Raw genomic sequence first — 132,996 nt, 5'->3', positions numbered from 1 at the left:
ACTACTGACTGATCATTGGTAAGTTCTTTTACTCTCGCCTCTTTTCTAAACTTCAGCCTCGGCTCACTCAGACTTGGCATATTTAACACTGTGCTGCCGCAGTACGTTAATCTGCAAGCACTCAGCCCAGACATGCGTAACATAACAGAGAGCCCCCCCCCCCAAATCCACTCACTCACAATGCCCTGGGGGCCAAAAACAAACAGTTCAGTGTGTTGCTGATCTGCCAAGATATCCATACCCACAACAATCAGGTGTAGGCTCATGCGGCGCTATGATACGTCTGGTCCTGAGCTGTGACGCAATCAGACATCTTCAGATCAATCAGCCACACATTCAACATAAAAGACAATGTTATATTCAAATTCCTATTTTATCCTATTCTTTGTTTTTGTTTGAGGAACACCCCTCCTCCTTCACACACCTCCAATTTTACTTCTGAGCCACGAAAGAACAGATTATTTTTAGAAAGGAAGCCAATTAAAGTGACAACTGACAGCTAATAAGAAGAAAATTGCATTTGGATTGCATTTTTGTATATAGAGTGGTCTCCACAACGTTCAAATGCAGTTTAGAGGAAGGAAGTTAAAACAGCCAAACTAACTCTTGACTTCCTGTCTTGAGGTGATAATTTATAGTGGGGAGAATAACTAAACTACAATGCTCATTTTAGTTCTGTTGCTATGTTACTGTTTTGTTTTTTGCAGTATTTTTTCAGGCTTTTAATCTCACTGAAAAAAAGAAAAAACAATTCAATAAAATTGGGATTATATGTTGATGGTTTGCTGGTTTCGTACCAAACAAACGTGTTCCTTCACATCTGGGGAATATCATTTGTAGGCTCACAACATTTACACTGCATGTAACCTTGTGCACTATTTTACCTTCACTAACAAACTGCAGCTTCATCAGTTTAGTGCACTTGAATGATGTCCAATCCAAGCCAACAGTTTGGGGTTAGGTTTCAGTCAGCAGGAGATAAGAGGCGATTAAGCTGAGCTCCTCCTCTCAGAGTCACCGGTTTCTGTGCAGTGGAAACTTGAAAAAAATCACATTTTTATATGCCAATTCATCTTCGTTTCAATGTTACTCAGATTTGAGGTGGAGTTCCTGTCAGTGCTAGAAGAAAAAACCACAACAGTCCTCCCCTTTTCTTTCAGCCATGCATACAGTGTGCCGTAGCTTACACGGCTCAAAGTCTTTGACACGAACGTGCTAGGAGCTGATTAGAAACTCCGCTGATGGAAAATGTGGCCAAGAAATGAGAAAAGTAAAGCATGTGCATGTGCTGCCAGAGGTTAGAGGACAGCGGAGGGTTAATGACTGTCAGCTGAGTCACACAGCTCGTATGTTATTTTAGGGTTTGCAGGGTGGGGGTTGGGGCCTGGCAGGTTTAAAGGGGGTCACATGTTTCCCTATGCTGAGGAAAACCATGTGACGGCCCTGCTTCCTGTCTCTCTCGTCGACCTTTGACCTCAACGTGGACACTGGGATGGAAACCAGCTGCTCTGCAGAGCAGCAACGTGAGAGAGAGGCTACGAGAACAGCGACTATCTTCGAGATAAAAACACCACAGAAGACGAGCGATGCCAGTTCTCACACAGGCTGCCAGACTGGCAGACTTTTTTTTCACAGACCGACCGCCCACAGAGAAGAGGGAACAATCCACCCTGCCTCCTTTTGCTTGATATTTTAGGAAATGAGAAACAAAGGTCCCTGTTTCAGGTGAACCTTCCTGTTTTTCAGGGCTTTTTTTTGTTTTTCTCACTTCCATCACACGCTTTAAGCCATTACATCTACTATAGACTATTGGCTGACAATTAATCAGCCAGTTGGTACAAGTTTAGCGTTAAAAGTTTTGAGCCAATTTAATTGCATTTGGAAAATTACACTTTTCTGTCTTTTGTAGACCCAACAATTATTACAATATTAACATCAGCAGTTTACTAGATTAACAAACGGGGACAAAGGGCACATCAATACTTTTTTGATACCAACCAAAGTCAATCGATAACAAAGATTTGTATGTTCGTTCATATTGTTCCTACTGTCTACCTTCTCATGTTGAGACAACGTGCAGGAACGGATTACTACAAACTGACTTTTCTGTTTGTATTAAGCCATTGATTGGCACGCTGCTTAATACCAACTTTACATTAAAACCTGTTCTTGTACTTCAAAGTTGGTACATCATATAACATAGATCATATCTCACAATTTTGAGTGTCAGGAGATTCAAGAGTGACAGAAACACAGCAACACCCATTCCATTGTCACTCCGTGCGTCATTTCACCTTCATCTCTTCACCAAAAGACGGATTATGAAAACAGATCCTGAAGAGGACGAGCTGATCGCAAACTGAAGACAACATTCACAGACTAAAGAGAGAGACCCTTCAACAGTACAGTTATCACTGCAAGAGAAACAGGAAGCAGCAAACTTACAGTTGGCGTCGCGTATTCGCAGAAGCGGTTCAAGGATGGAAGTGAAAAAATATGAAAAGTATCGATCTGTAGTGTCGATGTTGCGTCAGTCATCTGCTTTCGTTTTCATACATTCACACTTCTCACACAGTTTTTATATTTAACAACCTTCATATTTTAACTATTTAACAGCTTTAAATGCCTCCTTTCCTCGCTTATTTCACTGTTGGAAATAAGGCGAAAGCTGCTCCAGTAAATATAGAACCAGTCTGTGTAGAATGTGATCATTCTTCAGGTCCTGATCTGGTGACTGGGACCTGGTCCAGATCAGGACCAGACACTTGGTGAGCTCTGTGGTAGTTCATGCATGATTTGACATTCTAACCACCTGTGTTAAAGTTTTACCGTTCCCACACCCAACAGCTCTGAATCAAAAAGATGTCTATATATAGTGTTCCAGATAAAAGACATTTTATGGTATTTGGTTGTCTTGTCTCACACTTCAGGCACGGCCCATCCAGCTGGTTTGACAAAAAGTGGCAAAGATGAAGAGGAACAGATTGCTCATAACTTGGCTTGTAAACCTGCAGATGAAATAACATAAGTGAAATGACGAGAGGAGGCAGCTGCAGTCGATGAAAACTTTAGGTTTAGGACTTTAAATGACTCTGGGGGTGAGGGCTCACAATCCAGCCTTAATCTTAATTCAGAGATTACAAAAATAAATAAATAAAAATCTGGTCTGGGTGCAAAACTAACAGACATTTTGCACAGGAAGCAGAAGAATCAATTTCAGAAAGCAGCTGCTGCAGTACAAGGCATTTTATGTTGTGATTGCACAACAGGAAGTTATATTGTAACCGGATTATCACATAATTCAATAACATGTATGAAGACAGAGGCAGACGCCACAGTCCTCTGCTCCTGGTGGGATACCGAGGTGCGTTTAGGGTTAATACCCAGCCCAACGTAAATGTTTCCGTTTCGTTGTTATTTCTGTTAAGACTCACTGACCAGCAGCAGAATGGAAAATTAGTCAGGCTGAAGAAGTGTACTACTCAGACATGAGGCCAGATACACACACTCTCACACACCCCGAGGTAATTCTAAAGAGTGACTACAGCAACAGTGCAGACACACACACTATTCCTGTTAAGATGCTGAGTCACAGATAGAGGGACTCTTATGGCCGTTTCAGACTACATCCTGATAAACTGATAGTACTCCGCAAAAATGAGATACTGACTGTCACTTCCCATCTGGCACATCGTGATGGGTTGGCGGTATCAACTGGCACTCCTCCTGATGTCAAAACAAGAAGGCTGGCGGGTCGGGACTTATTTAATCTGCCACTCTGTGATGCCAACCAACACAGGCGCTTTTCTCCACTTTCACTATGTGAAAAAGGGGAGCAATGGACGAAATGGAGCTCAGCGTTAGTTCAGGCAGGCCACGTACTCAAGTTATACTCCGGCTCTCGGCCTGCAAACGCTGGCTGATCGCCATGACAGTCCAGCCCTTCGCCAGCTGACCAATCCCCTCCTATGCATTCAAGTTGGCCATCTATTTAAACTGTTTTGGCCTCTGCACGCTGCCTCAGTCACCACCTTATGAAAACAACACGTTTAGCCTATCACGGGGCATCAGAACTCTCCTGTTCAACATCCTTGAGCTGGAGATGGAAATCAGACTGGCACCCAGGCCGCTGCTTTCACATTTATTTGATCATGGGACTGGTTTAGGGGTGTTTGGTTTTGAAGAACATCATTTGTTTGCAACAATTTACAGCCCACAAAAGGGGCCCAGGGCAGGGGATGCATTTCTGGGAAACAGACGTTAAAAAAGTTCTCGTGATCGGCCAATTTCATAAATCAACTTTTCCCACAAGTATCGTCAATCCTATAGGCATAGTTCTCTGCAAATATTCAGAGACGGCGAGAGCGAGAAAAAAAAAGGGCTTAATTCATTCATCAGTCAATCATTGGCTCTCGAAAGTCTTCATTTTGCTTTGTGTGTTTCTCCTCAACGTCGCTCCTTTGTGTTCAGACTTTCTGACCTTTCCGGCTCGGTTTAAAAACATCATGTTGTGGTGAAATTGGATGCTGGTGGCAGATCAGAGCTAACCCTAACCCTAACCACCTTTGGCCAATTTTGCTTGATGAATGGATCAAAGTTTGATTCTTATTTAAAAGGATCAGGAATCTTCATTGGTTCTCTGTTGTTTTTCAGGGCTTTTCAACAATCAGTGGTTTGACATGTGGCCTGAAGAACGGCCGCCCTTTCTGCCACGGTGCTGCCTCCAATGCTCTGATGGAAATATATCCAAATGTTACTGTATGTCTGGCTGAAACCAGCTTGACTTGTTAATCCAGACAGAGCTGGGTTTAGGGTTAGGGTTAGGGTTAGCAGGGATGTGAGTGGAGCATCAGTTTTTCAATTTCTGCTATTAATTCTGCTTTTTGTCATCTGTCATCTGTCATCTGTTGGCCAAGTCCAAACGTAGTCCATTTCAGATTTGATAAATCTTCTGTCTGTCTTCTGGTTGAGGCAGACGGCTGCCCGCCCTGAGCCTGGCTCTCCTTGGGAGTTCCTCCCTCTTACAGTAAGTTTTTCCTCGCTACTGTCACCACATTCTTGTTCCTGGTGGGATTAGTTGGGTCTTTTTAAATAACTCTGACTTTGCTCTTTATGTATGGTGGCCTTGAAGTAACTCTGTTATGATTTGGTGCGATATAAAGAATTTGGTTTAGATTTAATCAGACTTCCTCAGCTATCTGCTGTTCGCACTCTTTCTGCTGTACTATTCACGGGCTTTACTGTTAACCCTGGTTTAAAACCTCACAATAACACAACTGTAATACTGAGATAAAAAAACAAAACAAAACTCCAAACTCCAGACTCCAAAATTATTCAGAGGAATTCAATCCAACCCTAACCCTGGATGACGCAGTCAGTCAGTGTTGATGGTAGAACTAAAACAAATAAAAACAAAACACAACCTCATACTGTGAAAACAATTATTTCACACCATCAAAAACAAGCCACAGATAAGCTATGTTTTATGCTAACAGTTACTAGACCTCGCCTCTATCAGAGCCAGTTCCACTGCCAATGACACACTTTTTCTTGCCACGGTATATTTATATTTATCCCACTTCAGTCTGCAGTCTTCTCTGGAAAGACGACAACTGTTTGTCTCTCTGTCCTGGACAACTGATCCCGCCACTCCTACTATATTTCTATTTTTAATATTGACCATGTTTCTTTTTTTTTCTTCAACATGTATATCTTTATACTTCTCATACAAATATACATCCAAGAAGTCCGACAGTCTGACAGGATGAAACAATCCGTTTGTGTTATTCTGATTTAGAGTGAAGCCTCTATAATTACATCTGTCTGAATTCAGAGGACAGTTGCCTCACAGACCACACAATCAGTCTGTCCCTGTCTATAATTATGCTTTTCAGTATCCCAGTTCACAAACCAGAGAGGTAATACATGAATATTACACACAGTGCCGGAAAGAAATATTAAACTTATTCTTCAATGATTTGGCATTTCACCGTAAATATCATATGACATGAAACAAAGTAACAAGAAAACTCCATAAAGAGTAATTTATAGCCCAAAGGTTGATAAAAGTAAAAAAGAAATTAAATTAAATTAAATTTAAAAATACTTCTGAGTACATAAGAGAAAGGTTTCTTACCGTGAAAGTAGGTTCAGTAGATGAGATGACTTCATCCAACAAACATGACAAATGATTCAGTCGCTACAACAACCTGCCTGATTTGATGAAAGAATCATGAACAACAATAAGGCGGAGTCTGAAACAGTTTGGTGATGGCCGTGTTTAAGTTCTCTCTCTCTCTCTACTTCGCCTACTGTAAAGCAAAAGTGTACCATCCTGGCGATCAATAAGTTTGATCTGACGGCTGAAATATGAAAACAGAAAAGAAATATACTATAAATATTTATTGGTTTCTTGTCTTCTCTGCTTGGTGTCGTGCTTTTTTTTTTATTTTATTTTTTTTTAACTAGAGGGGAACAAGTTTCACTGAATGACAATGACTATCCATACATGTTTACTTTAAATAATTTTGAACGCTGGCCAACAAGGATATGAATGTTATAGTGTTAATGACACAGCAGGATCTTAATGGACCAAACTGTGAACTGACAATGTTAGAGTTAAACTTGGTTTAGGAAGATGCGGGAGACGTTTCAATGAAGGAGTCCTTCAAAAAGTTAACTACAGGGAAAACTGTGGTAATGGTATATGACATGATTACACAGTGGTGCACATCAAGTAGACCAAATATGACACACCCAGAATGATCACTTTATAGACGTCTTATTAGCATTTATATGGTGAGGGGAATATTGAACATTACAGTATTTTCATTTTGTTGCCATCATTCTGAGCGAATTTTAAAAAAGAAAATTCAGCTCCTGAAATGTGAATTTATTCTGATTTCCACTGTCCTTTAAAGGTGTAAATTCAACTTGGTCATTTCAAGGATCGCCTTACTTCCTACTAACACAAGGAGACAAACGAAAGCAGAGCAGGAACTGTTTGAGTTAAATTTAAAGCTGTATTATTTTGAATTTAGCTGGTTTGACGCTCCAAAAGTTGTTTTTTTTTTGTTGTTGTTGTTTTTTTTTTGGGGGGGGGGTTGTTCTCTTTTTCATAACATGTGAAAAACTGAACAAATTTTAGTTTTGGCCTGAAATAAACAAGACAGGATGTAGTTCTTTTCTCTCTCTCTCCATCAGTATAGACAAAACAATGAAGGCGAAGGTTAAACACAGTGAGTCCAAGTAAAGTTATATAGGTCAAGTATAATTAAGGTGGAAATGGAGCCCAGCTGCTCCACCAGACTACAGGCTGATTATAACGGTATACTGAGGAGACTGCATTTCAGATAAAGACGTGCAGAAGCCAGCAGAGAAACACAATCAAACAATTTGTGGAAGAGTCCTGAATTTACAAATGCACCAGAAATATCGGATTTAAGGGGGACGTGGAGGAGAACTGGAGGAATTCACCAAGGAAAGTCGAGACAAAAGTCGGAAGGTACCCGCTCCTCCTTCCTCCTCCTCACGTTGCTTCACTTTCAACGACAAAACGACAACAAACGCACAACTCAACAAACTGCGTGGATAGAAACACACATCGAGCCGCAGACAAAAATAAAGTAGAATTAAAAAAAAAAAAAAAATCAATCAATCAGCTGCAAGTTTGGTGAGAAGTTTCCGAAGTATCTGGCACAAGTTCCCACCGCGCGCGCACACAAACACACACAGACACATTTAAGTGTGCGCGTGCACACACACACACACACACACACACACAGTAAGACAGCACTAAACTCCGCAGAGAAAGAAAGTGAACGGGACTCACAGGAAGCTGCGACCGGAGAGTTGTTCCGCTGCTCATTGTGTGAAGCTGCAGAGCCACAGTGATGCAGAGCAGACAGGCCCCGCCCGGCAGGGGGAGGGTGGGGGGGAGGACCAGAGGGAGAGGGTGGGGGGGAGAGACCGGAGGGAGTGGGTGGGGGGCAGAGGGTGGAGAGGGGGAGGACCAGAGGGAGAGGGTGGGGGGGCTGAGGAGGACCTGAGAGGGGCCGGGGGGGACCAAAGGGTGGAGGGGGGCTGAGGAGGACCGGTGGGGGGGGGGGCACTTTATTTTCTTAGTTTGTGGGTTTATTGGTGGGTGTGAACAAACCAGATCTAATTTTTTCTCTCATGCTGCATTCAATATCAGAAAACATAAAAGTGTCCGTCAGCTGAGTGGAGACAGTAAAATAAAGACGTGGGGGGGGGGGAACAAACAAAAAAAAAAAAACAAACACAAAACTGCTGCATCATCAGCAACACAAACACAAAGGCAGCACTAATCTGAAGCTCTTTGTGTTAAAACATCCCTTCGATGACTTCTCCAAGCCAGGCAGTATGAAAAAATAAATATAGGAACTTTGCTCCATCCGGTAATCCACAAAAAGCCTTTTCTCTTGTAAAGATAGAGATGAACCAAAAGGCTGTCAGGGCCGAGATCAGCTCTGTGTCCGATATAAGGCAGACCTGCAATTTGCTAATACTGATTGTGGACATGAGATAGATTGTCTAGATTGTCTTCTTTATTCTTGCATTTGAAACTACTTCAGGAATAATTTCCAGGTTTTTAGGATCCATCGCATCAAAAGTGAGTTTCTAAAATGTTTCTGAAAGCGCAGCATCGCTCTCCGAAGCTTAAGCCGCTTTGACCAAACGATTTATTTTAGAATAGAATAAAATGTAAATATCTGAAAACCTAAAAATCACAATTGCCAACTGCTTCCAGCAACAACAACAACAACAAAAAAAAAAAGCTAAAAAAAAAAAAAATACATTTAGCTCAACACCAAACAGCAAGCAGGAACAGCTACTAGCAGATATTTCAATTAAGAATAGGTGGAGACCAAAAACTGAGCAAACACTTGGTCTGCATCAGTGTTACGTTTGTCTGTTGGCCAGAAACTCAAGCTAATTTTCTGCTGGCTGTATTTGTAAAAGTGAGCATCTGTTTGCTGACACACTTCTGATATCAACTTAAAAAAGGTTTTAACATGTCATCGCAAAACTAGCTGCCGCCCCCAAGTGGCCTCAAAAAGCTCTTGCAGTATTTGTTTTTATTGCCTATTTGTCCAAATGTTTAACAAACTCAACACAACGATCAGCCAAAATCTGGACAGTTAAAACACACCGTAGTGAAATAATTCAGTTACTAATTAAGAGCTGGAAGATTTGATTGATTTCATGAAGTTAATGGCGCTGAAGTGTTGATTGCACGTCTGACTGGCTTCATCATGGTAAAACCCTGCAGGTCTCAGATTAAAAGGAAAATTTCATCAGAGATGTGAAAGAACATTAAAACAGAAACGGCTTTGATGAGATGTTAGTGAGGAATTCAAACAGGTTTTTTTTTTTTGTTTTTTTTTTTTTAAGAAATCATAATACTGTTTTCAAACAAGTATAAATGTTGCTTGGAGCCGTGCAAATGTTGACTTCTCTAAAATAAAGTTGTTTCCAAGTTCCTGCATCTGGTGTACCACTACACATTTCCTGTTTGTCTTCACTGTCAACAACTGGACCGACTTCCCTTTTCAAGCCAAAATACATTCTGGATTCTGGATGTGAGTGGCTTAAGTTCATCACTTAGCGGAATCAGAGGACACCTTCATTCATCTGATGAATTTATGCATTTTAAAAAGTCTCAGTTCGGCTGAGAGAGGCCTGCTTATCTGTTGTGAGGCAGAGAGGGAGAGCCATCTTTAGCAGAGAAAGAGGCGAGCAGTTTGTGTAACAAACTGGCTGCGTGTTAAGACTTGATCTGCCAACAATGTAAGCAAAAAGTGCAACAGCACAGAGAGATGCAGCTTTAAAGCATAAATCCTGCAACTCTGAGTTTTGGGGGACGAGGTGGAGCCTGGCGGTTAATGCTGCTAAAATTATTTTGTGCTGCCCTGAGACACAATAAAAACACTACAAGACAATAAAAAAGACTATCAATGAAAAGAAGGACAAAAAGGAAAAGGGTTTGGAATGAGTGAAAACACCAAACATGGCTTGACACGACAACAGCACGCCAAGGACGGCTCTGCTGCAGAACCAGGTAAATTAAATTAATAAAGTGCTAGTAAAGTGTAAAACTACTTCCTGTGTGCGGGCCCAGCTATAAGGAAAAATAAGGTTTTTAAAGTGAAGTCAGAAACATGAAGCATCTCCCCATAAGAGAACTGAAAATGCATTTTTTTTTTCTCTATAGCTGATTTTTGTCAGATACTCACAATCCTCCATGAGGTTGCTGCTTCAGGTGGTCAAATGATTTTTTTTAGTCTTTTTGAACCAAGGCGTGAGAGTTGTGAAAGGATGAGTCAATTTTTGAAGAAAAGGAAGATACAACCAGCTTCTAGTTCCTCTTTGGCAGGAAATTAATGTAGTGTAAGAAATGGCATGTATTTATGTAGTAAATAAGAAACACTGCAGGTGCAGACTGACTGTAAGGAGACACAGCAGCTGGGCATACATTTGCTCATCTCAAAATGAACGCCCTAAAAAGTAGCACCGTATAAGGCCTTTTTAGATAAAGCAGGGTCGGCCATGGATTGTATATTTAATTTAAAACTTCCATCTTGACTATTTATTGATCTTGATTAGACTTAAATTGACTATGACAAATACCTTTGGTAGCACTAAAGAAAATTAGGACGCCAACTCAACATGGATGTTCACCAATGGGAAAGTCAGACAGATGGACGGGAATTAAATGTAGTTTTATTTGGCTTCTAAGATGCATTTGGAAGGATTCTTGCACAGATAGTTTTTTTTTTTTTTACCTTTATGTGTGTAAACAGATGTAACAGAAGCAGTTCGGTCGGGAAGTTTATTTTCCACAGTAACATACAGCAAGAGTGTTAGACTGATAGTGCGAACGAAGAAATATCAGGTGTGTAAACAGAGTCAGTCACTGTATCGATACACGGCATTTACACCCAGAGTTGGATGGATGGAGCTTCTACTCAGTGACAGTTTAGCACCACTTAAGTTTAAGATGATGAGCAGTGACGTCCGGAGCATGCTGGACAACTTTTAACGCAGAATTAATGTCAGAGAAATAACAGTCGGCTGCTGAAACATGAAACATTGATGTACACACAAAAAATAAAAAAATGTCTCATGAGCATAAAAGATGACCTTCATGAACATTAAGCAGCTGTGATAAACATCAGGTAGAATATTGATGTACATTTTTATAATATCGGCCCTTTATTAAACTGTAAACATGCAAAGAGTAGTGAGCAATCTTTTAAGCATTTTGATAAAAAAAAAATAATTACAGTGTACTTCTGAACATATTTCTGAAATAGAACGGCAGAGGGTGTTTCTGAACAATCTTCTGAGCTTTTCCTCAACACCTCAGCCAAGTTGTCCCAAAGCTTTGAGGATGAAATACTTTTTTTTCCCCTTGCTCTCTTTTTTAAACAGACATTGAAAAGAATTTCTCTTCAACACTTTTTTACACAACAAAACAAAAAGTTTCAACAGTCGCACAATACTGGTGTGTGTTTAAACCCCCAATTAGACATTAAAGTGGTTTATCCTTTTAAACCAAAGAAAAAACAAAGTCGCAAGTATGAAGAAACAGACAAACCGTTTCTATTGTTATTCTACAAAACATCACTATGGAGTTCACCTCCTGTTACACAAAGTGACTATATAGCACATGATATACATGTCCAGCTCTACCAGGTTAAAATCAAATGGATTACAGTTCTTGCTTGCTTCTTAAGCTTTACTTTGTTTTTAGCCTCACATTTAATCTATTTCCTCTTCTCTGTAAAATTCTTACTACAGCATTCTGGACATAAAAAAAAAAAGATTTCCTTTCAATACTGAGGACATTAAATGGCGTTTAAAGTAAATGAAATGTTTAAAGTAAACAGTTTATATACCTTTGGTAAGTGGCATCAGAGACATTAAGGCCAGTATAACTCAGTATAACCAGAAGGTGTTCTTTTCCGCTACAATGTTGACAATATTTTTTTGGATATTAGCAAGTCATTTCTTAATGTCAAAGTTTAGACAGCACTGTTAAAATCTCTACAGGAGGTAGAGGTTGAGAGCAGAGAATCCATGAGGCAACAGGACCAAAAGGCAAATGTACTGTGTGTGTATGTATATATCACATACACACACACTTTCTTAACGTCAGGAGCATGGATGCTAGCAAAGACAGCATTTGTGATATTATAGTAGAAATAACAGTGATAATTATAGTGATTTTAAAACAAGTAATTATGGCTCTAACGTGGACAAAATGTCAGAAAAGGCTGCTGAGGTTTTATTTTTGATCCCTACAATGTGAACATGTCTGTCCCTTTTCTACTTGAGCTTGGGTTTACAATGGCACAGATGTATAATAAAATCTATTCTGTGGTCTTAGTAAACAATGTGTGTATGTGTGTATATCTTTATCTGTAATAATTGGACCCAGCAGAAAGGTTTGAAACCTCTGGATTAACGTGTCACAGATCAACATCTCTGAATGGGTGATGAAATCAGGAAACATCATTTGATTGGCCAGAATGAGCAATGAAACTTTAAGATCCTGGGGAGGAGCTAATATGAAAGAGAAATTAATCAGCATGTGTGTGTGTGTGTGTGTGTGTCTACAGGATGACACAGCAGCAGGTATCTGGGTAGTTGGCGCTGATTTTATGCTCGTTGCCATAGACATAGTAGACGTGAGAGTTGTCTTTCCACTTATAGTTCACCTTAGTGATGGGGATCAACTCAACCATCTGCCTCTGAGAGAGAGAAAGAGAGAGAGAGAGAGACAGAGAGACGGCCAAAACAAAATCTTAAATTCCTTTGGTGAAAAAAAGGCACTAAAAACGTAACACTGGTCTCCACAATTTGTATTTATTTCCTTAAGGCACCATTTGTCTAAGTGCTGACTTGATGCCGTTTACCCCGAAATATCTTCTCTATTTTTACGTGTAGTAAAAGGCTTCAGATCTGCAACAGTTAATTTTCATCTATCTGAGAAGACACTTGGTCTCCATCCAGAGACACAACAAACAGATGGATAGATAACAGGAGGGAGTTAGCCAGGAAGCGAATAAAAGAGGAGTTAGGTATCGGAGTGAGGAGGGGCACGTATTCAGTCCAGTGGGGAGTGGTTTAACTTGATTTGTAGAGAGGTTAATATGTGAATCAACATAAAGCGCTCGGGGTAATGGAGTTAATATAGAGAACATACTCTGACTTGAAAAGGAGAGAACCAAAAAAAAAAAAAAAAAAAAAAAAAAAAGAGCATGGTTTCTTTTTCTGTCGAACAAGTTCTGCTTAAAGTTAGGCAGTAAGCCTGCCATTCAGCGGCTCATCTCCTTCTCAGTGTGAGCAGCAGAATATCTAAAATATTAAAACAGCTTACAGCACTGTATTTTTTTCTTTTTTTTTTATTTAGAGAGAGAAAAGGGGAAGCCATGAAGAGAGAGAGAAGGGATGATGTGCACAGGTCAAACTTAGACCACTGTGGTTACGACCTTATTTATGAAACTCATAGAGACCATAACTGACACAATATATAGTCTTATTGAAATACATGCAGGAAATCTAAAACAACAGTAAGACCATTGTTGCTTTAGAAGAGAAATTTGGCCCAGAAAATGGACTGAAGACTGAACTACACAAACAAATCTAAGTACTGCTTTGTTCTTTCCTGTGTCAGTTCTCAAAAAGCCTTCAACCAAAAAAAAAAAAAAAAAAAGGATGTGAGTACTGAGAAGACACATAATAATATATAATATAATGAAGTAAATGCATAAATAAAAATCTGTTTGACCTATGACTTTTGAAAGCATCCTCACAGTGTTGTATATTGCTTCCTTGTGGATTCTGTTAGTACTTTATGACCTATGATGAGGTCTAGTTCATCTCCTGGCCTACCTGCTGAAGGATCCTGGAGGTCTGGGCGTACTTGCTTTGGTGCTCTTTGATCAGGCGGTCTGAGGCCTCGGCGATGGCCTGGTTCGGGAACCCGAGCAGGGGGTACAGCTGAGGAGAGGCAACAGAGAGTCTCACACATGGTACTGAAAATGACACAGAAAGCGCCTTCAGCCCTACACCCCCTCCTTTTTCTTTGTTTTTTTGTTTTGTTTTTGTCACAAACTCAAAGAGCTGTTGCATCAGGGCTTTAGTTTAAGTTACAGCTGGAGTTAAACATTTAGTTAGTTTATGACAAAGGGCTTGGAAACTGGAAATACAGTGTGTGTCTGTGTGTTTGCGTACCAGGTACTGGTTGTTCTTGAACAACTCCTTCCCGCTCACAGACTGAAGATCACTCACATCAAGTCCAGAGTTCTGCTCCACCACGTGGTCCTCTATGTTGTTGGTCCTGAACACAAAGAGAGAGAAATATAAATGCAAATCTACTCATTTCTTCACATATCTACAAACATCTGGCTGCTTGTAGAGGGTCCAGTTGCTGTTACCTCAACTATGACTGGTAATTGATTTGGGTTTCTTTTCTTATTTACTCAAACACCTTTGTCCTTCTTTGTCCATACTCAGTGTCGTACAAACATGACAAACAAAAAACAAAAATAAGCACTTCCCTCCATTAAAAAGGAAGAACAAACTGAGAGAACACACAATACACATCAACTTTAAAGGGCATATTGCAGGTTAAAGACCGCAGATTGACATATGTCCAGCAATAGCAAAATTATTAATGGTCATCTATTACAGGCAGGAGTATTGATACTTGCAAATAATCAAAATGATCTTGATGAAGTGCCTCATACTCATAATATCCGTCACCATAACAAGGTATAGCTGTGCTACTGCCGCCGGAGAGAAACACTTTGGTGATCCACGTTTTGTTTGATAGTTGCTTGTGTGGGAAATGCGAGGCCATGACCGCAGCCGAGGAGAGCATGTGCTGCAGGGAGGTAGAGGCCTGCTGGGCCTTAGTGGAGGATGTCACCCCCAGGCTCCAAGTACAGGGCTTCACACAGCACCCAGCATTTGATGTTTGCTGTCTGAATCCCTCTGTGCTTCAGATAGCCTACATACACTACAGACAGGAGCATGGACCTCTGCAGGCCAGCAGACACGAGTATGTTATGTTTAGGGCTGAAAGTACTCCGGGGAGTGGACTGTGATTAAAAAAAAAAAAAGGCTCAACGTTAAAAAAAAAAAACAAACCCTTTGATGTGAGATGTCAGGTTAGAGCAGTCAACTGAGCTCGTCCACCAATAAAATGAGAGTAACACAGCTTTCCCTCTCAACCAAACTAACATCAACAGCCAATTAGCAGCTGTGGACAGTAACAAAGTAAATTTACTTGAGTACTGTGCTTAAGTAAAATTTTTGAGTATCTGTACTTTACTTGAGTATTATTTTTGGGGGGATACATTGACTTTCACTTCCCTACATTTGAAGGACAAATACTGTACTTTTTACTCCACTACATTTCTATTGATGCTCTCCTTAATCGCTACTTTTGTGCTTGTCTAACATTACTGTTCATTGTTTTTGTAAACACACACACCTCTGTGTGTGTTCCAGTTAAGAATACGGCCACGATGTATAATCCTACCTGGATTATTTCTCCATAACGACCAGCTCATTCTATATCATACATCTCGGTCGTATTATTACCTGGTGTACACAACACACACCGGTCCTTGTGTGTGTTGTGTCTGAAGCGTACTCAAAATAAATCCCCCCCAGGACCCTCCGTGTCTCTCTCTCTGTCTCTTGCTTTCTGATGGAGCTACCAAACTCTGTTTCTGACAAAGATAACGTTTTGTGTCGGGCTTTAATACAAGCTAGGCTAATGGACGTTAGCATTAGCATTAGAGCTGGACAGTTAGCTTACGTTACAAGCTAACGGCCCTGTTTCTTACCTTGCTTTACGTTTCTCGTCGCAGCTTCACCATCACCACCTTTTTTTTTTTTTTTAAATATCTGTTTATGAAATTTCTTAACCCTTCATTTTCTTATTCTTCTTTCTTTTCCTTTCTGATCACTGGACTGATACTGACCGGACATTTTCCTACCGAACTTCAGACAACAGAGAACAGGCTAGCATAGCAACAGTAACCAAGGGGGGCGGGGCTTAGCGAAGGCTCGGGGGCCAAACCATTTGTTTGGGGGGGGTCAAAGTTCGAAGAGTGAGTTTGACAGATAAAATTCATGAAGCACCACAACAGGTCCATGAAATAGTTAATTAAATAGTAAAAATAAATAGTAAAATAATTATTTATATATATATATATATATATATATATATATATATATATATATATATATATATATATATATTTTTTTTTTTTATTATTTTTTTTTTTTTTTTACATTTAATGAACTGGTATATTAAATTTTGTCCCCTAGCCCCGTTTCTGGTCTGGTCCAGTCCGGCCTAGGTTCTGGGTTTTAGTCTCTTGGCATGATCCCGGTCCATTACTCGTAATCAGTTACCCAATTAACCTCACTGTGTTCGGCTGCCAGCACCGGAGATCGAACCGTGTCTCTCTGGTCTGGTCTCTTTAAAGGTCCTGTATGGTCCATCTGACTACCATCTGCTGTTCCTTGCTGGAGCCCCCTCTTCACCAATTGACCGTCTGTCCCTACCGGGAATCGAACCCTGGGGGGGTCGGCAGCACTAACCACAACACGTGCGTGCTGCTCAAGTTTAAACGGCAGAAAAAAAAAAACGGTACATCAGCATCCTCCATCTGTATTTTAACTTTACATCAGAAATACAGAAATATTTTTAATATTTTCAAAGTTTCACACTTTTACAACGCAACAACAGCAGCAACAACAATAAAATCACAACATTAAGTAACTATAATACAGTGACTAAAACATGATATGATTACAAACTAGTGGATTGCGAGCTAATTAAGTTATGGTTGATGAGCGCATGATTGAGCTGGTTTAAGCCATGATTTTATCTTGAATTTAAAACCAGTAAAAGGTGCTTCTCTCTCTTATCTCGCTGGGCATTGAGTTCCAATAGTTAGTGGCTCTGACAGAGAATAGTGACTTGCCAAACTCTATATCTGTGCTTTACTGCACAGGGACCTCTGTTGGTCGTCCTAGTTATTCTCCTGTTATCTGGGCGCAGAGCTATAAACTGAAGGGCAGCCAGATCATGAATTATTCTGTCCACTAAACTAACACCGGCAAGGCGCACAAAAAGATCAAACGTCAAAAGTTTATGCTTTTGAATGATATTACAATAATGATAACTTCGTGGCTTTTTGTCTAGCAACTTGAGGGTTTGCTGAAAGAGTGTTTGTAGTTGAGCAAGTGTTGATTTCCCAGTTTGTGACCAGCTTGTGATGCGATATGCAATGTGTAAATAGATCACTGAGGGCATATATAGTTTGGCAGCATCTAAGAGGAGCTGATTTTGAATGTGTCAAAAATTTCTCACATTGAATTTAACTGTGTTACACACCTGCTTAATGTGTTTCTAAAAAAAAAAAACAACAACTGAGAGTCAGGGTTAGGGTTAGGCTGGTTTCCATTTTTTCTTGCGTGAAAGTACATACATGCAGTTTTACTGATGTTTAGTGTCAAGCACGACTCTGAGAGCCAGGTGGATATTTTGGCCATCACTGATGATAATTTGGCTGCTACTTCACGTCTGTCTCTTCCATGTGCCAGGATAACTGTGCCATTGCGTACATTGGATTTCACCTTCAGCACATGCAAGTGGTGGATCAATCACATATAAACTAAAAAGCAAAGGGCCTAAAATTGAGCCTTGTGGTACACCAACGGAACTGTCAATGAATGGTGACGTCTTGCATCATTCATATTTTCCATATATGGATTAGGATAATAAAGTACATAATAATGTTGAATGTTCAGCAGATTTGTAAAACTCAAAATTTCTCTGGCACAACCGGATCCTGCTTTGGACAACTACTCCCACACTGAGTGATGGCAGAGCCTTGCCTATAGCTCCATCTGCCTACGTCATATGACGTGGTGTTGAAAAAATTTGCATTTTTAGGGGCTTAGCTCAATACTGTCACTTTTTGGACTAATTTTGCACTCTTATGTCTTGAAAAAAATTTTCAGACCTCCATTAACTTTTCAAAGGGAATTCTTTAGACAAGATTATATATGCATCTCAGACATTTTTTTAACTTGCAATATACCCTTTAAGTCACATTGTGCAGTTTAAAGTAAGCCACCAGAGGGAACTAAAGAGTCACCACTGTCCATCTGAGTCATTTGGCTCATTTGAGTCATCTTCCACAACTACAGAGGGCCCTCAAAATCATCGTCTCATGGACTGGTGAATCTCCATCATACAGGACATTTTTAACATCTTCAGGGTCCTCGGGATTCCAAAAAACCCCTGAAAACTCTGAAGGGAGGCAGGAAGACTCTTAAGCAGATATTTCCAAAGAACCAAAACTGACCCCGAGTTGGTAAGGTGCTCACACCTGAGAGGAGTCATGTATTCATGGATCTAAAGGAGCTAAATAGTCCTTCACAACTGAATCTCACAGGTCCAGAAATGCTGAACCTTTTCAAGGAGTGTTTACCCGCTGTAACCCCTCAACGACCTTACAAACCTGAATGACCATGACATTTTCAAGGACGAGTAAAAACACGTCTAAAAGCTCTAATAAACCCCTTAAGACAACTTTTCAAGGAGGTTCACGACCCACTAAAACCTCATTATAGTTAACTGGAAGATCTTCCATAATTACAGAGACAAACGCAGAACCCCGGGCACCTTTAAGGATTTCATCCTGGAACTTGTTCAAGGACCCGTTGTTGTGTTATCATTACTCACCACTCCACTTTGAGCTGGATGAACGTCAGGAGCTGTCGTTTTCCCTCACAGGTTGCGCAGTTCTCTGATCCCCGAGAATCACAATTTCGGCACCTACACACACACACACACACACACACACACATTTACTGTTACTGTTATTTCAAAAGCGTTGAAGGGAGGACGATTAAAACGCCCCTCAACAGCACGCCCTGCAGTACCTGTCTCTGCCGGTGCCGTTACAGTGATGGCAATTCTCTTCATTTTTAGCCCCAGATCCATTACACACCCAGCAGGGTTTCTACGGACAAACACAGAAAATAAGTATGCAGTATGCATCCATGTAAAGATTATGATGATGTTTATTATTATTATTATTACTTACATAACCATTTCCATGGCACTCCTCACATGGTTTCTCCCCTGTACCGTGGCAGCTGTGGCAATCCTACACACAAACAGACACACATGCTGTTAAAATAACAGTACAACAACAACAATAACAAGACAATAGGGCCACCAGTTGAACTTCTGTTTTAGATCACAGCATTGGCAGTGAACAAAAGAAGCTCAAAACACTCAAGATGCTGGAACGGCCTATAAAGAGGATCTTCCAGGCATCTTAAAGCCTCTTCAAGGCTTTGAAGATCTCCTAGCCTCTGAAACTACCTGGAACATCTCCAAGGAGTTGTGAAGCTCCAAGGAAGGGTCCCATTTATGCTCTGTGGACCCTTAGAAACTCTCCAAGGCATCATTGAACCACCACAATGGCCGTTAAACATCTTTAAGACCTTTTGGAATTTGTTAAAGGTCCCCTGGAAGCTCGCTGAGCCATAAGGAACTTCTCCAGGACTTCTAGAAGTTCTCAAGGAACCCTGGAACTTCCATTAACTTTGAAAATGAGAGATTTATCATATCAGGATAAATCCCTACGAATAAATCTTCCCATTTGTGCAGTGGACACAAAATGAACAGACTTCTTCAGGGATCTCCTCAATGACCATACGAACCCTTCAAGGATTGCCAGCACACAGTCATGGTCCCATAAAACATATTTTTTTACTCATCAAGTAAATTTGAGCTGTCTCAAGTAGCCTTGAAACCTCCAACAGCTTTTAATGCTTTTAACGCGGCCTCCAGGAGACGTGAAAGCCCTTTAGACCTTCATGGATCCTCCTCAGGGACACATTGAACTTCCCAGATATCCTTCCCAGACTTCCTGAAGGATCACTGGAACTTCCCAAGAGACCTCTGGTACATTTTTGAATTAAAAAAAAAAAAAAAAAAATAAATAAATAAATAAACTCTTCTCTCCTTCTCAAGGCATCCCAGGATAATTCACACCACTTTTTAGTCCTTAAATTACCCAGACAACAGCAAATCCTGGTCTCCGACTGGCTTTCAGGTGCACATTTGAACCTCTGATGTAAATCATAACTAAAACACATCAGGTAACCATGGAAACAGGGTGGTCTCCAGCTAGCACTCACCTTGATGGAGGAGGTGAAGGGCACCTGAATCTCCTGCTTGTGATTGGTGAAGAGGCTGGGGGGGTTGGCCTGGACCTCCCAGGGCCGGGGGGCAGTCTGGGTGTAGAAGTCAGGCTGCTCACCTGTAAGTCAGTGAAGAGATATGTCTTACTCATCAGTCCATTCAAGAGGCACCAGTCAAAGTTTACCGGAAACCTGCTGGTGGCATCAGATTCATGACAGAAAGCACAAACTTTAGGGCTGGATTTTCAAAGATATGAATGATCTAATGAAAGACAGCGTAAAATGTGCAATATGGGAAATGTGGGATCTGGTATTTTTAGAGGCTGACCTTCATCAAAGACTGTCCCTTCTAATTGACCACTTCCAATCGAACAACTTTATAGAAAATTATCAACAAGGCAGAAGAAGAGAAGCTTTTTTTTTTTATATATATAAGAAACAACCCAGTTGGCATAAATATTTCATGACATGTCTGTTGATTGTTTGTTTTCTGGGTTTGATGTTTTCACAATAAAACTCTCACCTCCAAATATCCAGCACAATATATAAAATGCAAAGAATGTAAAACTTCTCAGAAAAGTTAACTTTTAATGTCATATAATTGGTACATTGGTGTCCTGTGTTATTTTGCTCCAGTAGTAACCTTAATGATGTATCCTGAACATAGCAGGCTTTTGTTCGGTCGTTAACATTCATACTTTTAGAGTTAAAGACCTTTAAATGGAGTGTAAAACTGAAACTCCTCACAAATGACCTTATGACACACTGGTGATGCATTCAAGTTCCCCAAAAAAAAAAAAAAAAATACAGGAATCTCACCTTTTTATCCATCTTATCGGATTAAAAATAAGTGTGACCTCTGGTTTACACTTTAAGCAGATCCCACACTAAATGAACAGCAGGCAAAAAGCATCAACGATTAATTCGGATTGAACAAATCTGTGTGTGTACCTTTGTAAGGTCTGGTGGCCCACTCAGTCGACCTGGACTCAGTGAACGTCTCCAGTCTGTACTAAAGGAGCACATCCAAATCAAGTTTTAGTGCAAAATAATTACATGAATTGATACAGATGACTTGATTTGGATGGTACATGTCGCTGATTGGTGTGACTGAGTTGTGCTGGAGGAGATGTTAGCATGCTATGAGCCACCAGAGTAAGGCTTATGTAAATGAAAACTGGATTCTTGGGGCTTATCTCTGGAACAAATTGAGCTGTGTTTGTTTGCGGCGTGAACTCAAAGGATGAGCACGAGTACACAATCACTGTTGTTATGAAAGTAAAAACACAGGAATGTACAAGTGACAAAGTGAGCTGCTGCATGTTTGTGTAAGCAGCTGCATCCAATAAAACCAGAAGCTTCTGTGAGCCACTTTTAACTGGTTTCAGACATCAAGGCACTCTGTCAGCAATTTGGTTTTGTTCACAAGTCACATGAGTGTTTTTTTACAGTCTGTTAGTCATATGAGAGTCACTGGAGTGATGAAACTATTTATGAACTTGCGTAAAACAATCTGACTCTGATGTAAGACACTTTTCTCTCAGTGTAGATACATCCTCTGTTTTATATGTAGACCGTTAATTCACACTGTGGCAATGTAACAAGATAATCATGTCATCTGTCGTGTTGTTACGGCCGATTAGTGTCACGGGAGGAGCGCTGCCTGTGTTAGACAGCGTGAACATCAGATCACCCTAAAAGTGTTGAATGGCTCCATGGAGGTGATGAGTCCATTTTCAGCTGGAGATGAGCCGTAGCAGCAATGAGAATCTGCGTACGCCTTGAACGCCTGACGAGCCACGTCCTCCGTCAGGGATGGGATGCTACAGCATGCAAACGCACACACACACACACACACATAGAAACAAAGAGTGAGACAGGCTGTGATTGGATGTGCTACCAAGGGATGATGAGAAGCTCAGCAAAGCATGTGAAATCGGGTCTTACCACCAGTTGTCAGGTACAGGGCCGGGTTGTGGCGGGGCTACGGGCTCCAAGGGCATGGGAGGAGGCAGAAAACCACCTGCGGAGACAGCTGCGCATTTTAGCTGCCGCAAGAGCACGAATGCTCTCTGAGACCGAGCAGTATTAACAGCACTTACCACCTCCTGCCACAAGGCCCTCATATCCGGGCACGTTGTTGAACATGCTCGCCGGCGGGGCGCTGGGAGGGGGATACATGGCTGCGGTGCACAAAAAAAGGAAACAGTTGTTTTATCAGAACATCAAAAAGGAAGTGGAGAGCTAAATGTCAGAGGTTTTCAGTACACAGTAAAAAAAAAAAAAAAAAAAGGTTGCTTTGGCTTTTTTTTTTTTTTTTTTATGTTGTTTTCCTCAAACAAACTACCCAGACAGTGGCAGAAACATAACCAGGGAAAAATAAAATTACAAAAAAATAAAATAAAATAAAAAATAAAAAGCTGACATTGGAATAATAGAAATACTAGCCGACAAAAGTAAAAGAGTCCTATTGTTGGCCAAGGCCAGAGGGAATGTGAAAGAAAACCAGGTATGGCAGCAGTGAACTTTGAATGGGAACAATCTCTCTGGAGACCGCCACGGTCCGACAAACGTCTCTCCCGGCTGCCAGATCAAAAAAACTATTTGGCCCACACTTCAGTTTACGCTTCGATTTTTGTGGATTAAACAAACTGGCCGTGAGCCATGAACTTTAGAACTTAGTAACTCTTGGCAAAGAAGCAAATAAGGGCTCTGTCCAAAGTGCAAAAATGTAGTGGATTATTCACGCTCATCGTTAAAGGGATATTTATGGGTGATTCTTTTTGGAAACTGGTGGATATCTAAAATCTCCTCTAAATGCTTGAAAGAAAAAAAACTCAAGGTGTTTTCCAATGTTGTGTTTCAATAGAACTACATGAAACCAATGTTTTTCAATTCCACAAAACCTACCTCCAGAAATAATGTCACACACACACACACACACACACAATCTTATTACCTTAACTACACTCGCCCACCACAAAATGAGGATTGCACATGTAACACAAATAAACTTTTTTTATGCAGAGCCAGTTCTTGCCTGTGCATCTCTATTTATCCATCTTTGATGTTAACCACAACGCAACAGTATCAATAAAAGGTGCAACTTCTTCAAGCTGATCTTATCTGATTTGCTGCTCCACAATTCACCTTGTACAAACAAAAAAAAAAAAAAAAAAAAACGATAAAAAAAAAAAATAAGTTTGGACATGACTGCTTGAAATGCCCCAGAATTGTTAGGCTCCGCCCCTCGCAGCACATCAGCGTGGCAGGTTTTAACGTGGTCGTGGGACAAGGTGGAACCACGACTGACTGAAGGTAAAGTCTGTTCTCAGGAAACAACGAACAAAGACAATCGTGGGATGAGCTTGCATGTGCAGGTGCGTTCAGGATCCGTTACAATATCGCAGCATCAAAGATGTTTATGCGTATGTGGCCACCATGATCATATTTCCCAAGTATTTTATCCGGAAATTAATCTAATTTCTTCATCCCAATGATGTCAATTTGCTTTTGTGTTTGAAATTGCCTGGTGCAATTCGAATTTGTTCTTAGGAAACCACTTGCACAATAGTAAGTTGATGCTGTGACATGAATTCACCTACCCTGTGACTAATGCAGCTACGATGACTGCCCCACAGTCGGGCTGCCTACCAACATGCAAATACACTAAATGTCTTTGCGTTACAGCAAGAAGCAACTGTGACATTTAGATCTCCATGTGAGCTTAATCTTTGACGATCTAGATTTCTTCAAACTGTCACAACTTTCTTCGATGCGTCAATTGTGTAAATGACTCATGTTGACACCCTGAATCTAACCGATTCATCTTCACTAAAGTTCAAGATAGCCCCTCAATTTGAAATCACACTTTTCCTGCTTTAGGTAACTTCTTGGATTGTCACTCATCATGTTGATGCACACAGACGTTCACATACATCCTGTTTTTAGAATGCAAAATGAGTTTTGAGCTATCCAACTGTATAAAGAAAACCAGAAAACGCAAAGGGATGTCTAAAAAAAAAAAAAGATTCTTAGCTGTGTTGTTAATTTGCTGCAGATGTCGAACACAGTGGAACTAGGGGAGTGTTTATCTGAAACTGAGGAAATGTTTTCAATTATCCCCTAAAGGAGTTGGCAAATAAGAAAAGAGGATGCTGTTATCCACATGTGCTGGACTGAAAAACGTTTCCATACTGTATCCACCATTTCCAGTCTCACCCCACAAAACTTTTCGAACTCTGTTGGACGTGTCAAACCTGTCCAGTGCCTCAGTCTCTGCAGGTCGCTGGCCTGCTCACACTTAGCAATGAAGTGAGACATCTCGTTTAAGTTGTGACATCTTTTTAAACTGATGCGTCGGTTTAAGGTGGATTACATTGAAAACTTAAATGAATGGATTTTGAAGGGGAGGTTAAAATGAAGTCAAATTTTACAATCGACAATCTAAAAAAAAACAAAAAACTGAACTGTCCTTTGCCATTATCACCATTTGCACTTTGTGTTTGGTGCTTGTTAGTTTTAGTGCCATCAGGCAGCTGTTGTTTTCCATTAGTGCGAAAATCACTTAGCAGATTGTAAAAACGTGAAGCTTGGAATCTGCCACAGTGACACATTTGGGGCAAAGTCACATTAACCAACAAATGTCAACACTCAAAAACCGTGGTGAGAGGAAACGCCACACTGAAGCCAGACCGGCAGACCGAAAATCACCTGATCCACCTCCACACCAGAGTCCATTTCCATCTGTGAAACCCAACAATCAGGAAGGACACACTGAGGAGGCAGAGGAGGGGAGGAGGTGATGGATGAAGTGGGGGCTTTCTATTGCACAGTCATCTCTCACTTTGCTCAGCAACCTTTGAATCACCGCTTCTTCTCAGACTCAACTCCTTTTTAAATTTCACTTTTTTTTTCATGCATTTTACCTTTACTTCACATTATAGCTGGTAATTTTTTTAATTTTTTATTTTTTTCGTGAAATTATGTATTTTCAACATCTCACCTGCACAATGCACCCAAATTAACTTTGTTTTATTGTTGTGGAAAGTTTAGTGGGTATAGTGGAGCAAATAATAATAATAAAAGAAAATAAAAGAAAATAAAAATCTAAATAACTGAAAAACTTAAAGGATTTTGCTAAATTAAAATTTTTAAATGATATAAAAAAAAAATACATCCTATTTTTGTTGTTGTTTTAATTAACTGACTTATTAACTATTAACTGGTTTAAACCAGTGACCGGTCTGCAAAATAAAAGGGTGAATCCACCGTTTCTCAAAACCAGATCTGGATCCAAACCTACAACCTGGTGCACCTGTCGGAGTTGAACCCGGACTACAGGACCTGTCCGGGGGATTAAAGATAGATTCAGAGGAACAATTTAAAAAAAAAAAGCCCTTTCCGTTTTCCGGGGCAGCGTGTGTGTCACCGTGAGGTATTTCTGCAGAGTCCTGCAGACCTGACCCTCCTCCCCGGTCCCGGTGTGTCGGTGTGTGGTCGGTTCCTACCTGCTGAGTCCATTCTGCTGCTTCTGCTGCCGCTGCTGGATCACAAGGTCTCCGGTCTTAGTGAGTCCACAGTCCCGTTACCTTCACGCCTAATCCAAATATTTCTCTGCAGCAGCCGTGAGGGTGGAAGTGGCGACGCGACACTTCAAAATAAAGCCGAGGGGATGACTTCAGCTGTGCAGCTCTGTAATGAAACAGGATGTGTTTGATAGATAAGCAGTGTAAAGACTGAAAGCCTGCAAGAATACCATGTACAAATGGACCTCTTCATGAAGTTTAAAATAAGTCCAGTTTTCCTTCACATTTAACTTTCTCTGACAAATAAGCACACTTCCTTCATAAAATCTGAATCAGAACCAGAAATACTTTATTAATCAAGGTTTAATTTTATAGAAAACAACCATATGACCATATTCTATGATGAAAGGTTATTTTGGTTTTAATCACGTCTCAATGTACTTTTGTGTGTTTGTGTTGTTTTAAAGCACTAATTCATCTGTTTTAATATTTTTACAGCAGCTTTTTTTATTACTCTCATTGCAGCGGGAAATTAATTCACAAATAAAAAAAAATAATAATAAAATGAATCGATCTTTTAAAACGATTTGTGGCTTTTACTTTGAAAGGAGCACTGGGCGCGGTTTGCTGCAGGAATGTCGGCCCCGCCGATCTGCAGTCAAAAAAATAAAAAAATAAATAACTGGGCAGATATATAAAAAGAAAATGCCACAAGAAATACAAATTAAACAAACACACCAAAACGCCCCTGAATTTTCTTTATGCTTGGTTAGAAACGGGAATGTGAACAGGAAACAGGGTGCTTTTGTGTTTCGATTGAGACTGACCGACAAATATTTGATGATAATAATAATAATAATATCAAATTATCCCTGTAGCACAAGTGTGGCATGTCTGGAGTTGCAGTTGCCCCCTGCCCCCCCCCCCTTCATCTGCGTGACTGGCATGCTAAGTTTGTGAGCTAAATATTTCCCAGGTCAGAGGAACTTGACACCAGCTTCAAAAGGAAGCTTCAGTGAACACCGAGTCTGCCAACCGTTCTGGAAGTGCAGAAGCTGAGAGCAATTAAATCCTGAAAAAAGAAATGAAAAGAATGATAAATAATCTGCTCCTTGATGCGGAATACAATGAAACTCTGCCACTGTTGCTGCTGTTTTTAAAACGTTCACAACGGCGTTTTAATTTCACCTTTCTGTGGGGAAACTCCAGCAGCTGAGCTCAACTGATGATAGCTTTATCTTTTTATTGTTTGTTGGTTTGTTTTGTACATGATCATTTTGCCATTTCAAGGCTCATCAGCACCAAATGAAAGGGCCGTTTGTTCATTCAGGGTTAAAAACGCTTGGATGCCTTTGTGTGAACTCCATAGAAACATATGGACGGGGCCGGATTTACAGAAGAGGCCGTGGGCTAACCCTAACCCTTAATCCCCCCCCCTGACAAGGATTCGTGTCAGGACACACACAAACTGCCTTCCCTTGGGCCTGAAGCGGTCAGGCAGCAGCACCCAATATGCAGTAATACTGTCTCAAAAAATCAGCAGCTGATTTCTTCAAATTGTTCTGGACAAAAAAGTCTCAGACGCTTCAAAGTCTGATGTGAATGATGTTTATTCAAAATACAGCAAGTATTTGAGCAAACATCTGAGTGGATCAGAATTCACACCGACTAGCAGCTCTCAGCTCCCGGCCCCGAGGCCCCTCATGTGCTTCTCAGAGGCCACAACCATACCACAACAATTATCTTTTAAAAACTCCAGTTTGAGCTTGTCTGCCCCCATTTTTGTGATCTAATCCTGCCCTGCTTTTATTTATTTTATTTTTCTAAACGTCAGAGCCACTATGCAGGATGCTTCAGGACGCCGTTGAAGCTGTTGGAGGCCACCTGGCTCTCTCTCTCTCTGTATTTTCCAAAGTGAATTCATCAGCAGCATTTTGCTCAGCTCGAGCTCCATATTATGACTTATTATTTCACTTAAAAAAATCCCTCAACAACCTCACATTTCTTTCCAAGAAAAATTGACTGTTATATTTGAATTTACTACACTGGATATTTAGAAATAATAAGTTTTAAATGTAGATTTTGGTGCAGGTCAGGTGGATTAGGTATTAAAGCAGAGCCCAGCGTAAGACTCTAATCAGGCCAGATAATGCTGTGTTTTCCTGTGGTGTGTTTTCCCACAGTGCACGTGAGTACAAATCAGTAGAAACAGGCGATTGGACTCACTATTGTGTCTTCTAAAGAAATTCAGAGCGTTAAATTCTATTGGAAAATATCTCTATAAAAGCTGCAGTGCTCTGCAGACATGACATGGACAACATTATACTTTCCATGATGTATTAGTTTTCATCTTTCCTTTCCACCACAAAACAGCACCCATGTAGCCCATAAAGCAACAAATAAAGAATAAAGCACTTTGTAATGATGCCTGTTGTTTGTGTTTTTTAATGGCTCATTTTTCATCCACAGAGAGATTAAAGTCGGTTTCAGAAATAAAGACGTGAGGCGGTTTAGTCAGCAGGAGGAGCCAAAGTCCACACACACACACACACACACACACGGTCGAAATCACATTTGCTGCTGGACTACTCTCCTCAATTTACATTCCTGTAGTTGTTGGCCGACTCACAGTGTGTGTGAGTGTGTGAATGATGAGGCAGAGTTACAGTACTGAGATCTGAAAACTAAACCACAGACACAGAGAGAGAGAGAGAGACAGAGAGGAAACTGTACGCTTTAAAATAAACACAAGGGGGTGTCTGACTTTCTGAGCTCACTCCTCCGTGTCAGTAAATCAAACACACAAAGGGACTGAAATGTTTGAAATATCCTCGGTCAGGTCACCAACGGTGTTTTCAGGCAAAGGCAAAGCCACCACAGAGACTTTCTCATTCAGCGGAGGCTATCAGAGTTGATAGAAACTGTATTTTCTGATGGCACAATCAGGAGAGCGTCGTTTCTTTTTTGTTTTTAAGGGAAATCAACTTAACAACATCTTCACCTGAAGTCTCACTTCAACAAACTCTCTGCCTTTTCATTTTATTAAATAAATCTCATATTCATCCACATTTACACAATCTCACTCAACTATTCATCACTGAATTTAGAAATTATACCAAGTCCTTTTAAAACCGATTCAATATAAATATACAGACAATTCCTCCAAGCCTTTGGAGTTATTTAAAAAGACTGAATGGAGAATCTTTTTTATTTTATTTCACCCCCCCAAGTCTATTCTTTAATTTTACAAAGACAGATAGATGTTGCTTTCCCTGCAGTTCAGGATCAGCATATTATTTGATAGTATTTTATTTTAAAATTTGTGCAAAATTCAGGTTTACGATTACAAAAATCCCGTAGTTTGGGATCTCCAATTCAGGCGCCATAGTTTAATTTTAGTCCTGAAACATGTCACCTTTAGCAAAGTTCAAACGAACCTTACATGTTTCAGAAAAAGTTCGTTCGAACCAAAGCAAACAGGTGAAAGTTTCCTGTTTGCCCTTCAGCTCAGGTGGTAAAACACGAGTCCACCTCCAGTCAGGCGGTGACAACACATCGATGTGTTGAAACCCTCATGAGATACTTTCACTCTTACATACTGGTTTTTAACAATTGGCAGTATAATTTGAGTCAGTTTAATTGTGTTATTATTGTTTGAAGGCTCTCTGTGTGGTGGGAATCTGAAATTAGTCAGACAGACCCAAAGACCTGTGATGTTGATTCTTTCGTAATGACATTAAAAAAAAGCTTAATTTCAGAACAAATCAGCCGCTCTGCTCGTTGAGGTGCGAGTGAACAGCTACAAAGCCAACACACTAAAGTTTTGTGGTTTTTTTCAGGTTTTCACTCATACAGTAGTGAAAAACTGGATGTGAAACAGTTGAAGGCCATGATGGTAGCTACACTTTGGAGTCGAAACATGAAACGAGAGACCTTGAGATGTAGTGAGATGCCCTGCAGTACGACAGCACCGTTTCCAGCACACGCAGCCGAGCAAACAATAATTTTCTATCTCAGCTCCCTACGTCCATCTTAAAGCTCCATTAGTCATGACCTGATACTCGACATTATAAGAGTTTCATCAGCACTGCTGGAAATGAAAAGCCCAAAGAGCAAGAAGAAGAACATCGAGATGCTGCAGGTAAAAGTTATTAAAATCAGCATCAGAAGAAACTCGGAGACACATTTCTCCTGATCTGATCTGTTCATATGAGTTTCAGGAGGAGACTGAGCTCACGGCTCTGAACCTCTGGTCCTCCTCCACTGAGAGGATGTTTACACATCACTGCATGTTCGTGTGCATGTGTGTGTGTGAGTGTGTGTGTGTGTCTTCCGGGTTGAGCAGAGTCATGCATTCTTTCCATTACACTCATCAAATTGATGTTCAACACTCCTCCATCTACTGTCCGTGTACCACCGCAGCTTCAGCGAGTGTGTCGCCCAAACACCAGATCAATAGATAGAATATCTGATCAGTAAAAACTGGGACAACCAGTCTGCCCAATCTCTTCATTTAACAGTAGCTTGGCTCCATTTCTGCTGGCTTCTTCTGAAAATAAAGATAAGTTACTGGTTCGGCTGTGAAATGACTTTTCCTCTCGCGCCGCCAGCAGACGGACATTTGTAGTTTTGAATGAAACGACTCAACGACTCTTGGCCTTTAACGTCCCTCTGAATTAACTATACAGCACCCAGTGCCATCATGGAGTCAACATTTTAATTTGTCCACTACTTTTATTTATGAATAGCTGCAACATTTAATGGCAACCCCGTCAGCCACAGTTGCATTTAAGTTGAATGTAAATTAGTAAATGTTAGTCAGACTGTTTACAGACAGGGACTGTGCGCAGCCTGAGGGGGCTAAACTCAGGACACAAAAGTCCCAGAGTGAGACACTGTCCCATCCATCAGCTGAACACTGAGTCTGTTTTTTCTCAAACCACACGGCGGTATCAGCCTGCAGCCATGCTGTCATGGCGGCTGCTGTGTCTCCTCTTCAGCGGGCCACAAGTCACCATGGCAACAGCAAACATCCAGGAGGCCCCGGGGTTGACATGGCGGTCTGAGAGTGTTTATACGAGGCGGATCACAGAGGTTCACTCCCTTGTTGCTCCTGCAGATAGGAGATTAAATAAAACAAATAAAACAGACGAGGAGACTAGATGAACAATTTGACGTTAAATCGAATGATAATAAACTGAATGTCATAATAAAAAATGAGCACAGAGATAAATCAAATCTGAGTAAACCACACAAATATAACCAATAAACAAATAAATCCAATTTAAATGTAAGTGAAAAAAGACTAAGCATGGACTTACTGGTGCTGGTCCTGTCAAACCTTCTTGGATGGTACATGTGCTGCTTACTCCACTACAGTCAAGCTGGAAACAAATAAGCTATTTCACTGAACGGCCAAAGCTGATTCAGTCAGCTGTGGCTAACCAGCTAATGAGTTTAATGACAGTTTATAAAAAAGGTTTTAATACTGTAGATTTTTGTACATAAACTGACCAAACAAATAAAGGACGTCAGCTTCACTTTGGCTGTATCATCAGGCTACTGCTAATGGTTGCCAGCTAACTGGCTAAACATTTTTGCTTGTCCCATTGGTTTGTGAACCATGGCCTCGTGGATACTCTCAACACTTTACGGCTTGTCTCCATCAAAATGGAAGCATCGTTAATAATTTAATATCGAGTTGCATTGAAGAAGACTTGGCCATAATCTGCTTGGGGAAAAAGTTTACTGAGCTAATGAATCAAATGAGAAACAAATGCCCCCTGATGGGCATTGGAGAGGAAACAGTTTTAAGGCACTTCAGCTGAGACTCTGTCCATTTTTTGTAATCAGTCAACGAGTAACACACCTGCAGCAGAAGGTTTTAGGCCATGAAGGGGCTTACAATTGGTGACAAATAATAATAAAGAAACAAACAAATAAACAAACAAAAAAAGCACAGTATTGAAATTGATGTAAATGAAATCCCTGTTTATATCACAGTGATGTCCATAAAAACATGATTTGAGATGACAGTTCCTTTTAGACTTTATTCTGCACGGTGCTGGGCTGAAAACAACATGAGGACAACAGAATGGACAATGGAAGCTACAGGACGTGAACAGTCATCCGTTCATGCAGACGCACACACACACACAGACACTCTGATGCTGAGCATGTATCTTTAACGAGACAGCGATGCTCCTGCACAGTCCACAGATCTTTATGTATCCGAAGGAAAAGTCCCAGAAACGCTTTAACCCGAGGGTCAAACAGGAGAATGATCTAATCACAGTGAGAGTGTTCGCAGCTGGTTGTTTTGTTTTGTTTTGTTTTTTTTTTTTTGTGTCTCAGCTGTGTGTGATCTTCATGGTGGACAAAATCCTCCACAATATCACAGCCAGCAACATGTTCAACAAGTCCAAAAAAAAGAAATCATCCAAACTCATGTCTTCAGAGTACAGCAAGGTCGTGGCAGCTCTTTGACCTCACTTTGACTGCCATGCGCTGGTTTTTGCGTGCAACCAGTCGGTCTAAGAGCCGCCGGGCCTTCTGGGTAATGCTCTCCTTGCGCTTGTAGATGGAGCGCCGGTGCTGGGTGGACTCACCGCCGTCCCGACGGAGACGGATCTGTCGGACTACGCCCTCAAACAGCTCGGCCACGTTGTGCTGCAGAGATGCAGACGTCTCTATGAACTTACAGTCGAATACCACCGCACATTCTCGGCCCTCTGGGAAAAAAGATGATAAAGATGTAAAAAGATGGTGGCATCAGCTGATTGCGACCTGTTTTGTTTGTACAATGGCTTCAAAAAGTATTCAGACACCCTTCCCTGTGTTGAAGATTTTGTTTTGAGTTGTCATTTGTTGATAAACATTTTGATAAGTATTAACTGAGAGACACTGTATGCATCCCCTGTGACCTTTGACCCCACCTTCCACAGCGACTTCTCTGGACCGTACCAGGTCACTCTTGTTGCCCACGAGGATGATGGGAAGGTTTTCAGCCTGACGGGCTCTTCGCAGCGTGATGCGGAGCTCGGCGGCGGAGTCGAAAGTGGAGCGGTCTGTGACGGAGTAGACGATGACATAAGCACTCCCCACTTTCAGACAGTCGTCCTGAGAGAAGCCGTCCTCCCCCTCCTGCCAGGGGGAGGGAGAGTAATTATTAGCATCATCATCGTCTCGTAGTTCAGGTTTTCACAGTTGCTTTTTGTAATAAAATTACAGGTTTTCAAGAAAGCATCATAGTATAAATAAACTTTAAATATAAAGTGACTGATGATAGACTAACAGACAGACAGACAGATATACCGGTTTGTCACTCTCCCATGTATCCATGACAACGAGCGTGGTTTTCTCTCCATCCACTGTCAGCGTCCGTTCGTATGTTTCCTCTGTAACAAATGATAAACACATTAAATACACGTTAGGGAGCTATTTGTAACTGTTGCTATTGGTACACAGCCAACATTAACATTTTCAGCCGTTAACTTACAGTCTACAACAAACATTACAAGTTTGCAGCGGTGCAAAGAAACTTTCCAGTTTCTCTTCTGTTTCTATCACCTCTTTCCTTCGACTGAAAACGGCGGCTCCTTTGAAAGCTAACAAATAGCCAATTGAAATGCTACTATCAGCATACTTCATATTCACAGTGACAATTACATGCTGACAATAAGATGGTATAATGTTTCTATCAAAACTGTTTTTCTATTACCAAATTTGTTAGTTTCATAAATTTCATGACTGTCACCCAAATAGCTGTTAAAATACCAGAGCATTGCACTTTTGTCACCTGAATATTTTACCCCAAAAGCCGCATCAGTATTCGTCAAACACAGTTAATAACCAACAGCAAGTGGCATCACCGAGACGCTGAAAATACGACAATAACAATAATAACATGTAGAACAGATCCAGAATGTGACCGGCCAACCGGAAAACTAGCAGCCGACAGGCCCTGCCCTCTCACACCAAGCCAGACTATTACCGGATCAATACAGGCTGTCAATCGCAGCCTCGGGCCAAATGACACGTGACACAGGAGTCGATCAATCGTGTCGGGTCAGTCAAGGTTGGGATGTGAGAGCAAAGTCAGGGACAGAAACTGAGCACTGAACCTCAGAATGTAAAAGTTACGGCGTGAGGATGAAACGCAGAGGACAACACGGTGAACTGAGAAACAGCTGAGGTCTAAAAAAGATAAAAATAAAAATAAGGTGTGGATTTCCATTTTCAAGCCTTGAATTTGTAATTTGGCTCTCACCATCTTGGTTTTTGAAACCAGTTTTTGTAGGAGCAGGTGGAGCTGCGCAGGAGTGACCTCTATCCTGATTGTCAGTCACAGGTTAGGTTTCACAGTCTAATCCACAGTTTCACAGTCTAATGAATATGCTGCTTTATGATCTACGCTCCTTCTTGTCATGAAACAGATTTGATAGATTCAGTCCAGTCCAGGAGACTCAATACATTTCAACGTGCGGTCTTTGATTTTTTTCAGCTCCAGTTCGCTTCTAGTCTAGTTTTTGTTTATTCACTTTCCAAATGCAACACTCATAATTTCCCCAGCACATGTGCATTACTTCCTGTCCATCAATCTAACAGTTTCCAGGAAAGTTCAGCTGAGGACTGATTGGAAACAAATGATCAGAGGAGCACGGCTGCGTTAAAATAGCTGAACCAAAAGGCAAATAATAATAATAATGATAGAGTGCTGCATATTTCATTTGCAGAAAACAAGAGCTACACAAAATTCAGTAATGTTTATATATGTATGTTTAAGGATAAAAATCACAAAGGTGTATTTCATGTTGCAGAAAAATGTCTAAACTAACAACCTAAACCAAACCCCCAACCCCCCCCACCCCCCTCCAAAAAAAAAAAAAACCCCAACCAAACCATAAACTTCTTCAGGATGAGGGAAAACCTAGAGAAATGCAAACTCCTTTCTGGAGTTTGGACACAGTGAATTATGAGAAAGCATGTCAGAGAGAATATTAATAATGAACGGGATTTTATTGTAATAATCAGACCTCCAGGATGCTCATCTTTCTCCGTGATCCCGGCAAAGATTCCTGCAAGGCTGGTCTTTCCAACACCATGGTCTCCCAACAACACAACTCTGTAAACGCAGTCCGAGTCGCTCTGCGAGTCATCGTCCGAGTCTGAACTCCAGTGGGCACGGTAGTGGAGGGATTTGTCTCCGGGGTGGTAGGAGGCCGACTGTCCAAGCGGAGGGTGGCAGCGCTGGGGACGGGGCTTCTCTGCGTCTTGTTGGTTGCTGCTCTGGAGCTGGGGGTCCCGGGTGCAGGACGGGTGCTGATAAAAGTGGGCAGGAGGAACCGGGGTGCTGCCTCGCCGCAGGGGCTCCTTTTCTCTCTGGGTGTTGAGGGTCATGTTGCTAAAGTAATGGCATCAGGACAGGACGGGCCTGAAGGAGAATCAGGACAAGTCAGGATAAAGTCCGGTCCACTATGGTCTTTTAAAATGTTTCAGCTTCTTTTGCCGGCTGATAATAACATTGGTGTTTGGATTTTTTAAGTTCTTGTGGTAAACTTTTTTAATGTGGTCACAGTCTGTAAGCTGTCAGCCAATGACGGTCATGGAACACTGTTCACATATCACGCAGATGACACCCAACTCTTCCTGTTGCTGCTACCAGACAACCTCGCCGCCTCTGCAGTCTCCCACTAATTTGCAAATGAGCCCCAACCAAGGTTGTGAGAGACGTCTGTCATTTTTCTCTCTTAACAATGTTGCAGCCATTTTCTTGTCGCGCTGCTTTGTTCTGCTTCAGAAAAATCAGGCTCCACCTGCCACCTAGCACTCGGTCCAAGCCACTGACTCGTTTTTGTTTTCGACTACTTCACTGCCCTTCGGATGGACCGCCTTTCATGCACAGTGAAACCGTGACGCATGGTCCACAAAGTAGCAGCCCAACTGGTCTTTGATCTGCTACGAACCAAAACGTGCTGTATCACAAATGGCTGCCAAAATTTAATTTGAGCGATACATTTTTAGGAATCTTTTCAAGACGCACCCCTTTCAAGAGCATCTCTTCTCCTTGGACCTTTAATACACCTTCTTCACTTATCTCTTTGTTCTTATTAAATAGAGCAGCACTTCAAACTCACACCAAGGTCTCCCACTACAGCAACGTTGGCCCATCCATTTGGCCAAATCGCTTTAATAAATCTCAAGCAACTTAACATTAACATTAACATGGTTTCCAGCGATTACACTTTACCTCCAAACACTTTGCAGCACTGTTTGAGCAGAGAAGTAACAGTGGCAACGATTTTATGGAGGAAAACCTAACTGTCGTATTTCATTTCACCTAGGGATTCTCACTTATGTAACTTTTGCTCACTGATCCGGCTGAAACCCGAGGAAAGAACTTTTAGAGCCGACACGAAGTAAAATGATTGTTTACACTGTCGAGGTGTTGAACTCAAATAGGAGCAAATCTTTTACACTGACTATTCAAAGTGAAACTACTGGATCACCGATCTAAGTTTAAATGAATAAGCATTTGAGCTCCACTCTCTGGGGCAGCTGTCTCCTCAGCTGTACTTCAAAAAGCACGGTTCCACGGTAAATGTCATAGTTTCAATGAAAAGTGATGTGTTTACTTGCTAAAGCTCATCTAAACAGCGATGAGAACATTCAGCTTATTAAAAAAAAAAAAAAAAAAGGAGACAAGCCACATCCTGCAGTCAGTGAACCAAAGTGTAGAACCGTGAACTGAAGAAAATCCATAAAGTGAGTTGTGATTTACATCTTTGTGACAGTCTAACGTCTCTGGCAGCGCTCTCAGATTACACGTTTTCCCAAACAATCTGCGCACGTTCACGTCTATTCACGTTCACGTGTGTGAAACTGGCATTTCTCAGCCAAAAAAACCTGCACCCACTCTCCACTTCACTTTTTATGCGTACTGACGTTTGCTCCTTGCGCAAAAGTGCCAAAAGCTGATTATACAAAATGTCATTTGGAAGCTAACAAAGACCTCTGGTATACACAATAGAGCACAGACTCACAAACAAAAACCTCCTACAATAAATAATTCAAGTATTAAAGGGTGCCAAGTATGAAACTAAGTGATGGAGGAAAGTCAGACCAGGTCAAACTTGCCTTAGGAGGTAATCAGGAAACAAATTACAGTAACTTATTTTTGGTAAACAAATCCTGCAAATGTTGGAGTTCACCATCAGTAATAGTTTTTAAAATGTTCCCTCATTCATCCACAACAGAATTAAAAGCTCTACTGAGGTCAGAGGTCACAGATCCCCCATGTTACATATCTGTGAGATGATTGCTTGGTGAGTAGAAAACGAGTTCATGAACTACATCAGGTGTTTTCAGTTCCTGTAGAATGAAAACCCTTATTTTAATTCTTCATACCAAAAATCACACTTTCACTGTCAAATGACTGAAAACCACATCATCAATGCATTCAAATGAAAATTGGAGTGAAAAAGAAAGAAAGAAAACAACCCACGTATCCCTCTATATGAATTTGAAATGCAGTATTCATGATATTAGATGGATAAGCAAACTATTTTTTAAATCACACGTGCTGACATAATCTTTGGCTATTTCTCAAAAATAGAACATTTAATAATAATAATAATAATAATAATATTAATAATAATAAAGAACTCTGCAGTGATGAGATAGATAGATAGATGGACGTACCGTGCAGCCCATGAACAGCGTCTGTCCCGGTCCAGCCTCAGTAAACAACAGAACCGGACAGAAAGCTGTCTCTCCGTCTCAGTCAGTGTAACAGTAGCCTGGTGCCACAGTAACCTGCCTGGAAAAAAAAAAAAAAAAAAAAGTTCCACAACAGCGTTAAAAATTCAGCAGTGGAATCACAGAGTTATCTACCTCCCTCTGTGTGTGTGTGTCAGAGCGACAGCAGAGCAGTAACAGATATCTGAGGAGGGTGTGTGTGTGTGTGTCTGTGTGTGTGTGTGCTTCATCAGTGTGGAGAGTGAGTTTGGAAACATTTTGGTCACTTCCTGTTTGACCCAGCAGACACAGACTGTCTTCATTAAGACTCCCTTCTTGTTTACATGTGAAACAGAATAATAATAATAATAATAACAATAATAATAATAATATAATTTTCCTTCCTTCCTTTGAGCGTTTAAGTAAATGGATGTCTGGATGACTGCTAGCTGCTACTTAATCTTACAAAAAACAAAAATTCTTTGTCAGTTTACGAACTGGCATCCTCACAGAAGATCAACTGCGATGAGTTAACAACCTGGTCAGTGAAGAAATATAAAAAATAAAAAATATGACTTCAGTGTTTGCTAACGTTATCCAAGCAAAGAACTAACTGGCCAAACGTTGTCCTCTTCCTGTCGAGGACACCAACTAGCCAGATTATAACCAGCTAACTAGCACTCAGTGTTGCTGAATTAGTAATCTGATGCAAACATGGAAGCAATCAATGTAACATTTCAAAAACGTCGTCAGATTGCAGAAAAGCATCTCATGTTACGATCTGATGTTTTTCCATTTTCTTGCATTTGTTACCATGGAGATCTGGGAAAAATTACCTGTAAATCTTTGCAATGAATGCTTGTTGAATAAAATGAGGCTTGTTTAATCTACTAATTATCCTTAGACATATAAATATCTGTAGAGCAAATCTAAATGATGACTTAGTGCTGTTTGGAGTTACCATTGATTAACATACGTTGTCGTATTCTACTTACATCTTTAGACTTTGGGAAATGGGCTTCCATAGTTTACACATGAGCTGACATGGAAAATCCGATTACACTGGAGAAACACACATCACTTCCTCTGTGTCAGTGTGAGGGCTCTTACTGAAACTAAGCTGAACACAGATGTTTAGATGTGATCCACCCCCTCAGTTTGAGAGTTTAAAACGTGAGAGGAGGAGCCGTCTCTGGGTCAAATCCAGCGAGGAAAAAAAAAAAGAAAAAAGAAAAAATCTTTTGTAGTTACTAAAAGAGAAGCCAGTTGCTGACCAGTTCACCCAGTTGATCCATCGATAGCCGCTCAAGTGATTGTACTGCTTTGTGCCATATTGGCTCATGCTGCCTCCGGATGGTCTCTAGAGGAAATGCAATAAACCACTGCTGCTTTCTCACCAGAAAATAAACAATAAGAAATGAAACACCTAAAATAACTAATATAATAATAATATAATAAGCTGTAACATGGCTAAAGTTAAGTTTTTTGTGTTTTCTGCAGCACTGAATTCTTCACCAAGCTTAACTTATATCCCAAGGAGGAACACCAATTGCTGCATATTTTTACAATATTGTATATAATCTATTTATTTCCTTTCTGCACCTCAGCAAAACTACTTTCCCTTCTTAGTTCGACAAACCATCTATAATTTTATACATTTCATCTTTTTTTCGGCCGTTTTGCCCGTTTTGATGCTCTGAATCACAGAATCATGTGATTAACTGGCAGCTTGGGTACAAAAAAACCAAATATGATCAAATATCACGCAGTACTTGAGTTGTTCCAGCAGAGGTATTTACATCAAATTCAGGATTTGACAATTTCATATTGCAGAAGTCAGTCTTTATTTATTTGGAGGCTATTTATATCACAAAAAGCCCTTTGTCCTTAAAGGGAGTACAGTTTATTCCTCTCTAAGGTTGTGACCCCTCACATTACTCTGCCTCCTTTGTACTGCAGGAAGCAGCCTGAGAGGCGCAAGAGGCATGCTGGGATATATCATCAGGCCGAGCGCAGGGGTCAGTAGTTTTATCCTGATTGGCGGATGAAGAATCAGAGGAGGAGGAAGAAGAAGGAGGAGGAGTAGCTGGAGGGGAGTATATCAAAATCAACTATATTCATGCCTCAATACGAAAACAATTCAACTAAATATACAATGTTTGAAATCAGAGAGTGATTCTTTGGTTAAAAAGTATAATAATAATAATAATAATAAGTTTTTTTCTCACCTGGTCTAGGAAGAACAAAAGTGACCCATTTCCTCGGTTTGTCGAGAAGCCGGTTAACTTCAGGATACACATGTAAAAGGAAAAAAAAACAAACAAACAAACAAAAAAAAAAAACACACACAGTGTAAATTCAGATGGTTTGATAAGTGTTTCTATTAAGTTAACCTTTGCTATACTTTTTACTCGGCTCACCCAAAACTCTATTGTTTGCCTGCAGACGTGACCACATCGCTCCTGTTTTAGTCTGCAGCAGAAGCTCTAAATCTCCAGGTTTCATTACTTATTGCTGTTCTAGCTCCCTGAAGGCCCTGAAACAGTCCACCCAATCAAAATCTTTGATCTCTTTTGAGTCCCTTTCAGAACACAATTTATCTGAGAGCTTTCCTAACTTTCATTTTCCTTTATGAGTTTAAATTGACGCAGCTGGTTTTTTACTTCTGTTTTAATTTTCATTGTTTTATTTATTTATGTTTGATTTTCTTCTCTTTGAATTCAATAGAAATCCCTGTTGTTGTTTTATTCCTGTCTTTGCTTAGAACTTTGCAATTTGCAACTTTGCTAACCCTAACCCTTTTTGAAAAGAGCTTAAAACGATACGTATGACATTATTATCTTTTTATCTGTGTTTATATTTTGAGCCTGCGAAACAACCACAGTGTAAGACTTTGAGGATGTGAGAGGTTTTGATTTGATCACGCCTACCTGTGGGGGGAAAAGTAGATGCTGCGGGAGCTGAGTCCGATTCCTCTCCCGGCTCCTCTCTGGACTCTGGCTGAGGTTCGACCTGGAGGAAGACTCGGTCCAGGAGGTGGTCGAGAAGCTTGCGTGTGTGTTCCTGCCCCGTTTTAATGGTCAACACTCGAGCTGGTTGTCCTCCTGAGATCTGCAGCTGAGTGAGATTTCTGAGGAACAAGAACCCATAAACAAACTTTTAAACTCTGAACCACAACACACCGTAGCCGGGCTTCTTTCAAAATGTGACACAGTTGGATTTTCAGAAATTTTCAGATCTCAGAAAGGTGAATCAATGCAATTTTAACTGGAGCAATTGAACCCAGCAGGGATAATTATGGGCATGCAAAGAAAACATGTAAAACAACATGACGGATGTATAACGTTTCAAAATATTTCAAGAAAATGTGAAAAAGTTAAATGAATAAATGGAATAAATCCCCTCACCTGCTTCCGCTGTTTTTAAGGATCCAGCAGACAACAAGCAGGAGTATCAGTACCAACAGAAGAACCACCAGGCCCACAAAGAAGAGGTCAAAGTTCACCTCCTGGGTCATTGTCACACTGACACCTGAAAAACAACAGGGGGCAGTGATGAGGAGGAACACGTTTGCATTCATGTTTAGAGTTTATGAATGAAGTCGAAAAGAGATGAGGAGGATGAAGACTTAAGGCTTAAGGAGCCTTTCTCATGGGATTTCTTTGTTGTGGTCTAATCTTATTTATAGGTTCGGGAGGGAAAAACAACACTGAGCAGGTAAAACGTGCCATAAGACGGATTACAGTAAGCATAAAAATCACTTCCTAGTCTACTTTACATTTTAATAATCAGGAAAAACTGTCCACTTTGAGCTCCATTTCACGTGACACTTATACATCAAGATGTTGTGTGTTCATGGAGCGTCTAGATGATTCTCGCTGTCCGTATTTAGGATTAGTTTAACACAAAGCGACGGAAAATGAGGACAACATTACACTTCAAACATATATTGGTTTGTATAATTAACGTACTCACCTGTTCTCTTTAGTCTGTAGAAAAATCAGCCGGATGTGCAGAAATTAGCTGAAAAGTTTAAACCTGTTTTTCGGAGAAGGTTGAAAGAAAACATTCTGTTGCTTAGTTGTAATTCATTCTCATTCGTCACTGGGAGGAAAAGTTTGACTGAGATGATTTCTGTTACCGGCCCGGACAGGAAACGTTTCAGTTCAATCAAGTAAATCCGCCTGTTTAGTTTAGTTTTGTTGTTTTTGCACAGTCACTTTAGGAAACAATCAGCTGAATTGTGCTCATTCCGATTTATTTATCGACTGTGACAGCATTTCCCAACCTCACAACAACTTTAATGTGAAATACCCGTCGGGAACTTTCAGTTTGTCACCATTTCATGCACTTAAGCATTTTGTAGCTTGTAGCGTGAATCGGAGGAGAAGCCGGAGGTCAAAATAGACTTGAACTTAGAGACCGAGACCAGAACTGTGGTTGCTGTGGTAACGTGAAGCTCATATATTTTCCACTGCTTTCAACATAAAGAGTTTGTGTGACCAACTGTGGCTGGATCCAGTAACACATTAGTGTTGTTACCGCAACACGCTGGTGTGGAAGTCAACTTTTTCAGCCGAATTCAGACATGAATTTTAACGTCAGCTGTCAACTCAAATCAAATCAAAGCACTACACAAACAGGAAACCACATGTTAGGCAGCATATTTTAATCAGATCAAATTGAATCAAACTTAGATTTTGTTATGTTTTAAAAATAAAAACAACGAATTACAATCACTCAACAATGTACGAGACAAAAAAAATGAAAAATAAAAAAGATCCTCATCAAAATGTTCATATTAAAGCACCATCAAATACAGTGGTCAACAAAACATTAATTTTAGAATGAATCAAATTAGACAAATAAATACTATTCCGATTTATCCCGGCAGAATTATTAGGCACCATGGTGACATAAATAGTTTATAACAGCAGAAAAAAAAAAAGAACAAAACAAAAAGAAGCTCTTAAAAAATGCTGAAAATACATTAATTCAATATATACACAATATCTGAACGTGAGTCTGTGTAGCCGTGCACACATGTGTGTGTGTGTTCAGTCAGCATTTTTCACGATGTTGTTATTGATCTCCATCCTGCTGATCAGTTCGGTCACCAGCTGCTGCACAGCCTGCGAACGCAGCCGGCCGACCTCCAGGACGCCCTCGTGGTTCACGCTCTCAGAGTCCTCGTAGCTCTTCACCACCTGACACAGATCACGTAGGCACACATGATTCAGGGACGATGCTTTTTGAACGTGGAACCATTTGATGATATAATCTGATAAAGTTGCTTATTCGAACAAATTAACATGATAATATAAATGTGGCATTGGTCACAGGAACATATTGCATTTTAAGAACTTTACGAAACTCCTCTGACAATGAAAACAAACTAAATGGTGCGTTGCGACTTGTGTCTGACATTCAAGTTCAACCGGTCGCTGACTTGATCAGCGTGTCAGCTGTGTGTTTACCTTGTTGGTGATCAGAGAGAGGCCAAAGACTCTCAGACCGCAGTGAGCGGCGACAACGACCTCAGGAGCCGTACTCATACCTGCAACACACGCCAACAGGTGGTGAATAAGAAACCGTTCTACTTCCTGTGGGGGATATTTGGAGGAGGGGGGGAGGCTTTTGGCTTTTTGTATCCCAAACTCAGATCTGCTGACAGTTTGGTTGAAACTGCGCAGAGCAAGCAGGACTACTGAAAATGATGCACAGGAACAGGAAAGCGAGCAGCAGAACAGGAAGAGGAGGAGTTACAGGGACCAGCAGGATTTTTGTGTATTTGTGTGTGTCGTACCAACAGCGTCCACCCCGAGTCGATGCAGCAGTCTGGCCTCAGCGATGGTTTCAAAGTTTGGCCCCCCCACCATGGCGTACACGCCCTCCTGCATGAAACCGGCCACGCCCTGTTGCTTGGCAATGTCCATCGCTAGGCAACGCAGGCCTTTGTCATAGCAATCTGACATGGCGGGAAAACGAGGACCGAACCTGTGGACAGTCGACAACAAGTCAACAACAATAAAACGGGAGTGTTGATACTTTGTTTCCGTGACAACGTGGGCGCAAACGCAAGCGTGAAATATTAAAAGCGTGACAAGTTATGAAACGATGACACAGGAAACAAAAGATTTAACCACAGAAGAAGAGTGACAGTGCCTTACTTGTCGTCGTTGGGCCCACTCAGCGGGTTCAGGCCGACCAGGCCGGGGAAGTTGACGTGGTCTTTGATGATCATGATGTCACCGGGATGGAAGCCGTCAGCCAATGAGCCGGCAGCGTTCGTCACAATCAGAGTCTCCACCCCCAACAACTTGAAGACTCGAACAGGAAACGTGGTCTGACGGGGGGACGCACACAGACATCATCTTTTTGAAGTGTTTTAAGGGTTTCACTTCTCATTTATCATGACAAGATAACGTTTGAATTCTTTTGAAACTCTATTATTCAAAGTCATTTTAAACAGCTGGAAAAGAATCAAATTAGCTGTTGATTCTTAAGCAGCAGCAACTCGAACGTTCAGCACTTCCATTGTGTGTGTCTGTGTGTGTCAGTGTGTGTGTGTGTGCGCTATAAAAGGAAACAATAGCAGCATTGATCAGTCTGCTAAAAGGCTGCATGTGACCAAACTCATGCATGAGCTGCTCTGCACACTAAATACACTAAATTATGTACAGGTTGAGTCTCATGCTGCTGATTTCATTCATGTGTGTTTACAATGATCGTGTTGATCAACTCACAGTGGCAGCATTTGTGTGTGTGTGTGTGTGTGTGTGTGTGAATGCTCCAACACAAAAGCACAAGTAACAGAAAATTTCACATCAGCTTAGGAAAGCAGACAGATTTTATACCTTGCAGAGTGAATGTCCTTCATACATGTGGAAGCGACCCTGCATGCACACACACGTCTTCCCCTTCAGTTCCCCAAAAACCAGCCGCCCTGCATGACCTTGCACTGCAACACACACACATTCAGGATTACACTGAAAGACAGGAATGTAAATAAACCACAAAAAGTCTATCATAGGGATGTCCCTAGATGAGGTCATGCGCTCGTTCCAAAATTCCCCATGCCATTTCATTGTATTTGCATTGAATCAGTTTACCAATTAAAGCTGTTAAATGTCCTCATATTTATTTTTTATTTGATATATTTGATGTATTTGTTTTATAAAGCTGCTCCCAGACTTTTTGACGGAGATGATCCTAACTGGCTAATTTTCTTCCGAGTGAACAAATAAAAATAAAATAGATTTCAGGCAGAAAGACAAACCAAATCCTACAAACACTGGACAGTTGGTTTGGTGTGTTTGACTGACTACTTCATTGTGACATCACAAAGTTTCAGAAGTTCAGGCAGTTTAATTTAAAGCATTTTCTGAACATACCTCATTACTTCCGAACCTTCCTGTTATCTCTTTATTACTCTCATGGAATTAATATAGATCATATTCTCCAATATGGGACCTTCGATATTAAAAACCAACCTAATATTCTGCGTACCTGTGCTCTGAGGGAAGCCCGGTATGTCAGAGTAGGCGAATGCGTCCTGACATTTGAGGCTGTCGGCGAGCATTCCCAGCCCGGACCCGCAGATGATGGCCACCTTGGGACGGTGCTTCGTGTGAGACGTCAGCCAGTCAGCTGTCTTCTGGTAGTCGTCGTGACTGCGGACAGGTAGAAGAGAGGAGGAAATTCTTCAATAACTTACTGCTAAATGACACGTGTCGCTGCTCATTCAGTCTGAAAACCGCCACAGGCTTACGGGTACTGTGGTTTTTAAATCTGTTCAACAAGCTGACGGAAGATCCTGAAAGAGTTTAAATTATCTGAGAGACCTCCAGGTGCTTGTGTCCACCGACACAAGCACCTGAATCAGGAAATGGGGAAACAAATGCAAAAATAGATTTAATTTCTCCTTTTCAGTCAAATATTTACCTTTTACTCCATTTATATTATTCACTCCGTCTGTATCTTCATGTAAACACAAAAGAGAATCATTTCATACGCTCATACAGCTAAATGAGTCTATTTATTTAAGTTTTAATATTCACATTTAAATTTACCCAAAGTGAGGCACAGGTACTGTGTATATTTTTCCTTTAGTACTACTGCACATACTTTTTTTATATTGTCTATACTGTACATTGTTATATTGTCTAATTATATTTCTTTTTTTACTGATGCCCTCTTTTGCTGCTGTAATACTGTAAATTTCCCCACTGTGGGATGAATAAAGGAATATCTTATCTCATCTTACATCAGCAAAGCTTCAGTGCAGTAGCCTTGTACAATATCTCCTAAATCAGAGAGAGGAAAAGAAGGGACGTCTCTGATCGAAATTGAGAGTTTGTTCCACCATCTGGAAGCCGCAGATGATAAAAATCTGGGTTATAATTGGAAAATTTGGCCGTCGAGAAGCAGCGTGAGACTGAATCTCTGAGATCGGACAGATGGGAGGAAACCAAGAAGTCTGTCAGCATCAGTGACTTATGTTCAATGAAGCTGAAGGAGTGTTACAAAGGGTCAGTAAAAGCCCTGAGGATCGGTGCCCAACACAATGACTTCCACGTTAAATATGAGTCACATGAAAGGAGAGAAAACAAGAACCATCACATTAATTAACACATCAGCATGAAAATAGACATATAAAATAGTTCTCGTCTTACCTGATCTGTTCTTTGCTGTGCATGATGGATGTTTGACAGAGCACTGATGATGGTGATGGATGTGTGTGTGTGTGTGTGCGCCTTTTAGTGAGCAGCCTGAGACACTAACTGTGTGTGTGTGAGATGGAGGAGCAGTCAGCCTAGATATTCACCGGTCACATGCTCCTGATTGGTCAACAAACCAACAACACAACCTGAACTCCATTCAGAAGCAGCAGCCAATCAAGCCACAGCGTTTTAAAAAATGTTAGTGTGTGTGTGGTGGGTGTGTGTGTTTGGATGGCCATATATGGAGGACTCTTGTTGTGTAAGCAGGGGTCTGGTTTTGCGTCACACCTCCGCTGACAGTAACGTGATTTTACTTCAGTGTTCATTCAGTCTAACTCTGATCCTGAGGCTTAACACACACACACACACACACACACACACAGAGATACAGTCAGACTTCATGTGGATGAACATAGATCGGCATTTAGGGGGGACACATAAATTATATCTCCACATTTACATTCAATTTTATTCTCATTTGCTGCAGGACAACTGAAAATATTTCTAAATAGTTTGGACTTAGACTTCGTTTGGCAGAAATGACACGTTCACAAGCGTCCACTTTCTGTCTCATGACCAATAACATACTTCACGTGTTCAATGAAGCTGATGGATAATGAGGCGCATGTGGGTCCAATGGACGGGGGACCGGGTGGCTCCGGGACCTGGACGGACTGAAACCGGATGACCTGTGGACGGTTTAAAGCGACAGGAAGTGCTATCAGCAAACTGAAAGCCTGAGCTCAGAGTCAGCACCTCTCCACCTGCAGAACGGTCATGTTCAGGAGACACCAGGTCATAAAGGACGACATCTTTGATTTTCTTCGTTTGGCATGGGCCACTCTGTGTGTGCGTCTATTTAACAGGAACCACATGGAAGCTGATTAATTAATGAGCAGAGTGGAGCTGGTCGTTACAGAAACACAGAAATTTAGATGTTTGATTATATTTAAGAAAACTGTTCAATAATACATTTACAGTATCGTATAAATGCATTTTCAGAATTTCTTTTTTTTTTTTTTTTTATTTGTTATTTTTCATCACAACGGTGCCTCGTTCTGTAGGATAAATCTGAATGAATGCGACATGTTGTGGTTTCTATAAAGTGTGTTTTACTGGAATATTGCCTTCTTTTGGTAACGCATTCCTCATATAGAAACACTAAATAAAGAAGCAGTTGCAATCACTCACTGTAGGGACTTCCATAAATCCCAGGAACACGGGAAATATGTTTTCCTGATTTTTCTTCCATCTGAGGTTCATGTTTTTGGTCTTTTCTTGAATATCTCTACAGATATTGGAAGGATCGGTTTCTATTGGAGCTGCTGTCGCTCTGCCAACACGTCACACACCGAGTTGAGTTGAAATTAAGCATTTCCCAGCGACATCCCAGCGATAAATTGATGTCATTTGACGTTAGGTTTAACTGTCACATGTTGAACTGACTGATATATCCAAGTTTCCTCTGGATGCTGCTGCCTCTGTGTGTTTAATGCTCAGCTGGATGCTCAACATTACTGCCATCCTTCACCTCGGTCAACATGTGAAAAATGTGACCACGTCCATTAAGATGTCATTCGCAGATCTGGCATTGTGAGGACCTACGTGACCTGTAAGGACCCGGCTCGTGTGCTGCCTCCTTTTTCCTGCTGCTTCACTTCCACAAGGCCAAAAAATGTCCAGCGGCTTGTTTCCCACGGAGCAGTGAAAGAGTCAGTGAGATGATTATCTGTCACCGGTGGGGTCTGACGGTGAGAGCAGGGTGATAATGGACGGCCAGTTGTGGGCGATCATGTGATGTTATGTGATTTTTTTTTATTTATTTTTTTGCCACATGAGTAGCGTGGCTCTGCTCTCTCTTTCTCTCCTGTCCCACCACTCCTGACGAAATGGCTTTAAAACATTGCCTTTATTTCTGTGAAATGCTGGGCAGGTATTCTGTGTCCCCAGGGGATGAATCCTAATGACTTTGGTGATGCTCTGATTTTCCCTGAATTACTGTCATGAGATTATTATTGTGGTTTAGAGACACATAGATAAAAACTGACCGGATGGATTTTGTTACAGTTAATGAGCTATGTGAATGATGAACCTTTAGCTTTTCTTTTCACACCTGGATCAGGACAAAATATCAGCATAGTGGGTAGAACGCATGGCCCATGAACAGGAAGTTCTCCGGTTGGATATAATTTCCTGTCACAGTTCAATTTGACCGATCTAATGAAGCCAGAAAAAAATTTTGGTTGATTTCTAGCTAAAAAAAAAAAAAAAAAGTCTGCCATTTGCGACACAACATTTGTCTTTGGTATCCAAGTTTTCCTCAGAGCCCAGACAGCAACTGTTGAACTGAACAGGGGGAGCAGACTCTGTTGTCAGATGTGGATGTCTGAGGATTGCAAAAGTTCCTAAAAATCACACCTGGAGCTGAAAGACAACAAGTCTGACTTCAGGGTGAGAGACTGTTTGAGGAAGGAGTGCAGAAGCAGAAATGCCAGTGTTGGAGGAAGAAAGATCCTGAAAAACTGGCCAGCTGATTTTTTAACTCAAACAAATGGATTTGTTTTTTCAATTAAGACCAACCGTGCACTCATTTAGTTCACACTCCGCTCATCCTTACTCCCTGTAAAATATTATCTCAATAAATTGAAACTGTCGTACATTTCCACATGTGGTTGGATTTCAGCGGTTTTCCTCCGGTGTTGGCAGCATGCGGGCCAGATTTGGGCCGAGGAACAAGAGAGGAAGCTGGGCCAGGATCAGAAATAACAATATAGACCAGAGCCGCCTTGCTACCTGAGGAAGTCATTTTAAAAAGTAAGCAGATATTTGTAAATGAAGGCCAAGTTCTTCACCATGTTATGATCAATAGTCAGCTTTTTAGATTTAAATACTATCTAGAATCAAGTCTGGAAGTTTTATTGTGAGGATGCCTGAAACTGCAGTCAGTTGATTGTGAATTCTCATTTAAATGACGACTAGATGTGAAGTAACCTGGTCCTGGTTGGACTCCTACCTGGGGACGAAACACTCCGACCTGAGCTGCTGCTGGTGTTTGTCTCCCTCTGGTGTCTGGAAGGTGACTCACGTATTCAGTCCTGGTGACAGAAACAAACACTGAATGTGATCGATCATCGTAAAGATCAATAATCAATAAAAGGTACAGAAGAATCTGATGAAGGCAGATAAACTCCTTCCTGACGTCGCTCCAGAGTTTAGAAAAAACATTTCTATTAAAGGTCTGAATCAGATCCATCAAGTGTGTTTGCACTCGTGTATTATTGGCAGTTGTGTGTGTGTGTGTGTGTGTTGTATCATGTCGCAGATCTCACATAAATAAAGCAGATTTTGTTTTTCTCAGTTATTTACCAGTGATCCAGAGCTCCGACTTTCTCTGACTCCAAACACTTTTCAACAAATGCAGCTGAGATGTTTGTTCACTCTGCTCAGTTTCTTTCTGAACAGTTAACCTAATTTAAAACTGTACAAACACTGATCAGCCACAAGCTGCTGAATGACACGCATTTTTATTTATGTGCACCAGTTAAATGCTGAATTTACTGCACTGACCTGCATTTGTTATGTGAAGAAAAGTGTTTATGCAGCATCAATGCTGATGTTTCTGCGAACTACAGTTTTATTTGGCTTTATTGGTTTTCAAACAGCATATCACATCACCAAGAATAATTTAATCCTTGATTTATTGATATCAAAGAGTCTTCCTAAATTGGCTGTGTCCGAGTCTTTTTTTTTTTTTTTTTTTCTGTAAGAACTGCAGCCTAACTTTCAGTGGCGTCATTAACTCTGCAGAGGGGATCTCGTAAATAGGAGCTGTGCTTCTCCCACACTCCCTCAGAGGAGCCCTGGTTGAGGTCTCCTCAGGACTCCCCCTGGAGCAGCACCCCAGAGTCTCACGTCTCTGTTGGACATGAATCAATCATCTTCATAACAATAAACCTTTTGTTTTGTTACTGAAGCTGATTTTTTTTTTTTTTTTAAGCTTCAACAGAGACTGAGGCTGAAGTTCCCATCTGTCCAGATATTCATGTTCTGATTTGCATCAGCAGACAGTCGCCAACATGGACGGCTCAGGATGCTGATGGAAACAGACCATAAAGGTCTGTGTTGGTCTGCAGGGCCCAGCAGGGATATTCAGATCCACAGGGAGGTTTAAATATCATTTCCCATCACCTAACAGCTACAAAAGTGTCTGAGTGAAGATGGACGATTCATGCAAAAACTGGAAAGAAATAAAATAAGACAATCATTCGGGATGTGTCATGTCACAGTAAAATATTGTTTAATTTCACTAAAAGGCCGAATGAATATTAGGAATCAGTGAATTGCCTCAGAGTCCCCAGAAAAGCACAGAGGCCGTGACCTCATTGTCCCCAATAGAGATGTTGGCTCAGTGTGTTTAGTTTGGCTCAGTATCAGTTTTATTTTTGATGAAAATTTCTGATGAAAAAAAAAATATATCATAAAAAATTTAAATGTATAAAAATGTTTGATTCCCTCTAAGTTTGTTTTTTTTTATGCAGAAATGTGAAAAACTTCAAGCATGCAGACATGAAGACTGCTGTTAATGCAACCGTTCGAGGTGTGACATCATGGCAATATGAGGTCAACGCACACACACACAAACACACACACAGGAACAAGTCAACACCCTGTAACTCTTCTGCAATCAGAGGCTGACTTCATCCTTCAACCAGCCTCACTCAGTGCGGTGTGTGTGTGTGTGTGTGTTTGTGTGTGTGTTGGTCAGCGTTGCGTGTTGATTGCACCTCGTTACGGCAGAAAGCAGCCGGATAGTGATGGAGGGAGTGTATGTTTGTTTGTTTTGTTTGTTTCAGTCGGAGATGGGCAACTGTGTGTGTGTGTGTGTGTGTGTGTGTGTGTGTGTGTGTGTGTGTGTGTGTCCATGGATTCATTGCTCTCCTGTGCAACCATCAAATGCAACTTGAGGCAATACCCTACGCACACACACACACATACACACAAACAATTAATATTTGATGCTTTTTCTATCTTTACATTCTTTAGGTTTTTATTTTTGTATCTTGATGCTAAAAACTTTTTTATTCGTCCTCGTTTACATTTCTGACATTTCAAACATTGTATTCGTTTTTCACATTAAGCTTTTTAAAATTGAAATTACTTCACAGTGTTTGTTCATTCTACACGCAGCTGCAAGTCAGTGAGGTTTTTCCTTGACTGCTTCATACTTTTTATTTGACAGCTGTAGTTTCTATTTCCCAGATTTGAGTCACAGTCACAGATGAAACACTTAAACTTGAGGGCAACGACATGATTAAACAAATTTGCAGTCATTAGTCAGTTCATCATTAAGTTGGTCAACAGAATATGATTTATACTTAATTAATAAAAGATTAAATGGTATCTCTGGTTGCAGCTCCTTAAATATGAGGACTTCTGCTACTATTGATGATATTTGAATCATTGATATTTGAATTTTAAAATCACAATTTAAACAGAATGCAACTAAATCGATTTCATTGGATCTTATAGCAATTCATTCATACAGTATGAACTCCCTTGTCCTGTTGTTTCGGGGAAATTCTTCTAGTTATCGCTGTAATCATTGTTATTTTGTGTCATACAATCCACTCGACATCACTCTGTCTAAGATTAAATACAAATAAAGGTAATTAAAGAGTTCAGACTGGATGGAGATGAAATGTCTTCCTTGTGTACGAGTGATTGGAAAACGTGTTAAATAGTCACCTGAGTAAAACCAGGAAGAACAACAAATATGTCTTCACTCACAGAATACTACTAGATGGATTAATACGAAACACAACTCTCACCCAAACTGGGACCATCACACCTGAATATCCAACTCCAACCCTGAAAAGTCCAAATCCAAACATAAAGCCCAGGTTGAAACACTCGATCCTGTGCACAAGCAAAAGTCAACACGCTGCGACACACAGTCATTTTATCTAGCTGTTTTCATGATTTAGTCAAGGTCAATTTTTTACCAACAAAACTGTAGTAAAAGTAAAAGTAAAAACTGAAATTTCATGAGGCCACATTACATCCAGACTACAGTTCTGAAAAAAAAAAAGAAAGAAAATCTGCAGCCCTCCCGTGTGATCCTGAATGGTTGTTCGACCGGCACCCTGTCCTCTCCAGCGATATAGATGATGGATTTATTAATATTATTTTGCATTGTCAGATTCACATTGTAATGTGAGTTATCGACAGCTGGCCGTAGCGTAATGTGGTGAAGTTGGATGTGATCTGGATTTAGAGAGGCCACCACACTCAGTGCTTCAATGAGGGTTAATTCAGATATTTGCTTTCAGGCTATTTTGGTGTCTAAGCTAAATGGCTAAGATTGGACTTGTTAATAGTGTTCAACAAAAACAAATTGTAGGTCTGCTCTGAATTACATTCAGCGTAAATACCCCAGAACGGATACTGGAGTTATATTGTCAGTTAAGAGCGTTTAATATCAACTCTGGTGTTTTCACAGCCGCCTTCATGATGCAAGTTGTTAACGCGGCAGTCTTTTCCGTCCCATATCACACCAACACTAACAAAAGTCAGCAGATCTTCCACCAGCCCTCGTTCTGCTTTGATAAACTCTCTGCAGAGAGTCGCCGAAGCTCGGTCTTCACCACAATCAGGAAAAACAAGCGTCATCTTTGCTCTCCTCAATGGGTGGTGTTTTATTTTGGTAAATGAGGGAGCGATTTAACGGTCCGCTGGGTGGAAAGAGACTGGCTTCTAATTAGCTGCTGATGCAACGTACCTGGGGAGACACTGATCAGGACGGTCCTCAGAGGGAGGGAGGGTGTTGTTTGATTCTTTGTTTCAGTCTTAGGCCGTCAGCTACACGAAGATTAGGCTGGTTTAAAACCCTGGGAGGCCTAAAACCAGCCCTGTTAGCACCATAACAGGTGAGTCCACACACACATCTGCAAGAAAAAGTAAAAACTCTTCTTAAATGCAGTTTTTAAATGGAAAAATACCTTTAATGTCTGACTGAGACTTATTTTCAAGTTTAGATCCGATAAAACAAAAACCCACTATTTTTAAGATTAAACCATTTCAGTTCAGTTTTTAATCATCTATGACTTTTTATTTAATCACAGATGTTTAAGACATAAAACAACACAAACAAACACACAAACCCAAAACGTTTTTTTTAGAGTTGAACTCTACTTTTGTCTCCAAAACCCCCAGATTGGTCTTGTGGCTTCTGGCAGCACTTCATTGGAAGCACATACAGTATGTGTACTTGCTTATTCAAGCAGTTTATCAATCAGCCAGACAAGCAACAAATGAACTTCACTTCCTGTTTATATTTAACATTAGAAAAAGGGGAAAACTGATATCTGTCATGTCTGTAGGTGGTTTAAGTTTTTCTGAAAATGATGATTTTCAGTGTGGAGGTTTCTTCAGAATTACTTGGAGGTCAGTTAGCATTGACAGGCTGCGCTAACTCAGCTAAACCTTACCTTATGGTTAATGTCACGGCAATCTAATATTCTACTATAGAACATTTACTTTAACTTTATTGGATAAATGAAATTTGCTTCTTATAGGTTAGGTTATGTTTGTTTTTTTTTTTTTTACTGCAACTTTTAATCAAGTAAAAATTTCAATACTTCCCGCTCTGACGTGTGACACCAGGACAACAAACACACAGATAAATCTTAAATCTTTTCTTTTTCTCCGGTTTAAAATGTTCGTCAGGGAAAAAAAAGTCAGCTATTATGAGACAAAAAAACAGAAGTCAAAGGTTTAGATGGAGTGACTCACAGGTGAGTCTTTATATTAGGAGGACAAGTCAAACAAAAGGGAAATAACAGAGTCTGGCTGATGAGTCTTCAGAGCAAGTAGCATAAAAAAAAAGCTTTTAAACAAACGATAAATTTAAACCAAAGCAAAAAGGAAAACCAGTTTTGTGACCTTGTTTGTTTGTTCTAGTATATTATACAGCAGCAATGCATCAAATCTGGTTTGTGATTTAGGACTCAGAAGTCTCTTCTTGAATAGATGCAGCGAAGAGGTCAAAGGTCAGACTCTCATATACATGAATGGACACACATCGATGCCTTCACGCACACACGCACAGGCAAACACACGCGGTCATGTCATATTGGATGGAATCGTCATGCCAACAGCAGACATTACTGCTGGTTTCATCACAAAGACAATCCCAGGCTGGCCTCATCGTGTGTGTTTATAGAGAGATCTACCCCCTACACACACACACACACACACACACACACACACACACACACACACACACACACACACACACACAGAGGTCACCAGGGATGATGCAAAACTGAAACAAGAAGACACTTAAATACTGTATGTGTGTGTGTTTGTGTGCGTGGTGGGGGATTAAAGAGGAGCTTGAACTGGAGAGACAGCGACAAGATCTTGTTTCATGAGCTGAGAGCACCAGACAAAAGAGCAAAAGTGGACTGATTATAATAACTAATGGTAACATACAGTAGCTGCTTCTTGTAAAGCTCCACAGTCCTCCATATTTATTGTTTGTGAAGCCGAAAAGATAAATAAATTTGCTGATCGACAGAAAATTCTTTCAGCTCTTTAAATAACTGATGAAAGACAAATGAAGACAAAGTCACATTCTCCAAAACCTCCATATGCACCTTATCTGCTATGGAGCTCCTGCTGGGATGGACACCGCCACACTAGCATGTTCACATCGAGGATGTTAAGACAAAGAAATGATGGTTCATACCTTAATATGGACTCATGGGCTTCTAGACTTAGACCACCGCAATCCAAAGTCAGTGCACGCACAGGCCCGTCCCAACAAGATGTTGACCTCACAAAAGCCAGAGAAAGGCGCCTTTGTTTGTTGTTCTGTATTTGGCTGCAAAACAAGAAAAAGACAAAAGACAGTGGTTGTGCAACCACTGAGGTACACAACAGAAATGACACGTGAAGTGTCCAGTTTGATTTTCAGACACAGGCCACAGCTGAAAGGTCGAAATAACACTTTTCCTTCACCAGACTAACCCAAACCTAACCCTTAAAAACACAAAAAACACAAAACAGAACTGAAGTAAGATAACAAGCTAAACGAAGGGGGGCTCCATTGTAGTAATAATAATAATTAATGCCGACATCCAAAATTTTAGGGCTCAACATTCACATAAGTTTCCATAGAGGCCACCCAGTATTATTTTGTTTATTCTATCTTACTTGATATGTTCTGTCGATAAAGCATGCTGAAGTGATTGTCACGTAAATCACAGTAATTTAAATTCGTTTCTGTTTGGCTTGGATACAGACCAAAAGATTCTTAAAATAAGAAATCAGAGCAAAAGGTGTTTTTTGGTTTTGGAAAATAAAGTTTAAAACGTTCAGTGTCAAAAAAACGGAGTGTTCAGTGTTGAGAAATGTGTGAAAGTAGCTGTAACTGTGCTCCTGCAGATGGAAGAGCATCTGTTTATTTACAGGCAGGATTAGTTTAGGATCGTACCCTTCAGGAAATCTGCTGTTGGCTAATTTAATCTGCATTTAACAAAGACCACTGGGTGCAGCAGCTCAGGGATATTTTATCCTCCAGCCAGCCCGAGGCTTTTCCTGTTTCTTAAAGCTCCCACTGCTATTCAGATCTTAAACTCTGCACCACCCAAGGCTCGATAAGACGAGGATGCCCCCGGAGAAGCACAGAGACGGAGGGAGAGGGGGAGACCACCGGGACAAGACTCAGAGACCTGACAGCAGGTCCGCACACAGGAAGTGGATTTAAAGCTGTAGAACAGGTGTTTCTCAGGTCATAATCCTGAGAATGAGGACAGTGTGTGTGTCAGCGTTGTGAGCTCTCAGCCTGTGTGTGTCTGTGTGCGTTCTTCTTGTGGCAGGCCGTAGTTGAGTCAGACACTTGGCCTCTGATTTCATCACGTTGGTTATGAAAGAGACAGTAAAATTTAAACACACACGCTAACACACACACACAGCGCCACTGTTTCTTCAATATTTCATCATGTCGCGTAAAAAAACACGCTAAGCATGTGAAGATAACCTGCTGTGTGTGTGTGTGTGTGTGTGTGTGTGAGAGCGAGTGTGTAACCAGGTCAGTCAGACTCTTTACCTGTTGCTTGGAATCACTCCAGTCAGAGCTGGCAACGCACACTCACGCACACACACATCCACACAGGGAATCCACATAATGAAGATTTCCTGCAGAGCAGCAGGCGCCTTGTCTGTTTCCTGCAGGGATTAATCGCATGTCCGCAGGAACATGGAAGGAGCCCGTTGTGTGTCACTGAAGCTGTGAAATGATTCTCCTGAACGCGACCGCACTGTAAACAGTGACAGACCAAAGCCACGGCCCTCATTCAGTGTGTAAACAAACTTAATGCGGAAGGTCTGACATCTGTCTCTGCTGCCCAGGTGACCCATAAATTCACCATCTGTCATTTCCACTTCTGATCTGATAGAAGGCATCAAAATCAGGCAGAGAACGTTTAAAGTGTTTGTTAATAATAATAGTAATAATAATAAAAAATGTAAATTAGTCATTGTCATTTCCATTAAATTATACAAGACTGATGTTTTTAAATGTGTTTCTAAGTTTAGAGGAAATGAAGGAGTAGAAATAGGCCTCATGTCAGTAGATGAAGAAAAAATCAGTTTCATTTACTGCGATTGTTGTTCATGCAAGCTGCTTTCCCTAAAAATGTATCAGATCCTGAGAGTTTCATCTTCACTGTACGGCTGTGAACTCTGTAAACTCAGCTTCAGCGTCGACAGACATGAAAAGGGAATCAAAACCAATCTTGCTTTCTGTCCTTATAATCCTGACGCGCTTGTTGGTAAATTTCTGATATCAGTCAGCCTGGTGAAAAGAAAAAAAAAATAAAATAAATAAAAGAGCACACAAACAAACAGACAGACAGAGATGTTTGTCTGAATTTCTTCATCAGTCTTGTGTACACACTTCCTGCATCGCACCAATGACACCCATTTAACCCAAACCTCAGTGCAAAGGTGTGCACATTTGTTAAATTAGCGATTCTACTCTTTGGTGTGAATGTGTCGGCCCTGTGACGGACTGGAGGCCTGTCCAGGGACGAACGTGTCGGAGAAAATAACAGTTTGTGTTGCTGGACTTTGAGTCACGCTCAGTGTGTCAGTGTTTGTAATGTAATAATCTATGAATGGCTTCAACATAAGAAACAGGCAGCTGTTGTATAACTCACAGCTCGCTCTGCTGTCGATGATATTTTAACACCACACATCATCCTTCCTGAGCTGATAACATGCTTCATGAACAAAGTCTGTAAGGTCTTCCCTCCTCCTCTTCCTCTTGTTGGCTAAAAAAATGTCACAAAAAAGCATTTTAGAAAACCCAAAATATCCTGCTGTTGATAAAAACCGAACTTGCTCCAAAACAAAACTGAGAAATAAAACCCCCGAAACACTGTTAAACCGTGACTCACTTTCTTCCCCATAGAAGACATCAAATGTTGGTGCGACGTTAATGCTGAACTCAGCGCAATTTCACATGTCAAGAGGAATTTATCTGAAACAAAAGGTTGTTTTACCCAATAGGGGCCATCCCACCAGGAGTAACAGTAACCTTTTTTAAAAACATGACTTCGTTGTTCTCTGTTTCACCAGGAGAGATAAGTCATGCACACACACTGGCCTGCTTCTGCTACCGAAACTGCTGTTGCTGCTTACGAAAGGAACCGTCATCAGCACAAACAGGTCGCTCACTGACAACTGTGTGCTTGTGAGAAATATGTAAACAATGAACACGATTTGAAAGGAATGAATGATAACATTTCTCTGCTATTTTCATCAGGAGGACAGAGTTTGCCTAAAACTGCCTGACAGCGACACGAAGGCTGGTCGTTATTTTTCAGGATGTCAGGATGAGACGTATAAACTATCTTTCTAAAGTCAAACAGTGGAGCAGGCTTTCATTCGTAACAGTAACTAATCATAATACCACAACAATGACAATAAGATCATAAGGACATAAAATCCTATCTAACATCTGTTGGGTCTCTTTAAATTATTTTATAAAGAGTTTGGTCAAGGCCTGCTATATATGTAAAGTGCCTTGATGTAACTTTGTTATGATTTGGCGCTATTCAAATAAATCTGATTTGATTTGATTTGACATTTTAATTTAATTTAATTATATATTACGTCCTACATTAATGAAAGCTATCTAAATATCTGACTGTGATTGTGTGGAAGTCTCAGTAAATGTGAAAGTGAAACCTCTTCTGTGACAAATGTAGAAAACAGAGAACACTGTGCAGTTTTCTCTTTTGACTTTAGAGATTCGATATTGGTTGTGGAGAGCGGGTTCCTCTCTGTCTTATTTTGTATTATGTATTATGTATGTATTATTGTATTCATACCCTTTTAAAAGGTTGAAGATGAATAGGACAGTCAAAAGGTGAAGGTACATAACAGAGCCTTGCTCATTAAAAATGACACAAACTTGAACAGCTTTGTTTGCTGTCAGATTGTAATAAAGTGTGAAGTTAAATATCAAACGCTGATTTCACAATATTTACACAGCATTGAACTATGCTGCTGGAGTTGCCACATACAGGCCTCATAAAGGAAGCATGTTGTGTCAGTATCTTGTATCTTGGGGACTTTTGGGGAATGTGTTTTTTTAGTTTTTCTACAGAAAACAAAGGTGACTTTGCCTTTATTTTGGCTTCACTGTTGTGTCACACATTTTTACAGTCTAATGCAACAAAACCCTCCTTTCATTATATGTTGGTTTTAGTCAGTGCAATATGATTCGCCAGCATCACAAGCTGCAGCCTATCACGATGGTAACACAATCCGCAGTGGTATTACATAAAAGAAAATTTTTTACATTTTGCTCAGAATAATTATCACATGCTATGAAACCGACAGACAGCTCCTGCTGACTAAAGTGAAAACACGTACAATACAGAAAACAGTCACTTACAGAGCAAAGTTCAAAATCTTGTTGAAACAATATAAGTCAAATATTTGGAGAATGGGGAAGTAAGTGCATGTATGCATAAGAACTTCGATTTGGTGACCAGTGAGGGATGATAATGTGTTTTCTTCTGTATGATAGAAGAGCTGGAGAGTTATTGTGCTGATTGGGCCGACGGGGAAAGAAAGTAAACAAACAAACAAGAAAGAAAGAAAAAGAAAGCAAGAAAGTCAGAAAGATAGGAACAAACATACAAAAAACTAAGACAGATAAAGAAAGTAACAAAGAAACAAAATACTAAGAAAGAAAAAGAAAGCAAGAAAGTAACAAAGATTGGAACAAACATACAAAAAACTAAGACAGATAAAGAAAGTAACAAAGAAACAAAATACTAAGAAAGAAAAAGAAAGCAAGAAAGTAACAAAGATTGGAACAAACATACAAAAAACTAAGAAAAAGAAAGAAACAAAGAAACAAACACAAAGAAGGATAGATAAAGAAAGTAACAAACTAAAAACAAAAAGGAAAGTAACAAAGTGACAAAGAAAGAAAGAAAGAAAGGAAACAATAAAAACTATGTAAATAAAAAAAGTGTAACATTTTGAAAGAGTGTTTTGTTTGTCTGTTTGTCTGTTCCTAATAAAGTGGTTTGACTGTGAACTCCTCTTCTGATGAATGATCGCTCCGGAGTTGCAACATCGAGGCCCCGCCCCTCCGGATGACGACACCGCGGGAGGAAACAACGTAACCAAACATAGTCGAGTTAGTCCGGGTCCTCAGTCCGGGTCCTCAGTCCTGCTGAGAGGTCTGGAGGCGAACCGGGTCAGGAGAGACCAGAGTCCGCAGACTGGATTTACGGAAACCAGAAGAGACCAGTTTGTCTGTTTGAATTCTGAGAAGGACAGAAAGGACTCGGTTTGTTTTTGGCTTTGTTTGTCGGATCTGTGTTGTTAAAACAAAACAAAAACAAGTTTCATTTTTCTCTCCTAAACTAAAGTTTCGGTTCGGTTTGGTCTCGGCTGTGTTTTCTGTTTTATTCCGACTGAAGAAGAAACTCAACAACTAACAGCTGACTGAAGAAAAGGTTGCGCAACCGACACAATCATAATAATAATTATTATAATAACAGTAATACAAGGAGAGAGACAACGACGTCACCACCGGACCGAGAAGACCCGGTCCTCCCAGTCCAGGATCTGGTTCTGGTTCCAGTCCGGGTTCAACAGCTAACAACTTTCAGCCACGTTAGTTCCAAACAGGCGGATTCGGGGAGACCACCAGCACCGCGCTTTCCGCTTATCGTGCTGGATCCACTGGTTTCCTGTTGACCCACCACTTGAACCAGTTTGAGGAGATCAAGGTAAGAAAAGTGTGCTGGTGGGACAGATGTCTGACCTTTTAACCAGAGTTTCACAAAATATGGACCAATCAAAAGCTGAAATATAAATGCAAAGGCTCGTTTACATGGTGAAAGTAATGCAGAAATGATATTTAGTAACATTACATGGAGGCTTGTTGAATTTCTATGAAGTTTGTTGCTTACAGAAAAGGACGTGTTAAATCTGTGCGATGAACTCAAACATTTGAGTTGGGATCAGAAATGCTTGAACTTTTACTGTAGTTGGACAAACTGGCCTTTGTTGGGGCTTTCGGCCATATGGCATGGTCTTCCTCAGCTGACTGCGCATGTGCTGGACTTCTCATCTGGTCTGAAATGAGTTTAATCATGAGTGATGGAAGATGTTGGGAACTTTCCTTGGAGGCTCAAGCTCCATGTGGACATGATTGCATCAGACCATTTCTGCCGGTCTGCCGTTCTATCCTCCTGGATTCAGGTCGAGCGACTGAGGAGGCCGCTGAGGTTCACTGCCATGTTCATGAAGCCGCTGTTGTTTTGTGACACTGGAAGTGGCCTTTAGAAGATGATTAACTGTGGCCATAAAGGGAAGCATGCGTGGGATCCGGTCAGCGGATTCATGCTGCTGATGCCAAATCCAGATTCGCCAGAACAGGCTTAGTTTTCTGAAGTCTGGTTCCAGGCAGATTAACCTTTGATTCTCCTGGTGCAGAGGAGCCACCTCAGGGTTGGATGCTTTGTTTATTCCGAGGTGCTTTTATTTATTTATTTATTTACTTACTTTTGGCTCACCACAGCTGTGAAGACCAGTTATTGAGTTAACTCAGCAGACTTTGGAGTTTCAGGTCAAATCAAATCAGCTGCAGACAGTCATGCTCATATGATTTTTTTTTTATTTATTTATTTATTTATTTATTTATTTTATATGATGTGAACAGCAAGTGAAGCTTCCCGACCTGAATCTGCATGAACTAATCTCATAGACTGTATGTAAAGCTGGACATAAACATCAGGGCTGAAACATGAAGCCAATGTTCAAGGGTTTTAAAAATCAGACTAATGACCAACAGGTGGCGATTCTTTTGGTTTGCAGAAAGGAGTCAGTGTCTGTAGAAGCCTGTGAGGAAATGGCCTTCCTTCTCACTTGATTTATTAGCTCAGTGAAATGTTTTCTTCGTGACTTTATGATCTCAGTTTCCAGCATTCTTCAATACAACAGGACGTGCACTTCTTAACCGACGCTGCCCTTTGGAGGGGAAGCAGACCATAATAATGCAGGGCTATGCATCAGGGCGTGGCTACCGTGTGGTCGACATCGACGGGGTTTCAAAACAGAAGCTCACAAACCACTGGCTGACGTCATGGTGGGCTGCACTGCCGCCACCTGACTGAGTGATTGAATTACGGCTGATATAAGCTGCTGTGTAGGTGTTTGTGATAAAGAGCTCAGGAAGGGCAGAGAGTCGGCCTCCAGGTTCTGTTCCAGCAGGCACTCTCTCTCAACAGTATGTGTATTTGTCTTGTTTACTAATTATAGAGATGATTTAAAAGAGAAACAGTTTCATATCCTTCTGTAATCTAGAGTTCTGACTGGAAAGCTTTAATGAACTTAATTTCCCGTAATGCCTTGATCTTTTGCCAAAAAACGTCACGGATCAACAGAAGAGACGAGCCTGTGGAAGAGTAGAGGGCTTAAAGTTATCTCAGAGGATTGAACCATTTGGAAGTTTTTAGGGCGGACCTATGAAATGAAAACAAGATCCTTCAGAAGAGAGCTTGCGTCATTATGAATGTAGATGTTCAATGTGAACTAAGTAATACGGATTTGTGTTACACTGTGGACATGAAACTTTTCCGCACATTGATGAGAGAGATGTTAAATGAGTGAACGCTGACAGTGTGATAGTGTTCACAGGCCGAAGCGGTGAGACATCAGCCAGCACATATTCACCTCACTGAGTGGGGGTGTGTGTGTGTGTGTGTTTGTTGGAGGATGACGTTGCCACGGTGACGCTGTGACTCAGGTGGTTTCACCAGAGTGAAAGCAGTTTGCCAACATCAGGTTACCACACAGTGAAACCACAACAGCTACGGGCACTGCAAAACTTCATATAATTTCCACACACTCCCTTTCAGAGTGTGAGTGTGAGTGTGTGTGGTGTTGACTATATTTAAAGCCTGTTTAAACTATAAACTGTTGTGCTCTGATGCAACGATCTGAAAGCCGAAAGTGTCTGTCAGCTTACAGGAAGTTGCATCATGAAGCCTATAGACACGTTAACAGTAATGCGAGCATCAGAGACGCTGAACACAGTGGGATGTGGTTCTAATACAACTCATTAATGTATGTATGTGAAAATATCACTGAAGAGGTGAGAGGTGGTGGGGGGGGGGGGGGGGCATCCAGCTGTGAGAACACCTGCAGAGGGTGCTGCAGAAATCAAAAACATAAAGTTTGCCCTGAATTTCTTGGGTTGCCACCTCTGACTGAAATCTTTTGAAACTTTGGGATAACACTAAGTTCCCAAACTGCTCTTGTGTAAACAGTCGTAAACTTAGAGACAGGAAGAGGACCTACCTTTTCGTTCAGGCAGATGATTGTCAGAGAGCATGAAATAACCCGATGATGTCACCTGTTTCCTCCAATCACAGATGAGTGAGGGAATGGCCGCAGCCAGGTCTCAGCTGTGTCTGAAGCGGCTTTTGGACGAGCCCCAGGAAAATATACAGAAGTGTAAACGAGTCCGTCTGGCTCCGCCTCCTCCGACGCCGGGCCTCTCACCCTGCCTCGGGCCCTCAAGCCCCGTCCACAAGTCAAGCCAAAGCCAATCGCCATCCAGAGTTGGACCGTACTTCCTGTTTGAACGCTGCGAGGGGGAGGAGACTTACAGGGCCGTGCACGTACACACTGAACAGCAGTACACTTGCCAGGTACTACACACACACACACAACGTATGCAACATTTGTGGTCCTGCACAACACACTACAAAATACACAGATTGAGTTTTTACACATGGTTACCCTGACTGTCCTGTCACCGTGGTTACAGGTGCTCCCTCTGCGTGGTTACCAGGAGCAGCTGGGTGCCTACGCTCGCATTGGTCACCATGACAACGTCTGTGGCCTGTTGGACGTGGTGGTCGGCCAAACCAGCGCGTACATCTTCCTGCCCGATCACCACGGCGACATGCACGCCTACGTCCGCAGCAAGAAGCGTCTGGGAGAGGAGGAGGCGGGGCTTCTTTTCACTCAGATGCTGAACGCCGTGATGCACTGCCACCGCAACGGAGTCGTCCTGAGAGACCTGAAGCTCCGCAGGTTCGTCTTCACCGATCGTCACAGGTGAGACTCAAAGACCACTAACCTGAGTGATGAGTAGTACACCTTTAAAAACAGCTGATCTTAATGAAACCCTTAAAATCCCATTAAGAGTAGGACCCAGAATGACTTGACTGCTAATAATGCATAACATTACTGATGCCACTGAAACGACTGGTGATGCTAATTTGAATTATACCGACTAATATGACTGAAAAGCTGCTGAAAGTGTTGATACTGCTAAAAACAGTACTTTGAACGACTGTGCATACTGTGACTTTGGATACTAATTGTGATGTTTTGCTCCTGCAGGACTCACCTCGCCTTGCTCGGCCTCGACGACTGTGTTCTCCTGCATGGCGACCATGACGACGACTCTCTAACGGACAGACACGGCTGCCCCGCCTACGTCGGCCCGGAGCTCCTGACAAACGGGAACGGTTCCTACTCGGGCCGCGCCGCGGACATCTGGAGCCTGGGGGTCTCTCTGTACACCATGCTGATTGGACGGTACCCGTTTCAGGACACCCAGCCCGCCGTGCTCTTCGCAAAGATCCGCCGTGGGACCTTCAGCCTGCCCGACTGGCTGTCCCCGCGTGCCAAGTGTCTGATTGGCTGCATGCTGAGGAAGTCGCCTGCTGAAAGACTGGAGGCCTCTGAGCTGCTGATGCACCCGTGGCTGACCAATCCGTGCACGCCACATCACAACGTTCACAAGACGCATCACAGTTCACACACACCACCACAGAGTAAGCAGGAGGACGATGACCAGGTGGTGCCAATGTGGACACAGAAACACTGACACTCACACATTTGTACCTCTATACTTGTGAGGACCCCCGACTCCCTTAAATTAACTATAACCATCATACATGATTCGAGTGCGTTAACCCAACTTAAAAACTTTGATTGGTCGGACTGCTGTGAAGCTGAACCCCCAAACTTACCAACCAGACCTGGGTGTCCTGAAAAGGACGTCTCAGTCTACTTCCATTTAAACACACCTCAAGCAAATGTGTGTGTGTGCGTGCGTGTGTGTGTGAAGGGATCAGCCCAGTGATGTGATGAGTTAATGAGATGATGGCGCAACCTCCGCGAGCAAAGTTGTTTTCTGCGTAATACAAATAATACTTTTCATCTACTCATTCTTATAGCGCTCTGTGAACACGAACTGGACGTGAGCTGGAAGGTGACAACAAATTCTTATGTCCTTTCTCGGTCCAGAGTCAGTAAACTGAATTATAGGTGTGAGAGAGAGGTGAACAATCAATCAATCACTACTGTCAAAAACTAATTGGTCCTCACAAAGATAGACAGACAGACACACAAGACCATAGAAACACTACAGAAACAGTCTGATCCTGGATTACTTGACCTTTGGGTGCCTTTCTCTCCCTTTTGCTGTGTCTCAATTTCCAGCTCCGCCCCCTCAGAGGTGAGGCCACCTCATAGCCTCGACTTGCTCCTTGTCTTCCACAAATGATCTGAACTGCAGAGGATTTATAACTTAGTCATGAGTCCCACCTTTACCTGGCACATACTGGGACTAATGGTGCGTTCAGGTGCTCCTCGTCAGCTCGTACATCTGAACGTTAAGTTGGAGGGGATCTGTAACATTAGACTTCTATCGGTGGAACAGGTGAACGTCAAACGTGCCCTTTTTATCAGTCAGTGTTTCTATGCACTTTAACAAGAACATTGGTGATAGTCTGGTTGTTATTATTACTGTCAACAAATCCCAGAAAATGATCGAAACCATTAGCGGATGAGTCCTATTACTCAATAGTGTTTTTAGCCAAAGGCTGATGTGTCAGCGCTCCATTGTTGTTTTAAAAACTCATCAATCAAAATCTTTTGCTTGGCAACGTGCTCCTTGAGTAATGTGAACACAAGCGATGGAGTTTGAGTCCATTCCACATTCACCGTCCTGCTGCTGTGAATACTCACGAGGCACCTCATCTACTAATCCGCAACACAACTGACCCTTTGATGGGGGAAAAAAAAATAAAAAAATCTTTATTTTATTTCAGACCAATTTTGAAGGATTTACATCCTTAATAACTGGAAGAACCAGCAGGTTGCAGGGTGAATGACGAGGAGCATTGACAGATGGACTTTTTCATGGGATTTGTTCACAGTAAGGAAAATGTTAGTTACAATTGGCTTTCTCCAGTAAATGAGACAACTGTCTTTGACATCCTTTCCCACAAGCAGAGTTTTGTGACTTCACCACTTACAGCAGCCGTCCGCTGGAGAAACCCTTTTGTTGCCCACAGATAAAGTTCACCAGGTTGGGTTTGTTTTTATGCAAATGCACATGGCAAAGGTAAAAGTAATGAGGCGGGAAGTATCAACTGTTACACAATAATTAATTTCAGCCATCTGAATGGAGACTAAAAACAGCATGAAGCAGCCTCACCAAAAATGTCGAGTTTAAAGGAGGAATGTGCTCATTAAGCCACTGCATGTACCTACAGTATACAGTAACCAGGTCGCTCCAAGTGCATGTAAATGTTTCCTGACTACCTGTATAACCTGTTTACCTTAAGTGCATGTAGACGTACTGTGTCCTGAAGCAACTGAATCCATTTAACACAACTTTGTAGATGTCCATTTCTGATTGAAGGAGTTGGACTTCACTGGTTTTCAAAAGGTGGGACTTTGAAGGAGCCTACAATGGGACACAGCCTATATCTCAGTATTTACCCTCCCTAGAATTATAAAAGACGGAGGGTCAGTGTTTGTGTGCAAAATCCAACAACAACAACAAAAAGATGTTTGGCTAACAGAGACACTGTTCAAAGCATTAAAGACTCCTGTCCTCCTCCAACGATTCGGATTTTACTCTTCTGGAACAGAGAGCCAACATGCAGCAGCCAGTAGGATGCCTTATACTGATACACTGTACGAACTCAGACCTCAGTTGAGCTGGAGAATGAATAAAGATATTTCACAAACTCCTCTGGTCCTCAGCTGTTTTGTTTAATTGAAGAAATTCACCCTTAATGGGTCCTGGATGATCATCAGTAGGCTTCACCTATTATCAATATCAAACCTGTCAGTGCAGTCCGTTTTGAACATATGATTACATGTTTTCAGATTGGATAAGTACAGAGTAGACATGAAATCTTTAGTTTGTATCAGAGTAAACATCACACCTGCATCAACATATCTGCAGTATTGGTACCATCACAGGTTTGGGACGTTTTATCAGCTCAACAAATTTCTCGTGAAGAGAATTTAAATCACCGTCTCAAACTTCAACAGTTGTTACAGAAAAGGATTAAATTAAATGTATACTTATTTTTAAATTCTCATTTTGTTACTAACACGAATAAATAAAGTGTCCACTCAGTCAATGCTGACCAGTTCCATCAGACATCGGCATCTTCAGGTTTAGTTTGAGAGGAATCTCCTCCCTCTAAATTTAAATCTCTAAGATTAAATGGAGGTGATACACGCTATGAAAAAGAGCAGTAGATTAGATATGATCCTAAAGATACCCTTTGAGGATTTTATTAAATTTTTATTTTGAAAAAAACATTTAAAGTTAGGTTGTGGCAATGTTTGTCAGCATAGAGCAGCCCAAACGTGGATTTTTCAAAATACTAGCAGCCCACAAAACAGGAGGTGATGATGTTAGACAGAGGAAATGGTGATATGCAGCAGGTGAACATCAACACCATGTAGAACAGGTTTACTCACAGCAGCTTTTATTGTTTAGTCCCTTGAGAGACCAGATTAAATCCTGCGACTTGTCTGTCACCTCAGTCGAGGTCGCTGAGCTCTCTTTAGTCCTTCATTTCTCTCCAACATCCTCTTTACGCCACAAACATTTGGCTGTAAGGGTTTTTCAGCCTCAGTCTGGAAAACACACTGGCGGTCGGTAAGCTGTCTCTCATCTCAGTTTATTGTTCAGTCAGGAACCGTCAGTGTCCATGTCGTCAGTGTCGTCACCCTCTGAGCGGCAGATCTCTTCTAATGCCAGCTCTGTGAGACAGGAAACAGGACGCAGAAAACACAAGCATTTATATTTGATGGCCAGAAGTAAGTGGACCACAACATTTGAGGTACTGTCTCATATTGAGAAATCAAGTTCTAAGTTAAACAATCTCAGAATGAGGGTGAATTTACTCAGGATGGATTTTTATAACCTTGTGACAAATTTGATGATGTAACAACAGATCTTCCGCATTACATGATTTTAATGTGCCATAATATTGCTAATATGTGGGAGGGCATATTTTATCATCACACTGATGTAATTAAGTGGGCATGCTGCATGCGGATTAGTGCTTTTGCCCCACAACAAGAAGGTTGAGGGTTCAGTTCCCAGGCCTGGGACCTTTCTTCAAAATCTGCCTCAGTGGAACAGAAGTTCCAAGATAAAATGTTCTAATTTTTTTTCCACTGCTGAACACCGTTAGACTTTGTGTACTAATGTCTGTGTGTGTGTCGGCGTACCCTCGCTCTCGCTCAGCTCGGGGATCTTCCTCAGCGTCTCTCTCACAGCGGGGATCACTTGGTCATACATGTGCAGCAGCGGCCTGCAGCTCTCTGAGAAGCTGCCGTGATGCAGCAGCAGCCAGTGCAGAAGCAGCAAACACTCTCTGAGCAGAGATGCTGCCGGGTTGCGCCACCACGGCCCTGAGAGGGGAGAGCAATGCGGTAGAGGTCGAAGCAGGCCTGGGGGAGCATTTATTTTAGGGGCAGCCTGTTTTAGAGAGTTGACTGCTTTTGAGCATTTTTTTTTTATTACTGACCTGTCGAGTCTGACAGCTCCTGAGAACCACGAAGATCTAACCACTGACGATGGAAAATAATCACCACGGTCTGAACCAGCTGGAGAGGGAGACAGAGACACATGATGAAAGGTGCTTCAGCAGAGGGTCAGACACAGAGCAGAGGGTCAGATTTTTACCTCAGTATAACACTGGCAGCTCCTGTGGAGGTTTGCAGTCCAGCTCTCTTCTCTCTGAGTCAGTAATCTACACAAAAGACGAACCACCTGAGACACAGAAACATTAATATTACAAATACAGAGAGCATTTTTCAAAGGTGGTACTTCTGTATAGGTGTATTTGTGTTACCTTCAGATCCAACATAACCCAGTCTGTGTGTGATGCCTGGTTGTCTGGCCTGGTTCTGATATACTGGAATAACTTAAGAAAAGCACAGGAGTCTGAAGAAAACAAACATTGAGTTGAATTGAGTGATTCAGTGACCTGAATGAATATTTGAAGTATCCTTATAGAAGTCACTGCAGTAGTGGAGCTTTAACAGTGGAAAAAGCCTCACCATGCTGAGAGCAGAGCTGCTGAGCCAGCGTCTGGTGGTCGGACATCGATGTGAGGATGGACACAAACTCTAAAATCATCTGCAATTTGATGTCTGCTGACAAACAACCACACAACACCTGCAACACACACTGCAACCTGAAAGACAGCGAGTGAGAGAGGTTGGGTGTGAAAAGACCAATGTCTCTCATTGAAAGCTAAAGATGAATCCGAAGTTGCAGTTTCTTTGAGTGCTGTTCTGTTTATGGACTGTGCGTCAGGCTTAAGACATGACTCATGAATCCCGATGAAGTAAAGGACAGCTGAATAGAAAGTCTCCTCAATATGTGAAAGCTTCAAAAACGAATGACAATACAATGGCTGATGCTTTAATGAACTCAAAGAGCACCGATCAGGTTCACAGGGTGAATGTGAGCAGTGTGATCGGATCCTCGAAAATGTTTTTGAAATAACATCCAGGAACTTTTCCCAGTTTGGAACTCCCACTGATCAGTCTTCTATCAGTTGTTCTCTGTTCCTGTAATCCACTGACTAAATATCTGCAGGTAGCTTACACTAACACATTGCATAACTACAAATCAGCGAGCAATGTCAAACATGCATACACTCCCTCAACTGCTGTTTCCAGTCCTGCTCCACCCAGCCCAGTGTTGCATCATGTGTGTATCTGCTGTGTACTGCAAATCATTCATATGAGTGTGAGTGAGTGCGTGTGTGTGTGCGTGATGTCTGGAGCACACACACTTTAAGGGAAACAAACTCATACGGTCTTTGTTGGTATCACTGCAGAAACCTCTGAATTCAACATCAATAAAAACAAATATTGTTACTCAGAATTTAAATCTTTTGTGATACAGCTGCCCAGTAATTTACTCAATAGATAGGAATTGAAAGGAAAATGATGTTGGCAAATTTCAGTGTGAACTAGAATTTGTGTGTTTACCTGTCTGTGTGTGTTTTTGGCGTCCTCTCAACGAGGACACACAGCGTCCTCATGGTGCTGAGAACAAGCTCCTCCCTACACGAGCTGCTGTGGCTGCCACCGAGTCCTGCTTCACACAGCTGTAAAACTGACTGGAGCAAGGCATTCTGGGAGCACAGACCCACACCTGCAGCAGATGACTCAGTCTGGGAAGGAAAAGGGAAACATTTTACTGAAATATTTCTCTTTAAAAGGCAATTTAAATGAACAATTGCTGTCCAGGAGAGATGAATAATATGTAGTTTTGTTTATCAAAGTTGATATTTCAATATTAACACTTTTACTGTAAGGAAAACAAAGATTATACAGTTTCTGCCTGTACCTTCTCCTCTGTAACTCTGCTTTGACTCTGTTTTGACAGCACAGCCTCCACCACCTGTGGAGCAGCAAAAAAAGTATTGATAGAGATAATAAATAATCAATATCCAAAGATAAATAGAAATATTCTATTCAGCAGGAAAATGATTGTTAGCTCTAAGACTGTGCACAAACAGCAGAACATCACTGAGTTCCATTCATATAAAATTATTGATTCTGGTCTGATTTTCCTGACTGAAAAAATAAAGACCATCTTAAACATGAAGAAGAACTCATTCCTCTGGATTCTGGGAGTCTGAAGCCTGATGGGTCACACTTTCCTGTGGAACATCTAAGTTCTTCACAGTCCTAGTTTAATATTCTGGTAACCACTGTTATGTCAAACAAAATGGCAAATTGTTCATTCCAGCATCTCAAAAGTCAAGAAAATACACTTTTTTCTTTGTCATAAATCATTACAAAATGAACATTTTTTTTGTACTATTGGTTGGGCAAGATAATACATTTTGATTATGTTATAACAGTAATTTTTCTCATTTACCAGACAATTCATATGAAAACTAATGAATGAGTGTAATTTTATGATAGTTCGTCACCTCATCGCTGTGGGCCAGCAGCAGGTAGAGAAGCCGCAGAGCAGCCAAACCAATGTCCTCCACACTGAAACCAGACAAGTCGGTCTCCTCGTGTCTTCCTAGCCCATCAGCGGGAACAGCATGGCCTGCTGGGAGTGAGCAGGCAGCATTGGCGTCTGAGCCACTGCCACCTGCAGTGTTGGAACGGGCTGAGTCCAGAGTCTGACAGAGTCGAGACAGGTGGAAGTCCAACAGAGGGAGGAGAAGGACGCTTCCAGGACAAGACCTACACACAAATTGAGATATTTTTTTAAGACAATCAATCACATTAACTCTGAAGGTTCACAAAACTGGTGCAGGATGAATTTTCATGCAGATGTATCAGTGTAAAACGTAACTGTAATTGTTGACACATTTTTAAAAATCTTTTCTTGACCATTTGGTTATTTCAGTGCCGTTATCACATCATTTGGCCAAAAGAGGGCGCTGCTGTCAACAGAAATGCTTTAATATTTTCTGGGCTTTACAGTCAGTAGAAGATACTCAAGTTACTCAAATTATATAAATGAATCTCGTGGCCCAAAGCTTGTCAATTCCCTTTATTGTCGCCATCATGATTTTGTTTGGGTCTACACCCTCACTGGGTCAACTTTAAAACGAGAGAGAATTGGAAGTGGGAGAACGTTGGTAAGCTTCGTATTTTAACATAGAAATTTGATCGTGAAGGTTGGAGAATAGAAGAAACAGACCTATAAGCAGCATCAGTAACAACAATGGTATAGATACAAATGCTATGAATTTACAACTCTGGCATAGATGTTTGTTAAGGTTCAGCAGAACAGCTCCTGCGTTCCCAGTCGGTCCATTCACCTGCTGTTTGTGCCGCTGGCTGCAGCTGCTGGTCGACTTTGACTGAGCATGTTCAGTCCAGTTACAGCTAGACTCTGAACCGCACTCAGAGCAGTGCTTGGAGCACCACCTCCACTGACACTTCTCGCTGCATTAGAGTGGAGCAGAAACTCTGCAGAAGGCCCACTGAACACAATAAAACACACAAAAACAGTTCAGTTGTCCACATTTAGTCCTTGGAAGGAGCCCAGCTGCTTTGTGCATGAGCTGAAATGGGTACGATTACAAGTACAAAACAATACAAACACCCCTAATGCTAATCCTCTTATTAATTATTTAGTATTATCATCATTATTATGTAATATTACAGTGGCAATAATTACATTTAAAATATTTAAAAGGGGAAACTACAGACTTTACAGATTGATGCATTGTTGGTGACACCATGTGGTGACTGTTGGTTGCATCAAGTGAAATCAACAGAAGACGTTCAGGATTCAGGACGTTCTGTTGTGATCATAGTGCTTTTCACAACTGATTAAAAGTCCTAAATATTAATATTGTTTTAGGGTATTTTTAGGCAGGGGATGATTTAAACTTCAACGTAAACTGTCCAGAAGGAGTTTGGTGTGCTGGCTTTGGAGTCTTAAATCTTGTGTTGATGTGTCTAAAACACATTACAATGTTTTTACTTCTAAACTTTACAAACATGGGATGATTTAGAATGACTTTTAATCCCTTATTGTGTTGTCTGGAAGTGAAAGTTTTGGTTTCTTGGTGTCAAGGTGTCAAATTGCTGCAAGAGACTGTACACACTCAAACACACACAACACCCCATTTTTATCCAGATTGTCATGGTTACGGTGCAGCGTGCTTACCTGGATGTCAGGTGGACGTCTGTCAGATTCATAGACAGCAGGTGGGAGAGGCTGAGGCCGCTGGGAGACAGAGACTGTTGCAGTAACAACCCCAGTAAGACACCACCTAGACGACAACACAAAGCCCACACACCCGTATTTCACTTATTTTGTGGGGAACTGTCATTGACATAACGCATTCCCTCAAACCTTTAACTAAACTTAACCAACACAGATTACTTTCATCCCTACAAAGCTGTTGAACCCCAAATTTAACAGTTTTACCAGTAAACATCTGTGCAATCACCCTTTATCCTCCACTCAGTCAAGTGTAACCAACAAACGCAACACTCATGTGTGACAGTTTAGTATTTGCTTAGCTGTTGTGTGATGTCTGTGACTCTTCCTGTAGATGGAGAACCAATTTAAATTTTACAGATGTGCCTGAGAGGAGTATCAGACACATCTGACATCACATCAAAGAGATGCTGACCGGTTTGAAAAGAAGAACCATTTAAATGTGTTTTAGTTTTTGTATTTACATGAACCTTTTTAAAAGACCTACCTCGATGCTGCAGGTGTGCAGGCCTGACAGTCAAAAAGGGATCTGGGCGACACACTTCCTGCCTGCTGTCACCAGATCTGCTGTGGGATGCTGCTTTGTCTGCTGGAACACACACATTCAAATATTCACTTCTGTCACTTTTGGGTAAATTACACAGAATACCAATCATTTTACCCAGATCTTCAACCTTAATTTTATCTCTTACCTTAACCAAACCATAACATTGAATACAGATCCAGAAGTCTCTCATCCCAAATTAACAAATTTTTAGTCTGAAATTTCTACCTGTTTTACCATACAAGTGTCATGACCTTGACGACATCCTCATTTGACCTACCATCTCTTCGCGTCTTCATTGGCGTCTTTACCGGTGTTGTTCTGCCAAACATCTCCTTGGTGATAAAGCCATTTGCCACTGGAGAGGAAGAGCTGCTGCCACTCCCATGATGCAACTGGCCGAGAGAGCTAAGCACTTTGGGACTGAGATCAGAGAGAAAGGAAAAGACTGTCACATTAGAGATGAGGAGACGATCAGCCAAAAAGGCAATTATTACAAAACTGTTTGATGAAAATGTTAAGACAATCAAACCTGTTATTGGGAACCTGTGCTGCAGTAACATTAAATATTTAACTGATCATCAAATCTGTTGTTACTTGTATTGATTATGACTGACCTGTTTCTATGCAGTGGAGAGGCTGTCTTGTTTCTTTCTGTGCTCTGCAGTTTGGTCTTCATCTCATTGATCTCTGCTTCTTTAAACTGCAGCTCAGACTGCAGAGACTGGACCTGCACATAGAAAAAATTATCATGATCACATTATTCTGAAGAACAGGCTGTACACACTGTGTACGTAAGAGTGATATTAGCTCCTTCACCTTCTTGTTGAGCTCCTTCTCCCTGTCGCTCTGTTCTGTCTGCCTCCGAGTCTCCAGCAGGATCTGCTTCTGCTTTTGAGCTTCTTTTTCCTGCTGAGAAGCTTTCAGGGAGTCCCTCAGCACACGGATCTCCCCGCTCTTCAAAACAATTTCATCCTCAACCTCCTTCAGCTAATGCAGACATGCAAAAAAAAATAAATAAATAAAAAATACACAACCACAATGTTACCCACAGAATTTGAAGTTTTCATGTTTCATTCTTGTATATACAAGCTGGAATGACCTGACACATAATAGACTATTTGTAGCCCATAGACATGATGCTACACGATAAACCTGAAACGAATATAACGTTTTCAAGATTAAACATTTTATTAATTGGTTTGCTCCAACAGATTTAAAGCCAATTTTCAAAAGCCATGCTAAACAAAATATGATGTTACACAAACTGACAATATAGAAATGTATATGGCGATATAACTAAATTAAATGGCCTGATGAAATGCGTTCTGTCTGTCTGCAAAATTGCCAACCGCGGCTGTCTTTAAACCTGCCCCACTGATCCTGTGCTGTTGGACACTTTCTGTAAACCTTTATAAAGTGAAGCACACCTTCCTCTTCAGCTCTGCATGCTGGGCTTCCAGCAGACAATAGGAGTCCCCTCTGTCGGGCCCGAAATGCTGCTGCCTATTACCTGAAGAAACAAAACACCACAGTCTGCAACATCTTTTTAAATATACAAATCATAGCTGACTTTATGTGTTTTTCCTTTGACAACAAACAATTGATTAGACAACTTTCCAGATATTTACTCCATTTCTTCCTGGTAACCTCCTGTCTACATTTGCTACAGCCACTGATTTATATATTTGGCCTCCCCTTTTTCCATTCAAGGGGTAAAATTTGCTTACTGTTTCTTTAAATCACCAAATTACCCTTTCTGATGCTAGAGAGGGAATTAATGAAAAAAAAAATAAATAAATAAATAAATAATAATATAAGTGATTTTCATCTCTGCTCACCAAGAGGCTCTCTACTCGGTATCCCAGATTTCCCTTTGTTGTTGTTGCTGCTGCTGCTGCTGAACGTGTTCTCTCTGCTGTGCTTCATTGTGTCTCTACTTAAAGATTTGCTCCCTCCGGCAGATGACGGCCAGGCTGACCCAAGACCCGACTCCACAGATTTGGTCCCTGCAGTGATAGCCTGCGAGGCAATGATATCAATCTCATCCAAGTCATCTTGGGTGAAATCCTCATCATCTCCAAATGGATCATCAAAGGCCATTGGTGTTGCTACTTCATGGTTCAAGCCTCTGAGGCGCTTGGGGGGAGGGAAATTCATACTGTGAGGGACGAAGAGAAAAAAGATGGGTTAGTGACCTTTTAGATTCAAACAATCATTAGTTTACAATGTTTTTGTTTAGCAGAAGAATTCAGTCAGTCGTGGCCAAAGAGACTGACTTTTGTCATTCTTCAGAAAGACAGGTTTTCTATATTGTCTGAACAGTTACTTCAAATTATGAATTTTTATTAAATCAAATAAAAATAAATTATTAAAACCCCAACATGCGCTATGATCATAATGCAAAGCACAGACAATCAAATTTAGCTACCGAATCTCTCCACATCATTAAAAGTTGTCCTAAGTACTTAATATATATGAATGAATGTGATATACGACAACAGTATAATTATAGCTGATATAATACACACATACATTTATGTGGGTATGTGACTGTTTAATATTTAGGTTGACCCATTTTAACATTTTATAGCCTCTGAAGGTATACAGTTCTTCTTTCTGACAAATACTGTTCTTTTCACTTTTAATTAAACTGGTCCTGACATTTTTAAACGCTAACGGTGAACTTTGTCCGGCTGCAGGTGGGCGATCATCCATTAGGTCACAATAACTATTCAAAAGCGGTGAGGGCCAGCTAGCAGCAAACAAACAGCCCTTACTTTAATAAAAAAAAAACAAAAAAACAAAACAGCCAGTTAATAAGGTTAAAGTAGATTGTAGGTGGTGGTTTCCTCCGGTTTACCTCGTCTCTTGATGCTGCTGCTGCTGCTGATGCTCTTTGATAACTAGCAGTGATTCCAATAGGGAATTAGCTTGCTAAGCTAACGAAGCTAGCTCCGTCAAAACACATAAAAGTCGGGGAGCGTCTCCTTAAAAATAAAAGATGGCGGCTAATAATAGCCTTCTCTCTTCACGTGGCACATCAGCGCCAAATAAAACGGTGAAATCGTTTTAAAACAACTAAACAAAACGAAGTTAAAGTTGCCAGTATGATACTGTTGTGTTGCTAAGCCCGCTTCGGTGTCCTTCGTATGGCGACCAATCAGAGCCGAGCTCGGACGTGCTGACCAATCAGAAACGCCCATGCACTACGGGTCCCCGATCAAGACAAACTATGCTAAATACGCAGGTGAAAGAAATATAGAACTCAAACACTCAAAGCAATTTGTTTATTTCTCTTTTTGTTTATATATTCCGCTGTGTTTGATGTGTTTTTTTTTTCATTTTGTGACCTATCTCTTTCTATAATTGCTGCACATTCTGTCATATTGGTTATGATATATATATATATATATATAATTCATTTGTATATTTAGATCAGAATAACTCCTGTAGACAAACAACTGCAGGCATTCTTGTCTCAATATCGCAAGAACTGTGAAGGCCGATGGATAACAACATCTACCTCGCACCATTTGTGGTCCACTCATTAAAATGTAATGATACAATAATTTATTTACATTAGATATAAATATGAAAATGCAGAGGAGTGTTTCTTGGCCAGGGACAAAACGAGACTTCCACTTTGCTCCTTCTTACTTACTAAGAGAAGAAAAAAGTAGATTCTAGTTAAACTTTGCTTAAAACAAAAAACGGAAAATTGCAAACTGTTAGTATCTGTCTCTATAGAGATGACAAAGTACAACCATGTAAGACACTTTCAACTCTCGAGTGTATTTTGTCAGATGGATTGTGAGATCACACTGTTAATAAAGATTTAAGTAGGAAAAAAGAGAGTAGGATTTATCTGTTAATGCATATATTTTGGATTACACAGTGATATCAAGGTATGCAGGCTGTAACATAAATCTTAATTATGCAATAAGACTATTTTGTCCAAATATTAGTGATGTTGCCAGTGCTGTGCACGAATCCACTATAATTAAGGAATAATTTCTTTCTCCTCTTCTAAAACCTAAATTTCTATTTCCTTGTTCCTTTGCAGTGCAATAGTGCTTTGTCCTCCACTGGTGCCTGATTAATAAAACAGAATTACAGGATAAATGATTGGCTGTATCATAACACAGAGCAAGGAAAATCACACCAAAAATGAAATAGCAGGGAGACAAATATTCAAAAAGGGGGCTTCTTCTGTCACCTGTGGAAATAACCTTGGACTTAAAAACTTCTAATTAATTAATTACGCCCTTGTAACTTGTGTTGGCAAGCAACCTGTTTTAGCTGCCAGATCTATCTACAGCTTAGTTCAAAGGCAGGCGGGCGTTAATATGAGTCTTTGGAAGAACAGTGTCTTCATATAGAAGATTCTTGTGGCTTCTCAGCAACAGCAAGTGTGCTTTCCATTTATAGACACAGACAGGTCTGTGTGTCGAATCTGAGGCTCTATAGTGTGTTTGTGTGTGTGTGTGTGTGTGTGTGTGTATGTAACTCTGACACATGCTCAGTCTCTTCCTCCGCCTCCATACTTCATTACAGAAATGGCAGAGCTCAGGCATCCAGATGCACCCATTGGCGTCATCAACATCATCATCATCATCATCATCAGGACACACACACACACACACACACACGAACATTCGATCTTCACCAACATCTGCACCAACACCAGCGCTGGTAACATGAATGTGCACCGTGACAGGTCTTCTTTTGCACAGACTTAAAAATATCAGTGAATTGCCACAGCCCCTCACAAACATTTACATGTTTGGCAGTCGAAGCGGTTACCATAACAACCAAACAGTCAAAGCAGGGTCACTGAGAGTGAATTAGATGAAGTGAAGCCTTCATACGTGTGTGTGTGTGTGTGTGTGTGTGTGTGTTACTGCAGAGCAGATGCTGTAACTCTGACGATGATGACGTTTTCTGGCTGTGTGCAGCGGAACCATCTTTGATGGTATTTCCCTGCAGTGTCTTCTCAGGAGACACAGCGGTGGGAGTCCAACTGATGCCCAATCAGAGGTGGAAAGGATGTCCCCCGTTCCCTCTGATGTTTGCCATATTCCTAGACTGACAGAAACCTTTGGATTAAATATGTTCACACTCCCATTTTTTTTTTACCTTAAGAAGTTCAACTCAAGAGTTCACTTCCAATTCCCGAGGCAAATATGTTTATCTGACCGTTTGCTAATTCAACTAGGAATGTCAACATTAATCTGATTTAATTTACAAGTGGATCTTAGTTTTAGTCATCTTGAAATTTCTCTGATTATTCACTTTAAATGTCAGAAAATCTGAATACACCAAAGAGCTGCTTCATTAACCTGGATTTATGTTTATTTGGTGCGATGACACTGCGGTTCTGATTCACATGTTGTGTTCATAAATCAATATTTAATACTTGCTCCGGGCTGTGACAATGGGAGCAGGAAATTATGTAAATGATAACAGCTATATTGTGTATTTGGCCATAGTGTGACACAGTAGTGATGAGAACCAAGAGCATGAGGACAACGAATGAAGCTGCAAGAAGATGTCACTCATCGGAATATCAGCCTGCATTTTTTTTTATCTTGTCGCTGCGTGAAGGAGACGACTTTCTTTCATCAAAAATCTCCTCTGTAATCAACGTCAAAGTCTATTATGACACAGCTGTTGTGTTATACTGCATGCTTCATCCATCTGGTGAAGTGATGGGTCTTTAACATTCAAATGCACTGAAGAAGAAGACAAAAAAAGTCACACATGCAGGCAATGCTTGGCATCTGACACACAAGAAGGAGCAGCAGTGAGTCAAAAAATGTTACAGCATGATAAACACAAGCGTTTCTGTTTTTGCATGGGCTATTTTTGCATCAAGCTGGTTTTAGTATTGTAGTACAGTACTACACATGATTGGAAATGACACAATTTAAGACAAAAATATGTTTAAATGCTGTGTTTTTGTAACATTATCCATTAAATTTCCAGGTACAAGAAAGAAGGAAAAACCCTGTACACAAATGGCATAAAACCAACGGAATAAAAACTATTTGCTAAATAATAATGATAATATTTGTTCAGCCAAGTGTTGTCCCTTGTCTTTGCTTTCTTAAAATGAATGAGCACAAACAATCAGGATTTCCACTGTGCATCATTGGTCATTGGGTTTCCTCATTATAAGACCCAATTATAACAAGTGACTTTTTAGACAAACCTGAGAAGGTTTCTGTAGAATAGTTGTCGGTACTGACTGATCAGGATGAGGCCTGACTCTCCCTCTGCATTTTTAGGTTGCACATAAGATATTACTTGGGAGTTGAGCTTTTTTATAGTAAACTTCAGTGTGTGGCAACTGTTAATGTTTTAATCTGAACTTCATTTGTTGAAACGAAAGACTTTTTAGCTAACCTACAGACAGCTGTCTTAAATTATGATTAGCATTCATGTGTATTCATGTGGACAGAATATTAAACAATGCCAATGCTTAATGTTAAATAACATAACAACTTTGGGAAATTTTCTCTCTATATATATATTATATATATATAATTTATTTTTTAAAATATGACTTTATTTTGCATTTTCATTTCACTACACCTAAAATGTCTCACTCTAAAAATCATGTGTGTGGGAAATGTTTACGTACCATTTAAACATCTGGCCCTGCAGTGGGTCTCCCAATTCAATTTGTTTTCCTTATTTGGGGGTGCCCCTAATTTTTCACCCAATCAAGGTCTCTGACAGACATACCGGAGGACCTACATCTCCCAGCATGCCATGAGCAGCATCCTGTGATTGTTCCTAGATGAACAGCTACAAAATGAATAGTGTTTCCTCTGTTACTGTGTGTACTGCTGCAGTACAGGCTGCTTCGCTGAGGAGTTTCAGTCAGAGAGGAAGACATCCACAGGGAAACCACTGTGCGTGATTGGCTGAGAACCCCCAAACACCACCAATCAGACACCATCCTCACTGTGTGACTGTGTGTGTTTCCCTCTCCATCTCTGGATGCTCTGTCAGTTTGCGCATATTTTTATGTTTGCAGCGCTGCATGCATGCATGAGCGTGTGTGTGTGCACAGGATGCTAAAATCTGGAAATGTGAAGGAGGGGGAGGTGGAAGGATAGAGATACTGAAGAGATATATGAAAGCAGGATAAACACAGAAGACAGAATAAGAGAGAAGGATAAGGAGGAGTGGACAGATGTTGAGGAGAGAGTGATAGTGAAACGCACACTGAGGAGAGATCGACAGAGAGTGCGAGGAGGAGGAGGAGGAGGAGGAAGAGACGAACTGCTGTAGGAACCAGCATCGTCGTTGATTTTCACAGGAACCGAGGCGGCTGTCCTCTGTTGCCGTGACGATGGGCTGCTGGCTCTCTGGACCATGGATGGGCGACCAAACGGTGAGTGACCAAAGACCTGCCTCAGTGTTGTAAATGGTGCTTTGTGTGTGTTTTATGAAGATGCGTTTGAAGAAAATGAAAACAAGCTCTCTGATGCCTCTTCAGATTTATGTCTGTGTCAATCCAGATGCAAAAGAGCATCATGCCACGATATCTGCAGGACTCTGCATGTATGGATAATTCATCTGATGTGTGTGTTTAAAATTGCTAACACAAAATGACGGTTGCTTTTGTACATATGAGCAATTTGAATGTTGAATGTGTGCAAGAATGGGGTTCATATTTGTCATGTCGCGCTGCTGAAGGCTCACAGTCATTCTGCTGCTGTCCTCTGTCTCCACACACAGGTGCCATTTTGTGCTTCTCAGCTCATGCTGTGCATGAGAGTGGGTGTGTGTGTGTGTCTAGTTGAGTGTAGTGGAGGGTGACTCATGGTTGTGATGTGCTGGAGTTAACAATACTGTTCATGCGTCTAATTTGATGGTTGCTGAGCTGCGTGTGTGTGTGTAGGCATGCATGAGTGTGTGAGGCAGTATGGGGCTGATGTTGGCTTGTAGAAGTTAACCCTTTAGTGCAAACATGGACACCATGTCCAATACCACAATGCTCATCATATACGTGCGTTAAATCACCCAAAAATCTAGCGTCCGTTTGTCGTATAAGTATGAATCTCGCCTCTGTCTGTCGGCAGAGCTGCGTCCTGTGACCCAGATGCACAATGTTGACAAATTCAGAGTTTTTAGTCTGTTGTGTGTTCACACTGTACAAATACAGGCTGGAAGTGCAGATAAAATGGCAGCGTGGAGAATAATTGATTGTGGTTTTGATGGATGGGCTGTTTCCCCCCCTAATGCGTGGCTGGATTATAAAATTCCTCTGGTGATTCAGTCCATCAGTTCCATAAAGTTGTTATGAGAGGTTCATTAAAGAATATTAAAACAGCGGCTGAGATATGCTGATGCTTAGTTCTGACTTGGGATCAACCTCCCTAAAACACTGTTCTCAAAATGCAACTGGATAGTATCTTAAATTTAATATTAAATTCATGCTTGTCTGGTAATTAGTCATCTCTAACACATGTAGTTTTTAATTCAGCCTTCCAGTCAAAGAGGTACTGAGAGGCTGTGTCCCTTTAATCAGTTAAGCAGTTTTGGGAAATGAACTCGCTCTTGAGGTCCTCTTTAATTTAACACACCTTTCCTGTAGAAATACGCTGCGAACGCGTATATTCTGAAGCTTGCTGAAAAATTATTTTGGCCTGTTGTTCTTGGAGAAAAGCATATAACTCTGCCTGATAGACAACATAAGACTTAGTAAAAGCTATCACTTGTCTTGTGCTCCCTCCCTCCCACACATTTGCTCCGATCCCACCAACAAAACACAGAGTGATGTGGGAGGTTCTTTATGTTCTTCAAAAATGCCTGAAGTCCAAATAAAACACATCATACTATCTAACACTTATATTACAAGAAATGCCACGTGTTATATTGACTAACCTTTGCCACCAGTCATGCTAATGATGCTAAAGGTTGGAGGATGCACATGCAGGAGGGCTGCTGTGCTTTCAATAGCAACAGATTGAAAATAATAATTAGTATAATTTCTTTTTGTAAATAGTTTGATTTAAATGATCAAACAGGAAATAAATCATGTGGCTTGTGTTGACAGAGCTGAATTTTTTTCCTCTTTATAATCAGATGCTTTGACACTAACGTCACGTTGCATCGATACCTGTCTGTGCCTGTCTCAGATGAGTGGGCGGAGTCTAGCGCACCTGAGCCAGCGAGATGCTCTGCGAATACTGGCAGCCAGTCAGCGTCCAATCACCATGCAGATCAAGAGGGGGTGTGGCACTGAGGCAGACCGGGGAAACTGGGAGCCCCTCCCCCTCAACCTGCAGCACCTCAACCTGCCCCTTCCAGTAATGGGGGCAGGACTTAATGCCTCAAGCCCCTCCTACCACGACAGGTAAAGACACACAGACATTACAAATAGATAAACATAGACAAATAGACAATACATTCAGCAATCTGCTGCCAAAACCCCCCGCAATGTACTTACTAAAGTAGAAGCTCAACCACCTATGTGACATCATTAAAATGTCTGTTTAGGGTCTCTGCAATCTCCATCTAAGACTTCAGTGGCAACGTATCTGTGCCATGTCTTTGGGTTTGTTTTGCAAAAAGGATTCAAAAGGCCCAGAGTCTTGAAAATGTCTAAATTCGTCTTGCTTTCTGTTACAGGCATTATTATGGCCATCTGTCTCTGCCACAAGATCACTGTGATGGAGGACGGTACAGCTATCTGTCCAGCTCTCCACGGGACACTGTGGACATCGGCCACCAGGTGACACTCACGTCATTGATAATCAGTTGTGATTGAACACTTGCACTATATAAAACCTATCGGACCTTAATCAAACGTTTTATATATACATATATATTTTATATATATATATATTTTTTTTTTTTTTTTTTTTTCCTCCACGATTTTTCTGTTCCAGTCTATTTTAATATACATATTCAGAGTCCATCTGTATGATCAGAAACATCTCAGTTTTTTTAAAGCACATCTTAACACAGACCTTGTATGACCTTGTATTGGCCCATCTGAAGCTTTGTGCCTTTTTCATTTGCTTTGCTTCACATTATGAATCCTTCAGGATCCAGAACTCACGGGTCGTCGACCAAAGGGACAGAACTGCCTAATGGGGTGCTGCAATACCAACTTAGAAGAACCTAATGGCTGCCAAAGTCAGGTATCTGAAATTACGCTGTGTATCTTCTAGTCAGGGCTACATATCATCTTCTTCAGTACCTGTGCCGACAGGATGCAGTATTGATGTGGTAATAATAGTTTTTCATAAACCTTTTTCATTCTGGATGCTTTCTACCAAAACAAAACAAAAAGAAAAAGAAAAATCACTCATCAAAATCATATAACAAAGAAAGTGTTTCAATAATTAAATATCTAATTCACTGCAAAATCAAACGTTATTTGCCAGTTTCTCATATTCAGACTGTAGTAGATTATAAATTGGATTTATATAAATGACCTGGTGACTGATGCCTCTCGTTGCAGACTGATGATGAGGACTTCATGCTGGAGAAGCCAATGAGCTACCTGCCTCTCCATCATGAGCTGGACAGTGGTCTTGGGTGGACTGATGGCTCCCTCCATCAGGGGGACCTCTCAGGACTAGAGACAGAGGAGGGAGGCCTGGAGGACTGCCATTCACATGGAGCCCTTGCCCCAGGGGGATGTGGGGGCTTTGGAGGTGGTGGTTCTCCTTCTTCGGAGTCCTTTATCTCCTCTGAGCTCAGCGACTCTGGCTTCTACAGTGTGAGCACCGGCGAGTTCAGGCACTTCCAGAGGCTGTTGGAGAAGCGAATGCGGCTGTACAACGCCAGGCTGCAACATCAGGGCGAACCCTGTGAGAGGCGGGAGCGCCGCGACAGTTGCCCCAAGAGCCACCGCGAGCTACTGGAGGCCATCCCTGAAGCGCTGACCATGCAGCCGCAATGTCAGCGGTTGCAGCTTGGGATGGAGGAGGATGCTGGACCAGTCATGGACGTTCCACCCCGTGGACTTTTCAGGTAGAAAGGGACAGAAATAGTCTTCCCGCTTTAAGGGCCTTGAAATACCAGCAGAAAAAGTATTTGCCTATTTGAAAACCATTTTGCAGTAGTTCCCAGGTTTACTGAGGCTAAGACCAGTCTATCCCTTAAAATAAATATATAAATAAATAAAGCCATGATTCTGCATTAGCTCATGAAGAACAAACCAAACATTGGCTGAAAAAAAAAGGGCATTTAACATTCTTACATTACGTGAAGGCCACCTTGGTCTCTGCGACATGACAGAAAAGGGACGGATGAACTGGGGGTTATTCAGATGGTTTGAAGTCTGATACCTCACCACTAGATGCCACTAAAGCCTACAGACCAAACTGTCTTAGCTGCAAGTCATCCACGGCTTAAATATTTTGGATCAGTTATTCAAATAGATCAAAACGGTTCAAAATCTATTTCTGCAATAACCTCTTGAACTCAAAACTAAATCGAAAACAGTAAATCTAAGTCGTTCATATTAATGGAGTGTTACAGTTCAAATATATATATATATATATATATATTTTTTTTTTTTTTTTTTTTTTTTGAAAAATGCATTGAGAAATTCTGGCTCCAGAGTAACATAAATATCTACTACTGTGAAGTCCGCTGTTATGAAACTATCCTCTGACTTCTGAATATGTTTCAGTGCTGTTTGTTGACTTTGGTGTTTGCATTTCTAGGGTTTCTTCTGTCCAGTTCCATAAAGCCGACCGGCCCTGTTTGAACCGCCACAGCTCCAGTAGCGGAGCCCTTTTCAATCCCTCTCATGCCCACGCTGCAGTCTCACGAATGACTGCACCGGTGCTCTCCACCTGCAGCACGCCCTCCAGCCACAGAAGACCGATAGTGCCCATGCAGCAGCAGCACCACCAAGGCTCCAGCTCTGTGGGGGTGCTGAGGAGAAGCCGAACGCTGCATCATCGCCCTCCTCCACAGGAGTACCGCCGCAGGGCAAGCCATCCAGCCTCCCCCTCCTACTGCGCAGCAACCTTGCACCACTGTGGAGGTGTTGCGCCACACAACGTGCTCCAACCAGGTCTGCCAGAGGAGGGTGAGGAAGTGGCTGGTGTGATATCGGCTCACCCTACAGCCCTGGCCCTCTCACCCCAGCAGCACCCTGCCGCCCTGGGACACATGAGGCCTACCAATGCCCACGACCGATGCTACGACAACACCTCAAACGGCCAAATCGCTCACCATGATTGGTGGCACTCACAAGAAAGAATCTTGATTCCTGAGCCGATGCTGACGGAACGAGACAGAGAGATTGAAAGAGAACTTGAACAAAAAAGACAAATGCAAAAGGAGAAAGAGATGGAGAGGGAGCTGGAGGTACAGATCCAGGAGGAGATGGACAGACAGAGGCAGCATGAGCTCGAGAGGAGCCTGGCCAGAGAACAGCAGCACCTTCAGAGTTTGGCCCACTCTAATCAGGCTGCAGACATCAACGATACCTGGCCGAAGCCAGCCAGTCGGCAGTCACTGGGCAGTGGCGGGGGCAGAGGACTCTACAGCACCCTGGAAGGCCACACGGGCACTGGCACTGCTGTTGGATGGGATGCAAAGATGGCACACGTGAATCCAAGTTCAAGCCCTAATCCCAGTTCGGGTCTCCAACCAAAACTTAATCCCATCTCCAAACCCAACACGACTTCGCGGATCTCCAGGAACCAGCTCCTGAGGGACCGGGCATCTCAGCTGGCAGATGAACGCAGCGGGATGAGCACTGATGAGGAGACCAGCACTGACATGTTGATGGGTAGGTATTGGAGTCGAACAGAGAGGAGGGAACACTTCTTGTTGGCTCGCGAGCAGAGACAGCAGCAGCTGCAAGCCAGAGGAGGCACTGCCCGAGACGCTGCGAGCAGGGGAGTAGCCATGATGGGAGGAGGAGGAGGAGGAGGAGGGGGAGGGGGAGCCTCTCCCGGAGACGGAGGCGTGCTGGATGGCAGAGGAGTCGGAGCTTTTGCGGGAGGACGATGTAACATGGTCCTGGAGCTGAGTCAGAAGAAGTTGAGTCGCCTGAGGAACAGGAAGCTCTTGGACGACTGGACAACAGTGGAGGAGCTGCTGACTCATGGAACCAGGCTGGACAACCAGGAGGACATGCTGTGTCCCAGCTCCCTGCTGACAGTCACCACTGTCTAACTGCATGGACACCACATCTAACTGTTACTGTGTGTCTGCGTGTGTGCGATTTGAACATGAAAATATGACATTTTGGTAAATCTAGTGTTTCTGGCTTTTCCAGAGTGAAAAGAGAATATGCCAATCAGTTTCATGGGCCGACGCTAGGGACTCATCCTGGAGGGGTCACCAGTTTATCACAGGATAGATGCATTAGACACGCTCACATTCACACCTAAAGGCCATTGAAAGACACCAATTAACCATGCATGTATTTTGAGTGTGTGTGTGTGTACCCTGCACAGATGTTCAGCAGTTTAGCTAAGAAGAAGGAGGAAACGGCTAACCTTTCTCCAAAGAACGAGGAAAAACAAAAAAATGTAGCTTCTAACCTCTGATGTTTTATTGAAACAGCTTTGACCCTCCCCCAACCCACCAGGGGGCTTGAATTACCTTGTAAACAAACAAACCACAACAACTAAATCAGTCCGATTTGAGTTATTAGAAATTAGTTCATCAGCTCCTGTTCTTTACTAATAGTTTCATTAGTCAATTTTGTTATCTGGCTAAATAATCTCTTAATTCTCATGTAGCTAACAGATTTTACCATAATTGGACTGGATTTCTTATTCTCTGGAATAAGTTATAATATATATTATGTATTTGGCACCATCAAATTAACACAGGCCCACACTGCAAAGCTTCACGGTGTTAATGTCTTATCGTATTTATGTCGATAACACAGGTTTGCAATCTGCCCTGCTGTTAATGTCCTACGTTGTTTTAGACATACAAAAGGTCCCCCTTCATCTGAAACTGATATATTTCTTCTCATAATGACTCTGTAGAAGACAGAGATGAACCGGATTTATGAAAATATCAGACTGTTCCTTTAATGAATGTCTGCGAGAGAGCGAACCTCACTGTCATTGCTGTACATCACCTCAACTGATAGCTTTATGTGTGGGTGTGTCACCACTGTACAGCACTCCCGACAAAATGTGTGCGCGTGCGTGTGTGTGTGTGTGCATGATGCTTGTAATGACAAACAACAAGGTCAGATGAGTGCATTTGCGTCACGCTTTTCATGCAACATTTTATGCGACATTCATTTTTTGGAATCTTTGGGAAAAAACTAAATTGCAACCATTTGGGTTCGGACTCAAATCTTCAAGCAGAGATTTTTGGGGAGCAATACTTTTCCTGTGTGACGTACCTGGCTGCGAGCAAATGATCCATCACACACAACTTCTTTTATATCAGGGCCATAGAACACACCAACTGTAGCAATGCAGGCAATGACAACTGAGATTTGATACCAAATCCTGAATGGTGTTTTTTTTTTTTTTTTCTATAAAAACTCTGTTTACAATTAAAATATCCGTCAGTGGGAGCTTTTCTAACTCAATGATCAAAAACGATCTGACTCACTTGCTTTTGCAACACTAGTCATACTGTGATGATCGCAAATGGGGAACAATGTGCCACAGAGGTCTGAAGGACAATTGTAATCACAGTTTTGATCTGTATAATCAGCTGTGTCGTGTCTGGGCTGGTTTAAACTGCATTCACAGCTCACATGCAGCTGCTTTCTAAAACATGTTCATGCGAATCTGTAATCTTGAGTTTTATTTTTTATTCTTAGGACTTTCCGATTCCTTTATGTGTAAAAAATGTTAAAAAGGGATTAGAATGAAGCTTAATACAAATCTATTATTGATTCATAGTTTGATTTATATGTCTGAGATGTGAAACTGGCTATTTTAGGTTGTATTGTTAAATATTACAACCCATTCTTTTTGAGATATGTGATCAGATTTGGAGTAGATGGGCATCAGTAGCTTGCCATCGACAATGTGCTGTTACCTGCAGAACGCCAACACCGTTTAATGGCATGACGATGTGTGAATGTTTCACAGTCCTAATAATAAGAGTTTTCCCACAATTCTTCTTCCTGTTTTACTGTCAGGGTGGTGAATGCAGCTTAAGCTCTCTGGCCCTTTGTGGCTCACGGCTCCCTGCTCCCGCTGGTGTCTTTACTGTGGCAGGATGTTTACAGATCTACCTACCCAGGTCACAGCTTATGCATGTTTACTGAAATCTGCCATGATGCATTGACTGTGTGGAGACGATTTCAGCGAAAAAGGAAGATGCACCTCAAACACAGCGTTAAAATTAGGTTGTCCAGACTGCCGCAGCATCTGTTTCAATCTGCACAGATGGGAGCTCCAGACAGCATCGTTGACATTCCACTACAAAGCAGGTACAGCGTGAGTAAATCTGAAATCTACCAGATTCTCCATCTGCAGTTTTGGGACAATGTGCAATAATACCTCAAGCAAGTTTTAACATGACAATGACAGCGTCGTGTGTGCTATCTGTCAGGTTTCCATCGAATGCAGTCACTAATTTTAAATCGAACACATGCACAAAAGTGTGGAGTCACGACAAGTGCAGAGTACTTCTAGAATCTAAAACAGCAAGAGCGAAGGTTATGTAGATATTTACTTTATTTGTCTAACTTGTTTTCCATGAGAGGGACCTAAGCAAATGACTTTTTGCACATAGTTTTTTATATCTGAAGTTTCCCCTACCTTTCTGTACCAGGGACGGAGGCCAGTGGATCGACTGTAGATAGAGCGACCATGTGTGTTGATGTTTTCTTTATGAACTATCATAGTGATTTATGAAGGAGAAAAAAAAAATCTGTTTATTGTAATTATGTTGAACATATTTCAATATTTTTATTGTGATCGTTAAAGAAAAACCCCCAAAAAAAACAACAACAGTGTGAACAGTTTTCATGCTCTTTGAAATCTTTAAAATACTTAAAAGCTGGTGATACTTTGATTTGCCATTTTCAAAGAGTGGGCACACCATGTGAATAATTATTGTCTCTTTAAATGGCTAAATTGAATTTTACTGTTGTTTTGTGTCATTATGACATGTACATATTGATTTTGTCGAAGCGTACAGATGAGGTTGGACACACTGATGGCATCAGACTCCTCCGGTGGTTTATCATGTGACTAAGTTTTCCTCGACGTGTGTGGAGGCTGTATATACAGCACGGAGATTAACATTGTAATATTAGTATGTCTAACACTCACAATATTGTCAAAGTTCATAGAAAGTGGTTCAGTTTGTTCTGAATGTTACATGTGGCATCCATAAATTATGAGTAAGGTCACTGACACTAATCGCTTAAGGAACATTACATTTCAAATGATTCTTCTCGTTCTTTATGTCCTCCTGGGTCAGATATTTCAGATGGATATCAGTTTCATCTTTGAAAAAGTCGGTGACAGGGATTGATTTATGATATATTTAGCCTTGGCTATCCCAAATAATGGAAACAATAGAAAAAAAAAAAAAGAGGCATTTTTCAACATTACCAAAGCTGTCCAATTTAGAAGTTCCACATATTTTATTTAATGGGATGTAATCAGCTTAGAGAACTAAAAGAGAGGAAAGTTAAATGTGTTAATATGCTAGATTACATGCAAATGCACAGCTGATGGCGATGGGGAGTTTTGGAGGAACTAACAAAAAGGATTTCATGAAAATTGAAAATGCTTCAACGCGTTTCACTTCACAGGCATACTTTGCATATTGAAATCGAAGTTCATGGGAATCCATTCAACACAGAACCAGTGGAGACATTTTAGTCTGGACCAGAGATGACAGACCAAATAATACGACCATTTCTTGAATCAGTGTGTCGAAAACGCAGCTTAAAAATGTATTTACTAAAATTGGGAATGGCTGGATTTCACTTTGACATTCTGGTTAACTACATATTATAAAAGCCTGCTGGGAGATTTCAATAGAACTGAATTATTTGCCTCTACAGCCAACGAACTTTAGACCTCTTAGGTTCTAAGAAGTAAAAAAAAGTGGTGTTGTGTAATTGGGCCAATGAATACAATTTATAATCAAATATTAGGAGTTGCTACTAGCAGTAATCAAATTGTTTTCTTTAAATCCTGCACGACTGCAAACCTCTAATTCATTATAAGGATCGTCATCTGCAATCGCGTTTACATCCAAAGATGAAACTGATATTCCTAATTTTCTATCATGAATATCTACAGAAATGTAATTTAAAACGCCTAAAAGACTCAGAGGGAAAAGGGCTGGAATGAAACCTCCACCTGGTTTGTTTCCACCTTTCCCCTCTCTCGGCTGTGACTCAAACAGTTTGAATAATGGATGACGAAGGGAGAATGTTTTTATTTATTTTTTTTTTCTTCCCACCCGCCCTCCATCGCCCTCTTTGCTTACGTTACACAAGGACACAGCGAGCTGAAAATAGCCCAGATGTCCTCATGTGATGTGAAATTAAAAGCACACTGGAGCGGAGACACTTTGCTGCTAGGGAACTCAGCACTTGTTTTACTCCATCTGACAATCCCTCCATCCAGCCTGCAACACCACCTCCATCTGTCCGTGCAAGAGCACTTTTCACAACGGCAAGCTTTTTGAAATATGATGTACATGTGATTGTAATAAAGAGATTTTAATTAGCTATGACAGCATGGTTTTGGTGTTTTCACTGACGTGTTGGCGAGTAATTCCCCAAACATGTAACATGCATTAACTGTCAGACACGAGCAAAGTGTTCATGGCTGATTTTAACAGATGCATTCATGTGAGTAATAATTGATTAGGATCTATTTTTTTTAATGTACGACATATAATGTAACAGTTCTTTTTTTTTTTTTAGTTATCAGCCAGAGCCCAAATGGCTTTTACATTATATATTATCATCCAGTATACATGAACTGTTGCCAAAGTTTGGATTAATGCAGTTTCAATAAATAATACAGATGATTTTTTTTCTTGTATATTCATGTGATGACCATATTTGATGATGTCAACTGGGTGCAGATGGCATTACTTTAAAAAAGTACCATATTTTAAAACAGCGTCAATTCTGCAACTCAGACTGAAAAACAAACAACAAAGAGGTCAACATAATCTAATCAATCTGCAAATCAACGTGCTATGTTATACGAGCGCACCACCCCACCTTCCTTCACAGAGGAGGACTGCAATCAAAATATTAGAATAAATTACAAGATAGACACCAATAACATTACTAATTTCATAAATCTGATTAACTTGACTCGTATGTCTATAGATAATCACTAACAAACTGAATTGGAAATATTTGCTCTTGGAATATTAAGATTAAAAAAAGAAAAGTGTTTGTTGCAGTTTAGAGCTCCGGGGGGGGGGGGGGGGGGGGTAGTTCATTTTAAAACGCTTCCCTTTTCAAAGGGTTGCTGTGCAGCCAATGTGATGCTCACTGGGACACATTTGTATTGATCGTTCAGAAAAAGCAGTGAAAGGACGGAGTGTGGGAAACCAGAGACAAGCGACTCCCAGAGTCCCGTGGGACAAAAGATCAAGACCTCTGCCCTGCGGAGACATGCTTCAGGACAGAATGTGGTGGAATCACAACTGTGAGCCCACCCACATGTTCCAGGATTAATATTACATAACAGTGGACAGCAGCGAGTCTGCAGCAGTTAATATGAAATGTAGTGTGATCATATCTTTACAACTGTACAGAAGCGTGACAGGAAAAAGAAATCGGTGTTCATGTTAGCAAGAAAGATATTTGAGTGAAGGTTTCTGGTTAAATACGTTTTGTGTGTGTGTGTGTGTGTGTGTGTATTTTTGTCATGTGTAATATTTCATCACTTTATTTATTTTTTTTTTTATGCAAACACTCACCAGGATTGGCTCGTTGTTTGCAGCATTTCGACTGTTTGATTGAAATGATAAATAAAATCTATACATTTTTAAGTGGTGACCTGCCAGAGATCCACCTGAGATATAAGAATTTCTGAAATCAAGCCGGTTACACTGCTGCCTTTCCATTGTTGTTTATTCAGCTACATTTAAGTTAGAGAGCAATGATAGATACAAGAGATTCTCTGAGAAACTCCAGCCAGACCAAGACCCACACATTCATATGGAGATGTGGGACTATAAATAGGAGGGATGAAGCCAGCTGAGATCACATTCTCTCTACAGAGACCTCTACAGCACACAGATCCAGCTATGGCACCTACAACCACTGCAGCAATGAGCAGAGTCCAGCCCACAGCACCCCCTGGAGGCCGTGGTAGACCCCTACAGACTGGACTCACTACCAGACAAACTCAGAAGGCCATGTTGGTCAAACTGGAACTGACTTCTGTGAAACTTTTCCTTCTGTATTAACAGAAGGTTGAATTTTGTGTTTTACCTTTGACGATGAGATTTCTGAATGGAAACGAGAGCAACAAGTTGAGAAACATGCATTATTATTATTATTATTGTTATTAAACTTCATGACTGAATTCTATGATTCAGTTATGAGTCCTTGTTCTTCTGTGTTAAGAAAAACTGCTGAAATACGCTGAGTATATTAAACTTGTCGAGTGTTACAGAGTGACAATCTCTCACAGAGAGAGCAGCTTTGTCATGCATGCTGCATGAATCTCATGAGCATTTGTTACGGTAAACAAGCTTACTACTTCTTGATTGTTGGTCATTGTTTTGGTCGAAAGCTCGGCCATATGTGAGGATATTTTCTCACTAATGACTTAATTTTATTCTTAAGTATTGATGAGTTATCAGATCAATGTGCGTTTCTGATCATTTCGTTTTACTTATTTTCAGATGCAGTCTCAGACTGAAACTGTATGCTAATAATATACCGACTTCATTTGATATTCATCCAACGAATCACTCTGATTGTCTAAACTTCCTCTGCTTTAAGATCAGTATTTTGCGGACTGCTCGTTTTTAAACCAGGCACAATGGTAGACTCACAAATCAGACAGGTCAGTTCCAAGGCTCGGGGTCAGGAGGGTCAGCTCAGGCAAAGGTATCCAAGACGGTCGGGGAAAAAGCTCACCAGTCAAAACGAAGAAAAGTGTCACAACCAAAAGAAGAACACACGAGGAAGAAACGCCAGAAGGCCCAAACAGAGGAAAGCCAATCCAGCAAGGGAGCAAGAGGAAGACACTGACTATACAGCAGGAGCCTGACAGGACATGGGGAGGCAAAGAACAGGCCTTCAAAATAAAACAGGAAGCAGAACATCACATTCAGACAATGACAGTTTTGAAACTGATAATGAACTTAATGAACTAATTTGTCTTTTGTAAAGACGACGGGCCGTCGACTCACTTTGATTGCAGTGTGTCTTGGAGACGTAACCGAGTTATTGTTTTAATGCACCATGACATTTATCTCCTGATAAAAAAATATCTCCGAGTGTTTCTTCTTTTCATGCTTTGGTATATTAGAGTAATGATCGATTGATTCATAACAGGACTTTTGTACCATTTTGTTCTGATAACGGGCTTTATTGTGAGTCTATGGTGCAAGTCACTTATTTTTAGCATGGATGAATGAGATTTAATTATCTGACCTCATCAGTGTCACCAATTTTAAAATCCAGAGTCGTCATGAGTCACCAAAGCATGACTCACAATGACTCATGAGGAAAGTGAAGATATTTTTTGCCTTTTCATTTCTCTGAATGACAAAACCTCGGCCGTGCTATGATTTTTGAGCAGCTGTCGACTGCTTTCCATGTTCTGTCTGACAAGATGTTCACAATCAATGAAAGGACAGCCTGTGGGGAAACCAGGGGACACTCCTAGTGCCCAAGTGGGACATCGATCCAAACTTCCGTCCTGACCCACGTTAAGGGGAAATAATTTGGGATGAAATGAAAGACCAGGTCATTTGATTCAAATCATAACAGAAAGAAAGAGTGAGCATCAATAGTTATGGAAATATTGTGAGATGATCGAGTGGAAAGGAATATTTTTACTGTTCAAAGTAATGCCGAATTAAGTAAGAAGATATATGAAAGTAAAAATCAAGTTTCTTACAAATACAGACTTACTAATAGATCCCTTCATTGTATGCAAACATTCTGAGTCTAGCGAGAATGCGCGCGCAGCTTGGGGGTCAGAAAATGTCAGCGCGGAGCATAGAAGAGAGCATGGATGTTGAAGATCCTCCACCAAATTTTTCTGATTATTCGGAATATGCGCTTTCGTTGTCTCTTAAGGACAGTGAGGAATACCTCAAAAAATGACTTTCAGCCGACGGCGATAGTCTGCCTGACCCAGCGTCATTAAAAGATTGGGTAGACGATGTTAGCGAGTTGGCATTTAACGTAGACTTTACTTTCTCTCTCACTGTCCAACACGGCATAGCATCATCTGTTGCTTTAGCCTCCTTATCTTAATCCTCTTTGCTCCAACTCCTTGTCGGCGATCACGTTTATATGAAAACATCTGCTGTCAGAATGAAGCTGACTGTTCTCTTTAGCAAAGTAGGCTATCGCACGTCAAATGTGAACTGACAATGGCTTCGCCCAGTCAAAATCCAGGAAGGTCGTAAATTTGGTTATTTTTTTAAAAGAGGAACTTGACAGGATAGCAACCAAAACAGCACAGATCTTTATTATTTACTGCCTGTTTAGTTAAATTAGACCAACGGAATGGCCCTCCCCTACACTTTGGGAGAGTTCAGCGGTTTTCTGGCACCAAGCTGCATTTCTGTGGCGTTGCACTCGAAGGGGTGTATTAATGAAAACTGATGAAAATGAAGCATTCTGAAGGCCCATCACACTCACTGTTTTTTTTTTTTTTTTTTACTGTGAACTTTCCAGGAATATAAGACTGTCCAGAAACATGCGAATGTTTAGAATTATATACGTTTCTGAATAAACCCTGAGTTCTTCCATTCATACCAATAAAAGATTACTTAAAACTTTGGCTTCTGCTTACGACACAAGATTCCTGTTTTAGCCTGACGGACAAATTGGCTTGTCAAAGGAGAGAATGAGGGAAAGTCCTGGAAAACTGAGCCCCAGTTGAGTTTGACTGGCGTCCTTAATAGCACCAGCAGTGGACTATTGTCTGAAGGGATTTGGCACACCTCGAGAAACAGCTGTCTTATCCACTCCACCCTCTGAAAAATGTTTAGACCCTTTAAACAATATGAGGGGTCCATTCTGGCCACACATTTGAATGCCCCAAAGGAGCCAATAAACTACTGTAAATTTGAACTTTTCAAATATATACTCTTATATTAAGCAAAATATTTCACTTTGAGAGCGACCAATCAGGTTCTTTCCCTCCAGATGGTCAGTGACGTCAGGCTGTGTCTCCGTTTCAGCAGACATCCAACCTCCGCCACAAAAGCTCCATTCAAAGTCCTTTTGTAGTGCGCTGACCACATCATTCAAAAGGCTCGGTGTGGGAAGCCGAGAGAAACTTTCTGCTCATACAGATGGACAGCCGCAAAACAGAAGACACACCCGCTGCATCTGGACATCAAGGAAACTTTGGCTCAGTTGAAAATAGAGTGAAACAATGAAGACTGGCAAAATGACATCGTGCATAAAAATAAAAATACCATAACAGCTCAGGTTGCCATCCTTTAAAATCAAGAGAATAAAAGTGGATGCATTATAAGCATACAACATACTGAATACTATATTATAGTATAGTTGATACATGTCGAGTGAAATTTATTGATTGCTGTTGTTATTCAAATAAACATTGCACAAATTGAGCACACCCTAAATGCCTAAACATGTGACAGAATGATCAGAGTGTGTCCAGCCAAAGTCATTGATCCCAGGTCTGCTCTCTCTACAGGGTCACCACTTTCCCAGATTCACTTAAAGCCCTTTGAGTCTCTGTCCATCACCCCCCCAGTCCTCCACCTGTTCCCCTGAGATCTAACTATTGTCCTCAGTTAATATGACCACGGAGCATGTGGCAGGCCAGCAGTGGAGCACACCCGCTTCTGTTAAAGCTGTCTGATTGGCTGAGACTGTGAGAAACTCCAACCAGACCAAGACCCACACATTCATATGGAGATGTGGGACTATAAATAGGAGGGATGAAGCCAGCAGAGATCACATTCTCTCTACAGAGACCTCTACAGCACACAGATCCAGCTATGGCACCTACAACCACTGCAGCAATGAGCAACTCTCAGGAGCATCTGACTCTGACCCACAAGGTGAATTGGAGATTCAAAACCGAAACATGATTTATCAAAATGGTTCTTCTTTTACTGCTGACTTTATACAGCAGAATAAGTTTACTCATGACTTTGTTCTCCTCTCTACAGCTCAGAAAGCCTCTGGTGGAGAAGTTACGCAGAGAGCGAATCAACAGCAGCATTGAGCAGCTCAAGTCTCTCCTGGGTCCAGAGTTCCTCAAACAGCAGCCAGACTCCAAGCTGGAGAAAGCAGACATCCTGGAGATGACAGTTTGCTTCCTGACACAGCTGCAGCAGCAGAATCTACAGCAGAGAAGACTCCTGAACCACGTCAACAAGCTGCAGTCTTCCTCTGATAAGAACCTGACTGAGGCTGACTTCTCTCTGCAGACCAGCATCACCAAAGACCAGAGTCCAGTCCACAGCGCCCCCTGGAGGCCGTGGTAGACCCCTACAGACTGGACTCACTACCAGACAAACTCAGACCATGTTGGTCAAACATCACTGGAACTGACTTCTGTGAAACTTCAGGACTTGTTCTTCTGTATTAACAGAAGGTTGAATTTTGTGTTTTCCTCTCAGTAAGAGGAGATTTCCTGATGGAAACGACAGCAATAATATCTTTCAAGTTAAGAAAGAGAAAATTTTTCATGCATGTTGTATGAACACAATTCTGATTGTGTCAGCAATCATTATTATACTTTATTCCTGAATTCTATGAAACAAAGGACTTGTTCTTCTGTATTATCAGAAGCTTCTCAAATACTTTCGAGTGTTTCAAACTTTCTTGTTTAAAGAAAAATATTTCCTGTGGAAATAGTGTTACAGAGTGACATTATCTTTCATACTGAGGAAGAAGCTTTGTCATGCATGCTGCATGAATTACATCATGCAACATTGAGAAAATTAGAATTTACTATGGTAAAAAAAGTCCATCACTTTATGGTGGTATATGATGAAATGAAGTATGCTACTTCATGATTGTTGGTCATTGTTTTGATTGAAAACTCTTTCTTGATCCCTTTGTTGAAAGGGTTTCCTTATTAACCTGATCCAGTCTGAAACTGTGTGAAAATGTTCTGACTCATTTTAATATCCAACGAATCACTTTGTGATTATCTAAACTTGATCTGTTCTAAGATCAGTATTTGAAGTGCGCTGCCTTTGTTATAAAGTGCTGACTGCTCATTATGAACTACGTTTTATAGAAAACTGAAAAATCTTCCACTATTTGTCTTTTGTGAAGACGATTGATCCTCGACTCATTTTGAGTACGGTGTGTCTTGGAGATGTGAACCAAGCTGTTGTTGTTGTGATGTATCTTCACCTTTATCTCCTCCAGTAGGAGTTGTCAGAAAATGAATCAATGATTCGTGTCAATAAAAAATAAATCCATGTGATCGAATGACTTGTTGTGTCCCCGTTAATTATTCTTGTTTCTGGTTGTGAATCACTTTTTAAATTTTAGATTTACCACGTTCCTTATTCTAGAAACGGAAACGACAGTGCAGCCGCGTAACACAAACGCCACCATCAAAATGAAAACTCTGACTAACTGAAGAATTAGTAATCATTTCAGGGAGTTATGTGTTTTACCTGTCGTTGACATCAGCTTTCACACCCGGTGGTAGAGTACTACTAGAGTAATACTTTGATATTACTCCATCAATCCAAGTGAAAAAGTTCATTTTCATGTGGATTGATGAAGCAGTTCCACGAACTGGATGTACATGCTGCAGGCTTCTGTTAATCACCGGAGCAAATGCTCTTCCTTCTAAAGATAAACTAGTTGCTGCTTCTCAGTTTCGGTTCTGTTGCGTTGGAATGTGAAGATTTTAAAAGATAATGAGACACACTTCTATTGTTCCCCCAGTGAAAGCAGTGAAAGGACAAAGTGTGGGAAAGCAGAGAAAACACACTCACAGAGCCCTGAGGGACACCACGCTGGGACCTCTATCTTGGAGAGGGGAGGGGGGAATTTGGAGGGATCAATGAAAACTGGCGTGCTTGTGAAAGTAGTACCACGTTGAAACCAACGTCAGAAGTTAAGGACTTATTGCACAGAAAAAACAAAAAAACAAAAAAACAAACCAAAACGACCGTTTACAATTTTAATGTTATATAACATGATGCAGAAAATGTAAATTCAGAATGAGGTTTGTCGAGTATTTGTAATGTGTTTCGTCATTTTTGGCTTTTTTGTGTCAGTGTTTTTGTTTTGACAATGGACCAAACTTTTTGAGAAAATCGGTTCCGCTCATCTATAGATCATGTCATATTTTCATTTTAATATTGGGTTTTATGTTAAAGAAATGAAATTCAAATCTTGCATCCTGTTTCCACAGACGACAATGTCATTTTTGCATGTCACGCAGTAAACAGTGAATGCACAGAGTGTGCAGCTCTGGACAGCTGAGTTACACTTCAGGTCGATTAGCATCCTTAGCCACGAAAGCAGCTGATTGTTGTCCAGATGGATTTGGCACACTTCAGGAAACAGCTGTCTCTACCCTGCAGCACCAAATATAAAGTTTTAATTCCACTAAATTATGCTGCAAAAGTTTTATTGTGAGGGGCTTTTCCTTTTATCTAAACCACAAGCTGCATATTTGATATAACCGTTGAGGCGTGTTGAAATTTTTTGATTCCGTTTTTATTTGTTTATTTATTTTTTTATATCAAACGTCTGAAGCGACCAATCAGGTTCTTTCCCTCCAGATGGTCGGTGACGTCAGGCTGTGTCTCCGTTTCAGCAGACATCCAACCTCCGCCACAAAAGCTCCATTCATAGTCCTTTTGTAGTGCGCTGACCACATCATTCAAAAGGCTCGGTGTGGGAACCCGAGAGAAACTTTCTGCTCACACCTCCGGACACACCTGCTACATCTGGACACCAAGGAAACTTTGGCCCAGTTAAAAGCGAGAACGGAAAAAGGCAGATTTTGCTTTGAATTTCGATACAAAGACTGTTCACTCAAAGATTTCATGTGTCCCTGTGCCTCCTATATTTTGGTATATAATTGTAGTAACACTGCTTATCTTTTGATTACAGCTGATAGTTCTGATGAAACTAAATATCCCATTTGTCCTGTGCGAATAAAAGTTTCCCTAACTTAAAGTGATAATTTAAAATTTCTATGTTTGTCTTCTCAAGTCAGTTCTTTTACTGCGAGCATTTTAATTAAGTCAGACTGTCGTTTATTTTAGATAAAATCAAGTCAACAATTTCAAATGACAGAAGAAAAGGCATTATAAATGGCTTCGAAGTGTTGATTGCAATCTTGCCATTATTTTTTACTCCGATGGTTTGTGGCACAAGTCCAAATGTTGAAGAAATTGAAGTTAACCATTTCCCTCTTTAATGAGCTCAAACAGTGTATCTAATGTGATGGATAAAAGGGCACACTTCTATTGTTCCTCTGGTGAAAAGAAAGAGTGTGGGAAGCCAGAGGAAACCTATTCACAGACTCCTGGGGGACAATAGAGCCAGACCTTTGCCCTCAGGAGAGAATTTAACGCCTCGCAAAATGGGAACTCGATCTATTGTCAAATTTCTTCTGAAAGTTGAACACCTTAAACAAAACAAAAAAAAAAAAACATGTCAAACTTTGTTACCAGTTTTACACGAGCTTCCATGTCCAAAAGTACAAAATTATATTTTTGATAGTTTTATAAAATGTAAAACTGGATTGCAATCAGGATTACAGCCCAATAATAATAAAATATTGGACGAAAGCCATTACTGAGAAATAAAACCAGTTATATGACCACAGCCTGCTCACCCATGTTGAAATTGCTGGCTACATTTACACTTCAGATTTTTTTTAAATTTTTAAATGATGTAAATGTTCCAACGGTTAAATTTCCCTCAATTTTAACTGCATTTAATTAAAAATTGGTATTCACTTACATTTTAACTGAACAACTAATTTCATTTCTTTAAATGCACAGAGAGTGAGAAAGTTCTGGAGAGAAGAGTTGAAGAGCTGAGACTGATTTACATCCTTGACTCCACCAGCAGCCGACTATTCTCCAAAGGGATTTGGCACACTTCAGGAAACAGCTGCCTCGACCTCCCACCCTCATGTGATGAGCTGAATTTCTAATCCAGCTGCTTATAAAATGGCAGAGAGATGACTGGATGGGCAAAATGTGTGATTGAATGATTAAGAATTTACTAAAAAAAAAAAAATGGGAGAAAGCATTGAAGCTAAACTTCCATCATACTTTTCGGCTCTGAAACCTGCCAGAGACAACCAATGGAGCTCTTTCCCTCCAGATGGTTGGTGACGTCGGGCCCTGTTTCCACTACAACACACGTCCAGTATGAGCCACACACGCTCCATTCAAAGTCCTTTTGTGGCTCAGTGACCAAAGAGCAGGGGAGTGTGGGAAACTGAGAGCAACCTTCAACTCACACTGATGACAGGACACAAGTCAGAAGACTGTGCCACATGTCCACAGCAGCACGAGCATTGTGATTGCGCCCCAAATATATCAGAAGTGCGATGATTGTTTTCAGTTCATAACAAAGACGGCCTCAAGAATATAGTATTTTATGAAGAGTATTAATAAAAGAGAAAAATTCTCGGGAAAGAAAAAGGAAAATTAATCATCAAAATAGATATATTGTAGACACATTACAAGAAATTGAGGTGATTATTTAAATGTAGTGAAGCCTTTAAACAGAATGAGTCCACTCTGGGTAACTCTAAATACTCAAACGCTTCACTGAATGAGTCAAGAGTGTGTCCAGCCAAAGTCATTGATCCCAGGTCTGCTCTCTCTACAGGGTCACCACTTTCCCAGATTCACTTAGAGCTCTTTCAGTCTCTCTCCATCACCCCCCCAGTCCTCCACCTGTTCCCCTGAGATCTAACTATTGTCCCCCGGGCATATGTAACACCATTCAGCATGTTGATGCTCCAAATGTCCTATTGTCTCAGCAAGTTATCTGATTGGCTGAGACTGTGAGAAACTCCAACCAGGCCAAGACCCACACATTCATATGGAGATGTGGGACTATAAATAGGAGGGATGAAGCCAGCAGAGATCACATTCTCTCTACAGAGACCTCTACAGCACACAGATCCAGCTATGGCACCTACAACCACTGCAGCAATGAGCAACTCTCAGGAGCATCTGACTCTGACCCACAAGGTGAATTGGAGATTCAAAACCGAAACACGATTTATCAAAAGGGTTCTTCTTTTACTGCTGACTTTATACAGCAGAATAAGTTTACTCATGACTTTGTTCTCCTCTCTACAGCTCAGAAAGCCTCTGGTGGAGAAGTTACGCAGAGAGCGAATCAACAGCAGCATTGAGCAGCTCAACTCTCTCCTGGGTCCAGAGTTCCTCAAACAGCAGCCAGACTCCAAGCTGGAGAAAGCAGACATCCTGGAGATGACAGTTTGCTTCCTGACACAGCTGCAGCAGCAGAATCTACAGCAGAGAAGACTCCTGAACCACGTCAACAAGCTGCAGTCTTCCTCTGATAAGAACCTGACTGAGGCTGACTTCTCTCTGCAGACCAGCATCACCAAAGACCAGAGTCCAGTCCACAGCGCCCCCTGGAGGCCGTGGTAGACCCTTACAGACTGGACTCACTACCAGACAAACTCAGACCATGTTGGTCAAACATCACTGGAACTGACTTCTGTGAAACTTAAGGACTTGTTCTTCTGTATTAACAGAAGGTTGAATTTTGTGATTTCCTCTCAGTAAGAGGAGATTTCCTGATGGAAACGACAGCAATAATATCTTTCAAGTGAAGAAAGAACATTTTTCATGCATGTTGCATGAACACAATTCTGATTGTGTCAACAATCATTATTATACTTTATTCCTGAATTCTATGAAACAAAGGACTTGTTCTTCTGTATTATCAGAAGCTTTTCAAATACTTTCGAGTGTTTCAAACTTTCTTGTTTAAAGAAAATTATTTCCTGTGGAAATAGTGTTACAGAGTGACATTATCTTTCATACTGAGAAAGAAGCTTTGTAGCTTTCATTGTGATAAAAACAGTTTTATGGACATCATGATTTTCATCATGATCTTTACATCACTTTAATCTATCTGATTACTAAAAACTGATCTGTTGTAAGATCACATTGTTCATTGTTTTCTCCTAAACCTTTAGTTAAAATCCTAATTTTGCTGTGATATGTTTGTGCTTTACTGAACGTAAAATATAATCCATGATTGATGTTTGTTACCTCCTGAGTAGCATTGATCATTTTGATCAAACACCTTAATTGTTCAGTTGATGGACGTTCCCTCACTTTATGTGATTATTGAAAACTGATCTGTTTTAAGATCAGCATGTTTATCTTTTTACTGTAAAAGGTTTAATGTCACATCGTCACAGTTTTCCAGTGACAATATGACTTTTACATTCTGAGGATTTGCCGAATTTTGTGATTATGAAGAATGTGACCTGTTTTTAGGTCAAGTTTTACTGTTTGGAACAAACTCTCCTGGGACAGTGACTGCAGTGTCCACCAATACTGTAAATTGATTGTCTTTTATGAAGACAGTCGTTCCTTTACTCTGTCTGAGTACAGCGTTTCTTGTAGAACTCTACAAGTTGTTGTTGTGATGTATCATCACCTCTAGGTGGAGCCTTCGTAGTCTTTGTGGTTCATTGTGTCCTGTTTAATAAACAAACAGAAAAGATAAAATGATGTTTCCATGTCATTGTATGAAAACTCAGCCCTCCACATGATAAAACTCAGGCATCCCATTTCTTTTTCATTTTCTCTTCATGAATTTTCTACACGTTTCCATCAATGTTCTTATCTTTAAATGGCACTTCAAAGTAAAATTCACATCATTCATGATATACCTAGTTGTAATTATTCCAATCCAGGTTTCTGATAGAAAAGGAGGAACAAACATGTCATATTTGGAGCACGCCATCCAACCAAATTAGAGCATGTTTCAGAATATTTTCCTGCACCATTCATTCATTACGACTGCATCAGTGCATGTAAAAAAGTGGAACATTTCCCTCTTTAAAGAGCTGAAACAGCGTATCTAATGTGAAGAACAATAGGACACACTTCTATTGTTCCACCAGGGACAGCAGTGAAAGGACAGAGTGTGGGAAACCAGAGGAGACCCACTCACAGAGCCCTGAGGGACAACAGATCCCGACCTTTGACCTGAGGAGGCAGAAATCTAAGGCGACGCTGAATGGAAGAGAAGAAATTTCTTGATGTGATATCAAATCATGTCAAATATCAGACCTGGCTAAATGTTAAAATCCCAGATCGCATTTTTACAGAATTAAAACCAGATGATATTTGGGATGAAGACATTGCATTGAGAAAGGGGATATTTCGAATGAATAAAACTGGAAAGGTTTGTGTTTTTTTTTTTTTTCTCTTTTCACCCAAACGGTATGACGGCAGTCAAGCATCACATGCTGAAGCTGGTGGTCACGTTTGAAGTCTGCGTGTTTCTAATATCTGAGTGTTGTACATGAAGTTTCCAGTTGATCCCACAACTCCAGATTCTGACTGTTTAACGGAAATCTGGATTCAAGCTGCACTTTAATTTAACAATAATAACAATAATAAGAAAAAACACAGCAATATGCTAAAAAGGGGACGTTCAAAAGGCCTTTTGGATTCAAATAAAGCTTTGATTTCTTTAAATGCACAGAGTGTGGGAAAGCTCTGGAGAGAATTGAAGAGTTGAGACTGATTTACATCCTTGACTCCACCAGCAGCCGACTATTCTCCAAAGGGATTTGGCACACTTCAGGAAACAGCTGCCTCGACCTCCCACCCTCATGTGATGAGCTGAATTTCTAATCCAGCTGCTTATAAAATGACAGAGAGATGACTGGATGGGCAAAATGTGTGATTGAATGATTAAGAATTTACAAAAAAAAATGGGAGAAAGCATTGAAGCTAAACTTCCATCATACTTTTCGGCTCTGAAACCTGCCAGAGACAACCAATGGAGCTCTTTCCCTCCAGATGGTTGGTGACGTCGGGCCCTGTTTCCACTACAACACACGTCCAGTATGAGCCACACACGCTCCATTCAAAGTCCTTTTGTGGCTCAGTGACCAAAGAGCAGGGGAGTGTGGGAAACTGAGAGCAACCTTCAACTCACACTGATGACAGGACACAAGTCAGAAGACTGTGCCACATGTCCACAGCAGCACGAGCATTGTGATTACGCCCCAAATATATCAGAAGTGCGATGATTGTTTTCAGTTCATAACAAAGACGGCCTCAAGAATATAGTATTTTATGAAGAGTATTAATAAAAGAGAAAAATTCTCGGGAAAGAAAAAGGAAAATTAATCATCAAAATAGATATATTGTAGACACATTACAAGAAATTGAGGTGATTATTTAAATGTAGTGAAGTCAAAATTACACAACGCATTTTAGTTTAATTATTAACCTTTAAACAGAATGAGTCCACTCTGGGTAACTCTAAATACTCAAACGCTTCACTGAATGATGAGAGCAACCTTCAACTCACACTGATGACAGGACACAAGTCAGAAGACTGTGCCACATGTCCACAGCAGCACGAGCATTGTGATTATATTCTATTGAAATTCAGCATGGGAACGAAAACGTTACTAAATACACAATTCCATTGGTCTCAAAAAGAAAGTGGTACTTTTCCCTCCTTGTAAAAGAAGTCATTAAGTTACAATAAGAGTGACACGATTTGTATAAGCTGGTTTGAATGTTACTGGAAAACACAAAAACCACAACATATAAATTACATTTTGCAGCCAATGATGAAATATTTTTTTAATGTGCCACCAGTGTAAAAAAAAAAAAAAGACTAAAAATAAAATGCTCAGTCAAACACACCGATCCCAGCATCAGGGTGCAGATCTGCTCTCTCCATTGGGTCGGATCTTTTTCCATCACAACACAGGCAGCATCTGTCACTGAAGTCCTTTTGTTGTCCATTGACCACAGCTCAGGGAGTCAGTGTGGGAAACTGAGCTCAGCTTGTTACTCACTGACTACAAGACGGCACGTGTCCAGAAACTCAGCTACATCTGGACAGCAGCAGGATTAGTTCTGACTTCACTTCAAATGCCATTAATGGACAACACAGTGTTTTTTCATGTTTTACCATTTTGCTTTTGCTAAATGGTGCAATTCTGGTTGTGCTAAATGAATATTTCTGGTTCTATATGAATACATTTCTGAATTCATCAAAATGCCGAATTGATGGATATACTTTTAAAAGGGCCAGACACAGACTAACTAACTAACTAACTAACTAATCAGCTAGATATATATTTCCATCAAGTATAATTCAAAAGTTATTGCATAAATATTTTTCTCCCTCACATGTGACAGAATGATCAGAGTGTGCTCATCCAAAGTCATTGATCCCAGGTCTGCTCTCTCTACAGGGTCACCACTTTCCCAGATTCACTTAGAGCTCTTTCAGTCGCTCTCCATCACCCCCCCAGTCCTCCACCTGTTCCCCTGAGATCTAACTATTGTCCCCCGGGCATATGTAACACCATTCAGCATGTTGATGCTCCAAATGTCCTATTGTCTCAGCAAGCTGTCTGATTGGCTGAGACTGTGAGAAACTCCAACCAGACCAAGACCCACACATTCATATGGAGATGTGGGACTATAAATAGGAGGGATGAAGCCAGCAGAGATCACATTCTCTCTACAGAGACCTCTACAGCACACAGATCCAGCTATGGCACCTACAACCACTGCAGCAATGAGCAACTCTCAGGAGCATCTGACTCTGACCCACAAGGTGAATTGGAGATTCAAAACCGAAACACGATTTATCAAAAGGGTTCTTCTTTTACTGCTGACTTTATACAGCAGAATAAGTTTACTCATGACTTTGTTCTCCTCTCTACAGCTCAGAAAGCCTCTGGTGGAGAAGTTACGCAGAGAGCGAATCAACAGCAGCATTGAGCAGCTCAAGTCTCTCCTGGGTCCAGAGTTCCTCAAACAGCAGCCAGACTCCAAGCTGGAGAAAGCAGACATCCTGGAGATGACAGTTTGCTTCCTGACACAGCTGCAGCAGCAGAATCTACAGCAGAGAAGACTCCTGAACCACGTCAACAAGCTGCAGTCTTCCTCTGATAAGAACCTGACTGAGGCTGACTTCTCTCTGCAGACCAGCATCACCAAAGACCAGAGTCCAGTCCACAGCGCCCCCTGGAGGCCGTGGTAGACCCCTACAGACTGGACTCACTACCAGACAAACTCAGACCATGTTGGTCAAACATCACTGGAACTGACTTCTGTGAAACTTCAGGACTTGTTCTTCTGTATTAACAGAAGGTTGAATTTTGTGTTTTCCTCTCAGTAAGAGGAGATTTCCTGATGGAAACGACAGCAATAATATCTTTCAAGTGAAGAAAGAACATTTTTCATGCATGTTGCATGAACACAATTCTGATTGTGTCAGCAATCATTATTATACTTTATTCCTGAATTCTATGAAACAAAGGACTTGTTCTTCTGTATTATCAGAAGCTTTTCAAATACTTTCGAGTGTTTCAAACTTTCTTGTTTAAAGAAAAAGATTTCCTGTGTAAATAGTGTTACAGAGTGACATTATCTTTCATACTGAGAAAGAAGCTTTGTAGCTTTCATTGTGATAAAAACAGTTTTATGGATTTTCATGATTTTCATCATGATCTTTACATCACTTTAATCTATCTGATTACTAAAAACTGATCTGTTGTAAGATCAGATTGTTCATTGTTTTCTCCTAAACCTTTAGTTAAAATCCTAATTTTGCTGTGATATGTTTGTGCTTTACTGAACGTAAAATATAATCCATGATTGATGTTTGTTACTTCCTGAGTAGCATTGATCATTTTGATCAAACACCTTAATTGTTCAGTTGATGGACGTTCCCTCACTTTATGTGATTATTGAAAACTGATCTGTTTTAAGATCAGCATGTTTATCTTTTTACTGTAAAAGGTTTCATGTCACATCGTCACAGTTTTCCAGTGACAATATGACTTTTACATTCTGAGAATTTGCCGAATTTTGTGATTATGAAGAATGTGACCTGTTTTTAGGTCAAGTTTTACTGTTTGGAACAAACTCTCCTGGGACAGTGACTGCAGTGTCCACCAATACTGTAAATTGTTTGTCTTTTATGAAGACAGTCGTTCCTTTACTCTGTCTGAGTACAGCGTTTCTTGTAGAACTCTACAAGTTGTTGTTGTGATGTATCATCACCTCTAGGTGGAGCCTTCATCGTCTTTGTGGTTCATTGTGTCCTGTTTAATAAACAAACAGAAAAGATAAAATGATGTTTCCATGTCATTGTATGAAAACTCAGCCCTCCACATGATAAAACTCAGGCATCCCATTTCTTTTTCATTTTCTCTTCATGAATTTTCTACACGTTTCCATCAATGTTCTTATCTTTAAATGGCACGTCAAAGTAAAATTCACATCATTCATGATATACCTAGTTGTAATTATTCCAATCCAGGTTTCTGATAGAAAAGGAGGAACAAACATGTCATATTTGGAGCACGCCATCCAACCAAATTAGAGCAAGTTTCAGAATATTTTCCTGCACCATTCATTCATTACGACTGCATCAGTGCATGTAAAAAAGTGGAACATTTCCCTCTTTAAAGAGCTGAAACAGCGTATCTAATGTGAAGAACAATAGGACACACTTCTATTGTTCCACCAGGGACAGCAGTGAAAAGACAGAGTGTGGGAAACCAGAGGAGACCCACTCACAGAGCCCTGAGGGACAACAGATCCCGACCTTTGACCTGAGGAGGCAGAAATCTAAGGCGACGCTGAATTTGAAGAGAAGAAATTTCTTGATGTGATATCAAATCATGTCAAATATCAGACCTGGCTAAATGTTAAAATCCCAGATCGCATTTTTACAGAATTAAAACCAGATGATATTTGGGATGAAGACATTGCATTGAGAAAGGGGATATTTCGAATGAATAAAACTGGAAAGGTTTGTGTTTTTTTTTTTTTTTTTTCTTTTCACCCAAACGGTATGACGGCAGTCAAGCATCACATGCTGAAGCTGGTGGTCATGTTTGAAGTCTGCGTGTTTCTAATATCTGAGTGTTGTACATGAAGTTTCCAGTTGATCCCACAACTCCAGATTCTGACTGTTTAACGGAAATCTGGATTCAATCTGCACTTTAATTTAACAATAATAACAATAATAAGAAAAAACACAGCAATATGCTAAAAAGGGGACGTTCAAAAGGCCTTTTGGATTCAAATAAAACTTTGATTTCTTTAAATGCACAGAGTGTGGGAAAGCTCTGGAGAGAATTGAAGAGTTGAGACTGATTTACATCCTTGACTCCACCAGCAGCCGACTATTCTCCAAAGGGATTTGGCACACTTCAGGAAACAGCTGCCTCGACCTCCCACCCTCATGTGATGAGCTGAATTTCTAATCCAGCTGCTTATAAAATGACAGAGAGATGACTGGATGGGCAAAATGTGTGATTGAATGATTAAGAATTTACAAAAAAAGATGGGAGAAAGCATTGAAGCTAAACTTCCATCATACTTTTCGGCTCTGAAACCTGCCAGAGACAACCAATGGAGCTCTTTCCCTCCAGATGGTTGGTGACGTCGGGCCCTGTTTCCACTACAACACACGTCCAGTATGAGCCACACACGCTCCATTCAAAGTCCTTTTGTGGCTCAGTGACCAAAGAGCAGGGGAGTGTGGGAAACTGAGAGCAACCTTCAACTCACACTGATGACAGGACACAAGTCAGAAGACTGTGCCACATGTCCACAGCAGCACGAGCATTGTGATTATATTCTATTGAAATTCCGCATGGGAACGAAAACGTTACTAAATACACAATTCCATTGGTCTCAAAAAGAAAGTGGTACTTTTCCCTCCTTGTAAAAGAAGTCATTAAGTTACAATAAGAGTGACACGATTTGTATAAGCTGGTTTGAATGTTACTGGAAAACACAAAAACCACAACATACAAATTATATTTTGCAACCAATGATGAAATATTTTTTTAATGTGCCACCAGTGTAAAAAAAAAAAATACTAAAAATAAAACGCTCAGTCAAACACACCGATCCCAGCATCAGGGTGCAGATCTGCTCTCTCCATTGGGTCGGATCTTTTTCCATCACAACACAGGCAGCATCTGTCACTGAAGTCCTTTTGTTGTCCATTGACCACAGCTCAGGGAGTCAGTGTGGGAAACTGAGCTCAGCTTGTTACTCACTGACTACAAGACGGCACGTGTCCAGAAACTCAGCTACATCTGGACAGCAGCAGGATTAGTTCTGACTTCACTTCAAATGCCATTAATGGACAACACAGTGTTTTTTCATGTTTTACCATTTTGCTTTTGCTAAATGGTGCAATTCTGGTTGTGCTAAATGAATATTTCTGGTTCTATATGAATACATTTCTGAATTCATCAAAATGCCGAATTGATGGATATACTTTTAAAAGGGCCAGACACAGACTAACTAACTAACTCATAAACTAGATATATATTTCCATCAAGTATAATTTTAATTTTAAAAGTTATTGCATAAATTTGTTTCTCTCTCACATGTGACAGAATGATCAGAGTGTGCTCATCCAAAGTCATTGATCCCAGGTCTGCTCTCTCTACAGGGTCACCACTTTCCCAGATTCACTTAGAGCTCTTTCAGTCGCTCTCCATCACCCCCCCAGTCCTCCACCTGTTCCCCTGAGATCTAACTATTGTCCCCCGGGCATATGTAACACCATTCAGCATGTTGATGCTCCAAATGTCCTATTGTCTCAGCAAGCTGTCTGATTGGCTGAGACTGTGAGAAACTCCAACCAGACCAAGACCCACACATTCATATGGAGATGTGGGACTATAAATAGGAGGGATGAAGCCAGCAGAGATCACATTCTCTCTACAGAGACCTCTACAGCACACAGATCCAGCTATGGCACCTACAACCACTGCAGCAATGAGCAACTCTCAGGAGCATCTGACTCTGACCCACAAGGTGAATTGGAGATTCAAAACCGAAACATGATTTATCAAAAGGGTTCTTCTTTTACTGCTGACTTTATACAGCAGAATAAGTTTACTCATGACTTTGTTCTCCTCTCTACAGCTCAGAAAGCCTCTGGTGGAGAAGTTACGCAGAGAGCGAATCAACAGCAGCATTGAGCAGCTCAAGTCTCTCCTGGGTCCAGAGTTCCTCAAACAGCAGCCAGACTCCAAGCTGGAGAAAGCAGACATCCTGGAGATGACAGTTTGCTTCCTGACACAGCTGCAGCAGCAGAATCTACAGCAGAGAAGACTCCTGAACCACGTCAACAAGCTGCAGTCTTCCTCTGATAAGAACCTGACTGAGGCTGACTTCTCTCTCCAGACCAGCATCACCAAAGACCAGAGTCCAGTCCACAGCGCCCCCTGGAGGCCGTGGTAGACCCCTACAGACTGGACTCACTACCAGACAAACTCAGACCATGTTGGTCAAACATCACTGGAACTGACTTCTGTGAAACTTCAGGACTTGTTCTTCTGTATTAACAGAAGGTTGAATTTTGTGTTTTCCTCTCAGTAAGAGGAGATTTCCTGATGGAAACGACAGCAATAATATCTTTCAAGTGAAGAAAGAACTTTTTTCATGCATGTTGCATGAACACAATTCTGATTGTGTCAACAATCATTATTATACTTTATTCCTGAATTCTGTGAAACAAAGGACTTGTTCTTCTGTATTATCAGGAGCTTTTCAAATACTTTCGAGTGTTTCAAACTTTCTTGTTTAAAGAAAAATATTTCCTGTGGAAATAGTGTTACAGAGTGACATTATCTTTCATACTGAGAAAGAAGCTTTGTAGCTTTCATTGTGATAAAAACAGTTTTATGGACATCATGATTTTCATCATGATCTTTACATCACTTTAATCTATCTGATTACTAAAAACTGATCTGTTGTAAGATCAGATTGTTCATTGTTTTCTCCTAACCCTTTAGTTAAAATCCTAATTTTGCTGTGATATGTTTGTGCTTTACTGAACGTAAAATATAATCCATGATTGATGTTTGTTACCTCCTGAGTAGCATTGATCATTTTGATCAAACACCTTAATTGTTCAGTTGATGGACGTTCCCTCACTTTATGTGATTATTGAAAACTGATCTGTTTTAAGATCAGCATGTTTATCTTTTTACTGTAAAAGGTTTCATGTCACATCGTCACAGTTTTCCAGTGACAATATGACTTTTACATTCTGAGAATTTGCTGAATTTTGTGATTATGAAGAATGTGACCTGTTTTTAGGTCAAGTTTTACTGTTTGGAACAAACTCTCCTGGGACAGTGACTGCAGTGTCCACCAATACTGTAAATTGTTTGTCTTTTATGAAGACAGTCGTTCCTTTACTCTGTCTGAGTACAGCGTTTCTTGTAGAACTCTACAAGTTGTTGTTGTGATGTATCATCACCTCTAGGTGGAGCCTTCATCGTCTTTGTGGCTCAATGTGTCCTGTTTAATGAACAAACATCAAGATGAAAACGTTTTTTCCATGTTATTTCTGTTATATATGATCTTGTAGATGATAAAGAACTAGAGACTTTTTGCCTCTTTTAAAGAATTCCTCTCACTTGTTTCATTTCTTTCCACCTGCCCGTGGATAGTTTTAAAGATTTTCATCTTTGTACTTTTAAACACGAAAGAAAATCCATCAAATTACAGCATTGCTCTACATGCATGGCTTGTACTTAAGAGCTTTGGGATAGATCACAATAAGAAGCAGAGGAGAAAAGAAACACAGGATTAACTACAATTACATTTTGACTGCAGCATTTATTTACAGCTGCTCAAATCCTGCGGTGCAAAGTGTAAATGCTCACACTCAGTCGGTTTTTAGAGTTAACAACGACTTTTCCTCTTAATTGGCTCCTCGTGTTGGAGGTGCAGTGTGACGGGCAGCGGGTGGTTTTAATGAGTCCCATTCATTGTGAAAGCAATGGTCGACACCATCACTGCTGTGGATGTTTAAAAAAAAAGAAAATAAATAAAAAAAAAGGGGGGGAAGAAGTGCTGCAACACTTGGTGGCAGCAGTGGATTATTTAAAAAAGCGTGCACATGCGCCTTCAGTGATGTGTGCCGTTCTGTCTTTTTGAGGCCCAAGACCTTGAGAGGACATTCAGTCGGGCCTCAGTCCTGCACAGGTAATGAGGTTTTGAGATGAATGCTGGCGGGTTAGTGAGGGGCGACCCGACTAAAACAAAAAGCAACGTCTGAGGATGCTGACAGAACCAGACACAAGTGCACTTTCTGAAAATAATCATTGTTTAGTCAATGTGTTGTGTTATTTGCAGATTTTGTCGCCACATATCAACAAAGAAAAATAATTATATTTGTGTCTTTGCTGAGTGGTTGTGAAACACTTGTGACTTGAGGGCTCTTGGGGAATGTTTGACAAAGATACTGTTGCAACATCTGCTGCTAAAAAAAAAACAGGAAAAAAAAGAGAGAATTTGATGCAAAATCCCATCAGCCCCTGTTCTGACTTGTAGATTCTCAAAAGCGTCCCTTCCAAAACGCTAACTGAAGGAATGAGGACAAATGTTTTCTCTCTCTTGTTGTCTTCACTATTATTAACACCGACATTTGGCGACGGAACTGATCTTTTGAAGTCTGCAGTCTCGGCCATCTTGGTTTCAATAACCAAGTTGGTCACTTAAATCCATTTTACATCCCTGATTCAGGATCAGTTATTCAACAGAGACTTTAGAGCTGTTTCAAATGTTACTCAGAATATTAGCAGCTGCAACTCTGAGCATATCTGTCCTTCAGATTATGGCAAATTAGGATTAGCCCGATTTTTGAAGCAACAGGAAAAGATGGCATCCGTCTCAGCTCGTCCTCATCAATACAGCCGTGTCACTTCCTGCTCCGTCTCTCCACTGAGACATTTTCGAATATGGTTGCAGGTGGAGCGTATGGGGGTTTTATCACCACCTGTTCGCCACCCGCCTCTCCTGGGGGCTCAGGGACAATAACCCCCACCCTCTGTTAGAGCTAATTTAGCTGAAAAATAACGCTTTTAATCAGCTAATGTGAGTTGAGTGCAGCCAGCCTAATTCCCCCCCCCCCCCCCCCCGAATTGTAGCCGTCCCTCAGGAACCCATTTGGTTTGGTCCTGATGAGGAAAAGAGGTTAATGGCTGCAGATTTTCCTCACAGAAGGACCCGTGATGAATGGACTGTTCAACCTGAATTGGGCTGTTGTGCGTTTGCTGGTGTGTCTGCAGGGGAAGCTAAAGTCCTGTCGAGCTAATCAGAGAAACAAAGGCTTAATGTGCTTCCTTTAGAAGGCGGGGGGACTTTATTTGTAGGCCTCATTTCATAAAGCAGGGAAATCCAACGTGCTTTAAGGTCAAAAATTAACAGGGTATGATGGGTAGCTCAAATCAAGCACTCCGATTGGCTAATTACTTTTCACATCAACGGAACAGCAGGAAAAAAATGCGATGAAATAAAATATGTATGTAAGGTCGCTTGTTGGTCTGCTGCACAGCAACCAGCCAGGATGAACCACTATTTTGTGTATTAAAATCATATTGTTCTGTTGCTATTACTTTTTTGCCGTATTTTGTGATCACGTATAGAAACAATAGCTCACTTCAGTCCATGATATGGGCGCTTTATACCACATATCGGGATGGAACAACACTCCTTATCTGTCATATAATATGCAAATGTCACGACCTGTCATGAGCTTAATTAAAAAAAACAAAAACAAAAAAAAACTGCAAAAGTGACAAAGGGAAGCCAAATTATGAAAGTAAACTAGTGCAGCTTGAATCAATCTACTGGCAATAAATACTTTGGATGGATCACTTGAACATGATTTCTGCATCTAGTCTCAGTAATACACGCACGTCAAATACAATCTTTAATTAGACTTCGTAATTTGGTGAGAAGGAAAAATATAGAGATTCAACAAAAGATGCTCCAAGATGGATCCTTGTGGATCCATCCTCATGCACAGTTTCCTGTGGAGGCAAAACAGTTTGACGTGAGTTTTTTAGGTTTTCTAACTTACTTGCCAAAACAAGCCAAACAACAAAAAAAGAAAAACTAATCAAAAGTGTCAGAAATCAGCTTTAAAATTCAAGAATAACAAAAACGGAGTCATTAATCAGCCAAACATTATTTGGTAACTTGTTGAGTGCAGGCTCTGGGACACAATAGAGCCGAAATCCTGATTGAAAGTTATCGAAGCAAGTCCGGGGTTATTCAGCTCAGCAGCATCAAGTCTTTTCTTCTGTGCTTTTTTTTTTTTTTTTTTTAAAAAGGCCTTTGGGAAGACTCCAGGTTGGAGAGAGTTTTTAACCACACCGTTTTCGGGAAAGCTACTGGTTGAAACCTGCATGCCACATGTATGAACTGAGATGGTTTGTTCACCAGTTGGACTAAATTGCATCATGTGGAAGTAACTTTTGAATGGCTGAGGTAACGATGTTTTTTTTTTTTTGTGGGGAGTTGTTAGTATTGCTGATGCCTTGATTCTTATCACCAAAGAAGGATGCAAACTCAGCTGAAGTTTTGGGGAAAGCGGAATCTGATTGTTTGCTAATCTGTCAATAGCAGCAAATAAGATGCACAGATTGCTCACAGATTGTTGTTCGTCTTGTTGAAGTGAATCTGTAAGTTGATTGATTGTTTTGTTGTTTGTCCTTTTTTTTTTTTTTTTTATTATTTCCACACTTTGTCAACCTTCTATGTTAAAAGAAAAAATGTTGACATGCTGATGGATTTGCTGGTGAAAACCAGAAACATTGAGGGAATTTTAAGTACAGTGACTTGCTTTTTATTTCAGATTTTAAAGCCTGCTATTTGCTTTGGAACATAAAGTGTCTTTCATAATTTCCCTCATTCCTATGGAGTCGAGACTTCGTGTTCTGCTGCGACTGCAAGGTGGCGGAGAAAGACGAAAAAGTCGATACAGAACGGGAAAAGGTGCAGTCCTAAATAAAATCAAAAATTGCGTTGTGTGATGTGATGCAAACCATCAATTATTGTGCAACTGCAGCGTCAGACCGTTTGCCTCGTCATCGGCCACAGAAACGTTTTATTTCACAGGTTTCTTCCCTTTCAGTTGCTTCTGTAGTTAACGCTGTGGAGGTTTCATCTGATCCCCTGTTGCTGCCTGTAAACCCCGCAGAGACATTAAATGTGATATTGGGCTACACAAATAAACTATTCCCAACTTTACTTCAGTCAACAGCTTACAGCCGAGCTGCAAATGGGGGCACAGTTTGTGAAGAGTAAATGAGGTGAAAAGAAATCAGAGATGGAAGGAAATAGACATGAAATTGAAGGAACAAATTGAGAGCGGAGACAAGAGATTGTCTGCGCGCTTCCCCACAACACGCATACATACAAATCAGCAACTAAGAAACTGTGTATACCACAAATCGGCCGAGCCAGCTGCCAACTCGAGTGCACTTGACATTTAAATTCACATGCCCGGCCCTGCTTCTCGCACCCCGCATATTGATGCCTTCTGGAGCCGGGGAACATTAAGAAGAGACTGAACGCAGGAGATAGGAGGGGAAAAGGAGGACAAGGCTTTAAAAAAAAAAAAAAGCCAATTAAAGCGGCACACAAACAGAAATAGCAGGCCGTGGCTGTGTATAGGAAAAGTTTTGTTGTGGTGCAACATATCATTACAAAGAACTGATTTCAGGATTCCCCAGTTTGGGAACAACAAAGTAAATTTATCTATCTACGATCTGAGAACGGAGGTCACCTTTGTTTTTGTATTTTTGTGCTCAGAAATACAGTTGTCAGCGAACCGGACCATGAATGAATGTCATGGCCACAATTTCTAACTCGGCTGCATACAATTTTTTTTTTTGGCCACCATAGCTGTCACTATGCTGATATAAAAGTTATGGGCTCGTTTTCTGCACGACAGTCTCAGGAAAAGGGAAGTGAACTGCAGTTCTTCTTCTTTAGATAACAGAGTCACAGATTCTTGGGATTTCTCATAAAAGCGGTGAAAGTCTCAGGCAGTTTGTTGGTACTTTCGAAGTTGCAAAGTCTGGGGCTGCAACAGTGGACTTTTTGTGAAGTTGTGGCTCGAATGCTTAAGCTCCACCTTCACATTTTCACATTTCAGTAATCCTAAATGAAGACATTTGGAGAAAGTTTGAAGCACTGGCCTGATTAAAAATAAAGACGAAAGAGAATTCTTCAGTCTCATGTTTGTTTGTTTGTTTGTTTTTTTTGGGATATTTATCCCAGCTCATGCTAGTTTATTATATAAATCACATTTCAGGAGTTAAGACAGGAGAAAAAGAACATTCTTTCAAATAGTGACTCAAATGAAACGCATGTTGTCGTGTTATGAAACTTTGTTTATCTCATTAACTCCAGTTTCACCTCCCGTTGTGTTGACTAAACATTTGACGTTTGACAAAGTTGTCAAATTCACAGAAAGGATTTAGGCAGTGCTGCAGGGAGGTTACGATTTGAAGTACAAAAATGGGACCATCTTAAAAGAAATGCTGCATTTGTCGTGTACATTTGAAAAAGAAAATATTCCCCAAGTCAAGTATGTGGCACAACGTGCTGTTAACAAGCCATTCTTCTGAGATGAACAGTCAGACTAACAGAGAGAAAGAACTAAACACATAAATTCCTTATTTACATCCAACTACATAATAAGTCCAATTTTTAAGTAACAAGATGAATTTATTCATTAATTGCTAAAATCAAACATTTCCACATTCCAAACGGAGGGGGTTTGACGTGAGCAAGATGGAAAACAAACAAAAAAACAAAACAGATATAAGTTAATTTATATATATATATATATATATATATATATATATTGCAGTTTGAGGTTTTATTAGAATAATAAGTGATGCAGTAATGAGGGGAGAGTTTGTCTATGCGAGATGTATAATACAATACCTATCAACAACACAGCATGCAGTTCTGACAAACTAATACACAATTAAGAAGATGAAGGTAATAACGTTGTCTTCCTCCAGGGCCGCTCAAATGCAGAAAATTGTTTCTGCTCATAATTGGAGCTAAAACGACTGTTTTGTGTTTGGGGGGGTGTTTGATTTTCCTACATTTCACCGGCTGCTGCCGTTTTCTTTTTTGTTAGTGCTACAGCAGAGATGAACGAGAATAGCTTCCAGATTAATATTCAAGCCAATCTGAAAGGAATAATAAAGTCTTAACGGAGAGAGAGAAAGAGAGAAAAAAAAAAACAAACAACTAATTTAAACTTTATAGGAAAAGGCGCTGGAGGTCCTCTGCTGAAAAAGACACTCAGACTTCACACCTCGATGAAAACGAACAACAGAGGCTGCAAAAATCTGACAGCGAGCTGGGAGTATACTTCATTCCTTCATCTTCTACCGCTTATCTGTTTCCGGGTCACGGGGGGTGATTGAATCAGTCCCAGCTCTCACTGGGCGAGGGGCGGGGTCACCCTGGACAGGTCAGCAGTCCATCACAGGGCCAACACACAGAGACAGACAGAGACCAACAACCACTCAGACTCACACTCAGACCTACAGACACTTTAGAGTCACCAGTTAACCCAAACGGGATGTCTTTGGATGCTGGGAGGAAACCAACGCAGACACACAGAAAGGCCCCAGGCCGGGGAACCAAACCCACGACCTTCTTGTTGGGGGGCAACAACGTTAACTACAATGCAGCATTTCTGCTAAATAACAAAAAAGGAAAATAAAAGACAACTATTCGGGCTGTGCTCCCAAAGAGGAAGCTCTACTGATGTCCTCTGAGTTCAGCTGGACTGGCCTCAGCGTGTCAGTCGTCCCTGCAGGACGGGACACATCTGCAGTCATGTATGCTGAGCGTACAGGCGCCGGACGCTGAACACAGATTACCAACCCCGGAGAAAAAGCGAAGCAGGTGTTGCATTTCATTCTTCTCTGTTTAAAAGATTTGGACGAGACTGTTTGCGTCTCCTTCACTCACGAGCAGCGAAGATCCAAACTGTGTGCTCAATGACGACGCCAATAATTCAAACCACAGGACGGGGTTGTTTGTTTCGACACAAGACAACGGAGAGGAAGGGAGAAGGGAGGGCCAGGCAGAGAGGAAAAAAAAATCCCCCAACACATTTCCGCTTGTTCATTTCAAGCTGCAGGGATGAAACGCCTTGATTTGGGCAAAAGAACGATAAGACTTGGATGTTTGAAAGACAAAGAGATATAAAGCGAAGGAGCCAGAGAGAGAAAGCACCTGGCGTGTTCATCCCAGCAAATCATTTGGACAAATTAGATAAACACCTGAAAGTCAAACATGAAACGCTTGTCAAAGGCTCACTGAAAGAGAAAAATACTTTTCCCAATTAAGGATGGAGGGAATGTAATAGCTGATGTCCGATTGTCACGCGTGCTCACACACTGCACTGGGTTCAACGGGATTGTATTGAAGTGAACGGGAAAAATGTCCCGACTTCTCAGTTGACTTATTACCTCACTGAGTGTTTTCCTAATGAGATTATGCTCTTGAGATTCAAGAGCAGGAGCTGGATCAGGCGAGATGATTTATGGACTCTACAGGGAACAGTGACCTGCCTGACACTCAGGAGAGAGTACAGAAAAGGTCAGATCCAGCACCTTCTTCTCCAAAGATCCCTCACCTCATCCCTGATGGATTTTTCTGCCAGGTCAACAATTATTCTAACCACCTCCTTCCGTGGATTGCTTGCTAACCTCGCGTTCACTGAAAATTCAAATCACATCCAGAACCTTGTGAAAATGACCCCTCATTCTACGAGCGATAACCGGCGCTCCGTAACCAGCGATTCCACAGCTGCTGAACTCCCAATGAGGACAAATGTTGGTTTCAAAGGTTGTTTCTGTGGATTTGACCTCATCCCATCAGTGCTTGTTGCTCTGTCATCTGACTTCCTCCTTTGCTACTGTGATCGTTACGACGTCCACTGGAGGGCGGCTAAAAATAAAACTGCAATGTGCATACTAATAAGCTGCTGCACAAACAAACCCATGGCCATTTTTCACTCTCCAGTAAACAACAAGCATTAGCAGCCTTTTGTCTCCCTCTGGAGCTCAGACTGGAACCACCTTCAGGTCTGGCTTTATCTCCACATCCCAGGATTCCTGATAATAAATACACAAGCTGCAGGCAGGTGTTGTTGAAGAAATCCAGCTCGAAGGCTTATGGAGGTGGAAGGGCAGAAATGTAAAAATGTTAAGACGCCTCCCAAACATTTCATTCATGTCGGAACGAACAAATATCAACAAATATTGATTTTTATCCGTCTATCATTATTGTGGTATAAAGGCAGCACTTTTATGTCCTCTTGGCTTCTATTTTGAATTAATTTATGCTTCACCTCCTTTTCCTCTCTGCCCACCATTCTACTGAGAACAAACGCTGAAAATTGGTTTCGAATAAAAAAAAAATAAAAAAAAAATCAAAGAAAAACAAATAAATTTGTTTAGCTGATAAGAGCAATCAGCAAAAGAACAGATGCGCTTTGTTTGGTTTTTCAATTTTTTTGAAAGACAGTAATACAATGCAGAAGCATTGTTGGCCGTGTAGATTATTGCTATCTGGAGAAGCAGGATAAAACGTAGTGATTTCACTTATTTGAACTGTGATTCATTTTCAGTCAAAATCATATATTGTTGCTTTAACGTCCCACAGAGAGAGGCGTCAAACACAGCCAGGGGGTTAAAGGCTTGGCTCCCTCTTTGCCACTGGATGGAGCTGCTGTTCTTCCTCTCCACTCACAGATTCCCACTCATCCTTCTTCACTCAGGTGTTTTTAGTGTCTTGCTGGTAAATTTTCCAGACAAAATTTTTTTTTTTTTTTTTTATATATATCATGCTCACCTTTATGAAGTCATATAATAAAAACTATGTCCACAGACCAGGAGAGGAGAGAGACTGCTTTGGTGGAATAAGCTGTTATTGCTGTGTCAGAGCGACGTTGAGGGTCTTGCGAAAGCCACTCTGGACTGAAATCCAATTTGAAAAGCTCCGATGGGCTGTCGGAGCGACGCTAATTGCTCTCTCTTCTACCAATAGACAGAAGAAAAGCCTGACAATCAAAGTCTTCTTTTGTCACAGTCATTAGCCCAGTTACTGCCCATTTATTTCAGATGGGTTTTCAGTCCTCCAAGCGTCACCACTGAGCATTAGGAACATTATGTGGTGGGTGGGTGGGTGGGGGGCTATAAATACTCAAAGAGTCCAGCATGAAATTTGGTGGAATAGGAAGGTTCAGACTGGTGAAAATTGCTGCCTGCTGCTGCTTCGATTTGTTTGCCCCCCTCCCTGAATTCACTCAGACTTCACTTACGCGCGGGATCAGAAGTAAAGCTGTTGAGTCGGGAGGATGATGCGTTGCATGAGCGAAGCAAAACAAACACAAAAACAGAGTAAGTAATGGCTTTTTTGGCACGGCACGATGCCGTTTCCAAAATGCGAGCGGGTTTCGCGGCCCGCCCGCCCGTTTCAAGTGGCCATCCTGAGGAAAGCGTGAAGGAACTGCGAGAGCAGTCTTTAGCCTAAGCCTCTCACTCAGAGAAGCACATCGGGAGGATTTACATGAGGCAGCAGTTTCGGATGTTTGCAGTCAAGCCCACACCTGGGGCCACAGATGCAGCCATTATTTTCACATTATCACAGTGTTGCACAAAATGCGGCATCCCACATGAACGCCAAAGCAGGAGATGAAGTGATGGATGTTCTTCAGGATGTGGAGATTCAAAACAATCTAGGGCACTCTGACGGGAATTATATTTTCCCTGAGGCACTTAGGAGCCAATGTTTTATTTTATTTATTTATTTATTTTTTATCACGTCTTATCCGTTCACCTTTAAAATGTCACAGGAAATACTCCGACAGCAAAATAAAGTCAACGCACACTTGAAAAATGGAGAAACAAATTGAATCTTCTTCGCCTCCAAGGCTGATCGACGAGTAACAAATGGCAACTCAAAGTATCCAATAACATAATGCAATAACATGTCCAGCACAAAAGACATGGATGAGCATTATTCTTAAATAATGTCATTCTTCACAACAACATTTAGGAAACAGGGATCATATAAAAGGGCGTCAGAAGGTCGTCGGTGTCGCCGTGTGGCCATCAGCCAAAAGGAGCTCTGTCACAAAATGCAACAGAAAGGCAGCAAAGCTTTGTTTGTTTAGCTTTGGCTACGGATGATGATGAATCAACATTGCAAATCATCTTGATCAATCGTTGTCTAAAGCGATTATTTTTAAAAAAAGGTAACAAGAGGGAATAGTTTCTGATTTTGAATGTCAGTGTAATGGAGTTTTCTGCTAACGTTTTTCTGAACTTTGACGACTCTCACTCATTTTTAGCGGAGTTGAGCTTTTGTGGTTCTTAGAGCCTCACAAGAATGATAAATCCCTCGATATGCTCAAACTCTCGAAAGCCTCAAAGGCAGTCTGAACCAGAGGTATCAGACAAATTGAGCTGCGGGAAACTCCGGAGCTGGAAAGGCCGAAGTCAGGGTGACCGCTTGCGATTTAACCATCCAATTAATTTGACCTGAATATTTCGGAGGGCTTCAACCGAAGCTCCTGCAGCAGCTGGAGCGGGAAGACGGGGTCGTGAAGGGGTGGCGCAGAATAACGAAGAGAGAAGATCGGGAGGATGAGGTGGAGGACAGTGTGGGAGTTGTACATTATATCTGTTTGGATAAAGGGCGGATATACCACGTGCCCCCACACCCCACCCCTAGACTCTCCAAGACCCCTGCTGCCTTTAGAGTGAATGGTGGTCGGGGAAGGGCCCCAAATTTGGATGGTTTTGTCCACTTCATGAGTAATTGTGTCTGGTCTGCCAGCATGAGGCTGTGAGATGAGCCAAATGGACGCCCCCCCCCCCCTCCACCAAAACCCCTGGAAGAATGATCGATTTCCTCGTCTGGGAGGAAGCAGATGAATCCAGCACCTTATCAGCAGGTACCACTTTAGGGAGCAGCTTTTTGTTTCTATTCAGCCATTATTTCCGGATTTATTGATTCACGTTGCCGTAAAATCTCCCTTTCACCTTCGTCCTGCTCCCCACTCGGTGTCAGTCAACGAGGCCTCTGGTTTAATGACTGGGATGCATTAGTGCGGCTTTAGGGAAGGGGGGTCTTTCAGATGATTGACTTGACTTGTGTGTTCTCTTTTATTTCAAACAAACAGATTACAATTGACTGGCTTGATCTTGGAAAATGAGCTCCGTAAGCATTTAAGCGGCTGTAGAATCTGAGTGCTGCCTGATGGATGCTAGTTGAATGCTAGATGGCGGCAGCTAGCGTGGCACTCTAAAACCTGAGCACCGATGTGATTTGTGAAGACCCAAAGTGTTAACAGAGATGCAGTCAGGGCTTTCTAAGCAGAAAGCTTATAAAGATGTGAGTGTAAGTTAGATTTTGAAGCACTGTGAATTTCTGCAGGAAAGAGCAAGTCAGAAAAATCTCCACTTTGGGTATCATGATAAGCTGATTTGTTTTGTCTGTGTCTGAAGTCTTGGATCCCCTTTAAAAGGTTCACTATACAAGATTGGTTGGTTGCTGTTTGGCCAGATCAGTGAGCCAGAGAGCAGCAGTGGTGGAGGGAGGTAAAGAGTGAATAACGAGAATGAAGGTTTGGTGCCCAGAAATGAGTTGCAAGATTTCATTTACTCACTAAAAATTAAAACAAGAAGGGGAAAAAAAAAAAAAAAAAAAAAGATACCTTAACCAAAATAAAACCAACACTTAACTGTAATTGGAAATCAGGTCGTGCAGGAAAAATGACACCGGTTCTCTCAGCAAATAGCCACAAAACAATATTCAATGTGTACGCTGGCACTGAGCTGAAACTACAACTGTCGCGCCATAAATCATCCGCCATGACAGTCTGTTTTTGTTGTTTCATAGGAGTTGATTTGACTGTAGCCTCCTTTTAAGGGGATATAGTCTCTCTTACGTTAGTCTGCCCTCAGTGGAATAATGGGGGGGGGGCAAAGTAATAAACACACCCTTCTATTAGATGAGATAAAATTAAAATGACATCCCCTGATTCGTGTCTCGCCAGTCAGACGACTTTGCTTACTCTTAATCATGATTGCTTCTTACAATGAAACGATTGCCTGTCATTGTAACCATGACAACTAAGGGCTGTTTCATGACCTTCAACCAATCTGAACTCCATCTAAAAAAAAAAAAAAAAAAAAAATCACTCTCCGCTTCACTATTACTGATGTCACATTTGCAAAAAACTTTGTGCATTTATAACAAGCCTGGAAAGAACTTGAATGCAAATCAAATCCGTTTACGACCTCAGTGTCTGGAAAACGGTGTAGAGTTGTGGGATTAAAAAACAAACAAACAAACAAACCCTTTAAGTCCTCTTACTGTTGCTACAGTGAAAGCAGCAGCCTGGGGCTAAATGCTAATGTACACAGACGCACACCAGACATGGATGACAGTGGGGAGGAAAGTGCGGGGCCGGAGGGTTCACCCACACAAACACGCCTCATCCTCAATGGGGATCTGAGGCAATAATAAAGAAAGGTCTGGCCGAATCAGATTGGATCTAACTGGAGCACGCATTGATTTGAGGCTGGAGACCTTATTGGAGGCACTGCAGGACATACTAGAGGAATACAGAGGCAATTCATCTTTTGATGAGCTGTGGCAACACTGAGGACACAGCAACAGTGAAGAGTATTCAGAAAAAGGGGGTTCTTTTACTGTGAATTAAAATCATTCATGAAGATACGGTGAGATTTCAGCAAAGCAAGGTCAGGAGAGATGATGAAGCTCTTTAAGAGGGTTTTTTTTTTTTTTTTTTTAAGCCACTATGATCTGGGAGACCTCATGAGACGCACCAGAATGAGAAATCAGTGAAGAAGAGAGCCCTTAATGTGTGAACAAGTCTTCCATGTTGACTTGTACATTTAAGTATCAGAAATGGGTGGACAAAACGCTGGGCTTTAACAAAAATGTTGTTTCCAGTTTTTTTTTTTTTTTTAATCCTTATGTTTGTAATTGTTATTATGAGTCTGGAGACGAATGTCCTACAGTCTCTCCAGGAACTTTTTGGTTTTTTTGCACTGCAATTTGCAGTATTTTTGTGGTAAATCTTTTGCAGTAACATTGCAGGAACTTGCAATCTTGGTGGGTGGTGGGGTGGTTTTTGTGTCTTTTTATTTTTGTGTTGTGCTGATTCTAGCCCTAACAACTCTCCATGAAACTACCCCAGTTGGGTTTGTGTCCGAACATTACGAAACTACAACTGCTAATTTACTTTTCCCCAACGATAGTTAGTCAAAGGTGTCGTCACTGACAGTCCGAAGACTTAAGCCTGTCATTTCATTGGTGACTCAGACTTTGCCATCTTGGCCTTGCACAGCGTCCACTGTGATTGGCTCCAGCTTCCTGTGATGGTATAAAAATTTGGATTCCACCTGATTACATTGTTAACGACGGGTCAGAAAATGCCTCTACGTGTCGCGCTGGAGAGGGAGGGCAAACTTCATTTAATTTGCAGGACCTTTCTAACCATTACGGCTCTACTTAAGCACACCAGCGTGCAACACGACAATTCAATCACAAGCGGAAATGTTTGAAATGAACAGAACAAAACAATCCCAATCAGTGAAATGACATTCCCAAAAGACAGAGACGGGAATCAAAAAAACATTTTAGATGACCTTCGGCGTGGTTTCAGCCACGTATTCTGTCCCAAAAATGACAAGCAAAGAATGAAAGCGTTCATTTGAGGTCGCAAAATAATAGACTCTTATTCCTTATTCTTGTAAAAAAAAAAAAAAACAAAACAAAACAAAAACAAGACACTTGTAGAGATGGCAGCCAATTTAAATGCATATCAATGTGAGTTAGACGGTCAGGAGCAGTATGATGTGGCAAAAATGGTTAAGCAGTTTCCTTCTCCCTGTTTCTGTGGAAGCAGTCGAGAGGTGACGCATAATCAGTCTCCATCCTGCTTTGTAATTCTGAAGCGCGAGCTGAGCACCTCATATCTGCACTATATTAAAATGCAGCAACATGAGAGGCAGCATATGTGAGGAGGCGCAGTATGGGGCGCTGCATCTGCTGCTGAGGAGAACAGTGAACTGATCGAAGGCATCTACAAATGAGATCTAATCAGACATCCCTGCAGTGTGTGTGTGTGTGTGTGTGTTAGAGAGTCAGCAGTCTTTGGATCTCTTTCCCTGCAAATGTACTGATCTGTGTGTGCGTGGAACATACAGCACAAACAGTTCTCCTCTGCTGCCAAATCATGCAGATCTTAATGAAAGAGCATCTCTGCCCTGAATGTTAAACCCCCTACTGAACCTCCAGCTTCCCAGCGGAAGTCACAGCGATTTTCTGCATTTGACTCGAGAAGGGCGGAGGGAAGGGGTTGGGACGTAAGGCAACGACGAGACGGAGGCGGCCAGCCAGTTTGTGTGTGCGCGCGCGAAATCGGGTTTGGCTGAAAAGTTGCATGCCGCTGTAAGAGTTGCACCTGTGATGTCAGAGCTCTGGTTTGCATGCACGTCGAATCGGCAACATGCTGCAGCTGTCAGAACACTGACTGATTATTATGAGGAATCATCAGGAGATAACGCTGCTCAGTTACCTTTTTTTAACCGTTATTTATTCAGGGTAGTTTCATGGAAGCTGTCTTTTACACACAGATACATGTTTTAATGTGGGTAAACCCATTAATAAGACACAATGGACCTGTTTTGCGCTGTCAGTTTGCCTCTCACATGCAACATGCAAGCAGCAATGTCATCACAATGTGCTTACAGAGCGCACAAGCCAGTAGTGTCTCACATGGTGCATCTGTGTGAGACACTACAATCGGCGGTTGTGCGTTTTTTTTTTTTTTTTTTTTTTTTAAGGGCTTCAGATGAATCTCTCTCTGTCAGTGCAGCCAACAGGTGACGGGTCTGTTTAAAAGGCGTCGCAGCAGGAAAGGAGGTAAAAACGAAGGTGTTGAGTTTTCACCAATGTCAGCAGGTTTGAACTGTAAACTTTTAGCATTGCACACAAAAACTAGATGTTGGCAGATGTCCGCTGGCTTTTGGCACCAGCTTCACAGATCACATTCACCCAGTGACACCCACACCGGGACGCTGCCCATTACAACCAGAGGGATCGAGCCTGCTGACCACCACTGGCCACCAGTGTACAGGACGGGCCTGTCCCACTGGAGGCACTGATTTCATGGAGTTGACTTAAACCTGAATAACCTAAAAAAAATATGAATCATACTGATTTTTTTGTGCAGTGTCATTTTGTTTGGTGGAAAAACGATTGGATTCAGATTAGCCCTCGAGTTACCCATGAGTACTCCAGCACTTGGCCGCTTCCCCCACGTCGGCATAATAGTTAATACTAGATGCGGTGACACTTTTAATAACCAGCAGTCAGAGTGCTGAGCCTTCACGCTGATTTGGAAAAGTCTCCTTGTGAGAAAAGCTTCTTCGTGGAGGTGGCTTCAGCTCTGTCTGAGGTGTGAAAGACGCTGATGGATTCGGATCTTTTCTCAGCAGCCAACCAGGACTTCTCTGTGCTTGAGATTTTTCCACATCACTCTTCCCCATCTATGTCTTTCTCTGTTTCTCTGTACTTTGTATTGCGTTATTGAGCTGTGCAATAGTCTGCCATTTTACAATTTTGTGTTTTTGACTTGCGTTGAAATACGTGGCTTAATTTTCATAATTTAAATTCGCACATTAACCAATTTCATGCAATTACCTACAGTGTTGAAATCTGTAAACATCTCGTTTACACCTACTAAAACGTGCTAACGTGCCCTCACACAGTAACACACTGAATGTGTGGATTAAGTATGAAGGTCAGGCCACACTTGAATACCAAATGTAAACAAGGTGCAATGTCCACCTGATCTGACAGCCGGATCGTCGGCGTGTCGTCGTGGGTCATGATTCAGATCTGCTCTGCTGTTTCTTCAGATCCGAGTCTGATTTTGAAAGAACATGGCAGCTGACATTTCTCAGTCACCTTCACTTGTAACACCATGCAAATCCCCAGGACTACTCACTGAAAAATAAAAATGTTAAGGTATGACATTTCTTTGTGTTAAAGCAGACCAGAGATACGATACAAAGACAAAAGATGCAAAGTAATTAAGGGCAGTTTTTTCCAATATGGCCAATAAAAACAGTTTGAAATTAATGCGCCAAAACCTGAATGCAGTGCAGTCTAAATATTTGTACCATTAAATGTGTGATGTTCAGTTAAGCCAAAACTCAAAAGATCTCAAATACATATACAAGTAAAAATTGTGGGAAAAAAAATGAAAAACCTTAAAAGCCCCTTAAAGCGCCCCTCCGGTGCCAAGATGGTGATGCCGTGGTGACGTTTAGAGTGTCCCGACTTATCATGAGATGATCTCTGAAATATTTTTTTTGTCTGCGTGCATAAATAAAGTGTGAAATTCTATAAAAAACGTTTTCTAAAAGCATCGGCCCTCGTGTCTCCTTCGCTTTGCTGCGTTACCCCGAACAAGGCTCAGCTGACCCAATAACGTTCTTTGATGTTTAAAAATAGAGTGAATTTTAAATGATTATAATTCAGCAGCAGCCAGAACTTTTTTGTTATTATTATTTTCGGCTTCTTCTATCAAAGCAGCATCATTTTGTTAGTTGGCTGGTTTTGCTTTTTACGTGGTCTCCAACTCACTTCAACATTTCCGAGCTCCTTTTCTTCTCTTCTGATACGTTTTTTTTATTCTTTACAGCTTGTTTATGCACTCACATCTCTCCCACTTTCAAGGGCGTTAGCTCCTTTTTGTTATTTCTCTCAGCACATATGTTTCACAGCAGAGTGGCATCCTTTTTAGCCGGCTCTTTTCTTTCTTGTGTCATGTGGCCATTTTGCCCCCAAAAAACACTTTCTTAACCTTTTTCAACCAACAAGCCTCATCTGACCCTCTTTCTATTAAAATAAAAAGACCAAACATCTCTCTTAGCAGTAGTATTCATATTTTGATGTTTTTTAAAGACCTTGTCCTTTTACAGCATGTGAAAATATTATGAATGTAGATTTTGATAATATTATAAAGCTGCGTTCCGTCGTCGCCATCTCGCCATCGCCCAGCACCACCAAACTTAATCCTAAAATGGCCGACACTTCTGCACACACGCCGTTCGCTCAGCAGAGCTTTAAACATGAATAAAATTTCAAAACTTGAAAGGGGGGAGACTGACAGAATGGGGGAAATGACATGCACCCACTTCCTGAACTTTTAAATACCTTTCTTTTATTTATTTATTTATTTTTTAAGCAATCAATGGGACCATATTCGGCTGCTGTTTTCAAATCACCTTCATTCCCACAGCACTTTATGTATGCTATTTGAATGCATTTTGAGAATGACTTTTATTCTTTCATATTTTTTTTACACGGCCTAATCAGATATTATTTTAATTTTCACAGTTATTCACAGGATTTAATGTTGGGATGAAGAAAAATGTAAAAGTAAACTGAAAGTAAACTTTTTGTTTTTGGATCTGTAGTGTCACCGCTCATTGTTGTCCTACGTAATAAAATCTGACGCGATCAGACCAATCAGACCACCATTGTCCCCCCCTGCTCGCTCCTCTCCTGCCCATATCATTCACCAACCGATCTGTGACTTGCGTCCCTTAAAGTCCGCGATGGGCCAAGACAGCTCTGCTGATGCAAGAGTCCTATGTGCATTAAGGGAAGATCCAAGACCTCTTTGAAGTACCCCTTATCGATCTCTTTCTCTGAAGTCAGGGGCTCTTAAGGATGAGAAGAAGAGGGAGAGATAGAAGAGGAGACAGTAACACAAACAGAAAGAGGAGCAAAGACCTTTCCTCAGCTTGACGTCGTTGTGTCTTGGAAACTTAAAAATCACATATATGAGGTAAATGGGTATTGGCTTCCCTTTTTGTCTGCCAGTTACAAAGTATTTTTGCAGGAAGTTATGCTATCAAAGGGAAGCTGATCAGACGCCGACGTGTCATCACATCTTCATTTTATCCTGTTGGATAAATTGAGTGAAACTTCATCATAATTAGCATAAGAAGTCACTTTTTAGACTTTCGACTCTCGTCAAAGAGTTTGTCACTGAAAGCGTTGTGAAGGCGTTCCCAAGATATTGCGATAACAGGAATGAGATGGAAAGAGAACACGGACGCAGCAATGACAAAAAAAAAAAAAAAAAAAAAGATTCTTCTTCTCTTTTGGTTTTCATCAGGGAGATTTCAGTGCGCTGGTATTGCACTCCATTATGTGGATCTCTTCAAGCCCTTGAAAAACATCCCTACTGCTTTGTGTCTACAGGCAAGTTTTACCACCACATCTGAAGTCGGACCTTTCTGGGGCTGGAGTGGAACCAAACAGAAAGACTCACACTGCTTCCCGAGGATGGAGGAGGTCATGGTGATGTTAATCATCCCTCCTTACATATTGCCGTTCGCTCTGGTGGCTGGGGTTGAGAGCAGGTGCTCTGAGGGATGGTGGGAAGAGCCTTTGGCACAACGCGACCAAACCTTTAGTTTGAGCTCAGCAGTGTGAGGGCAAGAGCAGAGCATCAATTTCTTTCTCTACCTCTTTCTCCAGCCGGCTCTGCAGAAATCTGCTTTTGTGCCAGAGTGTCTTTGTATGTTGTGGGTAAGATAAGATAAGATAAGATAGACTTTATTAATCCCTTGGGAGGTCTCCGTCAGGGAAATTGTTGTTCCAGCAGGTACAGCACCGACAAGAACAGTAAAAGAAGCACACAGTTTGAAATATATAAACAACAAATGTACAACCATAAGTATTCAGTTTTTTTAGTGTCCCATCTTCTCCAATCCCTCTTTCTTCCTGCTACTCCTCCCCCTCCCACCTAGTGCAGAGTTATACAGTTTTATTGCTCGGGGGACAAAGGAGTCTTTGAATCTGTTGGTTCTGCACCTGGGGAGAAGCAGTCTGTCACTCAACAGGCTTTTCTGTGCACTGATGACAGGCTGCAGAGGGTGACTGGCGTTGTCCATAATAGCCAGCAGTTTGTTTCTGGATCTCCTCTCTGCAACTGTCACCAGAGAGTCCAGCTTTGTGCCAAAGAGAGTCCAGCTTTGTGCCAAAGAGAGGTTATACAGTTCCCTCAGTTAAGCCGGTAAATGGTGAATATTTTTTATAATAATATAATGAATAATATAATGATAATAAGACAGGCCTCCCTTCTGTGTGAAGGTCAAAGATTTGATGAGTTTGTGTTGTAAAAAAAAAAAAAAAAATCCTGAGTTTTGTTAACATAAGAAACACAATCCTCTGATCCTCCTTCAGAATAACACGGCGCACAGCAGTGAATGAAACAGTACTGAAAAGACCAGACGCCTCCTCCATCTGTAGTCCATCAGGGTCACACTGAAATGTCACAAAGAACAAAACTATTTCATTTTTCAGCCATGTATAACCAAACCCAAACCCTTAATGTGCAGGCTTTGTCATTTTGTCATTTGAAGTATGACATCAGCAGATATATCGCTGACACTAGATTTTATAAAACAGAGTTATGTCACAATACCCTGAACTCTTTTGTTGTTACAGATTGCCTCCCTCTAATGTAATACTCAAATACTGATCCTGCTCAAAGGCCAGAGAACCAGAGAAAACGCTAACCACAAGAGAAATACGTAATTCACGAATACAGCATCCATGAAAAGAGAAAATCTTCATGGGGGCCGTTTGTTGTGAAGACAGCCACACAAGTATTTACCCTTTTGTGCACTTGTGAAGACAGAAGTGATACTTTGAGCACCGCTGTCATTCAGGCTGCCATTTTGGTCTTTGTGCCGCTTTTCTGCCAATTATTAAAGAAGCACCTTCACGGTTTACAGGATAAGTCTGCGATTGTTATTCTCTCTGTCAACAAATCCTCTTTAGAGCTCGGATGAATTTGCCCTTAAAGCAAATATTGTCTGCGTGGAGTACACCATGTTTGGTAAAGAGAAGAAAGAAATAAAGAACTGATATAATTCCCGTGCGCCACAGAGCTCCACCGTTAACAACACTGGGTGACATGTTGGTCGTTTATTTTGACTCAGTCTTACAAACGACGTTACGACACTCAGTGAACCATCGAATGTGCAATTATCTGCTGCTGACAATAGTCCCCAGCACTTTGAGAAAGAGGATGTTGACCAAATTATTGAGCCTTGTTTATCCTAACAGGGAATGGGATCGTTGGGGGGGGTAAAACCTGGGCAGGTCACCAGTCTGTGATTGGGTTGATGTATACAAAACCGCTCAAGGAAAAACAAGGTTTCTCAGTAGTTAATGGAATTTATGAGGTGCAGCGTTGTAAACTTGTAGGTCCATGAACCCTGGTATCCTTTTTTTCCGCTAAAATCAATCGAGATGACCACATGTTTTATTGATAAAAGCTGACTAACTCCTTTTCTTCTGCCAGAGAAGTTCGCCTTCCTTAATAGTTCGATGACTCACTCTACCAAGCCAATAGTATGACTGAGCCGTTTGACCTCATTGTCATGAGGAAGAGGCGACAATTGTCCCAAAATCCCGACGTTAGCGGGACTCGGCAGGCTTTTTGATCATTGGAAAAGGGGCTCAATAGAGGCAAACAGCCCTTCATGCTCTGTTATTGTAAGGCAGAGAACATGTAAATACCCCACCGGATTGTAATTTAAACCCCGTCCTATTCATCCATCATCCTGATGCTACACTTGAGTGACTTGCTGCTGCCATCCTGCTCTCTGCATGCTGCAGCACAGACAGAGTTACTGTGAAAAGATGGTGTTTTATGTGCAACTCCGGCCTGACCTTTTCTTAAAGCTTTCTTCACTCATATTTCTAAAGACCAGTCAGATGCTTCAATTCAATGTGTTTTATCAAATTTTTTTACAAATGTGGCTGTTGATTCTGATTTTTTTTTTTTTTTTAAATAAATATCTTCCTTTAGAATACAGAAGCAATTCATTCTTAAACGTCCTTCAAAATATTCAAAACGGACCGACTTCAGCAGCAGACACCGTTCATGGCCATCACCTTCAGGATACTGTAACTAAAGTGGTCATCAGGTGAAGAGTATTAAATCAGTAAAGATGAAAAATATTTTCAATGCTTGAAAGTCCAAATATGATAGTACACGGGAATTCAGAAGTTCTTTTAGAAGTATCTCTTTGGGGGGTTACATAATACAGTGTAACTGCACCGGTCTGCATTAGAATTAATGTTATGAAATGAAAAGACAAAATCGGGACACCTCACAGTTTCGGATTTAATCTGACCTTGCCTCGGACGTTCGATTCGGACACAGGACTTGAATCCCAGAGCTTCTTGTTATCCTCGTGCGAGACATCGAGCAAAACCTCGTACACTGAATTGTCACGGTTG

At 41.1% G+C, this 132,996-nt stretch overlaps 7 protein-coding genes and 3 pseudogenes across 13 annotated transcripts in view; 5 read left to right on the top strand and 5 right to left on the bottom strand.

Annotated features, from left to right (window-relative positions):
* st3gal8 (ST3 beta-galactoside alpha-2,3-sialyltransferase 8) overlaps positions 1–7,912 on the bottom strand; it is a 15,343-nt gene extending 7,431 nt beyond the window's left edge. The window contains exon 1 of one of the 3 annotated variants that reach the window (XM_029502066.1): positions 7,832–7,912. The gene's annotated coding sequence lies outside the window, so the exon portion shown is untranslated. Of the gene's footprint in view, positions 102–6,136; positions 6,794–7,831 lie in introns of those variants that run through there. The other 2 variants (XM_029502067.1, XM_029502068.1) reach the window with 2 other exon arrangements.
* Positions 7,913–11,430: 3,518 nt separating this feature from the next.
* Positions 11,431–25,950, bottom strand: LOC115044274 (protein SSUH2 homolog). 2 transcript variants are annotated; one of them, XM_029503248.1, is made up of 12 exons: positions 25,785–25,950; positions 22,368–22,457; positions 22,222–22,309; positions 21,968–22,097; positions 21,226–21,286; positions 20,272–20,393; positions 19,167–19,229; positions 19,003–19,082; positions 18,803–18,895; positions 14,263–14,368; positions 13,921–14,028; positions 11,431–12,776 (listed from the first exon to the last, which is right to left on the bottom strand). In XM_029503248.1, the coding sequence occupies exons 1-12, from the start codon at positions 25,795–25,797 to the stop codon at positions 12,639–12,641; spliced, it is 1,092 nt and encodes a 363-aa protein (XP_029359108.1). In that variant the 5' UTR covers positions 25,798–25,950; the 3' UTR covers positions 11,431–12,638. The 2 variants fall into 2 exon arrangements, with proteins under 2 accessions (XP_029359108.1, XP_029359109.1); XM_029503249.1 differs by having other exon boundaries at positions 22,222–22,297; positions 22,377–22,457; positions 25,785–25,943.
* Positions 25,951–31,911: 5,961 nt separating this feature from the next.
* rem1 (RAS (RAD and GEM)-like GTP-binding 1) lies at positions 31,912–37,619 on the bottom strand. Its single transcript, XM_029502737.1, has 5 exons — positions 37,503–37,619; positions 34,838–35,235; positions 33,117–33,199; positions 32,738–32,945; positions 31,912–32,533 (listed from the first exon to the last, which is right to left on the bottom strand). Exons 2-5 carry the CDS (start codon positions 35,199–35,201, stop codon positions 32,256–32,258), a joined length of 933 nt encoding a protein of 310 aa, XP_029358597.1. The 5' UTR covers positions 35,202–35,235; positions 37,503–37,619; the 3' UTR covers positions 31,912–32,255.
* Positions 37,620–42,196: 4,577 nt separating this feature from the next.
* Positions 42,197–56,511, bottom strand: pnp4a (purine nucleoside phosphorylase 4a). Of its 2 annotated transcripts, XM_029502043.1 has the most exons (11): positions 56,373–56,511; positions 55,011–55,145; positions 53,040–53,205; positions 49,275–49,356; positions 46,214–46,950; positions 45,048–45,211; positions 44,396–44,499; positions 43,709–43,884; positions 43,345–43,535; positions 43,016–43,095; positions 42,197–42,745 (listed from the first exon to the last, which is right to left on the bottom strand). In XM_029502043.1, exons 5-11 carry the CDS (start codon positions 46,234–46,236, stop codon positions 42,596–42,598), a joined length of 888 nt encoding a protein of 295 aa, XP_029357903.1. In that variant the 5' UTR covers positions 46,237–46,950; positions 49,275–49,356; positions 53,040–53,205; positions 55,011–55,145; positions 56,373–56,511; the 3' UTR covers positions 42,197–42,595. The 2 variants fall into 2 exon arrangements, with proteins under 2 accessions (XP_029357903.1, XP_029357902.1); XM_029502042.1 differs by lacking the exon at positions 56,373–56,511 and having other exon boundaries at positions 55,011–55,294.
* Positions 56,512–59,995: 3,484 nt separating this feature from the next.
* LOC115043814 (tribbles homolog 2-like) lies at positions 59,996–66,849 on the top strand. Its single transcript, XM_029502527.1, has 4 exons — positions 59,996–60,582; positions 63,232–63,510; positions 63,630–63,922; positions 64,211–66,849. The coding sequence occupies exons 2-4, from the start codon at positions 63,232–63,234 to the stop codon at positions 64,698–64,700; spliced, it is 1,062 nt and encodes a 353-aa protein (XP_029358387.1). The 5' UTR covers positions 59,996–60,582; the 3' UTR covers positions 64,701–66,849.
* A 28-nt stretch (positions 66,850–66,877) lies between these two features.
* Positions 66,878–76,536, bottom strand: atrip (ATR interacting protein). Of its 3 annotated transcripts, none has more exons than XM_029502523.1 (18): positions 76,262–76,536; positions 75,240–75,559; positions 74,829–74,911; positions 74,218–74,388; positions 74,016–74,128; positions 73,679–73,821; positions 73,342–73,443; positions 72,798–72,903; positions 71,941–72,105; positions 71,092–71,356; positions 70,500–70,553; positions 70,139–70,323; positions 69,197–69,333; positions 68,989–69,080; positions 68,820–68,906; positions 68,662–68,740; positions 68,363–68,584; positions 66,878–67,888 (listed from the first exon to the last, which is right to left on the bottom strand). In XM_029502523.1, the coding sequence occupies exons 2-18, from the start codon at positions 75,556–75,558 to the stop codon at positions 67,818–67,820; spliced, it is 2,394 nt and encodes a 797-aa protein (XP_029358383.1). In that variant the 5' UTR covers position 75,559; positions 76,262–76,536; the 3' UTR covers positions 66,878–67,817. The 3 variants fall into 3 exon arrangements, with proteins under 3 accessions (XP_029358383.1, XP_029358385.1, XP_029358384.1); XM_029502525.1 differs by having other exon boundaries at positions 68,363–68,545; XM_029502524.1 differs by having other exon boundaries at positions 73,342–73,440.
* A 19,938-nt stretch (positions 76,537–96,474) lies between these two features.
* On the top strand, positions 96,475–97,288 carry LOC115044088 (transcription factor HES-1-like). Its single transcript, XM_029502931.1, has 2 exons — positions 96,475–96,597; positions 96,709–97,288. The coding sequence occupies exons 1-2, from the start codon at positions 96,475–96,477 to the stop codon at positions 97,024–97,026; spliced, it is 441 nt and encodes a 146-aa protein (XP_029358791.1). The 3' UTR covers positions 97,027–97,288.
* A 4,290-nt stretch (positions 97,289–101,578) lies between these two features.
* On the top strand, positions 101,579–102,168 carry LOC115044187 (transcription factor HES-1-like; annotated as a pseudogene).
* Positions 102,169–106,193: 4,025 nt separating this feature from the next.
* LOC115044127 (transcription factor HES-1-like) lies at positions 106,194–107,035 on the top strand (annotated as a pseudogene).
* A 1,569-nt stretch (positions 107,036–108,604) lies between these two features.
* On the top strand, positions 108,605–111,173 carry LOC115043943 (transcription factor HES-7.1-like; annotated as a pseudogene).
* Positions 111,174–132,996: the final 21,823 nt, after the last annotated feature.

Source organism: Echeneis naucrates, chromosome 5 (genome assembly GCF_900963305.1).
Source record: "Echeneis naucrates chromosome 5, fEcheNa1.1, whole genome shotgun sequence".
In the NCBI taxonomy this organism is placed as follows: domain Eukaryota; kingdom Metazoa; phylum Chordata; class Actinopteri; order Carangiformes; family Echeneidae; genus Echeneis; species Echeneis naucrates.
This window is presented reverse-complemented; position numbering and strand designations above follow the sequence as displayed.

Coding starts and splice junctions, on each gene's coding strand:
- LOC115044274 (XM_029503248.1), bottom strand. Junction 20,394..21,225: donor GGCCACCAGACCTTACAAAG/GTACACACACAG, acceptor ACTGACTTACAG/GTGAGCAGCCTGACTTCTAC. Junction 14,369..18,802: donor ATCCAGCTCAAAGTGGAGTG/GTGAGTAATGAT, acceptor CTTTGTGTTCAG/GACCAACAACATAGAGGACC.
- atrip (XM_029502523.1), bottom strand. CDS start 75,558: ATGAATTTCCCTCCCCCCAAGCGCCTCAGAGGCTTGAACCATGAAGTA. Junction 74,129..74,217: donor AGAAGGAGCTCAACAAGAAG/GTGAAGGAGCTA, acceptor TTCTATGTGCAG/GTCCAGTCTCTGCAGTCTGA. Junction 72,106..72,797: donor GACGTCCACCTGACATCCAG/GTAAGCACGCTG, acceptor TATTGTGTTCAG/TGGGCCTTCTGCAGAGTTTC.
- LOC115044088 (XM_029502931.1), top strand. CDS start 96,475: ATGAAGCCAGCAGAGATCACATTCTCTCTACAGAGACCTCTACAGCAC. Junction 96,598..96,708: donor ATCTGACTCTGACCCACAAG/GTGAATTGGAGA, acceptor TCCTCTCTACAG/CTCAGAAAGCCTCTGGTGGA.
- pnp4a (XM_029502043.1), bottom strand. CDS start 46,236: ATGCACAGCAAAGAACAGATCAG. Junction 43,536..43,708: donor AGTGGGCCCAACGACGACAA/GTAAGGCACTGT, acceptor GACTGTCCACAG/GTTCGGTCCTCGTTTTCCCG. Junction 43,096..43,344: donor ACTCGGGGTGGACGCTGTTG/GTACGACACACA, acceptor CGTGTGTTGCAG/GTATGAGTACGGCTCCTGAG.
- LOC115043814 (XM_029502527.1), top strand. CDS start 63,232: ATGAGTGAGGGAATGGCCGCAGCCAGGTCTCAGCTGTGTCTGAAGCGG. Junction 63,511..63,629: donor AACAGCAGTACACTTGCCAG/GTACTACACACA, acceptor CCGTGGTTACAG/GTGCTCCCTCTGCGTGGTTA. Junction 63,923..64,210: donor GTCTTCACCGATCGTCACAG/GTGAGACTCAAA, acceptor TTGCTCCTGCAG/GACTCACCTCGCCTTGCTCG.
- rem1 (XM_029502737.1), bottom strand. CDS start 35,201: ATGACCCTCAACACCCAGAGAGAAAAGGAGCCCCTGCGGCGAGGCAGC. Junction 33,200..34,837: donor GAAAGATGAGCATCCTGGAG/GTCTGATTATTA, acceptor CATTTGTTACAG/AGGAAACATACGAACGGACG. Junction 32,534..32,737: donor CAGAGAAGTCGCTGTGGAAG/GTGGGGTCAAAG, acceptor CTTTTTTCCCAG/AGGGCCGAGAATGTGCGGTG.